At 44.2% G+C, this 121,896-nt stretch overlaps 2 protein-coding genes and 1 pseudogene across 3 annotated transcripts; 2 read left to right on the forward strand and 1 right to left on the reverse strand.

The window, feature by feature from the left end:
- The first annotated feature begins 8,431 nt into the window (after positions 1–8,431).
- LOC116756866 lies at positions 8,432–12,169 on the forward strand (annotated as a pseudogene).
- Positions 12,170–22,794: 10,625 nt separating this feature from the next.
- RNF11 (ring finger protein 11) lies at positions 22,795–69,714 on the forward strand. The gene is made up of 3 exons (XM_032645514.1): positions 22,795–23,413; positions 66,168–66,337; positions 67,657–69,714. The coding sequence occupies exons 1-3, from the start codon at positions 23,291–23,293 to the stop codon at positions 67,826–67,828; spliced, it is 465 nt and encodes a 154-aa protein (XP_032501405.1). The 5' UTR covers positions 22,795–23,290; the 3' UTR covers positions 67,829–69,714.
- Positions 69,715–75,448: 5,734 nt separating this feature from the next.
- TTC39A (tetratricopeptide repeat domain 39A) lies at positions 75,449–117,839 on the reverse strand. Of its 2 annotated transcripts, XM_032634445.1 has the most exons (20): positions 117,721–117,839; positions 110,565–110,669; positions 102,287–102,418; positions 101,345–101,421; positions 100,001–100,068; positions 97,535–97,599; positions 95,377–95,476; positions 93,969–94,034; positions 92,517–92,625; positions 92,008–92,075; positions 91,867–91,926; positions 90,774–90,935; positions 85,915–86,006; positions 83,837–83,957; positions 81,600–81,711; positions 81,065–81,179; positions 80,024–80,140; positions 79,199–79,265; positions 78,965–79,028; positions 75,449–78,923 (listed from the first exon to the last, which is right to left on the reverse strand). In XM_032634445.1, the coding sequence occupies exons 1-20, from the start codon at positions 117,756–117,758 to the stop codon at positions 78,838–78,840; spliced, it is 1,824 nt and encodes a 607-aa protein (XP_032490336.1). In that variant the 5' UTR covers positions 117,759–117,839; the 3' UTR covers positions 75,449–78,837. The 2 variants fall into 2 exon arrangements, with proteins under 2 accessions (XP_032490336.1, XP_032490326.1); XM_032634435.1 differs by having other exon boundaries at positions 78,273–79,265.
- Between the last annotated feature and the right edge of the window lie 4,057 nt (positions 117,840–121,896).

Here is a 121,896-nt window from a genome sequence, read left to right on the forward strand (position 1 = left end):
GGTGAAAATGAAAAATGTGTCTTTTATTTTTATTTTAAAACCAAAGGAACTTTTTGGGCAACCCAATACATTTCTAGCACCCTCTTCTATCATTCTTCTGTAACCCTCTCTCTCCACTTCCTACCACACACACACACACACACACACACACACACACACACAATGTTCTTTCCCTAAATGTCCCTAAACTTCCCTGAAATCCTATTCTTAGAACACAGTGAACTTTCATACCATCAAGTATTTGCATTTGTTTTTCTCTCTTAAATGCCCTTTGGTCCACAAATCTCCCTGTCTTAAGGCCCAGTTTAAATGTCCCTACTTATGGCTAAAACATGATGTCTGACTCACCAGGATCCAACCCAGGATTACTAAATGTGTGACTTGAACATGTTATCTAAGCTCTCTTTGCTTTAGAAATAAAAGTAGAAAATAACAGTACCTGTTTCACAGGATTGTTGTGAGATATCAATAACATGTGTAAAATGCTTAGAACAATGGCAGGTACATAGTTTGAGCTCAGTGAACGTTAGCTCTGGTTTAAAATAATAATAAATAACAAATAACAAACGTCCTCTTTTCTAGGAAGCTTTATTCACTTCTCCAAGGAAAATTAATCATTCCTTCTATTTCCCACAAGGAAAATTAATCATAAGTAATTCATATTGCTTGTGACATTTACTTTCACATTTCTTCTACTTTATACAATTTCAGTCATGTAGAATATGTTCAAAATAATTTTTAAAATAAAGGTATATTAACTTCTGAAGTCTTTTAAAGTATCGTTTCAAAGCTGTTAGACATGGATTCAAATCCTGGATCAACCACCTATTAATAATGTGATCTTTGGCAAGTGACAAAACCTCAGTTACTATATGTATAAAAAGAAGAAACACATCATTTATCTGACTGAGGATTCAGTGATAATTTTCCTTCAGAAGTCTCCCTGGGTCTGTAGAAAAACCTAAAACACTTGGCCAGGCACACAAGTCCCTCCATCATCTGACCCTTGTCTATATTTCCAGCTTCATCTCCCCCATTCTTCCTTGTACTTGCTACTTCAACAATTCTGACATGCTTTCAGTTTCCTAAGCTGTCCAGGTTTTTGCATTTTTGTACATGCTGTTCATTCTGCTTGAAACGTCCCTCCCTTCACTTCTACTTACCCAGTTCTCCTTCGTCCTTCAAAACTCATTAAAATATTTATTGGATACCTAATAATAAGTGTTCTATGTCCCACTGGTCATTCAACTGATGTCCAAATGTCATCTGGTGTAGTTCAACTGCCTTCAACTGCATGGGAACTGGAAATCAGGCTATTAAGAACCTTAGAGTTCACCTAACCTAGCCCAACACTGCCCAAGTTGAAGAAGTAGTTCTAGAGAGAAGAGACTGACCCAAGGTCATGGAGATCTCAGTTATCTACTGTTGTGTAACAAAGTATCCCAAAGTTCAGCAGCTTAGATCAACAACCATTATATTATTTCTCACAATTTTATGAGTCAGGAATCTAGTCAAGGCTAGGCTAGTTGCTTCTTCTGCTCCACATGGAGTCAAATGAAATCTCTCCATGATATTCGTTTGGCTTCACCCAGCGTCTTGAGCCTTGGCTTCATTTGGCCCCCTCTCTCCTTCCAGAGTGTCTCAATGTGATATCTCCAGCAGAGTATATGGTATCTCAGGGCTCAAAGAGAAAATGTTCCCAAGAGACAGGAAGTGGAAGTTACCAGTCTCTTAAGACCTGGGCTTGGAAACTAGTACAGTGTCACCTCTGCAGTATTCTATTGGTCAAAACAATCATAGAGCCCATCCAGACTCCAGAGGAGGAGACATTGTCAATGAGAGGAGGAGCCAACAATTTACAGCCATCTTTAATCTGTCACCGTCTGCCCTCTGGCCACAAATTGTTTACATTCTTCCCACAGCAAAATACATTCTCTTCCTCAAAGGACCTACCCCTCCAAACTCAACCTATTAGGGTGTTACGCTCAGGATCAAGGTCCATGATCTCATCATCTGAATAAGTTCCAGATGTGGATGAGTTTCCTCAGATGTAGTTCCTAGGGTATAGTTTCTTGAGCACTGTTCCTTTCCATTGAAAATCTCTGAACAAAAGAGAAAAGTTATCTTCCCCATATATACCCAACTACAATGGTGAGACAGGCATAAGGTAACTGCTGTAGACACTCCTGTTCAAAAGAGGGTGGGGTGGTGGTGGTGGGTAGAAGGAATGGAAGCACAGAGGAGTCACTCACTGGTGCTTAGAAATTCTGAAATCTAGCCAAACACATGATGCCAGTGCTTTAATTAAGGCCTAGTTCTGTTCCCTGGGAATGAGTCTCTGTGACTTTTGGTTCTGCCCTCTGAGTCACCATTCTTTTCCCATAAGAAATAGCCCATTTTTATAGTTGAGTAGTTTTCTCAGCCTGCTCTCTGCCCATAGTAGACTGGGAGTCCAAAGACCTCTTTTCATTTCGTACTGTCTATGTGAGCTTCAGGCCAAGCTAACATAATCCTTTTAAAATTTGGGGGGCTTTCCTGTGTATCAAATTATACTCTACTCCATTAACCAAAAAACACACCCACAAATCTTTCAGGTAGCCTTTCTTGACCTTGGGCCCCCTGTGAACGTGTTGTGGAACAACACCCTTAAGACTCTTAGAAATCCTGTTGTTTAACATAGAGTATCCATGAGGCACAGCATTAAGTTCCACAGAAAGAATTTTTTCCACTAGGAATAACTTTGAAGGCATCTATGAGACACTGCCTTAAATCTTTCTGACCTACACTGCTGGTGGAATGTAAACTGGTACAGCTATATGGAAAACAGTATTGAGCTTCCTCAAAAAATTAAGAATATAACTATGATATGATCCAGCTATTCTACTACTGGGTATTTATCCAAAGAATATGAAAACACTAATTAGAAAAGATACATGTACCTCTATGTTCATTACAGCATTATGTATGATAGCTAAGATATGGAAACAACCTAAGTGCCCATCAACAGAAGAATGGATAAAGAAGATGTGGTATACATACACACACACACACACACACACACACACACACACACACACACACCAGTGGAATACTACTCAGTCATAAAAAAGATGAAATCTTGCCATTTGCCACAACATGCATGGACATTGAGGGTATTAGGCTAAGTGAAATAAGTCAGAGAGAAAGACAAACAACTTATGATTTCATTCATATGTGGAATATTTTTAAAAAGTAAAATAAAAACAAGCACAGAGAACAAAGTAGTGGTTTCCAGAGGGGAAGAGGTATGGGGGGAGGGTGAAATGAGTAAAGGGGATCAACTGTATTTGGTGAATGGAAACTAAACTTTTGGTGGTAAGTATGTTGTAGTGTATATAGAAGTCTAAATATAATGTTATACACATGACTGTTATCAACCAATGTTACCTCAATTAAAAAAATCTTTCTGAGGTCTTAGCAAAGGATTTTACAGTTGCATCCTCGACTTGTCTTTACCCTGTGATCTCATTTTGCTAGCAACACCTTAGAGCTGATCTTTACTATGAGGCCATTTTTTTCCCATTGAGATTCTTGTGCTGCCTGGAAATACTATCCTAGGTCCTCTTTAGTTTACCTCTCTCTTCTCATATTTCATTATAAATAGCTAGAAAAAGCAGCTGACACTTTGGACTTTCTGCCTGGAAACTCGCCAAACAGATCCTCAAATTCATTAAGTACCTTTCTATTTTCCGTGTTACCACAAGTAACCTTGCTGCCAAACCTTTGTCTAGCTTCCAGTAACAATTCCTTTACTGTTCTGAAAGTGATCACCAACACCTCCTCCAAGTCTTTCTAGCTTTCACTGACAGACGCCTCAAGGCCCTTCAAGTCCCCACACATTGCCCGGTCTCAAAGCCAATGTCACATGTTTGGGGGTTTGGGTTATAGAAGTGCCCAACTCCCAGTTATCAACTTCTGTTGTGGTTATCAGTTGTTGCCTAACAAACCACCCCCAAACTTAGTAGCTTTAAAAAAAAATCATTATATGTCTCGATTTTGTGTGTCAATATTTGAGGTAAGCTTCGAATGACCAGCTCTTCAGCTCCACATGAAGTGAACTGGGGTCAGTTGATATTCAGCTGGCAGTTGGGCTGGTCTGAAGGATCCAAGATAGCTTCACTCACATGACTGAGACATTGGCAAGGACAACTGGAAGGCTAGATTCAGCCTTCTCTTGAAGGCCTTCTCTTTGTCCCTCTCTTGAAGGCTGGGCTCAGTCAGGCCCTTCTCTTCTGCATGTAGTCTCAAAGCCTGTTCATGAAATGTGTCCAGAAGGGATGTCAAACATCTTACGTGACACCCAAGGGATCCAAGAGGCACTGTTCCAAGAGATAGGAAATGGAAGCTTCCAGTTTTTTAAGTCCTGGGTTTGGAAACTGGCAATGTCATTTCTGTCATATTTTATTTATTAGCTAAAGCAGTTACAGACTCTGCTCAGATTCAAGGGGAAAGTATATGGACATCATCTCTTAATAGAAGGAGCATCAAAGAATTTGTGGCCATATTTAATCTGCCACATAAAGAAAGTTAGCAGTAAAACAAAGAGTTGAACCCAGATCTTCTGCCTTCAGATGCATGCATGGGTCATAGCACTCATTTATTCTTTCATTCATTCATGATCCAAGAAACATTTCTGAAATGCCGCTGTCTGTTAGGTACCATGTTAGATGCTGAGCAGGATATAAACATTATCTTCTATTCTAGGATAGCCCACAGTCTAATGAGGTTAGTAGATATGTTCACAGATAATGCTAGATACTAATAGAAAGTTACGCCAAATGCTGGGGAAACACCGAAGATGGAGGGAATATCTACAATGGGAAAGAGGGAATATCGGGAAGGCTTGCTAGAGAAATGACCTTAGAGCTGAGATTTAAAAGCTGAAGAGAATTTGCTGAGAAGAGAAGACAGTGAAAGACTTTCTAGGCATGGGCCAAGAAGATGCGGGGTGAGAGAGCATGGTATGTTTGGGAAACATTGAGGAGTTCACATGACTGATGTGGAGAATGTGAGGGGTACAAGCCTGAAATTATTTTAATGGTTTTTTCCTGAGGTAGTCAGAGAGGTATAGGGAGAAGGTGATTGGAGACTTCATTTCAACCTAATGCTTTTCCTATTGATTCTAAGAGTTGTGACTCCAAAGCTTTTCCTTCTTTGTTTCTATTTGCAACCCTCCCACCCTGTTTCTTCATTAAATCATGGCAATAGGCTCAGAGGAAGATAAGGTCATTTAATGTTCTATATTTACATCCAGCATATAAACTTCGGTTTTCCAACATGTGTGCAAGTCTGGGTAACAGACTGTGTGTCACAAATATTCATGCTGCCTTTTCATATGGTTATTTGAAGGCTACACATTAAGCCTGACCTTAGTCCTTAGTGGAGTGGAGACTGACATGGTTCAACACTCGGCAACAGGCTCCAACATGCTAAGTCAAAGACCCATTTCAATACCTGTCCCCTGCAATGCCTGTGTGAAAATTAGAAAAATGTACATCCTCTGGGCAGATACAGGCTCACACCAGGTTTCAGTGGCTTGGAGAGTAGAGCAGGGTCTGAATATCAGCTGCCACTTGTTTCCTGCCTCTGGCACCTTTGTGACATGTACAGAATGTGTGACTCTATGTTCTGGCTTTGGCTAGTTATTGGTGTTCTATTGTTAAATGCGGAATAGAGCCTGTGGAAACAGACCAGAGAAGCTAGTTTCTGTCCCCTGCTCCCCACATCCTTTAATTATATTCTGTGACTTACTGTTCAAACAGTAAGCAAATCATTCTCCTTCTTTGTCTTTATTATCCTCTCTCTGAAAGCTCCAGGGACCGTTCCTTCCTACCTGGAATATAGAGCCCAATTTGTCAGGAATAAGTTTGGTAAGCATAATATTCTATCCATACTTTCATCTGCCTCAGGAAAATGACTTTTTTAAAAAGCTGTTTGTTTTCAGTGTACAGACCATTTTGAAACACTAATACCAGGAATAAAGAGAAGGAGGGGGAGAAAACATTGCCGACAATCCTGTCTCCTATCATATAAACTATTTTCGTTTCTCCACATAACCTTGGTGACCATTGTCTCCAAGTTCCTAAATTCCAAACTCTGTCAATGTGTCTCATTTTTTATTGTTTTAATGGAAGAATACATTTCATTTTATTTTCTGCACTTTTTACTAAATATTATGTCCCCCCCAAATTTCATGTTTCCTTCATGCATATACCCAACAAATATTTACTTAGTTCTTATAATTTGCCAGGTTCTATTTTAGATGACAAGGATTCAGTAATGAATATGCCAAAGCTCTTACCCTGAGGACTTAATGCCAGTGAGAGACACATACAACAAACAATGCAAATGTCAAGTGCTATAAAGTAAATTAAAGCAAGGCAATGGAACAGAAGTAATGTAGAGAATGACCATTTTAGAAAATACCTCTTGGAGTAAATACACAATTACTTAATATTTCCCTATGATCAAACATTTAGATCATTGTTTCTGAGATTATCTGTCAGTGAAATATATATATATAATATATATATTATATATATATATATATTTATTTATATTCTTGGCTGCGTTCGGTCTTCATTGCTGCTCAGGCTTTCTCTAGCTGTGGCGAGCGGGGATTACTCTTTGTTGCAGTGCACGGGCTTCTCATTGCAGTGGCTGCTCTTGTAGAGCACCGGCTCTAGGTGCACGGGCTTCAGTAGTTGTGGCATGAGGGCTCAGTAGTTGTGGCACACGGGCTTAGTTGCTCCGCAGCATGTGGGATCTTCCCGGGCCAGGGCTCGAACCCGTGTCCTCTGCATTGGGAGGTGGATTCTTTTTTTTTTTTTTTTTTTTATTTTTATTTTTGGCTGTGTTGGGTCTTCGTTTCTGTGCGAGGGCTTTCTCTAGTTGTGGCAAGCAGTGGCCACTCTTCATCGCAGTGCGTGGGCCTCTCACTATCGCGGCCTCTCGTTGCGGAGCACAGGCTCCAGACGCGCAGGCTCAGCAGTTGTGGCTCACGGGCCCAGTTGCTCCGCGGCATGTGGGATCTTCCTAGACCAGGGCTCGAACCCGTGTCCCCTGCATTAGCAGGCAGATTCTCAACCACTGCGCCACCAGGGAAGCCCGAGAGGTGGATTCTTATTCACTGCGCCACCAGGGAAGCCCTATGTATTTATTTATTTATTTATTTATTATTTTTTTTTTTTTTTATGCGTTACGCGGGCCTCTCACTGTTGTGGCCTCTCCCGTTGCGGAGAACAGGCTCCGGACGCGCAGGCTCAGCGGCCATGGCCCACGGGCCCAGCCGCTCCGCGGCATGTGGGATCTTCCCAGACCGGGGCACGAACCCGTGTCCCCTGCATCGGCAGGCGGACTCTCAACCACTGCGCCACCAGGGAAGCCCTGTATTTATTTTTTATTTAAAATTTTCCTTTAGAATGAAACTCCAAAAGAGAACTACTGGCAATTTTAGCTCCTGGTTTTACTGTAAAGATTGTAATCACCACAATTCATGCTTCAGAGGACAAAATGTTAGCAAGAGAGGATTCTGGGAAGACGGCAAAGTAGAAAGCACCAGGATGCTATCTCCCCACCTAGACAACAACTTCACTAGCAGAATCTGCCTCATGTAACTTTGGAATTCCAGAGTCTATTGAAGGCTTGCTTACAACTTCCAGGGGAAGACTTGCTTCTGATCACCGAGGTGCAGACGAAGAGGCAGGCAGTTTTTGCTGCACATCCCACCCTGTTGCAAGCTCCTACCCATATAGCTAAATTCCCGGGGATTTAAAGGGCTGGCACCCCTATTTCCCCCCCGGCTCATTTTTCTCTTTTCCTTCTGATGGAATTGAAGGGAGAAATAGAAGGCTCGATTCTGGGGTTCTTTTAGAGGTTTGAATTTTCTCAGAGAAAGACAGGACGGCCATGAGGAAAAAAGAAAAACCGCAGCAACATCGAAGACCTTGAAAGGAACTTGAGGGTGTCAGAGGAGGGAAAACAGCAGCCACAAGCCCAAGCACTTGTGTCTTCTGCCTCTTGCCACCTACCTTGCCCACCCCACCAGCCCACTCTGCCTGGGACTTGAAATCTGTGGCTGAAGGACCATCACCACGTAGCTTCAAAAATAATTAACAACCCTCCCTTCCCAAACACACCCAAATTCACTCATCCAGCATTTACTTTTTTGAATCCACTCAGAACTTTTTTTCTACAACCCCCCTCCCTAAATGGAGTTGGTGGCGGGGCGGGGGGGGGGGATGAATACTGAGCTGGGCTTAGTTGTTTTTAAAGAGAATTTTTGATCCAATGAGGCCCCCCAAATAATTGAGTTTGGGGTTCTGGTTGGTTTTTTTATTTTTTTCCCCCAAATTTTAACCTTCTCCACCCCAAGTCCGATAAAACCTTGATCATGGGTTCAGGTCCCATTGACCCCAAAAAGCCTCCTTAGGCTTAAGGAAGCTGGATAGCTTCCTTAACTGAGATGGGGAAGTCAAGAGTGTGGATGGGATTTCGAAGATCTTCAGTATGATAAAGGAAGCACGAAAGACAGTAAGTCGATGTATTTACTTGAACACTCTCCTGCAGACCTGTTCAACTAGAAATATTGGTCAAGTTTACTGATGTTGGTAGTTACAAGTTTCTTAACAATTGGCTAACGTATTCAAAGACAACAAGCAACATTCCCCTCTAGCAGCAAATTCTGCTGACGCTGCAGCATCTACCACTCACTGTTGACCATCTCAAGCAGCACAACACAGCCAAACTGGTGAAGCAACTGAGCAAGTCAAGTAAGGATGAAGAGCTCTGGAAATTGGCCTCAGTCCTTATCAGTGACTGAATGACTGTCATCCACTCCCAGAGCAGTACCCAGCCTGCTGAGAAAGATAAGAAGAAATGGAAAGAAGAGGGAAAGAGTTGAACCATCCCTCCTGAGTGACCTTGGACTGAGGTGAAGGCTGAGACTCAGACTGAGGAGGCCCCAGAGGAGAAGAGGGAGAAGCCCAGGTCTCTCTGAACTGTGGTGCCCAGTCACGTCACATTCCTTTCCACTAGGCTAGAGCTGGAGACCCCGTCTTCAGTGCCTGTAAAGAAGAATGCCAGTGCAGTGGTGGTTTCTGACACGTACAACCTTAAACCCATCTCCCTCAAGTGTCAGAGTTCCAGAGCTGCCCCAGGAGATGCTGCACCCCCCGCAGAGAAGAAATACAAGCCACTCAACATGACACCCAATGCCACCAAAGAGATCAAAGTGAAGATCATCCCACCATAGCCTATGGAGGGCCTGGGCTTTTTGGAGGCACTAAATTCAGCACCTGTCCAGGCATCAAAATTAAGAAGAAGAAGAAGGTGCTGTCACCCACAGCTGCCAAGTCAAGCCCATTTGAATGGAAAACAAGCACAGAACCAAGCACAGCAAACCTTCTTCCCCAGAGCCAGCACCTCCTTCTGCGGCTATGGACACAGAACATCCAGGGACCCCAGTTCCCACTGTTGAAGTCCCAGAACTCATGGATACTGCCTCTTTGGAACCAGGAGCTTGGGATGCAAAGCCAGTGGAGAGCCTAGCCAGCTGACCCGGAAGGGCAGGAAGAGGAAAACTGTGATGCGACCTGAGGAGGGCAAACAGAGAGTATTTCTATTTTGAACTGAATGAAACTGAACGAGTAGATGTGAATAAGATCAAGGATTTTGGTGAGTCAGCTAAGTGAGAGATACTGTCAGGCCGACATGCATTTGAGGTAGCCCGACGTCTGAGCCACGACAGCATGGAGGAGAATGTGCCCTGGGTGTGCCCCCAGCTCCTGGTGCTGCTTTCGCCTCTCATCACCCCTGGAAGCAGTAGCCAGGATCAGTATATCCAGGCTGAGCAGGAGAAGGGGATCCTTCAGGAGCTCTTCCTGAGCAAGGAAAGTCCTCACAATCCTGATCCTGAGCCCTATTCATCCCCCTAGATGAGGAATGTTCCATGGATTAAGCCCCATATGTTGAGACCCTGGAGCCTATTAGGTTGGTTGGGCTGTGGTTCACCAGATGGGGTAAGTGTTTCCAAGTTGCCTTCTGTTCTGGACGGTCTTATGGAAAACATGGGTGCCGGGAAGAGCCCCCTGGGTTCTGGAGGAGGAGGCATCGATCCTCCCTCCATCGTGGGTAGCCCTAACAGTCATCTCGCAGAGGAACTGCTGAAACAAACAGACTATCCAGACGAGGTCAAGCAGATGCCAGTGCCACACAGACTCTTAGGCCCTGATCTGATAGCCAATGGTTTTTCTATCGGGAGGCCCCAGGAGCCCCCAAGAGCATACAGCACTTCCCCCCTGGACCTAGGGGACCAATGCCAGGTCCCCATGTAGGCCCTGGGTGCCCTGGTGGGCCAGTGGTCCACGTCTCCTGGGTCCCCCACCCCCTCCCTGGGGGCAGTGCAATCCCTTCTAGGATGACCCAGTTTTCCCCATTCAGGGTGGCCTGACGCTGGGGGTATCAGGACCAGGTCCTGGACCATCCCATAGAGGCCGTGGTGGCCAAGGAGGAAATGAACCTCTTCCATTCTGAGGGACCAGAGGAGGTTGCTCTGGAGGAAGACCCCCAAATGGACAAGGGGGCCCTGGTGGGGGCATGGTTGGAGGCGGTGGGCATGGTCTCCATGAAGGCCCTGGTGGAGGAATGGGTGCTTGTGATGGACATCAGCCCCATGAAGGCCCTGGTTATGGGGGGCCCCATGGCCACCGGCCTCATTATGTCCCTGGTCACTGAAGTCATGACCATCAAAGGCTACCCCCTCGTAAGTACCGTGGCTATGATGGCTCTGGCCATGGAGAAGGGGGTCACCAAGGGCCTGATGGAGGCCACAGCCATGGAGGAGACATGTCAAACTGCCCTGTTTGTTGACATATCATGATGTTCTCATAGCAACTGTTGCTATGAGAACAACTGTGCCTTCTACCACCCGAGTGTCAACGGCCCCTCCTGCCCTAGGGAATCACCTGCCCGCCCCATCCACACACACCCTTATGTACTGTAGCCTTGCTCCTTTCACACTTTTATGGCTTCTGTGAGGCCCATTTTCCCCTTTCCCCAGCTGATGAGCTGGCCCCCTCAGGGCCCACCTGCCTGGGTTCCTGTGGGTTTTCTGATCACTGGTGCACATTGATGTACATATTTTCCTCCAGTCTGGGGAGGAGAGAGACTGGACACATTCTTTACTTTGGACTGCTTAAGAGGAGACCAAGTTGCCTTCACTTTTTGAGGAGACTTGCCCTGTATCCCAAGCCTCTTTCTGGTATTACCCTTTATGCCTGAGAACCTAAAGCTGGTTATCCTGGAGAATACCTCTACTCTCTTATTGTGGGTCCTCCTCACGCACACAGAACTCTGATGTAGGATCAGCTGCACTTATGAAATCATCCCAGTCAAGTTCATTCTTCCTTATGGGGTGAGGAGATGGCAAAAGGGGTATTGTGTATCCTACTGCACGGAGAAGGCTCAATCCAGTTGGATTTGAGTTCTAGAGTACACATCATGTCCACTCCTCCTCTCACATAAGCTTTACATTCTGAGTCCTTTCTCAAGTAAGACTTTGCAATCTTCTGTGAATACCCAAGTTTGCATCATGGGTCTGCTAGGTTCAGTGATGGCAAATTCATACTGGCATCCAGTGAAAGTTTCAGCTTGCATAGGTGAGGCCATTGATGGTGGTCTACAGCTCATTCTGGAAACTGTAAAACACTTCAGTGAGACCAGCTTTCTATCAGCTGAAGCCCAGTGTGCTGGGCCTGACAGTCATACTACTTGCACTCCTTTGGGAATTAGCTTGCTCCTGGCCTCCACCTGGAACCTTGTCAGTGTGAGGCCTCCAGCTCCCTTGCCCTGTCAGCCACCTCTGGTCACTGAGGTCATGACCATCAAAGGCTACCCCCTCGTAAGTACCGTGGCTATGATGGCTCTGGCCATGGAGAAGGGGGTCACCAAGGGCCTGATGGAGGCCACAGCCATGGAGGAGACATGTCAAACTGCCCTGTTTGTTGACATATCATGATGTTCTCATAGCAACTGTTGCTATGAGAACAACTGTGCCTTCTACCACCCGAGTGGCTATGATGGCTTTGGACGTGGACCACCACGGCTTTCCTGGGTGGATTCAATAAGATGACTTGCCCTCTCACAGCCCTCTCCTTCACTTGTCTCAGCATCAGTTGTTTTCTAAGAAAACAGTGCATTGGTTGGATTTTGTGCACAGACTTGGGTTAGAGCCACAATGGATTTGAGGATGAGTATTTTCTTTTTCTTTTGGTTTTGTATATTTTGTACATTCATAATCAACAGTGGAAAGAGAAACAGCTTATTAAAAAATAATAGTATGCTCTACAACAATAGTTGACAAAACACACATACCAAAACTTATAGGGCTCAGTGAAATCAGTTTTAAGGGGAAAATTTATAGCTATAAACACATGAAAAAAAAAAAGATCTCAAATCAACAATTTAACTATACAACTTAAGGAACTAGAAAAAGAAGAACAAATTAAACCCAAAGCTAGCAGAAAAAAAGGAAATAATAAAGATAAAGCAGAGATAAATGAAACAGAATATACAAACAATGGGAAAAAAATCAATGAAACAAAAAGTTGCTTCTTCAAAAAAATTGACAAACCTCTAGCTAGAGAGACCAAAAAGGAAGAGAAAAGACTCGAATTACTAAAATCAGAAATGAAAGTGGGAACATAACTACAGAATCTACAGAAATAACAAGGATTATAAGAGATTACTATTAACAAGTATATAGCAACAAATTGGATTACCAAGATGAAATGGTCAAATAACTAGAAAAATAACCCAAGACTAAATCACAAAGAAACAGAAAATCTGAATAGACGTATAACAAGTAAAGAGATTGAATTCACAATCAAAAAATCTCCCTACAAAGGAAAACTCCCTTCCTGATGCCTTCATTGGTGAATTCTACCAAACATTTTAAAAAGAACAAACACCAATCCTTCCCAAACTTGTGCAAAAAGTTGAAGAGGAGGGAACACTTCTTAACTCATTCTGTGAGGCCAGCATTACCCTGATACCAGAGCCAGACAAAGATACTATTAGAAAACTAAAGATCAATATCCCTTACGAACATTGATGCAAAAATCCTCAACAAAACACTGGCAAAGCAAATTCAGCAACATATTAAAAGGATTATACACCATGACCAGGTGCAATTTATTCCTGGAATGCAAGGATGTTTCATTATATGAAAATCAATCAATACAATACATCACATTAACAGAATGGAGGGGGAGAAACCCACATGATCATATCAAGTGGCACAGAAAAAGCATTTGTCAAATTCAACACCCTTTCAAGATAAAGAACACTCAAACTTAAGAATATAAGGAAATGACCCCAATATAACAAAAGCTGTGTATGAAAACCCACAGCTAACATCATATTCAATGGTGAAAAACTGAAAGCTTTTCATCTAAGATCAGGAACAAGGTAAGGATGGATGCCCACTTTCACCACTTCTATTCAACATAGTACTGGAAGTGGTAGCCAGAACAATTAGGCAAGGAAAAATAAATAGAAGCATCCAAATTGGAAAGAATGCAGTAAAAGTATCTCTATTTGCAGATGGTATAATCTTATATGTAGAAAATCCTAAAGATTCCCTCCCCCAAAAAACTGTTAGAACTAATTAATTAATTCAGCAAAAAAACAGGATACGAAGTCAACACAAAAATCAGTTGCATTTCTACATACTAAGAATGAAAAATTTCAAAAGGAAGTTACAAAGAAAATCCTCTTACAATAGCATCAAAAAGAGTAAATTACTTAAGAGTTAACCAAGGAGGTTAAGTATAATGAAAACTATAAAACATTGCTGAAAGAAATTAAATAAGACATAAATAAATGGAAACACATCTCGTATTTATGGGATGGAAGATTTAATATTGTTTAAATGTCAATATTACCCAAAGCAATTTACAGATTCAATGCAATCCCTACCAAAATACCAACTACTTTTTTTTGTAAAAATAGATAAAAAGCATATTAAAATTCACATGACATCTCAAGAGACCACAAATAGTCAAAACAATCTTGAAAAAGAAGAACAAAACTGGAGGACTCACACTTCTTGATTTCAAAGCTTACTAAAAAGCTACAGTAACCAAAACAGTGTGGTACTGTCATAAATACAGACATATAGAACAATGGAATAGAATAGAGAGCCCAGAAATAAACTATCACATATATGGTCAAATGATTTTTGACAAGAGTCCCTAGATCATTCAATGGGGAAAGAACAGTCTTTTCAACAAATAATTCTGGGGAAAATTGATATACATATGCAAAATAATGAAGTTGGATTTTAGCTAACATAATATAAAAATATTCCAAATGGATCGTGGACCTAAATGTGAAACCTAAAAGAATAAAACTCTTAGAAGAAAACATAGGAGAAAAGCTTCACAACATTGAACTTGGAAATGATTTCTTAGCTATGAATTAAAAACATAAATAACAAAAGAAAAATCAGACAAATTGTACTTTATGAAAAATTAAAAATTTTGTGCATCAAAAGGCACTAAACAGAGTAAAAAGGAAAACAACAGAATGGGAGAAAATATCTGCAAATCATTTATCTGATAAGGCATTAATATATAGAATATATAGAGAACTTCTTAAACTCAACAATAAAAAAGCAACCTGATTCAAAAATGGGCAAAGGGCTTCCCTGGTGGCGCAGTGGTTGGGGGTCCGTCTGCCGATGCAGGGGACGCGGGTTCGTGCCCCGGTCTGGGGGGATCCCGCGTGCCGCGGAGCGGCTGGGCCCGTGGGCCATGGCCGCTGAGCCTGTGCGTCCGGAGCCTGTGCTCCGCAATGGTGGGGGCCACAACAGTGAGAGGCCCGCGTACCGCAAAAAAAAAAAAAAAAAAAAAAAATGGGCAAAGTACTTGAATAGACATTTCTCCAAAGAAGATATACAAATAGCCAAGAAGCACACACAAAGATGCTCAGCATTGCTGATCATTAGGAAAATGTAAATCAAAACTATAATGTGGGGACCTCCTTGGTGGCACAGGGGTTAAGACTATGCTCCCAATGCAGGGGGGCTGGGTTCAATCCCTGGTCAGGGAACTAGATCCCACACACATGCCACAACTAAGGAGCTGGCGAACTGCAGCTAAGGAGCCTGCAAGCTGCAACTAAGGAGCCCAGGTGCCGCAATTAAAGAAGCCAGCCGGGGGGTGGTGGTGAGGGGTTGTGGGATGAATTGGGAGGTTGTGATTGACATATATACACTAATATGTATAAAATAGATAACTAATAAGAACCTGCTGTATAAAAAAATAAAATTCAAAAAAAAAAGAAAAAGCGAATATAAAAACAATAACAACAAAAGAAGCCAGCAAGCCGCAACTAAGGTCCGGTGCAACCAAATAAATAAATAAAAATAAATATTAAAAAAAAACCTATAATGTGATATCACCTCACACTAGTTAGGATGGCTTCTATCAAAAAAACAGAAAACAACAAGTGTTGACAAGGATGTGGAGAAATTGGAATGCTTGTGCACAGTGATAACTGGAGAGTTATTTTTTTAATAGGTATTGCTATACCTATTAAGTTTCAGTTTTACAAGATGAAAAGAGGTATGGGAATGGATGGTGGTGATGGCTGTACAACATTGTGAAGGTATTTAAAACCACTGAACTGTACACTTAAAAATGGTTAAGGGGCTTCCCTGGTGGTGCAGTGGTTAAGACTCTGCCTGCCAATGGAGGGGAGAGGGGTTCGAGCCCTGCTCTGGGAAGATCCCACATGCCGCGGAGCAACTAAGCCTGTGTGCCACAACTACTGAGCCTGCGCTCTAGACCCCGTGAGCCACAACTACTGAGCCCACACGCCACAATTACTGAAGCCTGCATGCCTAGAGCCTGTGCTCTGCAACAGGAGAAGCCACCACAATGAGGGACCCACGCACTGCAACCAAAAGTAGCCCCTGCTCGCTGCAACTAGAGAGGGCCCATGAGCAGCAACAAAGACCCAATGCAGCCAAAAATAAAAATAAATAAATAAATTTGAAAAAATAAAATAAAATAAACATTTAAGTAAGAAATTGTGCCAATTCTCTCAGTGTTTTTCAGAAGATAGAGCAGCAGGTATAGTTTCTAACTCATCCTATGAGGCCAGCATTACTATAATTACCAAATCCAGAGAAAGACATTACAAGAAACGAAAACTGACTAGTCTCTCTCATGAGCATAGATGTAAAACATCCTCAACAAAATATTAGTAAATAGAATATAACAATGTATAAAAAGAATTATATACCAAGTGACATTTACCCCAGGTATGCAAGGCTTGTTCAACATTTGAAAATCAATTAATATAATCCATTACATCACAACCTTAACAGTCTCAAGAAGAAAAATCACATGATTATATTAATAGATGTAGGAAAAGCATTTGACAAAATCCAACACCCATACATGATAAATACTCCCAGTAAATTAGGACTAGAGGGGAACTTCCTCAATGGCATAAAGAATATCTACAAAAAAACCTGCAGTAGCATTATACTGAATGGTGAGATTCCAACATTAGTGAGAAGATTTTCCACTGAGATAAAGAACAAGGAAAGGATGTATCCTCTCACCACTGCTTTTTAGCATTGTCCTGGAAGTCCTAGTTAATACAATAAGACAAGAAAAAGAAATAATTAGGGGAGAATGGACACACATATATGTATGGCTGAGTCCCTTTGCTGTGCACCTGAAACTATCAAAACATTGTTAATCAGCTATACTCCAATATAAATAAAAAGTTAAAAAAAAAGAAAAGGAAATCAAAATTATACAGATTGGGAAGGAGGAAATCAAACTGATTTTGTTAATAGAAGACATGATTATCTCTATAGAAAATTCAAAAGAATCAACAAAAAAACCCTCCTGGAACTAATAAGTGATTATAGTAAGATTGGAGGTGTTAACATACAGTGTTAACATACAAAAGTCGACTGCTTTCCTATATAACCAGCAATGAACAAGTGGAATTTGAAATTAAAAACACACTATCACTTAACATTAGCACTCCTCAAAATGAAATACTTAGATACATACCTAATAAAATATGTATAAGAACTATATGAGAAAAACTACAAAATTTTGATTAATGAAATCTAAGAAGAACTAAGCGAATGGAGAGATAGTCCATATTCATGGATAGGAAGACTCAATATTGTCAAGATGTCAGTTTTTCCCAACTTTATCTATAGATTCAATGCAATCCCAATGAAAATCCCAGCAAGTTATTTAGAGGTTATCAACAAACTGATTCTAACGTTTATATGGAGAGGCAAAAAGACCCAGAATAGCCAATAGATTATTGAAAAAGAAGAACAAGTTGGAGGATTGATGCTACCCAACTTCAAGACTTACTATAAAGTTGCAATAATGAAGACAGTATGTTATTGGTGAAAGAATAGACAAACAGATTAATGGAACATAATAAAAGCCCAGATAGTCCCACATAAATATACTCAACTGATCTTTAACAAAGGAGCAAAGGCAATACAATGGAGAAAAGATAATCTTTTCAACAAATAGTACTAGAACAACTGGACACCCACATGTGAAAAAATGGATCTAGACACAGGCCTTACACACTTCACAAAAATTAACTCAAAATGGATAACATCTAAATGTAAAATACAAATATATAAAACTCCTAGAAGATAACATAGGAGAAAAATCTAGATTATTTTGGGTTTGGTGATGATATTTTAGATACAATCCATGAAAGAAAGAATTGATAAGCTGGACTTCATTAAAATTAAAAATTTCTGCTGGGCAGAAGATGCTTTCAAAAGAATGAAAATACAAGCTTCAGACTGAGAAGAAATATTTGCAAAAGACATATCTGATAATGGACTGTCCTTTAAAATATATAAAGAACTCTTATAACTCAACAACAAGAAAATAAACAACTCTTTTAAAAAATAGGCCAAAACCTCAACAGACACCTCACCAATTAAAATATACAGATGGCAAATAAGCATATGAAAGGAAAATTTAAGGGAAACGGAAATCAAATAACAATGAGATACTACTATGTACCTATTAGAATAGTCAAAACCCAAACACTGACAACATCAAAAGCTGGTGAGAATATGGAGCTACAGGAACACTCATTCATAGCTGGTGGGGATGCAAAATGGTACAGCCACTTTGGAAGACAGTTTAGTAGTTTCTTACAAAACTAAGCACACTTTTACCATACAATCCAGCAATTGTGTTCCTTGGTACTATCCAAATTAGTTGAAAACTTATGCTCACATAAAAGCCTGCAAACATACTGTTTGAGGGAATGTAAAATGGTACAGCTACTGTGAAAAAACAGTATGACAGTTCCTCAAAAAATTAAACATAGAATTACCATATAATACAGCAATTCCACTCTGGGTATATAATCAAAGAATTAGGGTCTTGAAGAGATATTTGTACATCCATGTTCATGGCAGCATGATAGTAGCCAAAATGTGGAAGCCACCCAAGTGTCCATCAATGAATGAATGGATAAGCAAAATGTGGTATATACATATAATGGAATATTACAGCAGTCAGCCTTAAAAAGGAAGGAAATTCTGCAATATACTATACCACGGATGAACCTTGAAGACATTATGCTAAATGAAATAAGCCAGTCACAAAAGGACAAATGCTGTATGATTATACTTATATAAGATACTTTGAGTGGTAAAAATCATAGAGACAGGAAGTAGGATGGTGATTACCAGGAGCTGAGGGGAGGGGAAAAAGGATAGTTATTGTTTAATGAGTAGTTTTGGTTTTACAAGATGAAAAGCATTCTGGAGATGAATGGTGGTAATGGCTGCAAAATATTATGAACGTATTAAATACTGAACTGTATACTTAAAAATGGTTAAGGTGGTAAGTTTTATGTTAAGTGTATTTTACTACAATAAAAAAAATTGGGGAAAACCCTATATGTAGATACTTATAGCAGCTTTATTCATAATTGCCAAAACTTGGAAGCAACTAAAACGTCCTTCAGTAGATAAATGAATAAATCAACTGTGGGACATCTAGAGAGTGGAATATTATTCAGTGCTAAAAAGAAATTAGTTATCAAGCCATGGATAGAAACGGAGGAACCTTAGTTTTCATTTAAGTGAAAGAAGCCAATGTGAAAAGACTACATGCTGTATGATTCTAAATATATGACATTTTGGAAAAGGTAAAACTATGGAGTCTGTTAAGAAATAAGTGGTTGCCAGGGGTTAGGGGCAAGGGAAGAATGAATAGGCTGAGCACAGAAGATCTTTAGGGCAGTGTAACTATTCTGTATGACACTATAATGGTAGATACACATCGTTATACATTTGTCTAAACCCATAGAATGTACAACACCAAGAGTGAACTCTAACTTAAGCAAGGATTTTGTGTGATAGCTTATCAATGTAACAAATGTACCACTCTGGCGCAGGGTGTTGATAATGGGAGAGGCTATGCATGTACAGGGGCAGGGGTATATGGTAAATCTCTGTACCTTCTGTTCAATTTTGATGTGAACCTAAAACTGGTCTAAAAAGATAAAGACTATTTTAAAAAATCTGGCTCAACAGAGGGTACTAGATTTTCATATCGGCTTCTGCATTAGATCTCCTGCTGTCAGAGAAAACCAGAACCAGACAAGTTAAAGCAGTGAAAGCAAATTTTATTCAGGACCTATTGCAAAAGGGGAAGAGAAACCTCAGTATAGAACTGGACTTCACTCTGTATTTATACAAAAAGGACAAGTGGGGATTTATGGGCAAGGACTAGGGTGGGAGAAAGTGGATGGAAAATTACAAAAAGGAAACATCAGAGTGAAAAGGGAATTCTGGCTAAACCCATTGATAGGATTTCTGCTGAAGGCAGGCCAAGGTGGTCAGATACTGAGGGAGGGGGATTCTGGCTAAACTAACTCAGCTAGAATCTTGCTAAAACTGGAATAAGTGGGCTAAGCACAGAACCCAAGGTTAAGGCCTTGAGGGCTTAGAGGAGCTTGACTAGAGTTGGGTCTAGGAGAGTCTTTGTCACTTCAATAGTCTTGGTTACTTTTTTTATTTAAAATTATGTTTTGTGATTAGATCACACTCTCTGGTCTACAGGACACTTCCCAAGGGTTCTTTTCTAAATCTGGATTAGGAAGAAAGATCATTGAATAACTACTTCCTTACAAAGATACATGTAGATGCTAAAGGCATTCAAGGTAAGTCTTCCCCCTTTTTCTTGTTTTTATACACTGAGAAAGGAATATCAGGCTGAAAAAAAGTTGTAGTTCCCTCCCACAACCTAATAAATGCAACTGGTACATAATTCAAATCTTGGCTTTACCCCTGAATAGCCATGTTTCTATTCCTATAAAACAGGAATGTCAACATTAACCTTTCAAGGCTCAGGCTAATAAATGGAAGTTATGATTTTATATATATATATATATATATATATATATATATATATATATACACACACACATCTACATACATATCTGTTTATATATATGAATTATGTTAAAATATTCACATATGTTATATAGATATACACAATATAATACAATAATAGATCCTGTTTATTTTACATAGTTATATATATTCCAACTAAGTGAAATAAAGGTCAGCTACATGAAGAAGGTAGTATTTAAGGAGGGTCTTAAAGATAGTTGGATTTCAACAGAAGGGAACAGCATGGCAAAAGATCAGAAGTGGAAAAGCACAGTGAAAACTGAGGGCATGGTAAGTAGTGTGATATGGCTGGAATATAGGATGCCTGGTTGGAGTCAGAGTCATATGGGAGATTAGGATGGGACCAAATGGTTCAAGGCCTTAGTGCCATGCTAAATTTCTGAACCACAAGTCTATGAATGCTCTCTGATTACATTTTTCATGGTAGTAGTGTGGAGAATGGATTGACGGTGCAGAGGCAAGGGCTTCATTAAGAAGTTGTCGCAATAGTTCAGAGGGGACAAGGAAAATGGCAATAGGAGAAAAGAGGCAAATGCCTGAAAATTTCCTCCCAAATGATCCAATAATTTTATTTGTCCAAGCCAGAGAATTAAGTAATGATTCTTGGGGATGTGTGAAAGATTCTGATAAAAAACATGGCATTAGGGATACACCTATTTAGGTGGGAGCCATTAATAGGAAGGAAGGCAAGTCTTGGAAAAGAGGGTAAATAGCAAAATGGTTATATTTAATATGAGATATGAGTGCATTTAAATAAAATATGTGATTTTATAGAATAGGGACTCCAAAGTTAGAGCACTTAGGCCCATGCCAGTTTGACACAGTTCTGCTTCCAAGAATCCTTTCTGATCCTAACCCAATGGTCTAATCACTCCCTTCTGTGCCCTCTAAAAACCTTTGGTGGTGGGTGACAGAAGAACTCATCTGTTTACTTGTCTTCCCAGCTGGATTCTGGGCTCCATCAGGAACTAGCCAGGTTTCCCTAGTGCCTAGCATTAGGGTCTAGAGAAAAAGAAAAAAAAATCAGTAAATGATGAATGAAAGAAATGGAGTCAAGACCCAATTTTAGTCTCTTGTTGAATGAATGACTATTAGGAGCATTCTCATCTTTCTTATTTCCTTCCTTTACATACATTGCTTCTTGAGCTCTTTGTTCATTCAACCAAGAATAAAGCCTACACTGCCTTAGGCAATGTGCCAGGCCTTGCACAGAGGAGGTACAGATGATTCAGCTTGATCAGCCTGTGACAGAGAGAAGCTCAGGGACTGAGAGACAGAGGAGGCAACTAATCCAGACTGGAGGGTTAGGAGAGGCTTCCCAGTGGCACCAAAGTTGAGTCCAGGAAGACAAGTGGGGATAAAGTTTAGCTTAATGGGAGGTCAGGAGTGGGAAGAAGCGAGTTTCTGTCAGAGAAAAAAATATGGGTAAAGGCCTCAGCCAGAGGGAATAGTCCTCTAGATAACTGAAACTACTTTATTTAGACATCCTAGAATTTAGAATATGCAGGGAACAATGCTGCTAATGAGATAGGAGAGGTAGCCAGATTTGTAAACAATTTAACGATTAATACTTAGTCATAACAGCATTGGGAAGCCATTGAAGGTTTTAAAAGGCTTAAATTCCCCCTAGGGGAATGACATGATCATATTTACATTTAAAAAAGGTAACTCAACTGTACAAATAGTGGATTGAATGGGAGCAATGGTGAATGCAGGGGAAAGAGTTCAAAGTATTACAGTGGAGAAGTGATGGTAACTTGTACTATGGTGGTGGGAATGGAAAGAAATAGAACAATTGGTAGAAGAATCTTTCTGGCTGTGGTGTAGGAGGTTTAGGAAGTGACTGGGGAAGTAGGGAAGGTTCATTAGTGAGTTTGGACTCTATTCTGAAGGGATAAATGGTAAACCTTTTAACATTTTAATCATGGGAGTGATCCATTCAGACACGGGTTTAAAAATAGATCACTTGGCTGAAGGTGGTGAGAAGACTGTCAAAACAGCGCACAGGTAAGAGCTGAGACAAGCGAGGTGGGCGCAGTGCGTCTGGGGAGGCACGGGAGACGCAGGACTGGTTTCGGAGTCACGTCTCAGACTGTTAGAGAAGCAGAAACTGACGCAGGCCCAAGAACAGCTGCTTAGGACTGGAGAAGGCGAGAGAGGCGGGGTGGGGGGGGGACGCGCAGCTGAGAGCCGCCCACGCCTCCCAGCGCCGGGGGCGGGACCAGAGCACGCACGGCGGCGTGACGCAGGGCCGCAGCTGGCCTCGTTCTGGCCGTCGCCGCCGCTTTCAGGCGGAGTAGGATGAGGCCCGCGGCTGCAGCTCCGGCGTCGGCGGGGGCAGCAGCAGCTGAGGCAGCAGCTGAGGGAGCCTCGACGGCCGCGCCCCCCCCTCCTGACCTGGATTAGGCCCAGCAGCTCCGTGGCCGCCGCCGCCCCGCGGGGGGGCGGGGTGGGGAAGTGCTTCGTCTCCCCGCCCCCCCCCCCCATCGCCGCCGCCGCCGCCGCCGCCGCCTCGTAGGAGGCTACCGCCGCGACCCCAGGGAACCCGCGGCCCAGCCTTAAGCCCCCAACCCCGGGGGCTGGCATGAGCGGCTCTTGGGCGGCGCCGGGGGGCGGGTTAGCCGTCGCCGCCTGAGCCCCGGCCTGCCGCCCGACCCCACCTCGCTGACCGAGGCTGACCGCGGAGCGTGCGAACGACCCCGCTACTGCTTTCTTCCTCCCCCAGATCACACACCCCAGCCCCGGAAGATGGGGAACTGCCTGAAGTCCCCCACTTCGGATGACATCTCCCTGCTTCACGAGTCTCAGTCCGACCGGGCTAGCTTTGGCGAGGGGACAGAGCCGGATCAGGAGCCGCCGCCGCCATATCAGGTAGGGGAGGGTGTGTGTTGGGCAACGGGGGTGCGAGGAGTAGAGGCAGCTCTGGCTGAGATTGTGGGATCTTCGGGGCTGTCACTGCCCCTGGCCTGAGGGGCACTGACCCCCTTAGGGCTGGATGTGAGGGTGATTGCTCCCCACCCTCAGGATAGGGGGAATCCTTCACCTCCCCTCAAGCACTGCGTGGGGATGGTACTTGTCCTTGAGTTCTGGGATTCGAGTATGTGTGATATCCCCTTGGCCTATGGCTGGTAGTTAGATGGTGGAGTTTGGAAGTGATATTTTCCTGCCTTTATGCCTGAACTGTGAGGTTTGGAGGTGATTTCCTCATCGCATCGCCAGCTGGATTTTGGGTTCTGGATAGGTGGTTACCCCCTCCCCCCCGTTTATACTTTCAAGTGTGATCATCCTCTCCTCCCTCCTGTCTGTCTGTATTCATTGGATCTGGTAGGCGTTCATTTCTCCCTCTGCTTGGGAGATTTCCAAGTAGTGATTTTGGTTCTAGCAACATCGAATTACTTGTTTTTATATATGTTTATATTAATTTTTAATCCCTCCTTTTGCTCCACCCCTATGACACACCTTTTAAACACGCTGACTTAAGAGAACTTGCTTATCTTGAACTTTGGAAACCTTCAAACCTTACTTGAGAAATAGCTTATGTTACTCGTGGTTCTCCCTTTGTATCAAAGACTCGTCTTCTAAATAGCTTCACTGCTTTTTGTACAGCAATCAGCAGCTCCAGATATCTTTACACAATTAATAAAGAGCTAAAGACTGCTTTAGAAAACTCAAAATAGATATGCAGATGTTATAATCCGTAATATATATAAACCTTTCCTCTACTTTTTCAATTTTAAATGATGCTGATTAAAAACTTTTTCCCCAGAAGGGCTTGGATAGTTGTGGCTTAATTTTTTTCATGAATGGGGTTTAATTTTCAAACTGGGCAGTCTCCTTTGTTGTTTCATGTGGTGACATCATTATCTAGTGTTATTCTTTTCTCATTCCTATGTAAATCAGTGTCTCACCACACCAGAAAAACCTGATCACATATGCTGGTTTTCTGGATAAAACCCTTCAGGGGCCTTTCATATATGCCAATAAAGTCCAGTCTTTTAATTGTGGCATAGAGACGTCTCCATGATTTCTCTTTCACATTCATATTCCAGGCCTATCAAGTACAACAGCCTGTTCACACATCTCTGCCTTAGCTCCATTTGTCCCCTCTGGAGCCCTTCCCCCAAGGTCAGCAGGTGAACAGCGTAATCCTCTTTGAGGACTCAACTGTATCTGAAGTCCCTACATTCCCCTCCCTCTCACCCTGAATCCATTACTTCCTTCTTTGTGTCCCCCTTGAAGGAAGTGTCCGCACTTTCATAAGCAGCCCATTTAACACTTGAATGTTATCCTTGTTTACTTAGATGTGTGTCTCATTCTCGAGGCATTTCCCTCCTTCTCCAGTATAAGCTGTATGCAGGTAGGGACCCTGTGTTTCCTGTTTGTTGTATACACAGCATCTGGCTCATAGTAGATGCTTAGTAACTGGAGTGAGTGAAGACTGTAAGCCCTTGAGAACAGGGACTATGTCCTCCTTGCTTAGTGCAGTTTCTGGCACATAAGCACTTAAATGTTGAGTGAATTAATGAATTTGATTTCAGTTTTGTAAATTTACACACCCATTTCTTCCAAAGAATTGTCACAAGGAAGTCTCTTAAAAAATCCAAGCTAAGTCTAGATGTTTTTCTGAGTCTTTGAAGCAAGTAAATAGTTTATATTTCACTCTTGGTTTCCTTCATAAATGCTATAGGACAGTGTGCTTATTTCAGTTTCATAAGCAAATTCTTTTAGAAGTATGAGTTTTTATTTCAAAATCTCCTTCCATGTTCCCTAGCCCCCTTCTAGGCAAGTCAAATATCTTTGACTTTCTACACTCTTTCTCTTATATCCTTATGATAAATACAGTGTTAAGAATAACTTCTTTAGGGCTTCCCTGGTGGCGCAGTGGTTGAGGGTCCGCCTGCCGATGCCGGGGACACGGGTTCGTGCCCCGGTCTGGGAAGATCCCACATGCCGCGGAGCGGCTGGGCCCGTGAGCCATGGCCGCTGAGCCTGCGCGTCCGGAGCCTGTGCTCCGCAACGGGAGAGGCCACAACAGTAAGAGGCCCGCGTATCGCAAAAAAAAAAAGAATAACTTCTTTAGAATTTATGGGAATTGTATTTGCCTTTTCCAGGAGGATAAGATGATAAGAGTTTTTTTGGTGTCATGAAGGAACGTTTTTTGAAACATGTTTGTGACAGCGGGAGTTTTTTGTGGTTGCCATTTCCTGAAATGAACGACCCAGATACTGATACGCAAATTTGGCATCAATTTGAAAGAAGTAATTTCTTTAAAGATAGAAGCATAAAAAGAGGAACTTTTGTAGAAATTAGTCTTACCTGAAGGAATTGAAGTTTTTAGGAATGTAAATCAGGTGATCTGAGAAACACTAATCCAAGGTAAATGATTTATATTTTCAGTGGATAGAAGTGACTTATTTTTTTCTTCAAAAATAGTGTATAATTGACAGAGCTACAGAAATATGGGCTTATTTCCTTAAAGCATAGTCTCAGTTACAGTAGGATTTTTTAAAAATTCATGGAGGGAATAACTGATTATAAAGGAACATGCTTGGTATTTCTCTGTAGTGAATGGTTAAAAGAAAAGATGTACAATGTATCTATATGCCAAGAGCTCTATATAAAAAACTTCTGTAACATCCAGTTATTTCTTATTAACAGGATCTGAGATTTGTTTTATCTACTTATGCTTAAATGTAAGCACTGCACTACTGTGGTCAAAGTTGATGGGAAGTACATATTTCTCTCCTGGGTTTCTTTTGTAGCCTCCTAACTGGTCTCTCTGCTTTCACCCTTACCCTCCCTTTAGTCTATGCTTAACCCATCATCCAGAGTGATTATGGTAAAACAGATCATGACACTCTACTCAACTTTCTGTGGATCCTCATTTCGTTCAAAGTAAAAGCCAAATTCCTTAGTGTCCCATAAACCCTACATGATCTATACCCTCTGCTCCCATACATAGCTCTTATGACACCTCTTACTACTCTGCCCTTTGCTGGCTTCCTCTGGCCTCCTTGTTTCTAGGATACTCCAGGACCTTTACTCTGTTTTTTTCTGTGCCTTGAGTACTCTTCCCCCAGGTATCATCATGGCTGACTCCCTTACCTTCAAGTTTTTAGTCAAATGACACCTTCTTACACCTTCTCTGACCACCCTATTTAAAAGTGCACTTGCCTTGGCACCCTGGAATTCTCACTTACCTTGTTCTGTTTTTTTCCCATAGCATTTATCACTTTCTAACACATTGTCTTTTCTTATTATATTTATTGTTTATTATCTGTCTCCCCCTGCTAGGTGGTAAACTCCCTGAGGAAAGGGGAGTTTTATAAAAATTGTTGTTTCCCAAGTGCCTAAATAGTGCCTGGCACACATTGGGCACTCAGTTGTTGGTTGAATGACTGGATTTCTTTTAAATGATTTAATATATTTATTTTGAGGCAAGTGCAGTAGAATGTTTTGTAAGAATTATGCACATTCCTAGTGCCTTTTTCCTTTATAATGGATCATTTTTAAGGAATCAGTCCTAAAAATCAAATCCCAATAATATTAAATATAGGAATTGGTTTATAATAATTATTGATAAAATAAGTTTTTTCCACCTTGTTTATATTCTATAACAAAATGTTTATTTTGTGAGAAAGAACTTAAATCTTTGTCCTTAAAGAAATTGGAGGGAAGAGGTTAGAGCTTTTCTTGAATTAGAAGGTAAAAAACAAATTTGGCACGTCGTCTACTCTTTCCTTCCTAAATGTTTAAAAAGAATACAGAGGAAATCTGCCCATCAAGGGCAGTCTTAGAAGGGTTGTGAGAGGGAGGATAAGTTATGAAAGGCTGAGGAATGAAGGTTGATAAGAGGAAAGGGCCAGGTAGGTAGCCCAGCTTTGAAAGGTGTAAGTGAACAGATTGAGAAACCACTAACTAGTCACTCTAAAACCCCCATTTCTCATGACTAATTTGGGAGTGGCACTCTGGTAAATTAATATTCATTGACAACAAAAAAGCACTTTACAGTACTTCAATCTGAATATATATATACATATATAAATAAAGTGATATCTCTCACTTATGCAGTAGTTACATAGTTTGAGATTCACTCATCTCTTCCTTCTGTGCACTTTGTGATTAATACATTTGAGATTTTAAAATCAGAAGAAAAATTATTGGTAATACAGCGCTGAGTGCAAGTATAGCTCTGGTTTTGGAGTCAGATGGGTCTGAGTTCATATCCTGGTTCATATCACGTGTAAAATATGAAGAGAGTTTATCAGATTATGTTGTGTCTTGAGGAACTTCTTTCACAAATAACAAAACATAACATTTTGGATATTTCAAACTGACTGAAGGTTACTTTTTTTTTTTAAGGCTTGGTCTCTCCTATAGGACTCATTAAAAGTAACCCCTCTCATTTAAAGATCTAGAATATAAGAAAATACTCATTTTTAAGCATTCAGAGCTGTAATAGTAATAATACCTTGTTTTTCTGGTATCTTTATGAAGTTAAGTTCAGGTAGTTGAATTTTTTTTTTTTATGTATTAGTGTTTTGTTTACTATTTTGTTGGAAATTACCTCAGTGTATCTCACCTATCTTGCTCTTATTAAACAAATTATTTAACTTAAAAAAACTCCCTTTGTGTGAAATTTTATCCCTCCCCTGTTGAAATTTTACCTTTTCATTGAGGTGCAGATCAACTCCAACCTCTTTAATAAATCCTCCACTGACCATTTTTTTCCCCTCTCCTGATTTCTTCAAGTGCAGTATTTTCTGTTTGTAATATTTATCTGGAAATCATGTATTATCTTATTAGCTCTCGTGCTTTAACATTTATTATTTTTCCAGATTACCGTTTCCTTAAAAGTGAGAATGATGTGTTAAGATTTTAAAAGTTTCTCAGTGGAGTGGAATGGTACCTTACACATTGTAGACACCCGGTGTCTAACTTAGAACTCTGCCTTCTCCCTCTTACACTGTCACCACTGGAACTGAGGTCTTCATGACCTCTCACAATTACCTATGTGATGTCTCCTCTTCCATGCATTTCATCCCCAACCATTTATTGTTCAGTAAATTCTATCCAAATCAGATTCCCTTGCTTCTTAATCCTTAATGATTCTTACCGACTCATCACTGAAGATCTGTCCTAGCATTCAGAGTTATGATCTGGCTTCTTTTATACTTTTCCAGCTTTTCGTAGTCTTATATAAAACTTATACTCTAGTCAGACTGAAGTTTGCTATGTTCTGTATATGCCTTCTGCTTTCCAGCCTCTGCCTTTGCTCATTCTATTCCTGTTGCCCAGAATACTCCTCTTTATATACTTCTTTACCCTTCCTATTTGATTTTAATTACTCCTCTTTATACACTTCTTTACCCTTCCTATTTGATTTTAATTCTTTATAACAATGTTGCCTGTACCCTACTAGAATCCAAGTTTGATGATTCATCTTTGCATTGCTAGAACTGTGCTTTTCACATAGCAGGCACTCAAATACTTGAGTAAATGTGAAAATCAGTTATTGTGTTTTTCTGTGAGTGTGAAGTCTTATGGTTGTTCGATTCTTTATAAGTTGTTCCCAGAATCCTGTGCTTTAGTGTTTGGCTTTTGTACTTTAAAGGGTTCTGCTATTTTTCTCTCCCACATTAACTATTTTATCTGACTATATTCAGTTTTGTCCTGTCACTTCTAATTTATAATGTGCATAAGCTTTGGGAAAGTTAATCTGTTTACCTTGTTTTCATTTGAGTTTGGTCTGTGTTCTGTGTAGCTCAGCTTGCCTCTTCTTTTTTTTAATAACTAAGCAAATATCTTTGCTTATTTATTTGTAACCATTGTTACAAGGGTTTTGTTTGTTTATGCATGATCTACCCCTCTGGATGTCCTTTAATTAAGGCTGATTCTTTGCCATTAAGAATGTATGAGCACCTTTAAGAGTAGGACAGTCTGTGTGTCAGTTTAATTCTAGAGCCAATTATAGGGTAACTTGAGAAGATAGGGGTAATGAGTACTTGGTACATAAGGTCTGAGAACTTGACTTTCTTAAAATATTTTTTAGTTAGCACTTTCTAGGATATATTTTTGTAAAATTTAGATCTTTTAAAAATCATAATATAATACTTTAGGTAGGAGGGGATTTTTTTTTAAAGATCTTAATTTTATTTGGTTCCTTCTACATAGAAGAATTGTCACAGAATGGCTACTATAGGTTTTCCCTGACTTTTTTTTCTTCAACGTGTACCACTTCTTTCTGTCTTTACTGTCTCAGCCAAGTTCAAAATTTCTAGAAATGAGGAAGTGAAAAGAGGATGATTGTAAATACAGTTGGAATTAGATGTTGTATTTCTTTGTCATCTTGCCTCAAGCCATTTCTGCATGTAGTTATCTTCTCTGTATTACCTTTTTTCAAGCAAAGAGTTAGGGATTATGTGTTTCTGTCCTGTATCAACAGATTATTAAAAAATAGGCTGTAACAAATTTCCAGAAGTTGATTCCTTGTCAGTAACTTTTAATATTGAATTTAACAAATATTTATGATATTGTTAACCTGTTTAGGATTTTTGCAGTTGTGATGTAAATGAAATCAAGAGTGAGGTGGTAAAGATACTAAAGACTCAGTGGAAATGTGAGTGAAAGATGTGAGGAAAAGCTAGCATATAGATAGCCAAAGTGTGTGTGTTTTTAATGGCAGAAGAAATTGCTACATGCTGTTGAAAAGTAAAGTGATAAGGGAGAACTAAATATATTTTCTGCTCTTGGAGAATCTGCCTGACCTTTTGGTTTTGATATTCAATTTGACTTTATGGTATGTTGCTTTTCAAGTCTTAGAAGAGTTCCTTATTGTAACCAATTAAAAATACTTTGAGTTCATTTTAATATGAATGCACATATACCTATCTTTTAATTAAATAGCCAACATGGAGTGTGCTCCCAGGGGCAGTTGAGTAATTATCTTGTTACTTAATCCAGAGAGCATACAGTAAGGTAAGTAAGGGATATGAAGGTGTGGGAGTGAAGAAAGCAATCCTCCAGATATATTAGTTCCTAAATTTATTAAAACTTTATGAATTCTTATGAAGCTGAATGGCTTTAAGAGACTTTTATAATTGATCCAATTAGTTAAAATTACATGTAATTTTGTATAACAATTTAATTCTTACATATGTGGCAAAAAAAAGCAGTTTACCATAAACTGAATGGCAAGGCTTTAAGGATAAAAACCAGGACACTTGATACTTCATTTCTTCTCTCGGTCAGCAGGTATGTGTTGGGCACCAAGGTGAAAGGAGAAATGAGTCCTTTACCCTTAAGGATCTACCACTTTAAGGAGGCAAGATTAATGTATATACATGAAGCATTTATTCAGTGTGAAACAGTGTAATCAAGTATTAAACTTAAGACTTTAAGTTGGAGGATCAATTTATGATAGGGCAGTGGATCACAAAATAACTCTTTAGCTTCTGAAGACATCAAATGATGAACGTAAATGTAAAAAATAATAAAAGCAAAAGAGCTGCCCTGATTAAACTATGAGTTGGGGAGCTTGGAGCTGGAAGAATAATCAGTAGGTGGTGAGCATGAATTTAGAGGGAGTTGTATAATGTTGTACAGTTAAGGTATAATATGTGCGTGTGTGTGTAAAACCTTTTTATTGCTTATATACAATAAAGAGTATATCTTTAATAGTATAAATAATATCTTAACTATATAGTCCAGTGACCTTTTACATATTATAACCACCATCGAGATATAGCCAATATCCAACCCCCCAAAAGGCTCCCTCATATCTCCTCTAACAGTCAATACCCCTTCCCCAAAGGTAACTACTGTTCTGACCTCTTACCACCTTCTGTTTGTTTTGCCCAGTTTTGAACTTAAATAATTTGTTCAGCATTGTTTGTGAAATTCGGTTATGATGTTCCGTATTGTGGCAGTAGCTCATATTATTTTGCATTGCTGTAGAGGATTCAGTTGTATAAATATACTTTTAAAACCCATTTTACTATTAATACATATTTGGGTTGTGTTAGTTTTTGACTGTATGAATGTGCTGTGAACATTTTTAAAAATATACGTAAATACCTATTTGGTTTATATTCAGGAGTGGAAATGCTGGGTAATGGAACAGGTATATATTTAGTTTTTCCCACAATATTTTATTATGGAAATTTCAAAAACAAAGAAGTTGACAGAATTGTTTGAATACCCATATTCCTACCACTTAGACTGTAGTTAACATTTTGCTATATTTGTTTTAACACATACCCAGTCCCTTTATCAATCCATCCTATTTTTGGATGCATTTCAAAATAAGTTGCCAAAGTGGTTTCACCAGTTTACACTCCTATCAGCTATATACGAGAGTTCCGTTTTCTCTACATCCTTACCAGCACCTGGTATTGTCAGTCTTTTATTTTAGGCACTCTGATAAGTGTGTAGAAGTGTTTCATTGTGGGGTTTTTTTTGTATTTTTAAAATACATTTTATTTCGTTTAGAAGAATGACATTAAAACATAAACAGAAAGACTGAATGTAAAAGAATTGCTAAAGATATGTCAGGAATATTCTAACGAAAAGAAAGTTGGTAGTTGGTATATAGCTATATATCAATAATATCAGACAAAATAAAGTTTAAGAAATAATGCCTTACTAGGGATGAAGATGGTCACCATATGCTAATAAAAGATTAAACTCACGATGAACATATAATAATTCTGAACACATATGTATCTATTAAAATAGCATTAAAATATAAAAGCAAGAATTATTATACCAAGAGGAATATTGACAAATCCATCACCACAGTGGGAGAATTCAACATACTTCTCTCAGCATTTGATAGGTCAAGCAGAAGGGAAATAAAAGCATATAAACACAGTTAACAAGCTTGATTTAATAGATATATATATAGAGAGAGAACTCTGCAACCAATAATTATTGGTTATACTTTCTTCTCAAATGCACCTGGAATATATGGAAATTGACTTCGTATGAGTCCATAAAACAAGTTTTAACGTACTCATGGAATTGGCACTACTACATATGTATCTTTTTTTTTTTTTAAACATCTTTATTGGGGTATAATTGCTTTACAATGGTGTGTTAGTTTCTGCTTTATAACAAAGTGAATCAGTTATACATATACATATGTTCCCATATGTCTTCCCTCTTGCGTCTCCCTCCCTCCCACTCTCCCTATCCCATCCTCCAGGCTGTCACAAAGCACCGAGCTAATATCCCTGTGCCTTGTGGCTGCTTCCCCCTAGCTATCTACCTTACTACATTTGTTAGTGTGTATATGTCCATGACTCTCTCTCGCCCTGTCAAAGCTCACCCTTCCCCCTCCCCATATCCTCAAGTCCGTTCTCCAGTAGGTCTGCGTCTTTATTCCTGTCTTACCCCTAGGTTCTTCATGACAATTTTTTTCCTTAAATTCCATATATATGTGTTAGCATACAGTATTTGTCTTTTTCTTTCTGACTTACTTCACTCTGTATGACAGACTCTAGGTCTATCCATCTCATTACAAATAGCTCAATTTCATTTCTTTTTAAGGCTGAGTAATATTCCATTGTATATATGTGCCACATCTTCTTTATCCATTCATCCGATGATGGGCGCTTAGGTTGTTTCCATCTCCGGGCTATTGTAAATAGAGCTGCAATGAACATTTTGGTACATGACTCTTTTTGAATTTTGGTTTTCTCAGGGTATATGCCCAGTAGTGGGATTGCTGGGTCATATGGTAATTCTATTTGTAGTTTTTTAAGGAACCTCCATACTGTTCTCCATAGTGGCTGAACCAATTCACATTCCCACCAGCAGTGCAAGAGTGTTCCCTTTTCTCCACACCCTCTCCAGCATTTATTTTTTATTTTTTTGCGGTACTGGGCCTCTCACTGTTGCGGCCTCTCCCCCTGCGGAGCACAGGCTCCAGACGCGCAGGCTCCAGACGCCCAGGCTCAGCGGCCATGGCTCATGGGCCCAGCCGCTCCGCGGCATGTAGGATCATCCCAGACTGGGGCATGAACCTGCGTCCCCTGCATCGGCAGGCGGACTCTTAACCACTGTGCCACCAGGGAAGCCCTCCAGCATTTATTGTTTCTAGATTTTTTGATGATGGCCATTCTGACTGGTGTGAGATGATCTCTCATTGTAGTTTTGATTTGCATTTCTCTAATGATTAATGATGTTGAGCATTCTTTCATGTGTTTGTTGGCAGTCTGTATATCTTCTTTGGAGAAATGTCTATTTAGGTCTTCTGCCCATTTTTGGATTGGGTTGTTTGTTTTTTTGTTATTGAGCTGCATAAGCTGCTTGTAAATTTTGGAGATTAATCCTTTGTCAGTTGCTTCATTTGCAAATATTTTCTCCCTTACTGAGGGTTGTCTTTTGGTCTTGATTATGGTTTCCTTTGCTGTGCAAAAGCTTTGAAGTTTCGTTAGGTCCCATTTGTTTATTTTTGTTTTTATTTCCATTACTCTAGGAGGTGGGTCAGAAAGGATCTTGCTGTGATTTATGTCATAGAGTGTTCTGCCTATGTTTTCCTCTAAGAGTTTGATAGTTTCTGGCCTTACATTTAGGTCTTTAATCCATTTTGAGCTTATTTTTGTGTATGGTGTTAGGGAGTGATCTAATCTCATACTTTTACATGTACCTGTCCAGTTTTCCCAGCACCATTTATTGAAGAGGCTGTCCTTTCTCCACTGTACATTCCTGCCACCTTTATCAAAGATAAGGTGTCCATATGTGCGTGGGTTTATCTCTGGGCTTTCTATCCTGTTCCATAGATCTATATTTCTGTTTTTGTGCCAGTACCATACTGTCTTGATTACTGTAGCTTTGTAGTATAGTCTGAAGTCAGGGAGCCTGATTCCTCCAGCTCCTTTTTTCGTTCTCAAGATTGCTTTGGCTATTCAGGGTCTTTTGTGTTTCCATACAAATTGCGAAATTTTTTGTTCTAGTCCTGTGGAAAATGCCAGTGGTAGTTTGATAGGGATTGCATTGAATCTGTAGATTGCTTTGGGTAGTAGAGTCATTTTCACAATGTTGATTCTTCCCATCCAAGAACATGGTATATCTCTCCATCTATTTGTATCATCTTTAATTTCTTTCATCAGTGTCTTATAATTTTCTGCATACAGGTCTTTCGTCTCCTTAGGTAGGTTTATTCCTAGATATTTTATTCTTTTTGTTGCAATGGTAAATGGGAGTGTTTTCTTGATTTTCACTTTCAGATTTTTCATCATTAGTATATAGGAATGCCAGAGATTTCTGTGCATTAATTTTGTATCCTGCTACTTTACCAAATTCATTGATTAGCTCTAGTAGTTTTCTGGTAGCATCGTTAGGATTCTCTATGTATAGTATCATGTCATCTGCAAACAGTGACAGCTTTACTTCTTCTTTTCCGATTTGGATTCCTTTTATTTCCTTTTCTTCTCTGATTGCTGTGGCTAAAACTTCCAAAACTATGTTGAATAATAGTGGTGAGAGTGGGCAACCTTGTCTTGTTCCTGTTCTTAGTGGAAATGCTTTCAGTTTTTCACCATTGAGAATGATGTTTGCTGTGGGCTTGTCATATATGGCCTTTATTATGTTGAGGAAAGTTCCCTCTGTGCCTAGTTCCTGCAGGGTTTTTATCATAAATGGGTGTTGAATTTTGTCAAAAGCTTTCTCTGCATCTATTGAGATGATCATATGGTTTTTCTCCTTCAATTTGTTAATATGGTTTATCACATTGATAGATTTGCGTATATTGAAGAATCCTTGCATTCCTGGAATAAACCCCACTTGATCATGGTGTATGATCCTTTTAATGTGCTGTTGGATTCTGTTTGCTAGTATTTTGTTGAGGATTTTTGCATGTATGTTCATCAGTGATATTGGTCTGCAGTTTTCTTTCTTTGTGACATCCTTGTCTGGTTTTGGTATCAAGGTGATGGTGGCCTCGTAGAAGGAATTTGGGAGTATTCCTCCCTCTGCTATATTTTGGAAGAGTTTGAGAAGGATAGGTGTTAGCACTTCTCTAAACGTTTGATAGAATTCACCTGTGAAGCCATCTGGTCCTGGGCTTTTGTTTGTTGGAAGATTTTTAATCACAGTTTCAATTTCAGTGCTTGTGACTGGTCTGTTCATATTTTCTGTTTCTTCCTGATTCAGTCTTGGCAGGTTGTGCCTTTCTAAGAATTTGTCCATTTCTTCCAGATTGTCCATTTTATTGGCATAGAGTTGCTTTTAGTAATCTCTCATGATTTTTTTTATTTCTGCAGTGTCAGTTGTTACTTCTCCTTTTTCATTTCTAATTCTATTGATTTGAGTCTTCTCCCTTTTTTTCTTGATGAGTCTGGCTAGTGGTTTATCTAGTTTGTTTATCTTCTCAAAGAACCAGCTTTTAGTTTTATTGATCTTTGCTATCGTTTCCTTCATTTCTTTTTCATTTATTTCTGATCTGATTTTTATGATTTCTTTCCTTCTGCTAGCTTTGGGGTTTTTTTGTTCTTCTTTCTCTAATTGCTTGAGGTGCAAGGTTAGGTTGTTTATTTGAGATGTTTCCTGCTTTTTAAGGTGGGCTTGTATTGCTATAAACTTCCCCCTTAGAACTGCTTTTGCTGCATCCCATAGGTTTTGGGTCGTTGTGTCTCCATTGTCATTTGTTTCTAGGTATTTTTTTATTTCCTCTTTGATTTCTTCAGTGATCACTTCATTATTAAGTAGTGTATTGTTTAGCCTCCATGTGTTTGTATTTTTTACAGATCTTTTCCTGTAATTGATAATCTAGTCTCATGGCGTTGTGGTCAGAAAAGATACTTGATACAATTTCAATTTTCTTAAATTTACCAAGGCTTGATTTGTGACCCAAGATATGATCTATCCTGGAGAATGTTCCGTGAGCACTTGAGAAAAATGTGTATTCTGTTGTTTTTGGATGGAGTGTCCTATAAATATCAATTAAGTCCATCTTGTTTAATGTATCATTTAAAGCTTGTGTTTCCTTATTTATTTTCATTTTGGATGACCTGTCCATGGGTGAAAGTGGGGTGTTAAAGTCCCCTACTATGAATGTGTTACTGTCGATCTCCCCTTTTATGGCTGTTAGTATTTGCCTTATGTATTGAGGTGCTCCTATGTTGGGTGCATAAATATTTACAATTGTTATATCTTCTTCTTGGATCAATCCCTTGATCATTATGTAGTGTCCTTCTTTGTCTCTTTTAATAGTCCTTATTTTAAAGTCTATTTTGTCTGACATGAGAATTGCTACTCCAGCTTTCTTTTGGTTTCCATTTGCATGGAATATCTTTTTCCATCCCCTTACTTTCAGTCTGTATGTGTCTCTAGGTCTGAAGTGGGTTTCTTGTAGACAGCTTATATAAGGGTCTTGTTTTTGTATCCATTCAGCCAATCTGTGTCTTTTGGTGGGAGCATTTAGTCCATTTACATTTAAGGTAATTATCGATATGTATGTTCCTATTCCCATTTTCTATATTGTTTTGGGTTCGTTATTATAGGTCTTTTCCTTCTCTTGTGTTTCTTGTCTAGAGAAGTTCCTTTAGCATTTGTTGTAAAGCTGGTTTGGTGGTGCTGAACTCTCTCAGCTTTTGCTTGTCTGTAAAGGTTTTAATTTCTCCATCAAATCTGAATGAGATCCTTGCTGGGTAGAGTAGTCTTGGTTGCAGGTTTTTCTCCTTCATCACTTTCAGTATGTCCTGCCACTCCCTTCTGGCTTGTAGGGTTTCTGCTGAGAGATCAGCTGTTAACCTTATGGGGATTCCCTTGTGTGTTATTTTTCCCTTGCTGCTTTTAATATGCTTTCTTTGTATTTAATTTTTGACAGTGTGATTAATATGTGTCTTGGCGTATTTCTCCTTGGATTTATCCTGTATGGGACTCTCTGTGCTTCCTGGACTTGATTAACTATTTCCTTTCCCATATTAGGGAAGGTTTCAACTATAATCTCTTCAAATATTTTCTCAGTCCCTTTCTTTTTCTCTTCTTCTTCTGGAACCCCTATAATTCGAATGTTGGTGCGTTTAATGTTGTTCCAGAGGTCTCTGAGAGTGTCCTCAGTTCTTTTCATTCTTTTTTCTTTATTCTGCTCTGCAGTAGTTATTTCCACTATTTTATCTTCCAGGTCACTTATCCGTTCTTCTGCCTCAGTTATTCTGCTATTGATCCCATCTACAGTACTTTTAATTTCATTTATTGCGTTGTTCATCGTTGCTTGTTTCATCTTTATTTATTCTAGGTCCTTGTTAACTGTTTCTTGCATTTTGTCCATTCTACTTCCAAGATTTCGGATCATCCTTACTACCGTTCTGAATTCTTTTTCAGGTAGACTGCCTATTTCCTCTTCATTTGTTAGGTCTGGTGCATTTTTATCTTGCTCCTTCATCTGCTGTGTGTTTTTCTGTCTTCTCATTTTGCTTATCTTACTGTGTTTGGGGTCTCCTTTTTGCAGGCTGCACGTTCGTAGTTCCCATTGTTTTTGATGTCTATCTCCAGTGGCTAAGGTTGTTTCAGCGGGTTGTGTAGGCTTTCTGGTAGAGGGGACTAGTGCCTGTGTTGTGGTGGATGAGGCTGGATTTTGTCTCTCTCTCTAGTGGGCAGGTTCACGTCTGGTGGTGTGTTTTGGGGTGTCTGTGGCCTTATTATGATTTTAGGCAGCCTCTCTGCTAATGGGTGGGGTTGTGTTTCTGTTTTGCTAGGTGTTTGGCATAGGTTGTCCAGCACTGTGGCTTGCTGGTCGTTGAGTGAAGCTGGGTGCTGGTATTAAGATGGAGGTCTCTGGGAGATTTCCGCCGTTTAATATTATGTGGAGCTGGGAGGTCTCTTGTTGACCAGTGTCCTGAAGTTGGCTCTCCTACCTCAGAGGCAAAGCCCTGACTCCTGGCTGGAGCACCAAGAGCCTTTCATCCACACGGCTCAGAATAAAAGGGAGAAAAAGTAGAGAATTAGTAGAAGTATGAGGAAAGAAAGAAGGAAAGGAGGAAAGGAAGGAAGGAAGAAAGAAGCAAAGAAGGAAAAAAGGAGGGAGGGAGGGAGGAAGGAAGGAAGGAAGGAGGGAAAGAAGGAAAAGAGAAAGAAAGAAGATACAGTAAAAATAAAATAAAGTATAATATAGTTATTGAATTAAAAATATTTAGAAAAAATAAAAAGGAACTGATAGAACCTGAGGACAAATGTTGGAAGCAAAGCTATACAGAGAAAATCTTACACAGAAGCATACACATACACCTTCACAAAAAGAGGTAATGGGGGATAAATCTTGCTCTCAGAGACCACCTCCTCAATTTGGGGTGATTCGTTGTCTAAAGGAGGGAAGGAAGGAAGGAAAGAAAGAAGGAAAGAACGAAGGTAAAGTATAATAAACTTATTACAGTTAAAATTAATTATTAAGAAAAAAAATTTTTTTTAAAAACCATGGACGGATAGAGCCCTAGGACAAATGGTGGAAGCAAGAGTATACAGACAAGATCTCACACAGAAGCATGCATGTACACATTCACAAAAAGAGGAAAAGGGAAAAAAAACCATAGATCTCCTAAATTCCACCTCTTCAATTTGGGATCATTCCTTGTCTATTCAGGTATTTTACAGGTGCAGGGTATATCAAGTTGATTGTGGAGCTTTAATCCGCTGCTTTTGAGGCTGCTGGGAGAGATTTCCCTTTCTCTTCTTTGTTCTCACAGCTCACAGGAGCTCAGCTTTGGATTTGGCCCTGCCTCTGCGTGTAGGTCGCTGGGGGGCGTCTGTTTTTTGCTCAGACAGGACGGGGTTAAAGGAGCCGCTGATTCGGGGGCTCCGGCTCACTCAGGCCAGGGGCGGGGGGAAGGAGGGGCACTGCGTGCGGGGCGGGCCTGCGGCGTCAGAGGCGGCGTGACGTTGCACCAGCCTGAGGCCCGCCGTGCGTTCTCCCGGGGAAGTTGTCCCTGGATCCTGGGAACCTGGCAGTGGCGGGCTGCACAGGCTCCACAGAAGAGGGGTGTGGAGAGTGACCTGTGCTCGCACACAGGCCCCTTGGTGGCGGCAGCAGCAGCCTTAGCGTCTCCCGCCCGTCTCTGGGGTTCGCGCTTTTAGCCGTGGCTCGCGCCCGTCTCTGGGGTTCGCGCTTTTAGCCGCGGCTCGCGGCCGTCTCTGGGGTTCGCGCTTTTAGCCGCGGCTCGCGGCCGTCTCTGGAGTTCCTTTAAGCAGCGCTCTTAAACCCCTCTCCTCGCGCACCAGGAAACAAAGAGGGAAGAAAAAGTCTCTTGCCTCTTCGGTAGGTGCAGGCTTTTCCCCAAACTCCCTCCCGGCTAGTCGTGGTGCACTAACCCCTTCAGGCAATGTTCAAGCCGCCAACCCCAGTCCTCTCCCTGTGCTCCGTCCAAAACCGAAACCCGAGCCTCAGCTCGCAGCCCCGCCCGCCCCTGTGGGTGAGCAGACAAGCCTCTCGGGCTGGTGAGTGTCGGTCGGCACCGATCCTCTGTGCGGGAATCTCCCCGCTTTGCCCTCCGCACCCGTCGCTGTGCCCTACTCCGCGGTCCCGAAGCTCCCCCCTCCGCCTCCCGCAGTCTCCGCCCGCGGAGGGGCTTCCTAGTGTGTGGAAACTTTTCCTCCTTCACAGCTCCCTCCCACTGGTGCAGGTGCCTTCCTTATTCTTTTGTCTCTGTTTTTTCTTTTGCCCTACCCAGGTACGTGGGGAGTTTCTTGCCTTTTGGGAGGTCTGATGTCTTCTGCCAGCCTTCAGTAGGTGTTCTGTTGGAGTTGTTTCACGTGTAGATGTATTTCTGGTGTATCCGTGGGGAGGAAGGCGATCTCCGCGTCTTACTCTTCCGCCATCTTCAAGGTCCCTTCATTGTGGTTTTAATTTGCATTTCCCCAATGAGAAGTGCATACCAGTATGCATACTAATTTGTGGTCTTTTGTCGCTGGTCTCTTACTGTTTTCAAGATTCATCTATGTTGTAGCATGTATCAGGACTTCATTTCTTTTATTGTGAAGTATTTCATTGTGTGGATCAACCACATTTTTTTAGCCATTCTTCATTGATGAACATTTGGGCTTCCATTTTTTGGCTCTTATGAATGCTTTTATAAACATTTGTGTGCAAGTTTTTGTACAGATATGTTTTCATATCTCTTGGTTATACACTTCCTAGTAGAATTGCTGTGTCACATAATTCCATGTTTAACCTTTTGAGGGACTGCCAAACTGTTTTCCAAAACACTTGTAGTATGGTTTTACATTCCCACTAGCAGTGCACAAGGGTTCCAATTTCTGCACATCATCACCAAAACTTATTATCTTTTTTTTTAAAATTATAGCCATTCTAGTGCCTATGAAGTGGTATCTCATTGCGGTTTGGGTGTTTTTTTTAAAATTAATTAGCTTATTTGTTTATTTATTTTTGGCTGCGTTGGGTCTTCGTTGCTGCACGCGGGCTCTCTCTAGTTGTGGCGAGTGGGGGCTATTCTTCATTGCAGTGCATGGGCTTCTCATTGCGGTGGCTTCTCGTTGCAGAGCACGGCCTCTAGGCGAGCGGGCTTCAGTAGTTGTGGCACGCAGGCTCAGTAGTTGTGGCTTGCAGGCTCTAGAGCGCGGGCTCAGCACACAGGCTTAGTTGCTCCGTGGCATGTGGGATCTTCCCAGAATCTTCCCAGAATCCCCTTCTCGAATCCCCTGCATTGGCAGGCAGATTCTTAACACTGCGCCACCAGGGAAGTCCTCATTGTGGTTTTGATTGCATTTCTGTAAAGGCTCATGTTGAGCATCTTTTCACGTGCTTCTTGGCCATTTGTACATCTTTGGAGAAATGTCTGTTCAGATCCTTATTGAGTTGTAAGAGTTCATTATATATTCTGATCCCTTGTCAGATATGAGATTTGCAAGTTTTCTCCTGTTTTGTGGACTGTCTTTTCACTTTTTAAAAATTAATTTTTATTGGGGTATAGTTGATTAACAATGTTGTGTTAGTTCCTGCTGTACAGCAAAGTGAATCAGTTATACATATATCCACTCTTCTTAAAATTCTTTTCCCATATAGGTCATTACAGAGTGTTGAGTAGAGTTCCCTGTGTTATACAGTAGGTCCTTATTAGTTATCTGTTGTCAATCCCAATCTCCTAATTTATCCCCTCCCCCGTTCCTCCTTGGTAACCATGAGTTTACCTTGCTTTAAATCTTTATGTCCCTTCCTCTTAGTTAATTACAGACAGAGAACATATATGACATGAATAATCCTTCCATTGAAAGTGCTCAGAGAAAGGGTATGAAGTGGTATTTTTCAGAAGAACATAACATTACTGGGAGCAGACTGACAGCTGTTTTGGTGATGAGAATTTCAGAATTTTGGACGAATGAAGACAGTGATAGTCATCTACTCTGAGACTGTTTTAAGACTGTTGTCAGAATCTTTGGAAGTGAATGCAAACAAAAAGCCAGTAGATTTTGTAATTATACCCTATAAAGCTGTTTTCTGCTTCTAGAGACCCTAACAAGCATACCCTGTTCAATTTCATGTTTTATTTGTACTTTTCCATCATTTCTGCAAAAAAAACTTCAAATATCATTATTAGATCTTTGTGAGTGATCTCTCCTGCTTGTTCCTACAGATAGACTAGTTTGGGGGAGGTGGTTTAATTTTTATGGGAGTATAGTTGATTTACAATGTTGTGTTAGTTTCTGCTGTAGAGCAAAGTGTATCAGTTATACATATACATATATCCACTCTTTTTAAAATTCTTTTTCCATATAGGTCATTACAGAGTATTGAGTAGAGTTCCATTTGCTATACAGTAGGTCCCTATTAGTTATCTATTTTATATATATGTGTATATGTCAATCCCAATCTCCCAATTTATCCCTCCCCCCTTTCCCCCCCTGGTAACCATAAATTTGTTTTTTATATCTGTGACTCTGTTTCTGTTTGTAAATAAGTTCATTTGTAACATATTTTTAGTTTCCACGTATAAACGCTATCATATGATATTTGTCGTTCTCTGTCTGACTTACATCACTCAGTGTGACAATCTCTAGGTCCATCCATGTTGCAAATGGCATTATTTCATTCTTTTTTATGCCTGAGTAATATTCCATTGTATATATGTACCACATTTTCTTTATCCATTCCTCTGTTCATGGACATTTAGGTTGCTTCCATGTCTTGGCAGTTGTAAATAGTGCTGCAGTGAACATTGGGGTGCATGTATCTTTTCCAGTTATGGTTTTCTCCGGATATATGCCCAGGAGTGGGATTGCTTATCATATGGTAGCTCTATTTTTAGTTTTTTAAGGAACCGCCATACTGAACCAAAAAAAAAAAAAAGGCTCTAACAAACCTAGGGGCAGTACAGGAATAAAGACACGGATGTAGAGAATGGACTTGAGGACATGGGGAGGGGGAAGGGTAAGCTGGGACGAAGTGAGAGAGTAGCATTGACATATATACACTACCACATGTAAAATAGGTAGCTAGTGGGAAGCAGCTGCATAGCACAGGGAAATCAGCTCAGTGTTTTGTGACCACCTAGAGGAGTCGGATGGGGAGGGTGGGAGGGAGATGCAAGAGGGAGGGCATATGGGGATACATGTATACGTATAGCTGATTCACTTTATTATGCAGCAGAAACTAACACAACATTGTAAAGCCATTATACTCCAATAAAGATTTAAAAAAAAAAAAAAAGGAACCGCCATATGTTCTCCATAGTGGCTGTACCAATTTACATTCCCACCAACAGTGTAGGAGGATTCCCTTTTCTCCACACCCTCTCCAGCATTTATTGTTTGTAGATTTTTTGGTGGTGGCCATTCTGACCGGTGTGAGGTGATGCCTCATTGTAGTTTTGATTTTCATCTCTCTAATAATTAGTGATGTTGAGCATCTTATTTTTTTTTAATTAATTAATTAATTTATTTATTTTTGGCTGCATTGGGTTTTTGTTGCGCATGGGCTTTCTCTAGTTGTGGTCTTCATTGCGGTGTGTAGGCTTCTCATTGTGGTGGCTTCTCTTGTTTCGGAGCACGGCCTCTAGGCATGCTGGCTTCAGTAATTGTGGCTTGCAGGCTCTAGAGCGCAGGCTCAGTAGTTGTGGTGAAGTGGTGAATGGGCTTAGTTGCTCTGTGGCATGTGGGATCGTCCTGGACCAGGGCTCGAACCCACGTCCCCTGCATTGGCAGGCGGATTCTTAACCACTGCGCCACCAAGGAAGCCCTGTTGAGCATCTTTTCGTGTGCTTTTTGGCCATCTGTATATCTTCTTCAGAGAAATGTCTATTTAGATCTTCCAACAACCATTTTTCGATTGGGTTGCTTTTTTTTGATATTGAGCTGCATGAGCTGTTTGTATATTTTGGAGATTAATCCCTGTTGGTCACTTTCTTTACAAATATTTTCTCCCGTTCTGTGGGTTGTCTTTTTGTTTTGTTTATGGTTTCCTTTGCTATGGTCTTTTCACTTTCTTGATGGTGTTACTTGAGCACAAAAATTGCTAATTCTGGTGGATCCAGTTTATTTTTTCTTTTGTCACTTGAGCTTTTGGTGTTGTGTCTAAGAAAATTTTGCCTAACCCACATTCACAAAGATTTACTCCTGTGTTTTCTTTTAAGAGTTAATTTTTGTGTGTAGTGTAAGGAAGGCCCCAAATTTATTATTTTGAATGTGACTATCCTGTCAGAGCACCATTTGTTCAATATTTCCCCATTGTTGTGCCCCAAATCAATTGTCCATTAAGTGTTAAGGGGTTATTTCTGGACTCTTCAGTTATGTTCCATTGATCTACATGTCTACTCTTGGCTTCTCTTGTTGTGGAGCACTGGCTATAGGCATGTAGACTTCAGTAGTTGTGGTGTGCGAGCTTTAGAGTGCAGGCTCAATAGTTGTGGCACACAGGCTTAGTTGCTCCGCGGCATGTGGGATCTTCCCAGACCAGGGATCAAACCCGTGTCCCCTGCATTGGCAGGCAGATTCCTAACCACCATGCCACCAGGGAAGTCCCTACATGTCTATTCTTTTTTTTTTAATTTAAATTTTATTTATTTTTGTCTGTGTTGGGTCTTCCTTGCTGTGTGTGGGCTTTCTCTATTTGCGGTGAGCGGGGGCTACTCTTTGTTGCAGTGCATGGGCTTCTCATTGCAGTAGCTTCTCTTGTTGTGGAGCATGTGCTCTAGACACCTGGGCTTCAGTAGTTGTGGCACACAGGCTCAGTAGCTGTGGCACATGGGCTTAGTTGCTCTGCAGCATGTGGGATCTTCCCGGAGAAGGGATCGAACCCGTGTCCCCTGCATTGGCAGGTGGATTCTTAACCACTGCACCAGCAGGGAAGTCCCTACATGTCTTTTTTTTTTTTTTGCGGTACGCGGGCCTCTCACTGTTGTGGCCTCTCCCGTTGCGGAGCACAGGCTCCAGACGCGCAGGCTCAGTGGCCGTGGCTCATGGACCCAGCCGCTCCGCGGCATGTGGGATCTTCCCGGACCGGGGCACAAACCCGTGTCCCCTGCATCGGCAGGCGGACTCTCAACCACTGCACCACCCGGGAAGCCCTACATGTCTATTCTTAATGCTAGTCCTACACTAGTTTTACAGTAAGTTTTGAAATCAGGAGGTGTGAATCTTAAGACTTTGTTCGTATTATTCTACATTATTTTGGCTATCCTTAGTCCCTTATAATTCCATATGAATTTTGGGATCAATTGTCAATTTCTGAAAATAAATCAGCTGGGATTTTGATAGGGCCACATTTAATTTTTTTTTAATGAATCTACACTAAAATATTATTATCCAAAATCCATAGCTTGGTGTTGTATACTCTGTGAGTTTGGATGGATGTACAATGACATGGATTCTCCGTTATGTATAGTATCATACAGAATATTTTGCCTGCCTAAAAAAATCCTCTGTGCTCCACATGTTCATCCCTTCCTCCTAACCCCTGGCAACCACTGATCTTTTACTGTCTCCACAGTTTTTCTTTTCCAGAATGTCATATATTTAGAAGCAAACAGCATGTAGCCTTTTCACATTGGCTTCTTTCACTTAGTAACGTGCAATGAAGTTTCTTCCATGTTTATCCATGGCTTAATAGCTCATTTCTTTTTAGCACTGAATAGTATTCCATTGTCTTGATGCACCACAAGTTTATCCATTTACCTACTAAAGCATATCTTGGTTGCTTCCAAGTTTTGGGAATTATGATTGAAGCTGCTATTAACATCCATGTGCAGGTTTTTGGGTGGATATAAGTTTTCAGCTCCTTTAGGTAAATACCAAGGAGCATAATTGCTGGATTGTATATGGTAAGAGTACGTTTGGTTTTGTAAAAAACCGCCAAACTGTCTTTCAAAGTGGCTGTGCCATTTGCATTCCCACCAGCAGTAAGGGAGAGCTCCTGTTGCTCCAATCCACATCCTCACCAGCATTTGATACTGTCAAGTGTTTTCAATTTTCACCGTTCTAATAGGTGTAAGTGGTGTTTTTGTTTGCTTGTTTTAATTTGCAATTCCCAGTGCTTCTCAGTGTCCGCCTCTACCCCCTTAGGTGAAGAAGAATAGAATGCTCTGGCATATATCAAAATGGTTCCTTTCCCACTCCTCTTGGGAGCATGAGGGGAATTTTTCTCTGATACTCACTGGGAGGACCTGGCAAAGCTCATGGAAATAAAACTTACGAATTGACTGTGGGGTCCCCCTGGAGTTTTTAACTCAAACTTGTTCACACTGAACCCCTAGTAATCATACAGTCCCCAGCAGAATTACAGTTCAGGTTTTCCTACCCCAGCACTGGTTCTGCTGACAGGTTTCTGCTCTGGTAAGTTGTGATTTTCTGTATCCGTCTGTCTCTCAAGTTTTAGGGTCAGCAGTTTGCTCTCTGACCTCACATCTCTGACCGATCTAAGAAGAGTTGTTGATTTTTTTGTTAGGGTGGTGTAGTGACTTATAAGCTTACATGCTAGATCAGAAACTGGAAGTTCTTAATTTTCATAATAATTATATGAAAGTGAATGTTATTCTCATCTTATAGATGAAGAAATAGGTTTAGCAGTAGAGCTAGTCAGCTATGAGAATTGAGTTTTAGATGGTAGAGGTAATTGCACAGTGTGGCAGAGGAATAGTAGAAGAATCAAAATAGATATGGTAACACTGGATTTGACTCAAAGGCAGTCATGGGGACCTGGGAATCCTTTTCCAGTAGAGTGAATCTGTCAGAAGAATGGAATATTGGAATGAAGTGGTTTATATGTAATAATTGAGGTAATGAGACTCCTTTATAATAAAGTGGGTCTTCTAAAAATATCTCCTAAATCATATAAAGGTAAGTTTCATATAGCACAGCAGTGTTCTGCTAAATTGACAGAAACGTCCCTGTGCATCACATCTATTTTGTCATTTGAAAATACACACCACTGTCACTCAGTAAAATGCTAAAATTAACAAAGTGTGTTTTTGGTGTTCCAGTGTCCTCTTTTCTATCCTCAATTGGTGATTCCCCTTTCATCTTTCTTTTCTCCCTTAGGTGATCATCAGGGCTCCCTGTCTAACCTTTCTCTCAAATCAAACATTGTACATTTGCCATTAATTGATATTAAGGCACCAATTCCTGATTGAGGCTAATTTATAGTATAGTGTGAATGTGTTTTATTTAGCATTATCTCCACTAGTCATTTTTATCCTAGTTTCTTGCCTTTTACTGTGATTTTTTTTTTAATTTATATTTTTTTGGCTGCATTGGGTCTTCATTGCTGCACGCAGGCTTTCTTTAGCTGTGTCCAGCAGGGGCTACTCTTCGTTGCGGTGTGCTGGCTTCTCATCGCGGTGGCTTCTCTTGTTGCGGAGCATGGGCTCTAGGCACAAGGCTTCAGTAGTTGTGGCTTGTAGGCTCTAGAGCGCAGGCTCTGTAGTTGTGGCACACAGGGCTTAGTTGCTCCACAGCATGTGGGATCTTCCCAGACCAGGGCTCGAACCTGTGTCCCCTGCATTGGCAGGCGGATTCTCCACTGTGCCACCAGGGAAGCCCTGTGATATTTTTTTAAACGTAGAAGTAATAGAAGTAGATTTGAAGCTTAAGAGGGCCCTGAAGCCGTAGGTACTGATAAGTAGTCTGTTCAGGGTAATGGAGGAGCAAGGAGACTTAAAAAACAAGACTTAAAAAGATGGGGTATTGAAGTCACACAGGAGAATTGAATGGATCCAGTTGTAGAAAGTATAACTGCAATTAAATTTAAGTGAAATTTTCTAATTCAAACAGTTTATTTTGGATAGATAAGTTTTGGATAGAGACCTTCTAAAATATGTTTTACATTTTTAACTTTTTTTTTTATTCCAGAACACTGTCTTTGGTAACAGTGTCTTACTAAGACTGATTCGCAGCTGGGTCTTTTCAAACTTCACAATGCTCCCTTTTCATTCTCACTCCTTCCCCCATAAATCACTGAAATACTGACTTATAAGCAGATTTTCATCTCATTTTACTGATTCAAAACATATTAGAAGGATTAGTTTATTATTCTCTGTAGGTAATAGAATGGTGCCCCAGAGTCTTATTATGTAGGAATATTTGTGTTACTGAATGAAATCTGTTCTGCTTTTAATTCTTTTTTCTTTTCTTTTTTTTTTTTTTTTTTTTTTTTTAATTTATTTGGTTGCACCAGGTCTTAGTTGCAGCTTGCCGGATCCTTAGTTTTGGCTCTCAGGTTCCATAGTTGTGGCTCAGCAGCTGCTTAGTTGTGGCACTCAAGCTCCTTAGTTGTGTCATGTGAACTCTTAGTTGAGGCATGCATGTAGGATCTAGTTCCCTGCCCAGGGATCGAACCCGGGGCCCCTGCATTGGGAGCGTGGAGTTTTATCCACTGCACCACCAGGGAAGTCCTTCTGCTTTTAATTCTTGTACCAGCATTTTATAATTTTTTTTCTCATTGTCTTCCCACTGTCTGATGGTTCTTTATCTGCTGTTAATGCAGCTCCCCTTATAGTAACTCTTCTAGTATTCTGCATATTGGAAAATCAGATAATTAGGCTTGTCATATTTCCTAGCAGCTGCCAGTAGAAGAGAGCCCAGAGGTAGTACCTATGAGTAGAGCAGCATTTTTGTTTGTGAATAAACTGTTTGGGGATTTGTATATATGGGCACCTTGTACTTTTTTTAAGGTTCAAAAAATTAGTTTTAGAGTTTCCATTGCAGAAATTTGCTTAAGTAAATAAAGTTGATTTTAGCAGAAGTCCATATATACATGAGTGTAGAGAAATAGAGAAAGGGAAGAAACCTTCCTTAATATTGAGGTAAGCTTATCAATATTTCATTTTTCACATACACCTCCCATCCTGCACTGTGTTTCATTATCTGGAATTTTCTCATGTTCCTAGATATTGTTTCTCAAAATGCTTTGTATTTCTTAAAATGTGCTTTAGTTACCTAGGACTTCTTACATATAAATTTTTAAACTCGGTGTAATCTTTAGATTGATAAATACTTACCCTTAGGTCCACAGATCCTTATAGGGTCAAGAATAGAACTGTATTTCAGTGTAACTAATTTCCTTGGTAATCTTATGTATCCATTCAAAAGCACTATCTGAGACAGAATCCATGACTTTTCATCAGATTGGTAAAGGTTTCCATGCCGCAAAGAAGGTTAAGAATCCCTGAGAGGCAGTCTCTGAGTTGCAGGTAATGAGCTCATATCTCTGCTGCCAGAAACCGCAAAGCCTTTGGGGTTTGAGCCACAGAGTTCTGATAGGTGTGTGGTATAGGTATTCAGTTAAATTTTGCTGTTGCAACACTGTTAGGTAAATTATCAGACCTCATTTAAGATTAGGTAGTGTGAAATAGAGCCATTTAAAAATGGCTGAAATTCTGAAACCTATTGAAAGTTAACTTGAAGTATAATTTCTTAGTCATAGATGAAAAAAATTGAATCATAGGAAAACAGTAGTATCATAATCTCAAATAGCTTAGACCATGGGTTCAGATATATTTTTGGCAACTCAAAATAGAAAAAATACATTTTATACCATGTTTCAGTTTGTAAAAACGGAAACAAGTTTCATAAAACAGTGTTGACCCTTACTATTATATATTCTGTATATTCTATTTCATTTTCTAAAAAGTCCTAGCTTTGACCCTCTAAAACTTATTTTACAATCCACAATGGTCATGACCTGCAGTCCAGAAAAAGACTCCAAGATAATTGTACCAAAAAGATAAGATTATGAAATACATTTAAAATATTTTTTATGTCTGACATTTCAAACAAAATCTCTTAGGAATTCAAACTTGCCTCTCTAAAAAGAGCATTTTAGAGAAGTGGGTACATGTTTGTACCCTGGGAATAGTCATTAAGATGCTTGTGCCAGGTTCTTTACATTTATTATCTTTATTAAGGATTTTGGACTTTATCCTAGAACAGAGGAAAGCTAGCCAGTGAAGGATTTTAGGTGGGGTTGGGAGGGGGGTATTATGTAAATTAAATTAGATTTGTATTTTTAAAGAAGGACTCTGAGAACAAAGAGTATATATACTATTTAGGAAGCCACTGCATTAGCAGATACTGTTAGCTAGGGTGTTGGCAATAGAGATGAAGAGTTATAGATGAATTCTATTGATATTTGAGAGACAAAAACAGCAGAACTTAGTAATGGATTGTATGGTAAGAATTTTTCCAGGAGATTGAGATATAGAAACATCAAGAACAGATTATTTTGGGAGAAGATCGGCTGTGAAGCAGGGGAGGGGTATAGGAATAGGGCAATAATTAGATGTGGAATCGATGGTGGATTAGTTTGTTTTAATGAGAAAGACTTATGTTTATAAGCTGATGGGAGTGATGCAGTGAAAAGAAGTTGAATATGGAGAGCAGCAAAAATCTGTAGTATAAGGTTTCTGAGAAGGTGGAAGCACATGAAATCCAAACAGAGGTAGTAGGGTTGGCCTACACAAAAGAAAACAATCTTTAAATTTATTTTTTAATGATTTTAAATAATATATTCATATGGTCAAATTCTAGAAATGTATGGATGAGACATCTTATTTGTTCTGTAGCCACTCAGTTCCACATCCAATAGGCAACTAAAGTTAATGTTTTTTGTATATCCTTCAAGAGATTTTATACACATGCAAACAAATACAAGTAGTCCTCCTTGACCCCTTTACACAAAAAGTAGCCCGCTGTACAGAACAATTCTGCATGTTGCTTTTTTTTCCACACTGTATCTTGAAGCTGTTTCCCTATCAGTACATAAAAAGCTTCTTTCTTCTCTAGGGCTGCATAGTATTAATTGTGTGTACTGTTATTTATTTAATCAGTTCCCTGTTTGATGGACATTTAGGTCATTACCATTTTTTTGATAGTACCTCTATTTTAACAAGATGAAAACACTAACTGGAGATAGGTGCACATGTGAGCAGGACTGTATGTTTGACTCTAAAAGTTAAGTGGTCCAAATGATCTGGATACAGAGAGCTAGGTGGTCCATTTTTGGGCCAGCAGACTGAACTTTAATATTCAGGTTAAAGAGCTGATGTGTGGAGACTCACTTGCTCAAATAAGCAGGAATTAAAATACCACATCTAGGGAACTCTTGCCAGGTCAATAAACTAGATGCAGGTAAGGGAGTCACTAGACCAAAGTTGGAGACAATAGCCAGGAAAACTCTTTAAACTACATGTTTGTCAGTCAAAAGTCACTTTCAGAAATCATCTTTTGATAGTGAAGAATTAAGACTATTTTTTGGTAGCCTCAAATTAGGACCCTCCATTCAAGGTTAAATAGATCTAGCCCATCTGAAGTGAAGGGCAAGCCCTTCTGAAGTGAAGTCCTTTTTAGGGCAAATACTGCGTTTTGGGTTCAGAAGCTCTATGAGAAGGCATTACTGCCTAATTTCCAAAGAATTTCAGTTTTCTACTGTTGTTTTTTAGTTATAGAATGTGTAATTTTAACGTAAAATAGAAAAATGCATTAAGTCTAAATTATAAATTTGTTTGCACTGACTTAAGGCACCTGAAAGTGGTTATAATTTTTTCAGTTAACTTTCGTGGGTTAACTTTCTGGGAGGTCACTCTCACTGTTAGGTACCATGGGCCAAGTATAAGATCAAACATGAAACAGTACAAAGTCATACGGGTGACAGGTGCTAGAGGAGGCTTGAAGTGAGACAGCTAACTTTTGGTTACAGTTTTGTGAGATGGCTTCTTGAAGGACTGGGTGTTCAGGTGTCAAAAACCAAGATTTCTTTTATCTCTTTGTTTGAAATGTTTCCTTATATTCCTTCAACTGGTTTTTCTGTTTCTGTGGCAGCCGTCCAAGTTCACAGAAGTGTCTCTTAACCCTTTCGTTATTTAATAACTCTTAGGAAGCTGAAAACCATAAGTCCTCTTCCTGGGAAGATGCACAGAATTTTGCATGCAATTTCAAGGAATTTATATACCCCCCTTAAGCCCAGATCTCAATTAACAACCTCTCATCTATCGTCTCAAACTTCTGTTCTTACTTTCTTTCATTGCCTTCTTCATTATATCTTGTCTACTGCTGGCAGGTCTCCTATTAAACAGTGATCCCTCAGTGCCAGCTATTTAATATAAAGAACAAAAATTTAAGAACATTTGATGTCCTATACTCTTGGATATTTGACTGAATGGGTGTGACAGGGTCACACAGCTATTTTGTAACACCATACTGAGCCATATTTTCCTGACTTATGGTACACAGTGTGTATCATTGGATTTCATTACATAATTCTAAACTAGAAGTGGTTTGTATACTTTAAAAAGATATTGTGAAATTTAACAATCCTTTTTCTTTGTAGTTTTACAATTTTAAGTATAAAAAAGTTAATTTCCACTGATTTGTATACCTTTGCACTCCAAGTTGCATTGTTGAAACCAAATATTGTTTAGCTGATAGTACCCTACATGCAAGAAACTCAAAAGAATTATGTATGACTGGTTCACTATATCTTAAAATTGGACTTAACACATACTACAGCATGGACGAAGCTCAAATATATAATGCTCAGTGAAAGAAGCTAGACACCAAAAAAAAGTCATGTAATGTAGTCTGTGATTCTATTTATATGAAATATCTAGAATAGGTAAGTCCATAGAAACAGGCTGGGGAAAAGGAGGAATGGGTGATAACTACCTAAAGGGTACTGAGTTTTATGCTTTTTTCCCAAATGCAAATATTTAAAAATATATATAATATTACTCTCTAATATTTTTTGCATACTTTTAGTTTTTACTCAGTGTCATTTTACAAGCATTTTCTCATGTTACTGTAGTTTTGAAAGCTCCAATTTTTAAAAACCATTAAATCTATAAATCTATTAAGTCCATATTACTCTACTATACATTCAGGTTATTTCTTGATATTCCAGGATAAGTTTCTTGATTCTTGATGGTAGTAGGGGTAGAGGAGATGTTGAGATGTGTTTCTCATCTAGAAATTGAACCAGGTGAGCTTTTATGAAAAAGTAGTGTGTTGACAGTTTCAGTTTGAAAATAAGTTGTAAATAGCTGGCTGATGGGTAGATAGCCTTGCTTAGGGCAACTTTACATTTGGGAACGTTAGTATCTCTCTAGTAATCTTAACTTTCATTTTACTTATATTTGTATTGGGAAGCCTTTTTTTTTTTTTGAGGTTCATTAGCAAAAGGACTTAAGCACTCTGTATTCCATATTCTGCTTACTAGTTAGAGATATCCTGATGACCTGACCCCTGGAATTGAGCTTGAGGAAGAATCTAAAGACTAAACCTGATTTTCTAGTTTAAGACTTGTAGGTGCTGATACTCAGCATAATCTGAGCAGTCTAGTGGACAAGTATCAGCATCTCAGTATTTATTTAGTACAGTCTCAATGTTGAGATCTGAGGTGTGTGTCTTAAAGAGGATCACTGTAAGACAATTATAATTTTTCTTTGTTTTTTATGTTTGGGTATGTTACATGAAACAACATGAACAATTAGAAGGCAAGTATTAGGGATATGGTATTTTTTTTAATTTTCATTAAGACTGGTTGAACAGTATTTTTTTATGGATCATGCTTTTTTTAAAAAATATTTATTTATTTATTTACTTATTTAGTCTGTGCCAGGTCTTAGTTGTGGCATGCAGGATCTTTAGTTGCGGCATGTGGACTCTTAGTTGCGGCATGCATGTAGGATCTAGTTCCCTGGCCAGGGATCGAACCCAGGTCCTCTGCACTGGGAGCGTGGAGTTTTACTCACTGGACCACCAGCGAAGTCCCAGGGATATGGTATTGAATGCATAGTCCATTAGAAAATAAGAACCAGCTATGTAGAAGCTTCAGCAGCTGATTTGACTAGAGGACATAGAAAACATAATTGGTCAGACTAATTTTTTTTTTTACACCTCCTGAAGAGATACCATTTGCTTAAAATAAGCAGTCTTATAAAATCCTTACTCCTTTAACCTCCTCCCTGAAATATTTCACTAGGCTTCTGGGAAAACTCACATTAAAATGTAGGCCTTTTCAAAACAATTTTCAGCAGTTGGTGCTGGGACACCTGCATATTCACAAAGAATGAGGTTGGACCCCTTCTTCACACCATATACAAAAATAAACTCAATGGTTCATATACTGTAGTTTTAGTAAGAGCTAAAACTATGAAACTCTTAAATATAGATGTCTTCTTGACCTTGGATTAGGTAAAGCCTTCTTAGATATGATACAAAAAGCACAACTGACCAAAAAATAAATTAGGTGGACATCATGAAATTAAAAACTTGTGCTTCAAAGGACACCAGCAAAGTGAAAAGACAATCCATAGAATGCAAGAAAGTATTTGCAAATCATCTATCTGATAAGGAACTTATGTTCAGGATATATACAGAACTCTTTACAACTCAGTGAAGATAAAAATCCCAGTTTTAAAAAGGAGTGACAGGGCTTCCCTGGTGGCGCAGTGGTTGAGAGTCCACCTGCTGATGCAGGGGACACGGGTTTGTGCCCCGGTCCGGGAAGATCCCACATGCCGCGGAGCGGCTGGGCCCGTGAGCCATGGCCGCTGAGCCTGCGCGTCCGGAGCCTGTGCTCCGCAACGGGAGAGGCCACAACAGTGAGAGGCCCGCGTACTGCAAAAAAAAAAAAAGAATCCGCCTGCCAATGCAGGGGACACGGGTTCGAGCCCCGGTCCAGAAGGATCCCACATGCTGCAGAGCAACTAAGCCCGTGCGCCACAACTACTGAGCCTGCACTCTAGAGCTCATGAGCCACAACGACTGAAGCCTGTGCGCCTAGAGCCCGTGCTCCACAAGAAGAGAAGAGCTTCTCTTCTCCAACAAGAGAAGCCACCACAATGAGAGACCCACACACTACAATGAAGAGTAGCCCTTGCTCGCCGCAACTAGAGAAAACCCACACATAGCAACAAAGACCCAATGCAGCCAAAAATAAAATAAAATTTAAAAATTAAAAAAATAAGTTTTGCAGAATTCTTACAACTGAAGTTCACCAGTTTTCAGAGGGAATTAATTTTTTTTTGATGATGTTAGCCCTTCAAAAAATAACCCTTAGAAAGAGGGGGGAAGGTATCTGTTAGAGAACTTAGTACAGTAAATGCAATAACAGACTTCCTGAGCTCCAAAGACAAAGCTTGGCTGCTACAAACATATTCTTTTTGGAATTAACACCTTTTTAAGCTTTCATCTTTTAACTCCTTAAAGGCTGTGTATATTCTGACTCTGGTTTTGCAAAGAATTCTTGGGCTTATTACTGTTAGCTTTCAAGTAGTCATATATTTGAATCTTCCATTTAAGGATGAAAGATAGTTATTGAAATGTATATTCTTATTCTTTGAACTGGTAAAATTCAAAGATAGGATGCTTAAATGAGAAAAATTCCAGTATGTTTTGGCTGTAGCAAAGAAGTAGTTCCAATAATAACTCATGCACTAAGTCAGATGGGATATCTCTAGGCCCACAACTACCCTGGAGATCTGACCCACTGGTAAGCAATTCTTTGTTAGTAAGTGGGTACCATTTCCCCTCTGGAAACCAGTTTGCTTGATGAGAAGGAAAAGGTGGTCTAATTTAGGTCTCATTCAGTAAAGAAAATAGTGGTGGTGCTTAGGAGACTCTTATTTTAGACAAAATTAACTCAGAGGAAACATGCTTTATTTTAACGATATACACATGGATTAGAATCAGACAGCTGTCAAGGAACCAAGGCAGCCACTTTCTCCCATTTTTCTTACCCAGAGGCTTCAGGACTTTTCATTTGTGGGCTTTCCTAATGTCTGCTTCACTCAGCATTTCTAATCTGTCTTTAATACAAACAATTTCCTCAAACCTCAGTTTACACATCTTGTATTTGCTGCTCAATGACCTTTCAGGTCAGTTAATTCAGTTTTCCAATTCTAATTCTAAGAGAAGACAGTCTGTTGATTCATCCACTTCACCAGTCAGGAGGTTGCAAGTCATCAAATGTTGACTAGCCTATGGATCCACTGGAATGTATGCCTGTCTCAGGAGTTGCCAGGTCATGGGCAATTTAGGGATAGTGGGAGCCATGGGTGAGGTAATCATCTTCTCTTGTTTGCTATATCTCTGTATCCCCCTACTGTAGGGGATTTAGGCTTTGTAAGGACAGTCTTGGTCACCACTGTATCTCCTTTGCCTAAAGCAGCATCTGAAATATGGTTGAGTATTCAAGAAATATTGTAATTTGTGCCTAGGCTAAAAATGTGACCTTGATTTCAGTTGTCTTGACCTTTAGATGGGTTTATGACTTGCTAATTCTGAGTGCCTATGGTGATGATGCCTACCAGGTCTCCACCAATTAGGATACTGTATATAACCCTGTATGACAAGTGCTCAGTGAATATTTATGTAATGAATAAAAGAAGCCAACTTTTTCATTTCTTTAAAAAATAAGCAAACAAATAAATGCCAGAACGCCTCCCTGGAAGCAGTGCTCTTTTTCCATGCAGATCACTTCGGTTTGATCTCATTAAATAAAACATAGCATTTGTCAGTATCATTGATGGGATGCTGGCTTTTTTCCCCTATATGTATAATTGTTATCCTTTATGGTTCAGGAATTTCATTAATGCTAATCTTTGGGGTTTTGTTTGTTTGGTTTGGGGGTTTTTGTTCAAGATTCATTGAACATCAGAGTTAGAATATGCATTGAGATCATTTATTCCAAATCCTCCATTTTATGGCCTTACGTTTCAGTCTGGCAAAATTCAGAAAAAAACATTCCCAGTAGGAAACTGCAGCTGGGGAGGGGGTGGTGCCAGCAGCAGTTTGTAAGGCTGTAAGGAGAAAATCAGAAGAGCTGACTCTTCTGGAGGAAAGGATACAGCTTTTGGTGACAAGCTGCATTCTTTGGCAGTGACTTTATTTTTCCTTCACCACAAACCAGACTTGTACTATTTCCAGCCTCAGCACATTATTTAGGCACTTCCCCACTGCATTGTTTTATTTAGTTTCTGAAATTATATCATATTCCCTAACCTGGGTCCAACTTTTAATGCAGTGCCTTTCAGATAGACAAGTTCACACTTTGATCTGTTTCTTTCTTGACTTGTAAACTCTGAGATTCGGGCCCATTTTATTTTTCACAACATTCATCATTTTATAGATGATACATTATTTATTAACAAACAATTGGAACACTTCAGAGATTTTCCTCATCAGGTCAGACCTTGCTTTTTTGTGTGACTGACCCTGTCTTTGCTCTTTGCTCTGCCTCAGCACATTTTGTAAACCTTTGTTCCTTGTCTATTCTACCCCTTTCCGTGATGCTGCATTTCTTTTCCTAACACATTTTAATTCAAATTTTTCCCTTTCTTTAAGGCAAATGCTTTTGCTTGGATTCTCTTTGGGGTTTTTTGTTGTTTTTTGCATGAAGATGTAGAGAATTAAAGAGGAAAAAAATGTTTAAATTTACTTGAAATATATCTGCTTCTCTTACTGTGAATTCCCTCTTTCTCAAAATTTAAACTCACAGGGCAGGTACATGTATGTCTCCTATCAACATTGAGAAAATGGTAGTTAGATATGACATTTAAGTAGATGCTGGGGATAAAGGGAAAGGGGGAAGAGATGTGTACTTCAGATGACTAATGATGTCATTATAGGAAGGCCCAGATATTTGAGCCCCTATCGTGGTTGGTACATTTTCTTAGTTATTCCTTACAACGTTCTTTTAAGATGGGTATTCTATTCATTTTTCTGATGAGGAACCTTAGGCTTAGAGGTATTAAATAACTTGTCTATGGTCACATACCTGATAAGTGCCAGAGGATGAAATTCTATGATATGTCTGTGTTCCTTCCACTATACTTTTCTATTATTAACCTAGATAGTGGGCATAGAAATTCTGAGCTTGAGAAGGATTGTGGAAGTAGAAGGAGATAATTAGTTTGATTTTGGACAAATTGAAGTTACTGTGGGATAGAAAGATAGGTCGAAATTTCAGAGAGGCAACAAACCAGGTTATCACTTGGAGAAGGAATGTTGGTTGTAATTTATATCAGGTTTTCCTTTTTGGTTTTATTGTGGCATAATCCAAATCCTTAGCAAAATTTTCATAGCATGTTTATAAAATCCTGATAAGAATATATGACATGGATTATAGGAACATGAGTGCTTTGATTTAAATCATTCAGTTATCCAGTAATGTTTGAATCCCTACTATGTGAAAGATACTGTGCTAGGTAAATAGTATATATTGGTGGGCAAAACAGACATAATCCCTACCTTTATCAAGCTTATAGTCTAGTGGTGAAGGAATACACTAATAAAATAGTCACGCAATCACCTTTTTAGCCCAGAGACAAAATACTTTGTGAATCGTATTCATAGACGTAGATAGAGGTGAGGGCAGCCAACTGAACCACCCTTGAAGGTTGCCAGCATTTATATTAATTAGCAACTTACTGTATTGGTGATTTAGATTTTCATAAACCCATTCATTTTGTACGAAGTGCCCTTGTACATTGTAAACGATTAATTTGTAAATGTTATTTTCCACAGGTCTTCAAAATCGTATTTAGGATTCACTTTTGGAGGGATTGGTGGAGATACTATTATTATCAGTCATTCTTTTTTCTTTTTGTGGTACGCGGGCCTCTCACTGTTGTGGCCTCTCCCGTTGCTGAGCACGGGCTCCGGATGCGCAGGCTCAGCGGCCATGGCTCACGGGCCCAGCCGCTCCGCGGCATGTGGGATCTTCCCAGACCGGGGCACGAACCCGTGTCCCCTGCATCGGCAGGCGGACTCTCAACCACTGCGCCACCAGGGAAGCCCCTATCAGTCATTCTTAAAGAATATACTTAGCAAAGCAAAAACAGCTCTGTAATCCCAGTATTATAGCATGTATACTAACTTTAATAAGTATAGAAACACTGAAATGAGAAGGAACACGGGAGTAAGTTAATGGGTGACTATTTTTAGCTATTAGTAGATAACATTTTTAGTAGGTCATTTATTCATCTATCCATTCAGTAAGGAGCAAAACCAGACACAATTCTTATCATTGATCTTACAGTCTGGTGGGAAAGACAACATTTAAATTACTGTAACTAAATATAAAATTACAAATATGACAAATGCTATGAAGGAAAGTTACTTGTTATATAAGAGCCTATAATAGAGGAGAATGGTTAGTTAGGGAAGATTTCTGAAAAATGGAAGTTGAACTGAGCTCAGAAGGAAGAAAAAAAAGGTATTTAAGCAGAGTGATGGTGGAGGAGAGTGTTTCATGCAGAGAATACAGCAGGTGCTATGACTTCACATAAGAGAGATCATGCTACTTTAAAGATCTGAAAGAAGGCCAGTGGGGCTAGAAAGCAGTGAGTGAGTTGTTAGATGAGGAAGGAGAGGGTGAGTGGTAGGTAGGTAGGTAACCAGACTATGCAGGGCTTTGGAGGTCTTATTAAGGACTTTGGACTTCATCCTAAGAGCAGTGGGAAGCTATTGAAGGAGTTTTAAAGTATGTTGAGGAGGGCATAGGGTTGGATTTGTTTTGGAAAGATTGCTGTAACTTCTGGGTAGAAAACAAATTGAGGTTTTCCTAGCTAATATTGTACACCAGGAAAGAAATGGGAACTTAGACTGGAGTATTGGCAATAGACATGGAAAGAAATGAACAGATTCTATCAGCATTTCAATAGAAAATAAATTCACTAGAACCCGGTGATGTATTAAATATGGGAAGGTAAAGGGAAGGGAGGTACCAAGGATGTTTCTGTCTTCCAGAACTAGAAAGGTGGTTGTGTCATTTACTGAGATAGGGAAGAGGACCAGGTTTTGGAGGGGAGTTCATTTTTGGACATCAAATTAGAACTGTCAAAGTAGAGCCTGGAGTTTAAAAGCGAGATCTAGACTGGAATATAAATTTGTGAATCATTTATATCCAGGTGGTAGTTTTAGCTGTCAACATGGACATAGTTTTGGTGAAGAGTATAGGGCAGGAGAAGAGACCAGGACAAAAATAGTCACACACTCCAAATACCGTCACATCATGAGGTTCTGGGGATTAGAATTTCAGCATAAGAATTTTGGGGGACACAATTCAGCATATAACCCTTCTATGTCAAAGGTGTTTTTCTCTGTGCTAAATAATAAATGTTCAAAATGTTAGTTCCTTCAAACTTGCTTTGAAAAAAGGAATAAAACAGAAGTACTGTGTAACTGCCATTGTCAAAACACACATTTTTCACAAAGGAGCATTTCTTTTTTTTTTTTTTTTTTTTTTTTGTGGCCACGCCACACAGCATGCGGGATCTTAGTTCCCCGACCAGGGATCAAACCCGTGCCTTCTGCAGTGGAAGTGCAGAGTCTTAACCACTGGACCTCCAAGGAAGTCCACAAAGGAGCATTTCTAATGAACATCACCAAATAAACTGCTTGAAAACAAAGGAGTCAATGCAGGCACTATCCATCACTCTTTTTTTGGGTGGGGGAGGTGGGTAAGTGCCAAACCCGAGCCCCCTGCTGTGGAAGTGCAGAGCCCTAACCACTGGACTGCCAGGGAGTTCCCCCTATCACTCTTAACATTATCTAGAATGATCTTCAGTTCCATTGGAGGACTCATAGTTCTTAGCATATAATTGTAATCACAGCTATGATTTATTACTGCAAAAGATCGCAGATCAAAATTGGTAAAGGGAAAAGATGCATAGGAAAAGATGCAAAGGTCCATAGGAAAGGCACAGGCTTCTAAGAGTTCTCTCCTAGTGGAGTCACATGGAATGTGCTTAATTCTCCAGCACTGAATTGTGCCAACATGTTTGAAGTGTTATCTACCAGGGAAGCCCAAAGTACTGAGCCACTGCCTAACATATACCAAAATTCTAGACTCCCAGAGGGAAAGCAGGTGTTCAGCATAAATCGCACTGTTCACACAAAGAGTTTAGGCACAGTGAGCCATTAGTTAGGGAATGTTGAGAACTGTCCCAGAGTCCAGATCTTTTAAACAGTGCTGTTTTTATATCCCCATCCAATCTTCGATTCAGTGTCTTCTAGCTGACAGGAGAAACAAGTTTACATTTTGCCACCTAGAAAATACCATTGGATCTCTAGTTACTAAATAGCAATTCATACTTAAGGTCATTTTTAATAAGTATGATGGGACTTAAAACTAGGTGTGTGTGGTAAGAAGGGTGAGGCTATCTTTAAAATATCAGGAGCTCTTAGTCATTTTCTTCCCTGTAGAGGGTTTCTGAAAAGTTGCATATAAACTGAAATTAGAATGGTGAATCACTTAAAATATCTAGAGGGTTTATTTCGTTTAACAAAAATACCAAAGAAGAAAATACATCCATAATGTGAATAAGAGATAGGCGTTTTGTTTTTCTATCTATTAATATGCTTCTTTGTAAGGTAGAGCTTTCCTTTTCTGTTCTGCTTTCTGTGTTCTCTGTACCCCTATGTGAACCACAAGACCAAAGAAATCTAGCCTCTTAAAAAGCACATGCTTAGAGACAGTTAAAGTCTTTTTGTTTGTAGTATAGGTCTTTTTGTTTGTAGTAGGTATGTTCAAGGATTAAGGAGTACCTCATTACCCACAGTCTTATACTAATTGTTTCACCGACTTCCGTATGAGTCATATCTTGATGTGGATGGCGGCTCATCAAGACTGGTCAGTTGGTCTGGGACTGAGAATAATGAAAGGTAGTCTAGACTGGAAATCATAATTCAAGGGTTGAAAATCTGAGCTGGCAGGGGTTACAACAGAGGCCGAAGAGTTTCTTGTATTCAGAGACAAGCCACAAAGATAGGACCAAAGCCAGGGGCAATAGTAGTTAGCTTCAAGTCTGCAAACCAGAGTCATTTGATGTTGAGAGAAAGCAGAGGGTTAGAATAACTTACTACAGGAAGTATCAGAGACTCAAATCTTATAATTTAATTTTTCAGACTGAAAATCCCATATTCATAAATAGTGTTTTAAAAACGGTATTCTATTGATTCCTAGGATTCTGCGAAGGTACCCCAGCTAGGAGTGGGGGTGTGGGATTCTATTTTTCCATCAGCAATAGAGTATATTTTACGGGGCAGTTTCAAAATGGATTTGATGTTCTTTGAAATTCTTAAATTTTAGAAGTTGTTGAAATTATGAAACCTTTATTGCAGATGAAAAATCTTTATAAGAAATTCTTTATTTTGATGGCTTTCTTAAAATGTCATTTCAGTGTAATATAAATGGACAAAGTCCAAATCATTTAACTTGGAGAATCTCCTTCCTATCCAGCAACCAAGCATGATGTAGTGGAAATTACCAGCTTAAAAGGGAGACCAGAATTCTAATTCCAACATTGTCAGTAATTTTGTGACTGTAGGTAAGCTTGGGCCTATAAAATGAGAGAGTTGTTCTTAAGTGAATTTCTAAGACTCTTTTTTGACAAGTTTTACTTACCTCTGTCATAGTCTAGTCCATTTCTTCTTTTTTAAAAAAAATTGTTTTATTTCATTTTCAGCTTTACTGAGTTATAATTGACATACAAAATTGAAAATTCAGTCCATTTCTTAAACGTTGCAATGCTTTTCTATAGTCACATACTAGTAGACACAGAATAATATTGTAGTAGCTAACATTTATTTAATGAGCTTTTGTATGTGTGTCTCATGCTGTACTGGGACAGCAGTTACAAGTCTCTTTTAATTCTTACAGTAGTCCTGGTACTTTACACATAGAGAAACTGAGTCTAATAGAGGTTAAGTAAATAACTTGGTCAAGGTCTTATGACTGATAAGTAGCAGAGCAGGGACAGCCTTTTTGACTCTGAACTATGAAACTTTTCTGCATCGAAAGTTAGCCTGCTAGGTATAAAACCTTAAAAGAGGTGAATTTCTAAACCAGAGGTGAAACAGCCATTTTTATGATCTTTAATAACAGAAGGGTCATGTAACTTTTATATGCACTATAAAGCCTGGTCAGCAAAGTTATTTTTCTAGTGTATAAAAGATTCTCTGAGTTTGACCTACAAACTGAAATTTTTTGTATATATACAGACTTGTTTAAAAGGAAATATTGGTTAAAAAAATAACTTTTTATAAAGCAAAAAATTGCCTGTAGTCACAGTGGTGTAGATATATAGGGCTGAAAGAAAGTTTTCATACTGTGCTAAAGAAATGCAGTTTTTAATTAGTTAATTAATTTTTGGCTGCATTGGGTCTTTGTCGCTGCGCACGGGCTATCTCTAGTTGCAGTGAGCGGGGGCTACTCTTCGTTGCGGTGCACGGGCTTCTAATTGCAGTGGCTTCTCTTGTTGCAGAGCATGGGCTCTAGGTGTGCAGGCTTCAGTAGTTGTGGCACACGGGCTCAGTAGTTGTGGCTCTCAGGCTCTAGAGCACAGGCTCAGTAGTTGTGGTGCATGGGCTTAGTTGCTCCGCAGCATGTGGGATCTTCCCAGACCAGAGCTCGAACCCATGTCCCCTGCATTGGCAGGCGGATTCTTAACCACTGCACCACCAGGGAAGTCCTGAAATGCAGTCAGTTTTGTACTTCACTTCCTCTTTGAAAGCTAGAAGAATTGACAGTCTCTTCTCACTTGATGACTGCACTTGTGAAAGCTTTACTGTATTCTGTATAATCGGCTTAATTCTTTTATAGGTGGACACCTATGTAATTAAGCTGAGGCTAGAGGCAGAGTCTGTCAATATTGGGTGGTAGGGAGGAGGATTGGGGAAAGCTTTAGGTCAACAAGCTGCTAGACGAGGTAGGATTTGGACCAAGGGGCCTGCAGGGGATACTAGAGGGGATAGCAAGAACAAAGCCAGTAAGATGGACAAGCATGAAACATAGGAAACAGCTAATTGGACTGCAGTAATAAACATAGCTCTTCGAATGCAGTGTTAATAGTTATAATAGCTACCATTTATTGAGTTCCTGCCATTCCAAGGTTCACCATCTTTCTCATTTAAGTCTTATAGCAGCCATATAAGGTAGGGTAACCCAGATAGGTTAAATCACTTCAACACGGTCACTCTGTTAAGTGGCAGAGAAGTGACTTTAACCCAAGGTTATCTGGATTCAAGAACCATACTTAATAATAAATCTTCTTTGCATGTAATATGAACTAAATAAATATTTGGATGAAGAATATAGTTCTGATAAGCACTCACATGCTTGGTTATTATTTCCTAAGTCATGAGCTAGAAGTATGAAAGTAACCATTAATGATTTTATGTGGAAATTCATAAAACATGAAACTTTGAACTACTGACATTTTACCAGAGAATGTAATCTTAATTATTTGATAAAGAATTTACTGTGTTTTGAGATCTTTAATTACAGATTTGTTCTGAATCTCAGAGAATAGAAATATTTAAAGTCTTAAGTTGAACTGCCTTTGATAAGAAACTCAATAATAACTACTGTCAGAAAAGGGTTTTATAAGAATAAGGCTAATTTAAAGGTACATAATGGTATCTTTAAGAGACATTGTAGTGAAGTGCCTTTTTCCTTGAATTAGATATTTCAGTATTTGAGCCTACTTTATATGTATCTGAGACTTTCCCCTAAAATTTCTCTTTGAAAAGGATATTTATACTTGAGCTTATGAAGTCTCTAATTATGGGTACATTCTTAATTATTTTATTTTGAACCCCAGAAGCCATTGGCTCAAAACAGCTTCAACTGATGCTAGTTCTGAATGCTTATGGAGGTTATTTCACAGAATTTTTTTTTTAAAGCTTAACACAAATTTAGCAATTATTCCTGGAGGCATAATCTCATACTTGCAAATGTTGGCTGTCATTGTAAATGAGTGCTTAAATTGTAGAAATCATGAGTGATCCTACAGGATGAATGAAAATAACATTTTGTAATGTAATGTGAATAGGTAGTTGTGATTTAACGTAAATTTTCCCATGAAAACATCATACATGGATTGAAAGTGTTATGGCTCAGTTTATACAGTAGAGATGTTGTCTGAAACACCATATTAGGTGGCTCAAAAATGGCTTTAGCCACAATGAAATCATTAGGTCAGAGATGCACTGTTTTCCTCGTATTCATTGAGGTCTCTTCCCAAATGTCTCATCAGAGAGATTTTTTCTGAGTATCTTACCTAAAGTAGCATTCTCCATCAATCTAGGAACTTTATTTTGTTTACTCTGCACTCCCCATCACCTAGCACATAATAGATACTCAAGTATCTGTTGAAAGACTGTATAGAGTGTGAATAAAATTATCTCATAAATGTGAGTAGGAAAAAAAAGCAATACAGTTGACCCTTGAACAACACAGGTTTGGACTGCACGGGTCCACTTATATACAGATTTTTTTTTTCAACAAATACATACTGCAGTACTGCATGATCCATGGTTGGTTGAGTCCTTGGATATGTATTCCATTTGGAAGGAAGGTGGCCTTATTTGGCTCACTGGATTATCATATCTAAATATGTATCCAAAAGCCTAAAAGAAATTTTACAGAAGTTTATTGCAATAATGTCCAGTCTTTCCAAATAAATAATAAATTAATTTTAAGATTGTTGTCTGTAAGGAAAGAAAGAATAAGTTTGCAAATAAGAGGAATCTACAATGGCCAATTCAAATGTAAATAATGATATACTGAGACCACAGAACTCCATTGTGGCCTACAGAATATTGAATACAGTCCATTTGGTTAATTAATTAGTTACATTGATTTATCTTTTTGTGTATCAGGAATGAATATGTCTGTGTTATATGGTTTTCCTGTAGAAATACTTGAAGTGGGCTTCCCTGGTGGCGCAGTGGTTGAGAGTCCGCCTGCCGATGCAGGGGAGGCGGGTTCGTGCCCCGGTCCGGGAAGATCCCACATGCCGCGGAGCGGCTGGGCCCGTGAGCCATGGCCGCTGAGCCTGCGCGTCCGGAGCCTATGCTCCGCAACGGGAGAGGCCACAACAGTGAGAGGCCCGCGTACCGCAAAAAAAAAAAAAAAAAAAAAAAAAAAAAAGAAATACTTGAAGTAACATTCCATTCCAGTTTTTCTGTAAAGCTGTGTTTCAGTATCCTTTAAACATAGGTCAGATATGCTAAAGTTAAGGCAGGGTAAAAGAGAATCTCATGCTACTGCATACTTGTCCAGTCTCCTTCTCCCCAAGGCCCCCTCCCCCAGCCAAAAAAGGAAGAAACAAAAGGAAAACACTACCCCAGAAAACAAATTTTTTAAAAATAATTCTTTTCTCCATTTAAAAAAATTTAGGAACAAGTTCCAGTTCCGGTCTATCATCCAACACCTAGCCAGACTCGCCTAGCAACTCAGCTGACTGAAGAGGAACAAATTAGGATAGCTCAAAGAATAGGCCTTATACAGCATCTGCCTAAAGGAGTTTATGACCCTGGAAGAGATGGATCAGAAAAAAAGATCCGGGAGTAAGTTTTAATTTATACATATTTCAAAGATCTATCTTCATAGATCTGATTTTTAAAAATACTCTCCTGCATTTTGGAAGTCAGATGTTTAATCATTTCTTACAAGGAAATGTTTAGATGTAGCAATTAAGAAGAATTTTCATATAAAAATAGCTAAGAAATAAATGATGGTGTGAATTCTGACCATTTTATATGTTGCCTCTGTCCATTTGGATGACAGTTAATGTCAGTTAAAAATGATTTACCTGTGTAATAACTGTGAACTAGTACCAGCATTGCTGGTGGCCTAATCAGTTGGGAAAGCCATTTGGCAGGATGTCAAGGACCTTTAGATCTAAATCCTTTGAAATAGTTAATTCTAGAGATCTATCCTAAAATATGTGCCTCACTTCAATCCCTAGAGTTTTATGCATAAAGATAGTCACCATAGTTTTATTTAGTGAAAAATAACAGTAGAGGAATACTTTGGTAGGTTATGTAGCCATTAAAATGGTTTGCTAAGGGTTTTAGTGATATGAGGAAAATCTTATCCATTTCTTAACTTGTAGAATAATTGTACTAAGCCTGATGAGTTAAATATAAGGGAGATTTTGTCCTCAGAGCTCATTATTGTCTGAGAATCCCTAATGAGGACAGCCATTCTCCTTTTAGGTTGAGAATGGTCGTTACCAACACAGACATAAAGTAATTTACTATGTTGTGTTTGGCTGTTTGAGCTGTAGCACCATTTAGGGCTAGTACTTAAGATTGTAACCTATCTAGAATATTGACTGCTGAATTGGGTTGCTTCTTGAACCTGTAGATGAGTGCAGTGAGCTTGAAACTGGGGTTATTGAAGAGAACTTTAGCCTGTAGCAGCCCAGTAAGTAGGCTGAAATTAGTGGTTCTGTATTTACATACACTTATTAAAGTGAAAACTATATGGGATTACACTAAAAAAGCAGTTCAAATAAAATTAATCTAACATGGTTTCCTTTCCTACGTACTAAAGCTTCACATTCTTCTTAAGGTTTCTTCTGTAATAGCTGTTTTACAAGTAAAATTCTAGCAGTGGACTTGATCCCTGTGATACCTTTCTCTTTGCCCTGTTGATTGCTCTCAAACTCTTCAAATTCCCAGGTGACTGAAATAAGAGATTGTGGCTGTATAACACTTATTAAGAAAAAATTCAATCTGGATGCTTAGGTGGTAGGATGACAGGCAAGCCATTTTCATCTGTTCATATTAACACTGTCTTTGTAATGGGGATTTTAAAGAATATTCTAGCTGGATCACTTCTCTAAAAATGCTTTCTTATTTCTCTCCCTCACCCTCAACAGGTGTGTGATCTGTATGATGGACTTTGTTTATGGGGACCCAATTCGATTTCTGCCGTGCATGCACATCTATCACCTGGACTGTATAGATGACTGGTTGATGAGATCCTTCACGTGCCCCTCCTGCATGGAGCCAGTTGATGCAGCACTGCTTTCATCCTACGAGACTAATTGAGCCAGGGTCTCTCATCTGACTTCAAGTGAACCATCATTTTTGGTGGTTTTGATCTTTTGTCACTGAGCCCAAAGAGCCAGGGATTAGGAATTAAGATCATGCACAAAAGTTTCCTAAAAATTCCTGCATGGCTGCAGATGTTGGGGAAAAAAAGTATGTGATATTTTAGAAACTTAGGGGGAAAAGTAGGAAGGTATTTTTATGTAAAGCCTTGACCCAGTGTTCAAAAATATAATTGTATTTAGATCTTGTTATTGCTCCAGTACATAGGAATTGTGTAAAGTGTTATACAGCAGCTGTATATGTTTAAATTGTGTCTGTTGAAGATTAGGAAAAAGATAGTGGTTGTTTTTCCTAAATGAAATAACTTTCTTCTTCCCCCCACCCAAATTCTTTTCTCAAGTTGCTGGCATTTGGGTCAAGGTTTTATTAAAAGCTACATTTTATAACACTGGCACAAAAAAAGTAGTTTTAAGCTTGTTTGCACAGTTCTTTTTTTCCATTGGAAATGGAATTCATTGCCTTAGGTCTTTTTAAATAGTATATTATTATCGTTGGGGCTGGCTCTATGCTTGAAAACCAGTTTATTTATAACCTGTTATAAGTGCTATATCTGTTTGCAGTTAGGAAATGCAGAATTCAAAGTGATCTCCTAGCTTGTAAGCAAACTGAGATGCACTATCCCTTTTCTATAAAAAAATGAGTTAATGTGTCAAGAAACCAACTCTAGTAAAGTGGGGTTTAATATTACCCTTTCTTATGTGTTTCACCTAATTATTTTGGTTGTTAATATGGTGATAATTAAAAGTCAAGGTAAATTTTAAATATTAAGAATTCTGATTTATTGAGCTTGAATTATGCCACCATGCTTATGTAAAAATGAAAGTGGCACCATGGTTAAACTGAGAAAAGTTTCTCAGTTGCAACAATTTTGATTTATTCTTTCCTGTGACCTCCTTCCCTGTTGTCTTGAACATAGCAAAAGGATACTGCATCTCTTCTTATTGTAGTGCTGAGGTTACTGAAGTTATATAAAAACACATCTCTGTTTCTGTTGGAAGGACAGTCCTGCTAGTTGACTGACAATTAATTCTAAGCAGGGAGAATTAAGATAAATGTGTTTCATGTTTTGCACACAAATGCAGAATTTGTATAACCACATGACTTCATAGTTGTGATCTCAAAAAAGAAGGAATTTCTCTTTTATCTTTTTCTTGCAGTTAATATAAGAACACTGAATCTCTAAGCTTCTGAAGTGTTAGAGGTAGAGATGGTCTAGTAAAGATGTAGTTGTAATGTTTTATCCATTTAGCATGTGTTTATTTTTCTTTATGTACTCGAAGGTGACATATTTGTACAACTCAGTGATATTACAGCTAAAAAATCATTCATTAGCAAAAGGAGAAGCAATCTCAACCCAACAAATCAGAAATGTTTCTTTTTATTTTATATTGAGTTGAATATTTGACTTTAACACTTTTCTACATACAAAACACAAGTCTCTTGAAGGGTTCTTCATAATTGCATTATAGAAGAATTTAGTATGTCATAAGCACTTAAAGATTTGACATTCAACTGTAGCAGTATCCATGTTGGTTAATTTTCTTATGAGCCCCATGATGAGTTCGAGAAAAATTGAAAGAAATTAGATTATCAAGTTCTGTTAAATTGTTACATGTATCTTGCTTAAGTTTTTGTTCATTAATTTATATCCAATTACATAAAGCAAATTTGGAGGAAACACCTGAAGTTGTGCAATATTTTCAGCGGTATTACTTTTTTTATCTTTGTGTTTTCTACTTAAACATGATGTCTGTCATCAAGTATTATAGTCACTTTCCTTTTTTCTAGATTGTTAAAATTGGTAAATGAACTTTTTTTTTTTTAATCATCTTCTATGTTGCTGTTAGTCTTTATTACAAGGCTTCTTTCACAGAAGTTTGGCAGTAATATTGAAGGAACCAGGATTGAGCTGAATGCTTTTTTTTTTTTAAGGTATTTTGTATTCTTTAATTTTGATCTCCACATACCATGTTAAGAACCATCAGTTTTGGCTTTTACCAAGTTAAATAAAGTTATAATACAGTTGTAAAGGGCTAAAGTTAGAATTGATTACATAAGAATATTCTAATCCTTTCTTTAAAACACACATGTATAAATTTAATTACTTAAAAATTTCTAGGTATATATACTTTTGGGGAAGTATTTTTTATGGCTTGGCATTTAATACCATCTAATCATAAATTTAGAAGCTTGATAGCTTCTAAATTTTCTTAAGCCAAATAATAGGTACAACATATTTGGATTTGGGCAAGATATGTTCAGGCTGTAGGATTTGAGATGTCTGGAAAGCCTGACCAGGAAAAAATAAAAGAATCTTACTCTTTTAAATGTAAACCGAACAATTTGAAATACTTTCAGATACTTGTAGTTTGGTTCACACAAACCTTTTAAATGCTATGAGTGTTCTTTATAAGACACCTCAGGTATTAGAAGACTCCAGCTACTTTCGGTTGTCTATGTAATATAAAACAGAATATAGTGAGCATTGAGGTAACAAATTTTCTGTGAACAAAGCTCCTTCTTAAGGAAGCATGCATTTTAAAAAAGGAATAACAATAAAGGAGTTCAAAGCAGAACTGCCTATGGTCCTGAGACTGAAAATGGCAAACAGGAAAGAAGGTAAGTTTCTTTGGCATAGTTCGGAAATGTAGGCAATTGGTGGCCATGTTTGCTTACAAAGGCATTGGCTAGCAGTCAGTTTCTCAGAGTCAGCTGATGACACTTGCATGTTAAACGCATCAGAGCTAATCAGCTAATTTTTTAAGCCTTTAATTTTGAAATTGGACATGAGAAAAGGTTAGTATCTCCTGAAGTAATACTAAGTTTACCACCTGAATTTAAAGATCATCTATTCTTTTACTGGGTATGGAAAAAGTTAGTGAAGATAGTTTGTAACCCCTCCTTCTATACCCTGTCTAGCTCCTCTGTTCTAGTCTTACACTCAACTAGACTTCCCTAAGACACAGGCCTGGTTCAGATGTCCCCATCATGTGAGGCATGGGCATGAGAGCCATCAGCATCCTGTGCAGTCTTATTCTGACTGCATTATATTATTCCTTTTGAGGACATAGCTGAATTCCTTATAATTTCTTCCCCCTTGGTCCCACTTTCTAAGTATTTTGCCATTATTAAATTAAAAAGTGTGGAGTAAAAATGTCCAACTATGAAAATTTCCATCTTTGCATTTAATGTCATTACTGATTGACCCACTGTTAGGTGATTTACCTAAGAGCTACCAAGAAGTGGTCTCTGAAAGAATTTTTTCTCAGTTCTATATTGTCAGAATAGGTGTTTGCTTATGGCTAGGCAGTGAGTGGTTTAATGCTCATAATTCAGATTTAGAGAGGACTTTAGTTTGTAGCAATTCAAGTGAAACATAAGGGTTTAATGGGAGGAGTAACTGTAAATGCTTGATTACATTATATAAAACACTTTAAAACAGTACTTTTTCTGAGTGGTTTGAAAGATGTAGTAAGCATTTTATATATTTAGAGAAAGTTAGCTGGACTATTTGTTAGTTCTCTCTTCCCATAAAGTACTATTTTTAACTAGAGAAAAATAACATCTTTTTTTTTTAAGCTCCTGAGAGTTACATTGTAACACATTAACGTTTATATTAAAATGACATATAGAAGTTAGTAAATGGATGAGGCACATGTACCTGGGGAATATTAATTTAAATATACTTTGTAATCCTTTTTCTGAGAGCCTCTGGTTCTAAAAACAGCAGTGCTGGGTGATTATTTATTCAGATATTGATTGTCCTGATACAAGTATCCAGACTTTGCTTTTCCATTTATCCTTTGGCTGTTTCCTTGCTCTTTAGCATGGATGAAAATCCAGATGAATCCCTTTACAACCCATTTCCTGATCCATAACATTTTTGTTAGAGGCTTCAGTAAAATTTTACAAAAGGGGTTTGGATTTATCTGCACATCTTAATTGTTCACATTGTTCTTGTTTGCCTTACCACGCTAAGCAATGGTCATTAGCCCAGGATAATAACTGGATCCATCTAATTAATGTTACTGATAGACTGAAACCATCTACCATTTCATAAATTTTTTATGGAAACTTTAAGAGATACTAACTTTCTTTTACATTTTTGTTTTTTGAGAAAACTAACTGTCCACTGGAAGATTTAGTCATCTTTGGATGCTTTCCACAGCAAATTTGGTTTTCTCTGCGTATGAATGAAGCAGCATTATCAATAAGGTACAGATTTTAGGCATTTAAAACTGATTGTGATCAAAGGGTGAGCAGTGCCTGTTTACTTTGAATACATTCTTATCAGTGTGTAACAGCAGTGCTTATCGACTAGATTTCTTCATGCTGAGAAAATGAAGTTGAAAAAGGTAACTGAGGGTTTACTTCAAGAGTCTGGTCATAGTGATGAATGCTTATGAGAAGATGTGGTTGGCTAAGCAAGTGATGGGCCCAGCTTTTCTCTGGGGGGCCATATAATAGTTAATCTAGTCATTCAGGATCCAAAAGCAAGTCTTAGGTGTTGTGTGAATTGGGAAGCCTGGACTGTGCTATCAGATTGGCTTCCAGCACTATCCATACCAGAGGTATGGGGATAAGCTACATTCTGCCAATTCCAGGATCACAGCCAGTCTTCGGCTTTGAGCTAGTGCAGAATGATGATCTTCTTTCCATGAGGGTAGCTGAACTCAAGCAGACAGGTAAGTTAATGGCTACAATTTTAGGGTATGCAGTGAAGGGAAGTTGTTTTTCACAAACCATTTGTCCTCATGGCCCTTGACAATCACTGTCCATGATGTTATTTTGATATGAGGAATAATAACCATTCTTCTTTTCAGTAGTGAGATGGGTGCTAATGGCGTTGTCAGGTTGGTCATTTTTGCAAGCCTTGTTCTCAGGATTATTTATTTCTGAAACTTTGCGTTAATGGCATTGAAGATACCTTTGAAGTAAGAAATCATGTTTATGGGTTTGGATTTTTGATAAACTGGGTTGCTGATTTCTCATGAAGAGTAAAGAACAAGAAATGCCAACTCACATTGACTCTTAGAGCCTGATTATAACTTAGCAGCATATTGAAAGGTTTTTTTCCCCCGTAAGTGTGGTAGCTGGTGCAGGGAAGAGGAGGTATTTTAATGGCAATTCTCATGAAGCAGAAGCAGTTGGTGCTGTTGGCCTTTGGCATGGCACTGGCCTCCCAGCTTCCATGTTTAACCCTGTATAGTACATTCTTCACACAGCAGTTAAAATAGTTTTGAGTAAACTGGATGATGTCTTTCATCTGCTTAGAACTTTTAATTGCTTTCCATTGTGCGGAGAATAAAATCCAAGCTTCTTAATGGAGACAGCAGACTTTTTGCCTCTCTCCTTTCATAGTACTCTACTTTCTAGACTTTTTTGTGTGTGCTTTCTAAAATGGCAAGCTCTTTCCTGTCTCAGATCTTTTGTAGTTCCATCCTGTAGTTCACTTCCCCAGATTGTTTGATGGCTGGTTTCTTACCCTCTGGACCAAGAGCCCCTGTTTATTTACTCCATGGCTCTAATTTGTTTACTTTCATGAGAGCAGGACATTTAGGTGCTCAACAGATATTTATTAAGTGAAGGGAAGGAGAAAGCAGGGAAGAAGAGAAGCCCTAAGGAATCTGAGCATTTCTGATGGAGTGGGAGCCACCATCAAGGAGGTTCCCATTGGAAAATCGGGGCCTTATAAAGATCGTTGAGGGTTGCAAGGAGAAGGACAAAGGCAAAGCTCTTCCTGAATGGGCAGCTTTCTAATAAGCCTTGTGTCTCTAACCAGTACTGCCCTCATCCTCCCCTTCACCTGAGAATGTTGGCAGGTCATAGTTCCTGTATGTCAACTTTGGAAAGAAAGGACATATTGGATACATGTTTTTGTCTGCCCAGTACCCCATCTTTTTTAGTAATAACTCCCAACCGAGCATGTAATCCAAGATAGACCCATTGTAGTACCTCACTCCCTTTCCAAGGCAGTGGTTCTCAGGCTTCAGTGTGCATCAGATGCACTTGGAGGACTTGTTCAGGTGGTTCGGCCTCACCCCTGCATCAGGGGGAGGGGGGACTGATAATTTGCATTTCCAACAAATTCCCTGATATCTCATGCTGATCTGGGGAACCACTGGCTAAGGGATGGACATTCAAGCCAAGTCAGACTAATCAGAGTCCTTATCTGGGGATTTTTCATACTGGAGGTAGGAAAAGGAGCCCTTTTCTTGTCACAGAGCTGTAAGGACGTAAGGTCTGAACTGCCACGCAGAGAAGTCAGTTCAAGAGAATAAATCTAACACAAAAGCAAAGCCAAGAGGTGGAGAAGGCCTGATGGATGCACTAGAGCCATTGATTCAGTCATCCCCTAGGCCAAACTCACCACTGCCTTCCCACAGTATGTGTGGGCTAATACATTTACCTTCTTAATATACTAAGGACTGTGCCAGGCTATTTGCTTAGTTGATTTCTTTTTATTCTCAGCAGCCCTGTGAAGCAGTTGGCATTGGCCCCATTTTATAGAAGAGTAAACTGATTCTCAAAGCAGAATAATTTGAATTCAGTCTGTACTTTATCCACTATTATCCCATGTAATTAATATAATTTCAAGTTGCTATTTTTAGTAGATCAGGCTTTTCTCTTATGAATTTGCTCACCACCTCTTTTCCACAGATAGTTGTCTGAAAGTCACCTTTAGCCCAAGGGTGACAGATTTCTGGCCCATGGACCACTTTGACCCACAGGTGTGATATGTTTGGCCAGCCAGCACTCTTAGGTGCTTAAACTTAAAATTCTAAGAGTGCCTTCAGCATCGTATGCTTCCTAGTTTGTCAGTGTTCCTACCTCTTATTGCCTTACACCAAACCTCTTCTAGCATATGGTTTGGACTCAAGCCTCAGTCCAGGTCTGAGCCTCTGCATCTGTTCACTACCCATCTCTGGAGTAGCTGACTGGAACTCTACCTATCCAGCTGGGGATTAGATCATGCCTTTTCCTTCAACATCCTGATGATTTTATGAGCAATATGGTTGCTTAAGGATTGCCTTTGTCCAAGATAGACCCTGTCCCTACCTCATGATGCCAAGTGCCACAGGGGAACCGTGCTACACAGGCATATGCTCCATGTGCTCCACGCCAGGGATTTCTAGTGTTTGAGTTACCAGCCAGTACCTTTTCCATACTTAACAGTGGCCCAAGAGTCAATGTAAGTCAGATCCGACTTTAAGCTGATAATTTGAAAGCTTGACCAGCAGTTCAGGAAAGCATGAGCTTTAGAGTTCAGCTGCCTGACTTCAAATACTTCTGATGCATAATAGCTGTGTGGTCTTAAGGCAAGTTATTTAACCTATGTCTCAGTTTTCTCATCTGTAAAATGGCAATAATAGCTCCACATCAAATGTAAAGTACTTAGAATCACAACTGGTAAATAGCACTTAATATTAGCTAGTATTATTCTACCGAGGGCATATGGTATCTGGTGTTATGAAGTGTTTGTTCAGGACATGAAGAAAAACAAAACCATCCTATCCAGTCATCTGTGAGGTGTTGGCTGTGATGTGTCTGATTAAACTTGAACGTCAGCTTTTAGAAATCCATAGTGACCTTCTGTAATTGCATGTCTTACCAAAGTAAGGGCTGTATTATATTTTGTCACTTGAGAGCTGACTAGACAGTAGAAGCAACTCATAGATTGCTTACTTCGAAATGGATTTTTCAGGTCCCTAAATGAGGCTCCTTGTTTGTGGACTGACTTACCCTGTTGGACAGTGATGAACTTTGTACCAGATTTCCACAGAGCTGTGCTAACCCAAGAAGAAAGGCAGTTTCCAACCTTGGAAAGCTGCATCTGAGGGCGAGGGTGAGAAGTTCCCATTTGCTGCTTGGTTTTCAGAATCCAGGCACCTCTCACTTATTACTGAATTAGTGTGATGGTGCTAAGGACATAAGAAAACTGTTAAAAAGGCACACTGTTGGGCTTTAAATTTGAAGCAGAGAAGAAGACTGTTGTCCACTCCCTATCATCTTAGAAGACATAAACTTGGGAGTAACTCCAGAGAAAAGTGTCTTTGGATTTTATTCCCTCATCGAATGATTGCAGCACTCAGCAGGCTGGGGCTTTTTAAAATCCTCCTGATGCTCCCTTCAGTTGCTGGGAATCTCCCACCTGGACCTCAGCCTAGTGTTTGGTTGGCATTGGCCTTTTAGGGTCCTGGCTTTGCTGTCAGGTCGTGGCTTTTTTTGCTGTGAATGACGACAGCTGTCTTGGAAACACTCCCGTTCTGACTTGAGAGATAAGGAATAGGGAATCCTGCCAACATATGGGAGAGCTGATAGGGACCAGCACAGTGCTGGAAGCTACCCTGCCAGTCCAAGGCCTGGGACCAGTGAGAGGCAGAGGTAGCCTTTCTGTTGCCAAGAGCCTATTCAGAGCATGTTACACAGTTGCTGCTTCCTAACAACTGAGTTCCTCTGTGTGGCACAGGATTCAGACTTTCCCCAAACGAGGATTATTTGCTCTCTGGGTGTCCTGGGAGGAAGGCTATCATCACTTCTGGTAAGCAGCCTGGTGGCACAAGGCTTTGACAAAAGGTAGGAAGGTATATATATATCTGTTGCCTCTTTCTGGAGATGAAAGCCCAGAAACAGACTTGACCAGACAGAATCAGAACTGTTGACAGCAGCAAAGAGCCTTAATCTAGTCCAAATTACTAATTTTTAGAGGGTCCATGACTTGCCCAAGGTCACTCTGAAAGGCAGTAGCAAAACAAGGACTAGAATTCAGGTCTCCTTATTTCTAGGCCAAGACTCTCCTCACCTGATCAGGTGCCTCTCCAGGGCAGATGTGCTGGAAAGGTCTGCAGTGTTAGAGAAGCAGTGACCAGAAACGGCTCAAGACGCAATGAGAAGCCCACGACAGAATTTTCACCTTCAGAGGCCTCTGCACAAGGATATGGTGGTGTCAGACACCCAGCATTTTCACCTTGACATACATTTTTTGTTTGTTTTTGGCCACGCCACTCGGCTTGTGGGATCTTAGCTCCCCCACCAGGGACTGAACCTGGGCCACGGCAGTAAAAGCGTTGAGTCCTAACCACTAGACCACCAGGGAACTCCCTCACATACATGTTTTTGATGGACTAACTCAAGCTGCAGGTAGGAATAAAGGAGACAGAACTCATAGCCAGACTGCAGCCGGAGGTAAAGGTGACAGAGGCTAATTAATGAAGCCCAGCAGGAAATAGAAGCAACTAGGAAACCATCCTGGCATAAAAATTTAAAAATAAAAGCACCTAAGATGAACATTGAGATGAAAGTGTTTTGCAAACGGCAGTTTTGTGAATTATATGTTTGGTATCCTGTGACTGGCGCTGCTTTTATACTGTAATAGGTAGCATTCTAATATGTGAGGGAGGACAACAGGCCACCTTCATTCAGCAGCCTGGCTCTAGTTCACCCCTTTCACCTGCCCTGCCCAACAACCTGGAAGTAGGCTGGGCTCCCAGCATTCAGGCTGTGGAGGAGAGAGAGCTTGCAAAGGACTTGCCCTCTGTGGAAAGCACTCTTTTGTCTAGTTCTAACGAAATAAATAAGGAGTCTTCCTTTCATAGCATTTCTGCTATGACAGTACAGTAAGTGCAAAAGAGGACCTTGGATGAGGGTTTTCGGCTTTGTTTTCCTAATGAGAATATGCTTTACCTAAAACCCATAACTTCATTCAGCATCAGCCACAGGAAGCTTGGTTGTATATTAATAGATTAAACCACCTAGCTTCTGGCAAATGCTCAGAAGTGTTTGCTAAATACAGCAGGCTGGAAGACTGGAAAAGTTGTCTTGTGGTTCTTCCTTTACAGAAACTGCATTCAGTGTTTGAGGAATCACATTTTCACAGATGAATATTTTTACCAGGAAGATGGTTAAGTTGAAGTATGCTGTTAGATTGTGAATGGTAAAACTTGGTGTTTGTTGGTCACTGAACTTGAGTCCTCACTTTAACAGTCCCACTGGGTGCAAATTCAGATGCTTTTAGGCGCCAGGAAGATTATAAGTGTTGAAAAGAGCCTCTACTCAGCTCCAACTGATTGTTGCCTTGTGGGAATGAGGCCCAATATTGCCAGATTATTAAAATAAGATGCCAGAAACCAGATTTATTTGTGAAATCTCCCCATTTTAAAATGTTAGTAACTTATTCTAAAAATTTTAAAACATTATGTTGGCTAAATAAAACATGCCTGAGCCATATGACTTCTGATTCAAACGTTCTGCCCAGCCTAAGAATTCAAGCAACAACATATTTTACTGAAATAGATGTTGCATGATCTCTTAAAGTGTATAAGTTTTATTACTTAAATATATCTTTTCTCTTAACTGAAAAATCTGAAACACACAAACAGGCCAAGAATAACCATTCTGTTTCTAAGAAAAACGCTGTTGGTAAATAAGTGTACCTCGAAGGGAAATACAGAAGATTTTTATGTTTCATAAATCATTCCCAGTGGTTTCAATTTGGCATATAGCAGACTGGTGTCTGAGAAACTTTACCTGCCAAACTTCTTGGCTTTGGCACAGAAAGGGCCACAGGGCTCCCCCTTCCTTCAGGCCTCGGTATCGCTATTAGTGGTGAAGATTGATTTTTTTTTCCTACAGATGGACTCAAAACTATCTCACTAAAAAGACGTGTTTGATTTTTTTTAAATTGGAAAGTTGTTAAAAAGGGAGTGTAAGAAGGAAGGTAGTGGGAGTGTGTGAAACCTCTATGTCCAATCCCCAGAAACCTCAAAGCCTGCAGTGCAGATCCTCCTTTGGGTCCTTCCGGCCCTGGAAGCTGAGACCTCGCTGAAGTCTGAAAAGCACTTTGGCCCTTGGCATCATAGATTTGCCTCCACATCAGTAGGGGTTAAAACAGTGATTTACAGGTGGTTGGTTGGTAGTTTTTTCCAAAGCCAACTTTGATCCCATCATCAGTGTATTTCTAAGGAAAATGTAAACTGTTTATACATTCTCTTAAACATCACAGTGAAAAACAAGTACCCGTATATGTGATAGGGCAGGCAGAGGGCTCCGGCAGCTCTGTCCTTGGCAAAGGCCCTTGGCCACACTGGTGAAAATGCCAGCTTCGCTTCTGCACAGATACCTGTGTCGTGTCATCGCACTGGAGCACTGGTGGGCCCCAACGGCAGGACAGGGGGAGGGGATCTTTTTGAAATGTTTCCAGGAGCTCTGTCCAGCTGACTCTGTCTTCCAGCCTGGGAGTGCTGCACAAATCTACAAGGGCATTGATGAGACCATGGATCTGTTGCCATTCTCTAGGGAAGACTTGGCTTGGAGTGTGGCTGCCTGGATTCGAAAATGTGTCCTTGATTCCATGGAATAATTCTTATAATTTTGCCTGGAAGAAGCCAGAGAATCAGACACATGAGGCTGCTCCAGGAAGTGCTTTTCCTTTAGTCTGAACTGTGGGAGCCCACTAGCCAAGCAATATTTTTAGAGGCTTAGATCCCTGCCTCTGTCTAAAGAAAGAGTTGGGGGCTTCCCTGGTGGCGCAGTGGTTGAGAGTCCGCCTGCCAATGCAGGGGACGCAGGTTCGTGCCCCGGTCCGGGAGGATCCCACATGCCGCGGAGCGGCTGGGCCCGTGACCCATGGCCGCTGGGCCTGCGCGTCCGGAGCCTGTGCTCCGCAACGGGAGAGGCCGCAACAGTGAGAGGCCCGCGTACCACAAAAAAAAAAAAAAAAAAAATCATAAAGAAAGAGTTGGGCCCTGACTAATAGGGATTACCTGTTACCATGCCCTCTGGTGCTACTCTTGGTCCTGTTTTTGGGTCCCTGAGCTTGAAGGAGTGGTTTCAAGAGGTAGATCCAAGGGCTGGAAGGCAGGAGACCTGCATCTTCACACCGGCCCTGCAGCTGGCTTGTGGTGTGACCCTTAGTCCCTGATGCTGGGATATCAGTTCCTCATTGGTAAATTGAGGAAGAGGCCTCCCCTATGCCAGGTGAGAGCTGGGTTCCCCAGGGACATGGGCCTAGCCTCTGGGCTGCCTATACTGCCTCTGCCAGCACCTTCCTCCCTCCCTGCTGCCTGGCCTCTTCTGCCCATACCCTGCACTCCATGGGGAACAAAGGACAGACCAAGGGCAATCATGCCTTACTTGGCAGTTTCCAAGAGTTTGACAGCCTCTTCATTTCTGCCTTGCTCCATAAACAGCAGGGCCAGCTCCAGCAGGGCATTTGGGATCAAGTAGTGGTCATATTTAATCCTCTTTTCACTGCAGGACAGAGGAAAACATGGCTTACAGGCTCTGCTCTTGAGACATCCTTCGGGCACGTCCTTCAGACTCCTCCTGAGCCTCTCCCCAATGGCAGGATCCAACTCATGGTCTTGGGGGGTTTTCTGATCTGAATTCCAATTTGGAAGGGTTCCCACTACCTAGCCCTAGAAAGGCTTAAGATCCACAGCAAAGCCTTCCAGTCCTCTGCACCTGGGGCCCCAAGTCCCTGACAACCTATGGCTCATGTCATGTCCTTAGTTAGCCCACCCCCACCTCGGTCCCCAACCCCTCCTCTATTTCATCTGCAACCTTTTCCCTCTACAACCTCACCCAGGCAGGGAAGGACCTGACCACTGTCACCCAACCTCAGGTGTCTTTCCTGTGTCCAGGCATTTGCACATGCTCTACCTACTCCACTTAAAACTCCTCCTTCCTTGCTTTCTCTGCCTGGTAAACTTCCCAATTTAAGTGGCATCCCTGGAAAGCCTTTCCTGGTATCTAGCATTATTAGGTTTAGGTCCCTCCTCCTGGCACCTGCTGTCCTTGCTTTCCTCTAGCACAGCCCTCACCATACCAGATTGAGTTGCCTGTAGCTGTCTGTCTCTCTAACATCTGCACTCCCCAAGGGCAGAGTTGATAAATTACAAACTCCAGGGGGCACCATTCACACGAAACTCATTGCGGATGGTCTCCTGTAGTTGGGCAATCTGGTGGCCCTAGAGGACAACGTGGGGATGATCTGTGCCCAGCAAGGGTCCTGGCACAGGATAGACACTAGTACATGTGGAGCGAGTAGGGGTAGTCCAGAGTCAGGCACTGTGCATGTGTGCGTGAGGAAAGAGAAGCCCAGAAAATGCTGCCCTGGAGCCAGGGGCCCAGCAGTAGGCCATCTGGAGCAGGAGTGGCCACAGAGGCACTTACTTGGCAGAGATGCTCCTGAAATTCTCCTCGGCCTCCTGGACACGGCCCAGATATTTCAGACACAGGCCTTTCAGCAGCTTCACCAAGCACTCATCATCCACTGAGTACTCATTCTCTGAGAATAGGGGAGTGAGGGAAGACGACAGGTTTGTTCATTTTTTCAGCAGTTACTCATGGAGCCCCTACTCTGTGCTGGGCCCTGGGGAGACAGAAGCGGCTCACACATGGTCCCCATCCTCAGGGAGCTCACATCTGGGGAGGAAAGACAGATACTGAGACGATGACAATACAGTGATACCAGGACTGATTGAAGGAAGCCCGGGGGTTGTGGGAGCCCAGAAGAGGCCCTGACCCTACCTGGGGGACAAGGGACAGCTTCTTGGAGGAGCTGCCACTGAAGCTCAGTCTGGAAAGGCAAAGGACAGTTACCAGGGTAGAGAAGTGAGGAAGGACATTTTTGGTAGAGGGAATCTTCAACTGTAAAGACCTGTGGTCTGACCCAGCCTGGCAGGTTCAAGGGCCTGGGGGTAGTCACCTGGGCCCTTTTCCAGCAACTCTTCAGTCTTGGTGATAATCTCAAGTATCCCGTCTGTGAGTTCCGGCTGCTTCCCAATCACAGCGTAGCCATTCCAAATGTACATCATTTCCTGGGGGCAGGGGAGCAAGTCAGTCCCAGCTTTCCTCCCCAGTGGGGCCTCAAGTTTCCCCATCTGTAAAATGGGTAGCTCAGATCAGAGGATCACTAAAGGCCCTTCTAACTCTAGAAGTCTCAGCCCAGCCTTTGAAGCTGTGGACTTGAGGGAGTTACGGGGAGTCTTATCTTACTTACTATTGAGATCTCCCCTTACCCCAGTGAGAATTAAAGATGGACCCATATTCTCACTCTTCTGCTCATAGCTGCTGATAGTTTTCAGTTACTTTTCTGCTCATGGCTTCCTGGGGCACTACTCTGCTCTCTCCCAATCTCTCTGTGCCCACACTCTTCCCATTCTTTGAGGACCAGGTCATGCCCCACACTCTCCAGGGAGTCCTCCTCCTTGCTCCAGCTAATAGGGCCTCCTATATTGGAGGAACCATAATTTACTTAAGCACTTCAGGAGCTTAAGACCATGTTACCTTCTCTCCTGTTTCGCCAAGGCACTGAGCGTGAGTATCCATCTATGAAACATACCTGATGCCTTTTTTTGCCTTAACTGCCAGGAAGTTCAGAATACTAAATTAAATTTTCATTCTAGTAATTCTGTTAGCTTAGATTAGCATTTCCTAAACTATCAAACCAGGCAATGGATGTGAAAGTGACTTGTATACATAAAGTTCTAGAAAGACTTTTGTTATGTTCCAGGGAGGGATTTTAAGTTTAGACAAGGTTTTATCAAGTTGTTATATGGTCTCAAGTTAGCAAGTGTTCCATTAAAAGATTGTTCTGTGGCCAAATAAGTTAGGGAAAAACTGCATCTTCAGGCTTCTTCTTGAAGACCTGCCATGCAGATTAGCATATAAAGGCTCCAAGAAGGTCTACGGTATATAAACTTTGTTTAGGCCAGTCTTTCCCAAATGTATTTAATCACAGAAATCATTTTATGCACAAATAGCATTTTTCAGATTATAGTTTTGGAAATTCTCCCCTAAATTTCTCATATAGTTGCTTCCCTTGCCCCCATTTGATAATTGCTTTGTTGTATATTTTAACCTGTCAAATAGCTCAGATTTTATTTAAAGATATTCAGGATACGAGCTCTAAATAAATTCTACATAAATATTGAACTTTTTGATTTCTAAAGTGTTTAACATGTTTTATCAGCCAATTCTCATAACTGCCCTATGAAATGGGCAAGGAATATATTATTATTTACATTAAGGGAAAGGGGGCCCTACACAGGGTCACACAATTAGTGAACAGCAGAGCCAGGTCTCTGAAGCAGCACCCTTTCTACCTTTCTGGCTGCCTTATTATTTGAATAACAAGGACTCTTAACAAACTAGAAACTTCTCTGATGCCTGCTCAAATCATGCATGGAATTAGCATCAAAACCATGGTTCAGAATATGGGCTCTGGAACCAGACTACCTGGGTTCAAATTCTGGCTAACAACTCACTAGCTATGGGACTTGGACAAGTTATTTCATTTTTCTACTCAGTAGATATTTTATCTTCCTCCTTATCTATTAGGCCTTATTATCCCCTTCCGTAAAATGGAGATGCCACCAGCACGTACTAAGAGGGTTGTTGTGAGGATCAAATGAGGCCATAGGCAATGGGTATAAGGAGCCTTGAACACAGCAAGTGCCCAGTAACTGTGCCAGCAATTGCTGTTATTTCAGAGTTGACTGTAATATAACATGGTCCCAGCCTCAGAAAATCTTGGTCCAGTGAGGGCGGGACAGTGTAAACAACAATTCTAATTGTGTGACAAGACAGAAACAGCGTGGAAACACAAACAGCCAAGGGATGCCGCTGCCTGGGAACAGGGGTGTGGGGCTGTCTCGGGGGGCTGCTCTTTCTGCCTTGAGGTGCCTGCAGCCGACTCACCTGTCTCTCCACCCCCATCCCTAGTAGACCAGTGCTTTCTCAGAGGTTGAGGCAGGCTCCAGCTCATCTGTGTCCCCCCACCCAGTACCAGGTGAATTGTGAAATCCTCTCCAGGCCCCTGAGGCATGAGGTCTTCTTCCCTCATCCACTCCCCCCCGGGACCAGTGGCTATATCCCTGGCTCTCAGCTCATCCCCACAATCCCAAACTGGAGTTCAGAGCCAGTCAAGACCCTCCTACCCACCAGAGCAGGGATGGGCAATGAGATAGGTTTGGGGGAGAGGTAGCGTCTGGACTTCCGGATGGCAAACTTCTCTGTGGGTAGAGATTTCCCAGCAATCTTGAGTTTCAGGCCCGGCACAGCTCTGTGGAAGAGATGAGGAGGGTGGGGAGAGGGCGAGATTCTCGTGCTAGAAAGGACAGAGTCCCCAGCCTCTGCTTGGCCCCTCACTGGGCCTCAGTTTCCCCATCTATATGATGAGAGTGTTGGACTCATAGCCTGTGGCTATGGCCTTATTTCACAGGCCCTGCCCCAAGACCCGAGCACTTCCTAGGGCTAGGCAAGGGGCTCCTCTGAAGAAGCAGCAGCGGGCAGAGGTGAGAATGTACACAAACCCCCCCAGGCCTGCTCTGCCTTTTAGTTGTCCCTCTCCACTCCCAGCCCCCATTTCCTAAGGGCCCAGTGGAAGTCTGACCCTACTTTCACAGAGGAGATTAAAACTCTTAAAGGGAAGGACCTGCCCAAGACCACACAGCACAAACCTTTCATTAACTTTGGCCACGTGAGTTGTGGCCTCCTCAGCTGTTCCCAAGGGTACGGTAAAATGTGGTATGCAGCTGGGCAAGCCTCCACATCTGGGGCCTCACCCACCCAGCTCCGCCTTACCCTCGATCCCTGCCATAATCATGGGGGTATGGCTGTGACCTTCAGAACCTGAGCTGTCCAGGCCCAGCAAGCAGCTGGACCTAGTTGTGAGGTCCCCCACCAAACACCTCCCCTGCTTATTCACTGTGGAACCTCTCTGGGCCTGCTTTCTCATCCCTAAAATGGAGACAGTGATATGAAAGGGAGAAGTTGTTACCCCCAAATATGCTTCTTAGGCATAAAGATTATTTTAGGCTGATTATTTTTAAGAAACAGCAGACACACAAAAAGCTCTGAAAACCTAGTAGAAGTTACCTTTTTGTACGAGACATTTACATTTATAAGGGAAATCTCCATTTGTAAGATTCCCTCTCTCTGTACCAAGAAGAGGGGGAGAACTAAATCTCTAGAAACTTATCAGTGGAGAAGGCAGAGACTTAAGTCTGCGTAACAACCACATCCCCTCTTTTACCTGAAAACCTCCCACAACTGGCTCCCTATGCCCCCAAATCTTTTGTCCTTTAGCTGGAGATGGCACTTAAGGTAATGGCTTGGGCCATTTCAGAGAGTTAACTCAGTTTTCCTGAGTCTCTCCCATGTATACAGGAGTTATTAAACTTCAGTTTGCTTTTCTCCTGTTAATCTTATTATGAGGGTCTCAGCCAAGAACCTAGAAGGATGGAGAAAAAATTACTCTTCCTCCCCCACAGATTCTTACCCTCACAGATCTTCTAGAAGAGTTGCATAAGATGGAGACACAAAGTTACTCAGTAAATGATAAACACTCTGTGACTGTGACAGCCCAGGAAGCTAGGGTTACCTAGCATGTTGCATGTTGGGGCCAACCCTCACCATGACTGGAGGAAAGCCCTAGGCTCCATCCTCAGCCTGCCATGGCTGAGCCCTGCTCTAGGCCCTTTGCAAAAGGCAAACACAGTAGTGCAGATAAGAATAAAAACAGCCGCCATTTATTGGCTCCAGGCCCTACCCCAGGCTCTTTAAATCTGTTCTCTTTGATTCGCAGAACAACACTGCAGAGGCAGAGGTGGTTATTCCCATTTTACAGATCCTGAAATTGTCCAAGGTGACACAGCTAACAAATGGCAGAGGCTAGATTTTATCCTGTTTATGTGATTCCAACTCTGCTTTCCTGAGTGGATCAGGTTAACTCAGCAGAAGGAACCTCTCTGGACCTCAGTGTCCACATCTGTCCTACGCTCCAGGTGAAAGAGGTTCAGTGGAAAGAATGCTGACAAAACCACTTTTGTGAAAGAAAACCTCTGAATGGATTCAAAGGGCTCTGACCAGCGGCAGCAGGAGGCCCCCCGGCTATGGGAGGGAAGGACAGGCACGTGGGGTGACTGTGGGGGAGTGTCAGGGAGATGACAACTCCACCACCTCCCTCAGCTCAGGCTGGCTGTGGGCAGGGCCTACGACGATGCAACGGTCGGACCCACCTGAACAGCTCCACTTCGTCATCCCCGAACGGCTTGTAGTCCTCCTTCCCAAACATGCTGAGGTAGGCGGCCTTCATGTAGATGTAAGTGGCCTGTGTGAGGTAGAGCAACAGTCAGGTGTGAGCAGCCTGCCCTCCAATCGCAGTCCTGAACTGGCACCAGTACCTTACTGGAACCTCACTATGGCCCAGCATAGTAGCTGACATTATCCCCAAGCCCCAGGGGAGAAACTGGGCGAGGAAGCCGAAGCAGCTTGAGGATTTGAGCTAGGAGTTAAATCCACGATGGGCCATGTCTAAGCAGCTGCCCTCTCCACTCTGAAGTAGCAGGGCAGACTCAAGCAACTAGAGGATGCACGGGGTGGTGCTGAGGGATAGGATGGAGACACAAAGATGGGGCAGCACGGGCTGCAGGGAAGCAGCCACTTCAGACTGGGCCCTTGAACGCCAATGGGAAGATTCACAGAGACAGAAAAAGGACCTTCCAGGCAAGGGGAACAGCCTGATCAAAGCCAGGGAGGGCAGAGATGTGTGTACGTAGGATACAAATCACTAGCATAAAGCATGGGATGTATACAAGAAGAGGTGTGAGGCCAGAAGAATAAACAGGGCCCTGGGTCAGGGCTAAGCTCAGGGCCCCTTGGTGAAACTGCCTTGCTGTGTGCCAGGCACTCTACATATATCACCTCACTTGATCCCAAAGACAATGCCAGAAAGGAATCTGTACCCCACCTCTACTTCCTGGGACAGCAGAGCTGCTAGGAGCAGAGCTGGGAGTGACCCCAGGTTTGTGTGGCTTCAAGGGTCTGCCCACTGGATCCACAGCTGCCACAACCACCCTCCCACCCCCTCACCCCCCACCCCCGGCCAAAGATCCATCCCCGAAAGCCGCTCCCCTTTGCCTGAAGTCCAGTGCCAGGGGAGTCTGGCTCTGTGCTGCCCACCAGTGGCCAAGTCTTGAACCACAGCTCCTGCCACCTGGGGCAGCTACCCAGCAAACAAGTGTAGCGGGTGGAGGAGGAAACGGAGCAGGACATCCTGGAGTCTAGCCTTAGGAGAGAAAAGGTGGGAAGCAACCTCCACCTGGGAGCCCCACCCATGCTGAATGAAGCCCAGGGCTACTCCCAGTTCCAGTCTGCCCTCAGCACCGCAGTCTGCCCTTCACAACATGAGGAAAAGCTGGTCTTTGTGGGGTGTGCTGAGAAGAAGCTCCCCTCTGTGAAATCTGTTCCCCATCCCATCTGTAACCTCCCAGTGTCATCTGTGCCTTCTCCCTCTCCCCGGCCCTGGTAGTGAGCCACCAAGCCCTCATGATTTTACCTCCCATAGAGCTCCGAAATCCCACTGGCCTTGCCCTAGCCCTCACCTCAATTATTGCACCAGTCTCCACAGCATCTCCCTGCTCCGGGCCACAGGGATGTCTTTCTGCTGTCCTAGTTCACATGGTTTCCTAACTGATCTCCTGCTCCCTTCCTGGCCCTGCAAGCCATTTTCCACACCACCTGCCACTCTGACCTTTTAGAAGCAGATCACATCAGTCCCTCCTAGACATCGTCTCACGGTATCCCGTCGCACTTAGGAGAACATCCAAATGCCCTGTCATGGCCTGTGAGACCCTGTGCGGTCCGCCCCGTTTCCTCTCCAGTTCCCCTCCACTGTTGCCCCCTCACTCGTATCACTCTAGCCACACTGGCCTCCGGGCTGCTTCCAGAACACATCAACTCACGGCTTCAGCTTCCTCCCCCTCTTGCCCTAATATCTACCAACGCCCTCTGCCTGGACCGTTCTTCATGGAGATGTCCACATGGCTTGCTCCTTCACTTCATTCTGGTGTCTTCTCATAAAGACCTCCCCTGACCACACTGTTCATCACGCCCTGCACCCGTACCTTACCCGATTTTTCTTCATCGCACTTGCTGGAACCTGACGTTATCTTACACTGTACATCATCTATTTGTGTGTTTCTTGTCTCTCTCTCTTCCCACTAGAACGTGAGCCTTGAGGGGATCTTTGCTTGGTTCACTTGTGTATGTCCTGCCCTAGAACAGGACCCGGCATGTGAGCGTGCCCAGCAACTGCAGGAGGGATTTCTTAAAAGCACAAATCTAAGCCACAAGCATGGGCTCCCCCACTGTCAGACTGAAGCCCAAACAGCCACTCAGGGCCCTTGTGACCTGCTTTTCTGGCTCCTCCTCTTCTGGCCACTCTTCCCCATCACTCCTGGAACTCACCTCAGGCCTCTGCCTGTGCTGTCCCTCTGCCTGGGGTGCCATTGTCCTTTCTCTGCCAGGCTCATCTGCTGGCTTCCTCTAAGAGCCTTCTCCTACTCCCCCGGGACAGCACACCCTCACTGAGTCCACAGGAATTAGGATGGACGCAGTGACCTAGAGTTGTGAGACCCATGGACATCCAAGTTACCAGGGGATGTTATGGGGCCACACTGATGGAAAACTGCAGCCACCTTCCCTGACGGGACTCCTGTTTCCCAGAGTTATCTGTTTGCCTATTGAGTCCACATATTTATTTTGCTGGATTATTCTACCAGGCTCTGTGATATCACAGTCCTTGTCCTCAAGAAGCTTAACAGCGAGTGGCTTAGAGGGGCACGGTCCCTCCACAGTCCCTCTGCACTCCCACCCACAAACCCTACGCCCCTGCAGTTCTCTCGGTTTGGGGAGAGAACTTCCACTTTCTCCCCTCTGCCACCCTAATTCCTCCTCCTTCAAGGTTCAGTTCAGACATTTCATTTTCCAGAAGCCTTCCTTGTCCCCTTGGCTGGGCTGCTCAGGGATGCCTCTGAGCTGCCCTCAGATTCCCCCATTACAGCGCTGAGCACACAGTTGTCACCGTCTGGTTTCTGGTCACCCAAGCTGCGAGTACTGCGGGAAACGTGACGGGCCTGAAGGGACAACTCGGCGTAGCACAGGCAGGGACGAATGCTGAGCAGAGGGATCGGCACGTGTGGCAGCGGCCACAGGCCACCTTCCTAGAGCTGGAAGTTGGTGGACTCCGGTGGCCAAGTGCTGGAGATTAGGGATGAATGAAGCCCCGGAACTCGGGGTGCCACAACCCCTATTTTCACAGGAAACCCTTCTGAGGAAAGTGTTGCAGAGAAAGAGGGGCTGACCTCCCCAAGGTCACAGAGCTGGAGACTGAGCCAACTCAGGAAGCCAGACTCCCTGACACCTGGAGGCCTCGTCCTCCCTCTGCTCCTCACAGCAGCTGTGTGGCCCAGCAAAGTCACACACCCTCTCTAAGCCTCAGTGCCCCTCCTGGGCCTGATGGAGATAACGCCTGGGCACACAGAGCTCCGTGAAAGCCCACTCCTCCTGCGGGCCCCACCTGCCCACACCCAGAGAGCTCCCTTTCAGCTTGGGTCCCAGGTAGGGGGACTGAAAAGGGACTTTCATGCAGGGGTGGGGGAGAGATGAGAAATAGGGATTTAAGGTCATTGAGACACAAGTGCTATGGATTTGACACTACCAGATGCTCTGTGATGATCTAGATGATTCTAAGACCCTTGGTTCGGAAGTCTGTGCTATGGTTACTATGATGATAACGCCTGATACTTATTTCATCACTTACCATGAAGTTAAAAGCTATAAGATGCTGCACTGAGCATCTGTTTTGTTTCGTTTTGCCTACATGGCATCTCTTTAATGCCCACCCCCATCCACACTTATTCTGGGGCATCACCTCATTTTTCTTCTGGGGAACCACCCATCTCCTACTCCCAATCCATGAGGGGTCCTCCCACCCCTGTTTCCAGGCATTGACTTGTGATCTATGCCAGACCAATGAGGCTCTATCCAGGGACTCTGGTTGAAACCAAAGGGAAGATGTGAGTTAGGGGCAGGCAGCCCATAGCCACCCTGCTGGCAAATGGAGGGAACCTGCCTGTATGACAAAGATGTCATAGAGGAGAGCACAGTCCCAGGTGGAAAAAACAAGCCCAGACGACATAATATGAATTCCTGAATTCAGCCCTACCTGAAGTCAGATGTGCCTAGAATTTTCGGTTATATGAACCAATGAGCCTTTTACGTTTACACCCGCATAGTCAGGTACTATGTCCACTAGCTCCATGTGACTTTTTACATTTAAGTTAGTTAAAATAGAATAAAATTGAAGACATCCAGTTTCGCAATTGCAGTAGGCACATTTCGAGTGCTCGATGTGCACGTATGGCTAGGGGCTACCACATTGGACAGTGCAGAAATAGAGCAGTTCCGGGACTTCCCTGGCGGCGCAGTGGTTAAGAATCTGCCTGCCAATGCAGGGGACACGGGTTCGAGCCCTGGTCCGGGAAGATCCCACATGCCGCGGAGCAACTAAGCCCGTGCATCACAACTACTGAGCCTGCGTGCCACAACTACTGAGCCCACATGCCACAACTACTGAAGCCCGCGCACCTAGAGCCCATGCTCCGCAACAAGAGAAGCCCGCACACCGCAACGAAGAGTAGCCCCCGCTCGCCGCAGCTAGAGAAAGACCACGCATAGCAATGAAGACCCAACGCAGCCAAAAATAAATTAATAAATTAATTTAAAAAAAAGAAATAGAGCATTTCCACGGTAATGGAAAGTTCTGTTGGGCGACACTCATATAGACCATGTGAGTCACAACATACTTCTGTCCCTTGTGACTAAAAATCTCGACACACTCTAGTTCTAAAGGTCATCTGTTCCTCATGGTCTTTAGTTTTTTCCAACCCTGAGGCCTAGTAGAATTTGTGGTTTTGGTTAAATTCCAGCTGAGACATCTGCGTTCAGTTAGGGGTTTGGCCCTTGCTCTGGGGGCTCATGGCCAGGGTGGGTTGGCCTGGTTCCCCCGTGCCCCCAGCACATGGTGTCAGCCCACCTTGGACCAGGAGTTCTCCTTGCTGAGCAGGTCTGCGTAGAAGTAGGCCATCTTCCACTGGCCCTTGTAGGTGAAGCACCACATCAGCTCCCAGTAGCACATGTGGTGGAACTGCTTCCAGTGCTGCTGGGCCTCGCAGCACTCCTCGAACCGCCGGATGGCCTGTGGGCACCTGCCGGTCAGCCTCGGCGGGCATCCCCTGGCCCGCCCCCGCCCCGCTCTCTGCACCCTCTGTCCCCGCCCAGCTCCACAGTAGCCCCAGCCTCCTGCCGTGCACAGCGTCCCAGCCCTGTGCCAGGCTCAGGGAGGGGGCGAGGGGCAGCATCGGGGAGACAGGCGTTGTGGCCTCCAGCCCTGGTTCTACCGCCTAAGTCTCACACGGCCTTGGGCCCAGTTACTGCCCCTCCTGGGGACTCTGGTCTTGCAGCACAAAATGAAAGGATGGGACAGAGCTATAACAGAGGGATAACAGGCAGTGGAAAGCGCTAACCTTAAAGTGATATAATAATAACGCCTATGCCTCAGAGCAAATTCCAAAGGTCCCAGAAGCCCCCACGAAGTGACCTGGTCCTGGGGCATCTGTCCTGCTGCCTGAGGAACCACAGCCGGGACCAGCGGGAGACGCCAGAACTGCAGGTCACGGAGTCCGTCCTGGGCCTTGGTTTAATGCTGGGGATTCTGCCCGGACCGTGACCCGCCCCTCTCTCACCCCTTCGACGGCTCCCTCCCACCTACAGAGCCCAGACTCCTTAGCCAGACCCTCAAGGTGCCCGCTTCAGCCCCTGGCACCAGGTTCCAGCCTGTCGCCCTGCCCTGGACAGCGGGTCTTCCCACCTCTCTGCCTTACTCAAGGATGCGGTAGCCCTCCATCTCCCGTTCAAATCCTACTCACCACAAGTGCCAACTCCTCCCTCATCTTCCCAGACTGCCTCAGTTGGAAGTGCCTCTCCTGGCCCCGCTCTCCCGTAAGTCCTCTCTCGGGGCCCTCCTCCCAGTCTGCCCTGTCCCTGAGTTCGTCTGTGTGTATCTGTCTTCCTACTGGCCCGGGAGACCCGAGGGCCCTCCAGCACTGGCTCCGACCCCCATTACTCACCGCGTCAACATTGCCTTTAATGGCTTCAATCCGCCCCGCAAAGAACAGGAAGATGGCACCCTGCAACAACACGTATGTGGGTCCGTGTGGGTCCACAAGGCACACGTGGGCTGGGAGTATCTGCCAGGAGGTAGGGCTCACCTTAGGGTATCGCTTCAGGTAGGGTCTCAAGAGCTTCTCTGCCTCCGCGATGTTGACGTTCCCAGTGCCTGAAGGAGGTGGGGGGACAATAGGACACGTCACCATCCTCCCTGGTGATCCGCCTCCCAGCAACCTACCAGGGGCTTCTCAGGGTCTCCGTTTCCCCTCTGTGAAATGGGGATAACTCTTCTATCTCCAGGGTGATGTGAGGATTGAATTAGACATTACAGCCTACAGCATCCTCACACCCTCTCTGAGGTGGGCATGACCCACCCCCATTTCACAGATGAGAAAACTGGGGCTGGAACCCAGTCACAGTATGAGGAAGCAAGTGGTCAGCAGGCCAGGCCCCAGGACAGTTGACTCGGCTCTGCTGTTTCTGGTTTCAGTGCCCCATCCCCAGTCCTGGGGGCCCGAGCAGGGTCTGCAGCCCCTTGCCCTCTCAGCCCCTGCCCTTAGAGCCAACCAAAGCCCAGAGGCCCCAGCACTCGCCCCGAGCGCACTCCTACCGAGCACAAAGGTGAGGAAGGTGTGGTAGCACAGCAGCAGCATGACACAGAGCACGGCACGGAAGCTGTGCCCTGATGCCCCCTCCTCCAGCTGCAGCAGCCCGTAGTCCTGGAGGAAAGACAGGAACTGGCTGAGGCCAGCAAGGCCTGAGCTCCCCAGCGTCCTCCACGGGACCCAGGGAGGGGGGGAGGGGCCTGGGAGGTCACTGGACAGGTGTGAGGGCAATGCTGCCACAGAAGGGACCAGAGAGTGCTGGACTCAGAGTCTGGAGCCCTGGAGGCCGGGTCAGCTGCTCCCAGGCTGTGCAACCTCGAACAAGGGGCTGCCCCTCTCAGTGCCTCCAGCCATCTTCCTGAGGCCAGGGGACACCGCTGCCACAGCCAGGGCAAAGGCATGGGTGTCCCCTACCTCCTCAATAGCCCCTTCCCCATTCCCCCCTTTATTCACTTGCTCAGTCCCCATAGTGGGCACCAAAGCCCTGAGTAGCCCCAAGTCTGGCGGGGGAGTCGGAATGACAAGGAGGCAGATAATCCTAACCACAGGCTCAGTGCACAGACAGGGCTTTCGTAAGATTGCTCGGTTCTTGTATTAATTGTTATGATTATGTTCTGATCATGCCACATAATAGGGGTTTTCTGTGTAGTAATGTTTCCTTTAAATAAATTTAAGTAAAAAATATGAATCACATTTGAGAAAAATGATACATAAGTAATAATACAGAGGTGTGTGGACATGGCAAAAATCAGGAAGGGCTGGAAAGTCCAAGTTGGAGAAACATTGACCTGATGTAAAAAAAAAAAAAAAAAGCCCCTTGTTTTACAGAACAAAGAGGCCCAGAGGAGGGCAGGCCTTGCTCAGACTCACAGGGAGAAGGGGATGAGGCTGGACTGACCCAGGGCCCCTGACTTCCAGGTTACTGCTTCTTGTACCACATCAGGCCTCCTCCACCAGGGAGCCCTCCCTGATCTGCTACCTGGCACTCAGGTTCCTGCCCTCAGTAAAGCCTCTGGATGCTTGAGTCCTCTGGTTTCCACCTCAAGGCCCAGTGCACAGTAGGGCTTCCCTTGGGCAACTCCCAGACCAGAAAATGGTCCCAAGGGAAGGGACTTGCTCAAGGTCTTCTGAGGGGAGAAGGACCAGTTTCCCGACACCTGCCAGGCTCAGAGAATATGATCCCAGGCCCCTGAAGGACCCCAGGAGCTGCTCTTCACACCCACCCTTACCCGAGAGACTCTCTACCCTGGGAAGGGCCTGGCAGGGATCAATGGCCTCATTTGCAGGAGAGGAGACTGAGGTCCAGAGAGGTCTGAGCCTTGTCCAAGGCCACACACTGAGGGGGGCTAAGCCAGGACTGGCACTCAGGCCCCGCAGCCCCTCAGCCTCACCCTGTCCAGCTGAGCTTCCAGCCCTGGGGCTGAGCAGGTTGAGATCCCCAGAAGGAAGGTGGTTACCTTGTTTCCTGAAAACCCCACGAACTCTAGCAGCCGCAGGATCCTGGTAGGAAGCATGGACAGCGTCTGCAGGAAGAGGCAGGTGGACACGTGAAGGGGTGGGGGCTGACCCTCCCAATCTCCAAGCCTCCAGAGTCCTGGGGGTAATCCCAGAGGTGCAGGCCCTGTCTCGGGAATGCCCATGAGGAGGCCCTAGGTTTCTGAAAGCCAGCTTCCCCAGATAGAGGCACTACAGAGTGACAATTAGGAGCAGATTGCGTCTAAATCCTAGTCTCACCACTCCCGGCTCGGGCAGCTACATTTCCTCTCTCTGCCTCAGTTTCCTCATCTGTAAAATAGGAATAATAATAGCCCCCACCAGATGGATCAAATTAATATATGTGAAGCACATAATAGGGCCTGCACCTAGCAGTTAGCTATTGTTATTACACTGAATCCCTACTTTGTAACAGGGGCTCTGTCATTGCATTTGATCCTCAGAACAGTCCTGCAAAGAAGGGATCACTAACCCCTTTCAACAGACGGAGAAACAAGGCACAGATAAGTGACAGGATATGTCCGAGGCGCCACAGCTCATCAGAGGTGGAGCCAGTTCTCGAACCGCAGACAGTCCAGCTATAACCTGCTAAAGTATCTGATGCACTTGGCAGCTTGTATTTCCCAGCACTTGGGCTGGGATCACTGCTCCCATTTTACATAGGGGGAATCTGGAACCCAGAGAGGGGTAGGGACCCCCATCAGAACAGGCTTTGCCTAGAGGGGAGAGAGCCACCCCCTGCCACACTCACACTTTTGGGTAAGTCCCTGGCCACCCAGGGCCAGGAGTCTGAATCGTCAGAGAGCAGCTCCTCCTTCCAGGAGCAGGCACAATTCTTCTGAACCTCCCTGCCTCAGCTCACTGTTCCCTCTGCCTAGAATGCCCTTCCTGCCTGGAAAACGTCCTCCGCTTATGGATCCTTCCAGATCCAGCTCAAATATTATCCCCTCCATGAAACCTTCCCAGGCTCCCCCAGGAAGGAGTCCTGGCTCTCTGTTCCCTGTGGGTCGTCAGCTGTTTCCAGGCCTGTCTCCTTCCCTGCCACTGGTCAATGTTTAACCACCAGCCCTCCAGGGAGGAAAAGGCCCTGATATATTGTGTTTGTCAGTTTCTGGTGCTGTAAACGCTGCCACTATAGTGGATTTCAAGCTTTCAACTTGCCTTGGGAAGAAACGCACAGAAGGGACTCTGGAGCCACGGCCAGCCCCCATCTCCACCCCAGCTGTGAGCCCCCAGGCTGGCCACGTGTCTGCTTCATCACTGGGGTGCAGGATAGTAGCTCGGCAGAGACCATGGGTAGGGCAGGGATGTGCAGGGGAGATTAATCTTGAACCCAGACACTGTGGATGTGGGAAGGGCATGCCCACTCACCAGGTTGAAGGCTCCCACACCGAGCTTCACTCCTCCTTCAAAGTGCCTGTGGTTCTCTCCCTTGCAGTACTGTGAGGACTGCACGAGGCTGTCTAGCTCCCTGCAGAGGGATGCAAAGCCTGTTTCAGCCACATTTGGGGGGCTGGGTCCTCTTCCAGCTGGGCCCAAGTTGCCCCTATACTCCTAGGTGATCTCAGAACTCCCTGGCGGTGGATCTGTAACCATCTGGCAATCCGGAGAGCTGATATTCGAGGAATTTCTAGCCCCATCTCCCATCGTAATGACACACTGCTTGCTCTTGAATTTCAGCTATATCAGCCCTAGCACACCCGCCTTGTCCAACATCTAGGCATTTGCTTGTGCTCTGCATTCTGTCTAGAACAGTTTCTCAACCTCGGCACTCCTAGTATTTTAGGCTGGATAACCGGATAACTTCTCTGTTCAGGTGGGGGCGGGAGGCCGTCCTGTGCATCCTGGGATGTTCAGCAGCAGCCCTGGCCTCTACCCACTAGATGCCAGCAGCAACCTCCCCCAGTATGACAATCAAAATGTCTCCAGACATAGCCAAACGTCTCGTGGGAGGAAAAACCGCCCCCAGTTGGGAACCACTGGGTTAACTCCAACACCGCCTCCTTGAGGAAGTCTTCCTGGAGTCTCTTGGTTGGAATCCAACGCTCTTTCTTCTGGTCACCAATAGCTCAGAGTCCATATCCCAGTCTGTCTGGGGCAGGACAGGGGCTTTAAAGATGTACCTGCCTCCCTTCCAGGCCACGAGCATCTTGAGGGCATTCACTCAGCAAACACGGACTAAGGTTTCTCTGTGCCAAGCACCGGAGGACAGCAGGGAGCAAAGCCATCAAGCTGCTGTCCTCACAACTCTCCCGCTCTTAGAGACAGACCCCTATCGAGTCACTGCGAGGATGAAGAGGAACCCTGGAGCCTGGCCTAGTTTGGGGTTCTGGGAAGGTTTCCTCAAGGAGCTGACATCTGAGCTGAAAACTGAGTGATGAGGAGTTAGCCTGGCACAAAGTGTTCCTGGCAGAGAAGACAGTGTGTCCCAGGGCCCTGAGGTAGAAATCTGGCATGTTTGAAAACCTGAGGGAAGGCCCAAATGTCTGAGGCACGGTGGGACGGGAGCTATGGCTAGGAGGACAGGGGGACCTCCCAGGAATGCCTCGGAAGGACCCAGGACTTTATTCTAAGAGCAAGAGGGGGTCTCAGGAGTTGGCAGGGACTGACTGACCTGACAAGGTTTGTGCTTTGAAAACATCACTCTGGCAGCTGGTAGGGAGACTACAAGGGCCAGAACACAGTCTGGTTTCCCTGAACAATTCCAGCAGGACCCACAAAGCAGTGTGGTGTCCATATACTGCATGGTGTGCTATACGCCAGTAGTACCTGGAAATCAAACTCACCATCTCTCTGCAGGGAAATAGTCACATTAAGTGGGGAAAATAAAGATGATAGTCTCAAATCAATTCAAGTCAACTTTTAATGGAAAAGGAGTTTCAATGCCAAAATTGGGGCAGTGGGGAGGGTTAATTATTTTCAGAGCTTTTCTGATTTTGGAATTGTAGATAAGGATTGCGGGACCACATTGGGCAGAAGTGCTCTGGACTGAGTCTTCAGTCTTTGCTCCATAAACACGGCCTACGTGTGGTCCAGTGCTGAGATGGCATGGAAATAATCTGGCTCTCGAGGAGCTCCCAGTTTGGAGAGGTGGTGTGTATTATGTAAGCATCATCCCTGTGTACTGGAGGGTTCAAGGAAGGCTTTGAGCTTCCTTGGGGAAAGCGGCATTTGGACGGGGCCTTTACGGATGTGTAGGAGTCCTGCTGCTATTCTCAAAATGACTGCTCCTGTGTCTTTCTCCCACCCCCACCAGACCAAGCTGTTTGTACAGAACATGTGCCTTGTTTTCCCCTAGCTCAGGGTCAGGCACAGAGTCAGCTCTCAGGGGGACCAAATGAACGGATACACCCAGGGGAATAATATTCCAGAAAACTGAAGTCCTGAGGGTACAGAAATCTATCTGAGGTCACATAGCATTCTAGGTTTCCTGCCTCCAGCCAGTGCCCTCTACCTCCCACAAAGCAGCCTGAGGGACACAGGGCAGTAGAAGCTGTGGCCTCAGGCCCCCCAGGCCAGCCCCACTCACTTGTAGGTCTGGTAGCTGTTTCGAACTTTGATGCCACCCTTGATGAAGCTCACCATGTTCTCGTCCTGCAGCGGGGAGAGATGCTAAGAGCCGGGCCTGGGTAGGTAGCCACAGGCTTAAGAGGGATCATACAAAGCTCTGGATACTGCCTGGCCCTCCCTGGGCCCAGCTTTATGAGGGGCCCCACGCGGGTGGGGTCAGAGGCCTCCCCACTCTACCCCTGGTACTTGAGATAAGGGTCTTGCTTGCCAAACAAGACCTCCACAATGCCCAGGGCTCAACCACAACCTCCTGTAGCAGGCTCATATGTACATATACTATGTGCGTGGAGAGAGGCCTGGAGGAGATGCTCCCACCGGTTAACAGTGGCGGAACTGTGGAGAAGGAAGGGAGACATTCATTTTTTGATTGCTTGTGTTTTTTTACAACAAGCAGGTATTTATCACCTTTGTAATTTAAAGTGCCAGTACCTGGGGACTTCCCTGGCGGTCCAGTGATGTTGACTCCGTGCTTCCACTAGAGGGGGCACGGGTTCGAACCCTGGTTGGGGAACTAAGATCCCGCGTGCCACACAGTGCAGCCAAAAAAAAAAAAGCACCAATACCTACAGTCCACCTGACAGTTCCACTCCCAGGTATACACCCAAGAGAAATGGATGAACATCTTCAAGAATGCTCACAGAATCACTGTTCATAGCAGCCAAGAACCGGAAACAACCCAGATATCCTTCAGCAGGATAATGGATAAACAAACTGGTATATTCATAGAAGGCAGTATTACACTGCCATGTACGGTTGGGTGAAGAAAGCAAGTCCCACACAGCTTGAGGCCTTAAGAAGCTCAAAGGCAACTAAAACATAACAATATGCTGTTCAGACATGAATAGGAAGCCGAGAAAACCATTTTTAAAAAATGGGGTGGGGGGGCTTCCCTGGTGGCACAGTGGTTGAGAGTCTGCCTGCCGATGCAGGGGACATGGGTTCGTGCCCTGGTCCGGGAAGATCCCACATGCCGCGGAGCGGCTGGGCCCATGAGCCATGGCCGCTGAGCCTGCGCGTCCAGAGCCTGTGCTCTGCAATGGAAGAGGCCACAACAGTGAGAGGCCCGCGTACCGCAAAAAAAAAAAAGAAATAGGGCGGGTGATGATAAATACAAACTCTAGGTAGTGGTTTCCCCTGGGGGAAGGGAGGCAGAGGGCAAGGAGATGTGCCAGCAGGGTTCTGTTCTCCAGTTGGGTGGGGGGTTCGTGGGTGATTATTATGTGTAATAATAGAGTAAACAAACAACGGAAATAAAAGGCCAGTCATGGTGCAATTATTACAGTAATCCTAACGCAGAATTCAGATTAATCCAATTCTAATCATCTGAGGTCCAAAAAGACAGAAAAATCACTAACAAAATCACTAACTAAACAGTACCCCAACAATAAAATTTATATGTGCCTCTCCACCCCAGTATACCTATTTACATGACGATTATATTTTATAATTATAATCCAGGCTTTTTGGTAAAATCATGACGTGATGGTTCTCATAATTTCCACTGTGGTGAGGAGCATAGGCTCTGAGTTGGCCAGACCTGGTTCAAATCCCAGCTCTGCCATTTGCTAACCATGTGACCCTGGGAAAGCGGTTCCTCCCCCACTAATCCTCCCCATCATAGGCCTGGGAGGTGCTGATTAAATAATACATAGAAATGTAGGTAAAAACAAACATGCAGGGGCTTCCCTGGTGGCGCAGTGGTTGAGAGTCTGCCTGCTAATGCAGGGGACACAGGTTCGAGCCCTGGTATGGGAGGATCCCACATGCCGCGGAGCAACTAGGCCTGCGAGCCACAACTACTGAGCCTGCACGTCTGGAGCCTGTGCTCCGCAACAAGAGAGGCCGCGATAGTGAGAGGCCCGCGCACCGCGATGAAGAGTGGCCCCCGCTTGCCACAACTACAGAAAGCCCTCGCACAGAAACGAAGACCCAACACAGCAAAAATAAATAAATTAATAAACTCCTACCCCCGACATCTTAAAAAAAAAACAACAAACATGCAATGTGTACAAGGTATGTAAAAACAACATGCCTGTGATGTACATACAAAGCCTGGTATGTTGCAGGTTCTACAAGTCAAGTTCTTGAATGAATCATGTTTGATTCATTCAGACTAGTCTGCTGAATGAATCAAACGTAAAGCAGTGTCGCCCCCGTGACATGAAAACAGCAGGGAAGCAGCAGTCACGAGGTGGAAGCACATCCTGGTAGTGGGTGGGAACGCGTGTGCTCCATGTGGAGGGGTAGGGCCCATCACCTCTGCCACTGAGCCTGCCCAGGACCAGGAGTGTTGGGGTGACGGAGCCTCAGTCCTTGCCTCAACCCCAAGGGGGCTGGGCATGGCTGATCTAGACTCTTCATGCTAAGACGTGGTGATCCATCTTCTGAAACCCCCAGGCTGCTTGCACAAGAAGAGGGTTCCTACCTGCAGGAAGGTCAGGGCTGCTCTCTGCAGCAGGCACTCTGCGTAGCAGACCTCAGCGTGGATTTCCACTGCAGGGAGAAAACCAAAGCCCTGCGGCCTCCTGGGACTCTTGGCAGGAGGCTTGAGCCAAATCCTCCTCATCCCACTTCCCAAAAGGCAAAGGGAGCCTGAGTCAGCACCTGCCTGCCACCTCCCGAATCCCCCTCACCAGGTTCCCTGGTGGCAGGCACCATTGCCCTGAATTAGCTCACACCCCCGACCCCACCCCCGAAAACGTCAGCACAGGGCCCTGGGCCTTGTTCTCTTGTCCTCCGGGCGTCACTGTAGGTGCTGTGCACCAACACCCCTACAGTGCTGGGATGAATGGATAAACCCAGGGAAGCCGCAGGCTGCAGGAGTAAGGAAGGAGAACAAACACAGCCCGAGGAGTCAGGAAAGACTTCCAGAAGAAGACACCTGAGTTGGGCTATTTGAGTTGAACATGGGATGGAAGGATGAGGCAGGAAGAGCTTTCTCGGCAGAGGCCCAGGAAAGCCAAACAACTCAGGTGCCTGGGGGACAGCTGAGCCACAGAAGGTTGAAATGGGGTGGAGCAGGGAGAGATTTAGGGGACAGGGAAAGATGAGGGGCAGAAGTCTGGCTGTAAAGGGTCTTAAACACTGGTGGAGGCCTGCAGATTTGGTCCTGTGGGCAGCAGGGAGCCATGGAAGGTAGGAAGGAGAGAGTGGCACCATCATAAGCACTGTTTCACACTGGAACCTTCAAAGGGCTCTCGAGGTGGGGAGGGCCATTCGCCCCTGCCCTAAAGGGCCCCAAATTGCTTATGGTTGGCTGCTGCTGTCTCCAGGACTGCCACATGTGGTCATGGCACAAAGATGCCACATGGCTCTGGCGGCCCAGACCTTCTCTTCCACGGCCCCCAGCTGTTTCATCTCAGTGTGTCAGCCTCTAGGACCACATTCCCCGCAGGAGCACGTGAGATCACTAAGATAATTAAACCAGTAAACCTAACTGCACACACAGTCCTAAGCCCACACTGGCCTGAGGAGCAAAGTGCATGGACCTTGTGACAGCATTTTCTTACCCAATTTCCAGCAGGTAATACTGTCAGGTAAGTGAGTCTCACCTGCTCCCCCGCCCTCACCACCCCACCCCCACCCCCGCCACCTGAGACCAGTCCTCAAAAGGCCCCAGGTCTGACCCATCTGTGTCCCAGTGTCTAGGGCAGGGACCGGCCCCCTGGGTGACAACTGGGAGGACACCTGTCCCTTCCCACCCCTTCCTGGGCCTGGAACCGGGCTGCCTGGCATCAGCAGAGTTGAGAGGACATCCCAGATGCCACACCTTCCGTGAATTGGTCCATAGTGGGGCGGTGCAACAGGCTGTTGAAGGAATCTGTTACAGAGGACTTCCTCCGGTGCCTGAAGAGGAAAATGGGATCTCAGGTCATTCAGGGAGGGTGAGCAAGGGGCCCGTGTGCCTCCAACAGCATCTCCTGCCCCTCCCGTAGGACTCCACACACTAAACTCCTGGCAACTCCCCCCAGTCCAGGCCTTCTCACACCCTTGCCCCTGCTGTTGCCTCTGCATGGAGCCCCCTCCCCCGCCCGCTCTACCCTGGCCAGTTCCTAGTCACCCTACAGGACCCAGCTCTGGCATCACCTCCTCCAGGATGCCTTTCCTGCTCCTCCAGCTGGACCCCCACGACCCCATGAGCCTCCCTGCATCGGGCTGGGATGTTACTGTCTGTGCCTGTCTCCCCGATCAGGCAGTTCAGGCGTCAGAGGGGCCGGGGTCTGATGATTCCCTGGGTGGCTAGTGCCCAGCACAGGGCCTGGCCTAGGGCAGGCAGGGGTGTGTCCCACTGAGGGTCTATTCGTTCACGCGTACAGGCAGTTAACGTGTACTGAACACAAACTATGCACCAGGTCCCGTAACCGAAGTCTTCATTCAGTCCCCACAACCACCCTGTCATCACACCCATTTCACAGATGAGGAAAGTTCAGACCAGAAAGGGGCTTGCCCAAGGTCAGCGAGTTATTATGTGACACAGCCAGGATTTGTCTTCTCCCAAGCCAGCCTGGCCCCTGGAAGCCCTCCGTGACTGGCTCAGACAACACAGCTCCTGAGGCAGTGCTAACAGGGATGGGTTTTAGCACTTGGGGACCCCTTTTCTTAGCCAAAAGGAGTAGGACTAATAGTGGCATGTTAGGCACGGGGATAGGCCAAGGTGACAGAAGGATGGGCCTCACAACCCCTCATCCCTGTCCACACCCCCGGCCGCGACCTCTGACAGAGCGACTGGGCCTCCTTCAACATGTTGCCAGCAAGTAGGATGTCCTGGGGGTCAAAGGTCATCATGGCCTGCATCTCCAGGATGGTGGCATACGTCAGTGAGTGGTACATGCTCTCCTTGGTTCTGCCAGAGAGAAGGGACACGAGAGCATAAACTCCTAGAACTCCAAGGTAGCTGACCCTGTGTCATCACCCATCGTTCCCTCCCCCATCCCGCATGGGAGGAAACACAGGTCCAGAGAGGGGAAGGGTCTCGCCAAGGGCTGACCCTTCCATTGCTACTCAGGTGGCCTCGGATCCCAGCATCTCTTCTTCCTGCTGAGTGGCTCTACGTGACTCCAAATCTGAGCCTCGGTTTCTCACCCATTCCATATGGACGGCAGCAGCAAGGCTGCCGTGAGGACTCCGAAAGAGCTCCGCAGTGTGTTGGCCTGAGGTGGTACTCCCCTGCGCCAGGGCCTGCCTCTCACCTGCTGCCCCGCCTACCGCAGGTCCTGTCTGTGGGGTCTCTTCTCTCCTCAAGCCCCACCTCGGGCTTGCCCATCCTTGCTCCCTGGACCTCACTGACCTCGCCACCTCCTGCCTCTCCCCACCCCATCATCTGATCCTGTTGCTCTCTGGCTGAGCCCTCCCGTGACTTCCACATCCCGAGGCGCCACCATCACAGGCCCTGCCCACCTCTCCAGCCCAGCCCTCGTATCACTTCTGCTTCTGACCCACCATCTGGTCACATTCAAGACTATACCACACTGAACCACACACACTCTCCTCGAGAAAAGCCCACATCTTCCCTCCTGCAGGCCTTTGCTGTTCCCTCAGCCTGAAATGCCCATCCCCTACCCCCGCATCCCCTGACTCATCTGTCAAGGCCCTCAAATGCCTCAAAGGCCACTGGGAATCCAGGGCTCCCTCCCAAAGGGAGTATGTGTCTATAACTGAGGCACAGGTCACACTGAACTTATATCAGCCGAGGCTCAGCTCTCTCCCAGACTGTGGGCTCCTCAAGGACAGCACTTGTGTGAGATTTATCTCTGACTCAGCACCAACGTGACAGGGCTGAGCGAGCCGGTCTCAGGAAGCCTCCCCGTCCTGTCTCCCGGCTCCGCCACAGCCCCAGACCTTGCATCTAAAGGCTGTTGGGGGAAGAGGGGTGGCATTTAGTCTAACACACGCAGAGAGCAACAGGCAAGGAAGGATGGAACCAATGCCGGTCCTCCTCTGTACATGGGGAAGTCACAATGTATCTGGGCCTTGACTTATGCTTCTGCAAAATGGGGACAATAATGCTGGCCCACCCGAGTCCATGTGGGTCTGGCTGGGGATTACCCTTGCCTGGCACACGGTAGATGCTGCAGCGAATTTTTGCTCCCTTCCCTACACCCCCTTGTTAATTATTTTCCAAACTCCTCAGTGCCAGGCTTATGCTGGGAACTTCAGGGGAGAGAGAAGATGACTAAGGTTTATAGACCATCTATTCTATCGTAAGACTTCACCTGTTCCTCATTCATAAAGCACCTCTGTAAATTAAGTTGCTTTTTTACTTCTGGGTGATTCTCAGGTGATATTATCCTTGGAAGTCAAAGGTTCATGAAGGAGACCAGTCCTGGCAGCTGTTGGGACACCTCCCAGGTCTCTGCTAGAACTGCTTATCTGAGGGCAGTGGCTTGTGGAAAGGAGGCCACAGTCTGCAGGGGGGTTACAGAACTCAGGCTTCAGAGTCCCTCAGACACCGGTTGGAATCCTGGCCTCGCTAGTCACCAGCTGTGTGATCCTCGTGAGTCTTGTAGCCTCTCTGAGCCTCAGGCTTTTCCTCTGTAAAATGGATACAATAACCCTTCTCTCCCAGGACCTTGGGTGGCTTAAGTAGGGTGCCCAGGCCAGGGCCATAACACCGATGTTCAATGAATGTGAGTCTGAGTCCCTCTGTGTCCTGCCAGGGTCAAGGGTCATTGCCCTACATAAAAACTTTCTCCCTGAGGAAGGGTTTCCCGGGCAGCACACAGACCCACCTCCCAGATAATCCCCTTTCCCCAGGCCTCTCCAACTCTCATCCTCCTCGCCCCCAGGTCCCAGGCCCAGACTCAGCCACACCTGCCCAGCCCAGTAGGGGGGAGAGCCCCTCCTAGGCAGCTGGCAAGCGAAATGGAATTTCTAGTCTGAGGCCCAAGGCCCCGACAGGCACCTGCAGCTGGGAATCCTAGCCCCTCCTCAGCCCATGACGTGGAAGCCCCCAACTCTGGTCTGGACTGGGATTCAGGGCACAGAGGTATAACAACCCCCCAGACCTCAGGCACCCCAAATTTAGTCTGCACTCCACAAAGTCCTTGTTGTACATATGGTGACCAGACCCCTAGAAGCAACGATCCCCTCACCTCTGAGCTAGACCCACCTCTAGGACATGATGCCCAATGGGGTCTCACCTGCCAGGCCTAGACCAGCTGTCAAGATGGGGAGGGCACTGGAAGAGCCATCGGAAGAGCAGGGTGTTGGGACTGGGGACTCCTTGGCCACCTGAAGGTCTACTAAGCCCAGCGGCCTCCAGCCCTTCCCTCCTCTGCCAGTAGCCAGGCGCAGGCCCTTGTCAGCTACTCATCAGCCATCCTGTCCTCACCATCAGGACGACTGACTCTGACCCAAACCCCACTGCTGTTTCCTGGGGACACCCCTGCAGTCACAGCCTAAGGCCTTACTTCCCGAGGACCTCTCTGGGCGAGGATGCCCCCCTGCAGCCTGTCTCAGAGACAGACCCCCTGCCTCCAAGCCACTTTCCTTCACCCTCATGAAATCCCCCCACGCCTCTCAGACCCACCTCGCTGCCCTCCTCTCCAGCCCAACCACCTTCTGGGGGACTCATATCCCCAGTCCACCTTCCATCACCCTGCCCTCTCCCTTCTGGGACCATCTCCAGCTCTCCCCACCCCAGCCAGGCTGACTATCTGTCTTCCTCAAATACACTAGACCCTTGTTCACTGCCAGGCCTTGGCACCGGCTGTTCCTCTGCCTGGAAATGCCCTCTCCATCTGGCTGACTCCTTCTCGTCCAACCTCTCTCAACTTAAATGTCACTTCCTCCGGGAAGACTTCCGGGGCTGGCTGAACACAGGTGTGCGATCTGTGCAGTCACACGGGACTCCATGCTTGGTTTAATGCTCTGCTGTCACCGTCTTGAAACCCTTAATAATTTTTGAACAAAGAATTCCACATTTTCACGTTGCAGTGCACCCCGGAAGGTATGTGGCTGGTCCTAAAGCCATTATTACTTGTTTCACTTGGTGCCGTGAGGAACCCTGAGAAGGGCCCACGCCCCGCTCGGTACTGCAGCCCCAGCACCCGGCCCACCGCCGGCCACAAGAGGGCACTCCTGAGGTGCTGCCGAGTGAACGGGCCCCAGGCGCCCAACTGCCCCGTCCCATGGGTCACACCTTGACCTCCCCGTCAGCCCAGAGGCCAGCTCTGCTTCTGGAGTCCTGCACGATACCACCCACCCTCCCAGCCACAGACTCCCCACCTGCCGCCTGTGCGCTCTCTCCAGTCACTCCCACTGCGCCATCCCCCCACCTCCAGCCTGTCCTCTCTCCCTGACCCCCTAGCTGAGCTTCCTCATACCAGCCACTCTCTTGTCAAAACCCTCACTGCTGGCCTGCCAACTCCTGCTGCCCTGGTTAGGAGCCGCGCGACCGCCTAGTTTCTCCGCGGCGCTGCCACTGAGCGAGGCAGGAGGAAGCCGCCAGCCACACGGACGGGCACGCTCTAAGCGGGGGCCCCCAGCCTCGGCCCATCGTGCCACTCGTGAACTTCTGCCCAGTCCCTGCCACCTCCCCAGCCCAGCACCAGCCTGGCCCCTTCTTCTCAGCAGGGGACTTTGCTTCCTCCCCCGGAGGGATCCGGGACAGTGCAGGCGCACACCACCCTCCCTCGGCCCCACACACCTGTTCTACCTCCTTCCCTCCCTCCTGGAAGACGCGGCACGTGTGAGGCCTTCTGTGCCAGGGAAACTCCACCTGCTTGAGATCCAGGATGGCCCAGGAGGCAAAGTGTGGGTCGTGGAGCTGAATGGGGTTGGATGTGCCCTCTGGTCCTGCTGCTTATCAACCATGACCATTTTTTTCATCAAATGAGTAGTGTAGCTACCATGTTCCAGAGACAGTGCTCAGGGACACACACAGCGTGAAGTAAAATAAACCAGAAGCTACTCAAAGAAGTGAAAAAGGGAAAGCAAATGGTGTATATATGGTGACATATATACACCAATCTGTATAAAACAGATAATTAATAAGAACCTGCTGTAAAACAAACAACAAAGTAGTATAACATGCAGGTTCTGGTGTTAGTTTGGGGGAAAGAAAAAAGAAAGAAGTGAAAAAGGGAAAGCAGAAGCTGGGGTGGGGGGAAGGCTTGGAGAGCCCAGTTACTCCCCGAGGGCAAAGTGTGGGTGGCAGTGAAACGAGACACCACGCGTGCTATGGGGAGCCAGTGGATGACACTGACCCCCAGCATCCTTCACAGCTTCAGTGGCTGTGAATGGGGAGAGGAGACCATTTTTGAGCAAGAATTATTTTATCTAGACCAGTGGTTCTTAACAGAGATGGGGAGGTATTTTTACAGAATCTGCCCACCCCTCCCCTGACAGCTAGCAATTTCTGGAAACATTATTTGGTTGTCACAAGAAGGGACGGGGAGTGTGCTCATGACATCCACTGTTTGGGGAGGAAGCGCTTCAACTCAAAAGAAAGCAAAGACCCTTTTCCGGAATGGGGCAGGAGTCAAGAGAAAGAGAGGTTACAGTGTCTCACGTGTGAGATGAACGGTGGCCTCACAGGAAGCCTGTTCTCTCTGTGGTGCTTCCTTCAGGGCAGGCGTTGCCTCTCGGGGGCCTGAGTCGCAGGACCCCTAGTAGAGGGCCCTCCTGAGGTGAGGGAAGGTGAGGCAGCCCCTCAGCGAGGAGGGGGCCGAGGGCGGGAGGAGGGCGTTGAGGGGGCAGTGGCAGAGAGGAGCCACTTCGGGACGGGTAGTGACCAGGAGGGAAGGGGAGCCGGGGAGCCTCCCTAAAGCACTGGGAGGGGAGCCTGGATGTTCGGTGATGGGGCAAGATGGGGCCTGGCCTGCCTCAGGCAGCGGCCCCACTCCCGAGCAGACCCGGCCCTGCCGTACCTCAAGCCGGATCCCCCCAGAGGGTGGGGATGAGGTGTGAGGACTGCTCGCGGAGGGACTACCGTACGACGCAGGACCACCAAGCCCTGGAGCTGCCCCGCTCAGAAGCTGGGCCACTGACCCCAGACAGGAGATCAATGGGTCAGTCAGGTCTAGAGAAACTGAACAGGCCTGGCTTGAGGCTTGGGGAAAGCCATCCCCCTACCCCAGCACTTGCTTTCTTCCCTGGGGACCTGGGGGAACCAGTCGTGGCAGAGGACAACCTAGAGCTGCAAAGAGGGGATCGGGCAAGTAGGCAGCAGACCTGATTAGACCCCTGGCCCCTCACCCCTATCCCAGTCTCGGAACTCAGGCAGCCAGGGGCTCTCTGTCCAGACTGAGGAATGGAGGATTCTTCTCTGGAAAAGCTAACATCTGGGGCCCGCTCTCTGCCAGATCATCCAAAAGCTGATCCCACCAATTACAAGGCTTCTTGGTCCAGACCTTCCAGTTGGCCTTTGAGTGAATGTGCTCTTAAATACGACCAGACAGCCAGCCAGGGACCATCGGGCATTTCAGGGTAGCGCCCCCCGCCCTACCATGAGGAGAGTACTCCCCCCATTACACAGAAAAAGGAAACCTGGAGAAAGCCAAGATTATGCAGGGAAAGAATAAAATACTTTTAAAAGAGATAATATTCTGTGATAATAGTAATAACAACAATAAATACTTATTAGAGGGCTTGCTACATGCCAGGTCCTATCCTCAGGACACTCATATTTTTAAATATACATATAAAGAACACAGTGCACTCATAAACAAAGAATAAGATGTTTTAGGAAAAAAGGAACATTCAGAGAACACTGAAGAGTACTAGGGAATTAATCATATGATTACACACAAGAAAGAAAAGTCAGTGGATTTAATGATAAGGTTGAGGAACTCTCCCATAAATCAGAGGAAAAAAGATAAAGAAATGCGAGGGGGGGTGGTGTGCGGATAAATATCTTAGAAGAGGACTGATCCAGGAAGTCCAATACCTGCCTTAAACAAAGCCCAGGAAAGGGAAACAGAACGTGGAAGGATCATACGAGAGAATTTCCTAGAACTCAGTTTCCGAATAAAAAAATACCAAGAGGACTTCCCCGTTGACGCAGTGGTTGGGAATCCGCCTGCTAACCTGGGGACATGGGTTCGAGCCCTGGTCTGGGAAGATTCCACATGCCACGGAGTAACTAAGCCCGTGTGCCACAATACTGAGCCTGTGGTCTAGGGCCCACGAGCCACAACTACTGAGTCCGTGTGCTGCAACTACTGAAGCCCGCGCGCCTAGAGCCTGTGCTCGGCAACAAGTGAAGCCACTGCAATGAGAAGCCCGCACACCGTAATGAAGAGTAGCCCCCGCTCGCTGCAACTAGAGGAAGCCCGTGTGCAGCAACGAAGACCCAGCACAGCCAAAACAAACAAGAAAAAAAAATGCCAAGTAAAAAGACCTACATTCTGGCACATCATTGTGAAATTTCAGATTTGCAGGAATAAAAGAGAAGATCCTAAACATCTCTGGAGAAGGAAAAAAGACCCCATGCCATGTAAGAAGAATCAGGATTCTCCCGGCTACAGTACATGCCAGAAAACAGGGCAGAAAACAACGCCTTCAAAATTCTGACGGGGAAAGATCATATTCATGCAACTCTCTCTTTGGAAATTTCTAGAGGACATGCTCTAGTAAAATGAGGGAGGATACAGATATGAGAGAGAAAAAGCCAGGCCAAGCAAACAAGGGAGAAGCAAAGGGGATTCCAGGAGCCGGTTGGAAGGTGGCCAGTAAACAGGCCTGTCCTCCAGGGGAGAGGTTTCCAGGAAAAAGAGGGACTGAGGGCTTACCTGATATGTCTGAGTATTTACGGAAAACCTCATGACTTGATGGAGTAGTTATAAAGAGTTCAGGATAAACGTATAGCGAATCAGGCAAATGGAAAAAACAAGACAATTATTAACTCCAGAAAGAAAATGTAATCTTATAATGTAAGACTTGTCTCTGCAATGAGCATAATTACATAGTTATAATAATGAAAATATTGATTACTGATTTAGCCAGATATTGTGATATAATGATAGGAGGAGGGAAGGGAGGTGAGGCAGGGGTATAAGAAAGCTAAATTCTTGTCAACCATCAGGTGATGTGTAAAAGCAAAAAGTAACAAGAGTGAATTTTATGGTATGTGAATTATATCTCAACTTAATTTCAGTTTTTAAAAAATTGAAAAAAGTGGTAAGTAAAGAAAGAGCACTCTAAGCATATTATTTAGAAATAAGGCAGGGAATTCCCTGGTGGTGCAGTGGTTAAGAATCTGCCTGCCAATGCAGGGCACCCGGGTTCAATCCCTGGTCGGGGAAGATCCCACATACCACAGAGTAACTAAGCCCGTGTGCCACAACTACTGAGCCCACACGCCACAACTACTGAAGCCTGCGCACCCTAGAGCCCATGCGCCGCAACTACTGAAGACTGCACACTCTAGGGGCCGAGTGCCACAACCACTGAGCTTGCGTGCTGCAACTACTGAAGCCCACGTGCCTAGAGCCTGTGCTCCGCAACAAGAGAAGCCACCGCAATGAGAAGCCCGCACACCGCAACTAGAGAAATCCTGCGCGCAATGCAGCCAAAAAAAGAAATAAGGCAGTCAACACTAGAAGAAATGGCTAAACTACTGTCATCATTGCCCTAAAGCCTTGAGTAAAAGCAACTCAAGTCTTCAGTGCTTTGGAGGAAAATAACAAAAAGGGGCTGTTTTAGAGCTGGATTCAGTGGGAACAAGAAATCAAAGTGGAAGAAGCTGCAAGACCTGAGGGGAAGGAAGTCACAGTGACCTTGGGGAGGGCCTGGCTGTTCCTGGCTGTGGAATGGGGACCCTGAGCCATTTTTATGGGATTCTCAGGGGTCATAGTGACCCAGAAGGCTGAAGGCATTGAGTTACACAGGGTTCCTCTCACATAAAACCTCTGGTTCTCCATCTGGCATCCCCATCCCTACACTTACATGTGTGCGTGCACGTGCGTGTGCACGCGCACGTGCACACACACACACACACACACACACACACACACACCCTCCATCCCCAACCTGGGCTTAAGTCTCACCTGGGCTTGAGGTAGCTGAGTGCTTCTGAGAACTGGTTGGTGAGGAAGAGGTCCAGGGCGGTCATGCACTGGTCCAGGGACTCATGGAGGCTGCTCACAGGAGTCCTGATGGGAGAGACACAGGCATGACCTGGGAGCTCTCAACAGAGCCTCAGTTGAGGGGCTCGACTGTCCTGGCTGGAACAGAGCCGCCCAAGGCCCACTCGAACTCCCTGGTGGTCCTTGGATGCCTGTCATGAGCTCCTCCAGGCTGCCCACTCTGTACTAAGACACAGGACAATTTGGACTTACCTCTAAGTGTTCCTAAAGGTGGGAGGGGGAGCAGAGGGGGGTGGTGTCATCTGAGATCGTGGGGAGGGGCTGAGGATGGGATGTGGTGGGTTGGTGCAAGGAAACCTCAGGAATAAATTTATCTTACCTCTCACAAGGGTAAAAGGAGTCTTTGTGGCCCTTCTGACCCATTGGACTTTTCTGCCCCCACTGGGGGGCACAGCCTACCCACTAAATCCCACTTCAGCTCTTTTCTTCCTCCTCCTTCTCTAGGCCTTCTCCTGGCCTCCTCAGGCCTGCATTCTAGAACCCCACAGGCGCTGTCACAATGGGCCATAGTGGGCAGCCACCCTGTAAGAGCTGTCAGGGCCTTTTATGTTCAAGGGCCACCTTCCCAATGGCACCTCCAGTACACCTGACCTCCTTCCAGTCCTTACACTTCTTGATAGCTCTTATCACCCTCTGACATATATATATTTTTTACTTATTTTTGTGTTTATTGTCTGTCTCCCTCCACTAAAATATAAGCTTCCTGAGGGCAGGAATCTTTGTTTTGTTCACTGCTGTATCACCGGCACCTAGTATCTGGTACAAAATGGGCTTTTGATAAATATAGGTTAAGTCAGTGAATGAACGAATGGATGGATGGATGGAGAGTCTTGGGCTAGGAGGGCAAATCCCTGATCTTTCTGAGCCTCAGCTTCCCATCTGAAAGATGAGAGATGATCCCAAAAGTCCTGTCTGATGGTCTTATGAATGTCTCTTCTCAAGGGGTCGCTTTTCAGTAGAGAAGGCTCTAAAAAGTGTCTCGATGATCGTACTGAAAGGAGATCCTTTTCCCCCAAAGTTAATAAAGTTCTTTCTCCACCAGGTAAACTTCTACACCTATCTTAAGGCCCAGCTCTAATATCTCCTCCTCTGCGATGCATCAACAGAACTTCCCAGGCAAAATGAAACATGCTTTGGTCAGAACTGAACTCCTGTTTGTTCTCCCAAATCTGTTCTCCAGATTTGCCATCTCAATAAATAGTACCCCTCGACCAAGTTTCTCAAGTCAGAAATAGTCATCCTTGACACATCCTCCCCCTGGTCTCCGTCATCTACTCCATCAATAAGCCCTATCAGTTCTACCTCCTGAACATCTCTTAATCCACTTCCTTCTACACCCAGTGCCCCCCAGTCCAGGCCACTACCATCTGTACCCACGTCTGATGGAAGACCCCTCCTCTACTCCTGTCCATTCCTAACTCTTCTCTCTCTCTGTTATCCCATTTTATTGTTTTTCATGCTTCTTCTCTCTCTTCTTTGCCATCTCGTTCACTCTCTTTGTTAGATTCTAAGTAATTTCTTTAGATCTTTCATTTCGCTAATTCTCTTTAAGTGGGTCTCATCCGCTACTTATCCTCTACTGAGTTTTTAATTTCAGTGATTTTATTTTTCATCTCAGAAATTCCACTTGGTTCTTTTTCAAATCTGCTTGGTCATTTTGGGCAGTATTTTGTTCCCTGCGTATTGTTGCAAGTCTATCTTTGATTTCTTTATACATTTTAAACACAATCAGTTATAATCAATATCTTAACGCTCTAGGATCTTAGACTCTTAATTCTGCTATTTCTTGCTTCTGGTATCTATTGCTCACAGCGACTTGTTTCTTTGTGTGTTTTGTAATTTTACCATGAGCTCCTATTTGATCCCAAAGGGATCTTGAAATGAGAATCCATTCCTTCAGAGAGGATTTTCATTTACTTCAGCCAGGTTCCCTGGGGTGCTACCACCCCCCCAAGACCATTTATGTTACTTTTTTTAGTTTAGCATACCCAGGACCACAGAGGTAGTGTATATTCAAACCTGAAATTTGTGTGAGGGCAGACCAACATGTATAATTGTCTAGGGAGCCTCTTTGTCCCCACAAGAACTGTCACCTCCCTTTGTGGTGGGTGGGTGTTTTTTTGCCCCTATTTGCTGAGGACGCCCTTTGAAGGTGGCAGATTCACGTGAGGTGGTGGGGAGGCTAAGTTCCAACTCTTCACACTGTCGTTGGGTAGCCCCAAGTCCTTATTTCCCATTCCTTAAGTGTCATTAAAACTCAAGAGTCTAGGTTTCTGGAATTTGTAAATACCCTCAGGTTGCTGTGGCTTCATCTTATTTACCAGCCTGATTTCAGCTCTCTCTTAATTCTTGGCCTGAGAGGATTTGTTACTTCTGTGGGCACTCAGGAATGTATTTTAAAGGATGTATGTTGTAACTCATCCAGCCTCTAGGTAGTTTTTTTAAGGGATAATGTAGGAAGCATTATTCCCTTTACTCTGTCCCTCTCATAATAGCCAAAATTATCTTTTTAAAACCGAAATCCGACCATGTCACTTCTGGATTTGAAATCCTTCAGTGTCCTACTCTTAGGATAAAGATCAAGTTCCTTTCCAGGGCCAAAAAGGCCCCACTGGAAGCAGCCTCTGCCCACCTCTTCATGAGGCAGGGACAGAGTCTTCCTTGGCACCCAGGGCTTAGCCTAGTGAGTGGTGCTCTTTCCACTGTCTCTGTTGCATGAATCAATGAAAAGGCAGTGAGTACCTACTGTCCCAGGCATTTAACTGGCGTGCTCTCCGTGAGCCCTCACAAAGCCTTGTGGAGTGAGGTTATTATCTCCACTGCAGATGAGGAGACTGAGGCACAGAAGAGAGGTGACTTGCCCAAGGTCACACACCTAAGCGTGGGTTCTGACCCGTTTCTGCCTGAGCCAGTGCCCACCAGCTCAGCCCCAGGAAGTCAAGTCCATTGTCCTGGCTTCTGCCCATCTCTAAACAATTCCAGAGTTGAGAGCCTACCTCCCACTTCTGCGCACACCCCGCTCCCACCCCCACCTCCAACCCCATCAAAAAAGAGGTTCTGCCTCCTTGGTCTATCTGGAGAGAAAGATGCACAGACAGATGGACAGACAGCACAGAGGCGCATAGTCCCTCCCCTGGCAGCCCCAGCACCACTTCCCCTTAACTGTCATGAGGTGGGTCTGCGGTGACCTCTCCAGACGGGCAGCTGCTTTGGGGCAGCCCTGGAGCTGATTTCTTCCCTGCCACAAACATCCACCCATCTCTGGCTCTGGGCCAGGCCTGGGGCTGGACTCTGGGGAAAGAAACTGGACCCAGACGTGGGCCTGCCTTTGAGGGCTACAGTGACAGCTAGAGCCATCAGGGCCGTGGTCATGGGAGTCACTGGGGGCTGGGGAGGCCCGGAAGTGAGGGGGGTGCCGTCAAGGAAGCTTTCTGGATAAAATGGCCCTGAATTGAGGACAAGATGGAGAAGGAAGTCCCAGAAGAGGAAAAGAGTATGAGCAAAGGGCTGGAGGCATGATACCATAGTGAGGAGGGGGCACAGGCCATCATGGGGCAGGTGGAGAAGACAGAGGCTCTGGAAGGCCTGTAAGTGGACGGGTGGGATGGGGGCATCCCAGCTGGCTGGGGAGCTCAGGTCACGCTAGGGACATTGGCCCCATTTGACCTAATAATAGCATGAACAAACACCTATCACCACTACGAGAATATCACTTCAAGTTATCTAAATTGATGACTGCATTATCTCACTCAGTCCTCCCACCAGCCCCAAGAGCCAGATGTTCTTATCTGCATTTGATAGATAAGTGAAGACAGTGAAGACAGGAACCTGATGTCCTCCTCCCAGGAACCTGGGAGAAGACAGAAATACTTTCTGCAAAAGCAACCTGCCAAACCATTCCCCTCCCCTGGCTGTGACTGAGGTCCCCACTTCTCTGCAGGCTGTCCCCACGTCTTTAAGGCCTTTCTGCTCCAAGCCACCCTGCCGGGGCCCAGGCCAAAATATTCCTGGGCTCCCAAGTGGTGATGGTGGCCTCTTTGCTGTGCCGGGTGGAAACTCTGGTATGGGGAGGATGCTGAGCAGGGTGGAGCGTGGAGCATGGCTGGTGACGACTAACACCAGGAACTTTAGCGTAGTGGGGGAGGGGGCTTGAAGCCAAAGTGAGAAGAGGGCCACCCCACTCCCCTTTCCTCCCACCTCCCCACGGTGGTCTGCCTGTAAACCACTACCTCAGTGTCTGATGGGCAGAGCTGGGGGACCCTCTTCTCCGCTGGAGACAGGAAGCCCTCCTACCCGGATCCCAGTCAGGGTGAGATGGGTGGGGCAGTGGAGGCAGGGGGAGGCAGTCACTCAGAGAGCAGACTGGAATCAGAGCTGGCTTTTACTTCCTTCCAGCATTCAGGGGGAACTTCTGGCTCAGGGGGTAAGGCAACCTGTCCATGGGGATCTGTCACATCCACAGTAACCTTTCTAAATTGCAAATACCATTGTGACTCTGCTCCCAGAGTCCCGCTTAGCTGTGCATAAAGTGAGTACCACGTGGCAGGGAGTGATGTGGTGTGGCCTAGGTAGCGTGGAGTTTTGAAAGCAGACAACCCTGGACTCAAGCTGCAGCTCAGCAATCACTTGCTGGAGAAATGTGGGAAGGTTCTTTAACCTCTATGAGCCTCAGTTTCCTCATCAATGAAATGGGAATGACCTACCTCCCAGGGTTGCTGGGAAGAATGACGGAGACAGTGGAAAGCACAATAGGAAGTATTCGGGAAACATTAGCAAATTTTTTCCCCTAAGATTATGTATTTCCATCATTTCTTTTACCGAGCAGCACCACTTTTATAATAAAACTAAGTAACTTTAAAAGATTGAGCGCACATATCCTGTAAAATCCCAGCAATTCCACTCCTACCTGGCAACGTGGAAGAACACTCACATATGTGCAAAGGACAATCATTCAAGAATATTCAATGTTTGAATAACAAGACACTGGGAACCACCTCAGTGTTCACCAAGAAGGCTGGATAAATAAATAAATGATGGTCTCTACATCAGGTGGCATATCATACTTCAAGGCAAGTGGGGACCAGGGCTTCAAGGATCAAGAGAGCTAAAACTCAGTAACCTGAAGCTGAGTGAGAAAAAGCAAGCTGCAGAATGATTTGTGCTATATGACTCCATTTACAGAAAAAATGTAAAGAGCTACGTATTTTTTAGGCTTATACATACTCAGCAAAAGAATAAAAACAGACAGAGAAATGATAAAACCAAAATTCAGGATGGTGACTATCTCTGTAGAGGTAAGGGTGGGCTGGTCCACAGGGATGCTTTATTTCTTACAAAGAATATGAAATAAACAGGGCACAATGTTAACATCTGAAAAAGCTTGCTGGCAAGGGCATGGAGTTCATTTTATTATTTGTGATATTCTTCTGAAGGCTGAAAATATTTCATAATTTTTAAAGTGGAGGAGATTTAAATGTTGGTCTTTTCACCACTGAGCCTCACACATGGGGCTGGGCCCAGAGCAGGCCTGGGGGTGTTTGTTGACTGACTGACTGAGTGTCTATGGTGAAGGTGGAACTGCTTTGCTCCTGCTCTGCTCAGACCCCACCAGAATGGCACTGAACAGGGCCAGGGACAGATGGACCTGGAGGGCACGCAGGCGGGTGGGTATGGTTTAGTGTGAGGATGACCTGCCAGTGCTAGAAGGGCAGGCTCATTGCCCTGGAGGCCCAAGGAGGGGCCAGAAGAGCCCTGGGTTGTAGAGAGGACTCAGTCAGGGATGTGAGTGTGCAAGGAAGAAGGATGAATGAGGGGTCTAGTCTGGGAGTTCAGGATTCTTTAATAGGTGCCCTGCTCCATGCCTGCCTTCTCTCCTGGAAACCATTTTTCTGGGCCCAATGGGGTGGTGCTCAGGACTGGGCAGAAGGGATTTAACCAGCTTCCAGATTTACAAAGACCAGCCCAGAGAAGGAAGGGAGCAGGCAGCCCAGCCTCCCTGTATTTTCCAAAGGAGGGACCAGAAGTCTAGGGAGGATAAAGGACTTGGTCGATGTCATACAAAACACTGCCTGACTCACCAGGCAACCCTCCCCCAGGCCAGGGTGTCCACCGGCCACCCAACTTCCAAGCCCTCAGCCTGGGACACACACAGGCCCTGTGGAGGCCTCCAGCTGACAGCTGGCACCAGCCGAGTCACCTCCCTGTTCACGTGTTAGCCCTGAGGCCCTAGGCAAATATTGTCCCTGGTGGTGAGGCTCCAGGCAGAATGGCAGCCCTCCCAGCTCACCTGTGCAGGATCTCCACCCAGCAACCTCCTAGCAGTGCCGGCTCCCAGCAGCAGGGCTCCCAGCCCCTATCCACGGGGGTCCAGGAATGGCAGAGTTGCTCCAGGTATCCCAGCAGCTGGCAGCTGTCACTGCTACAGGGGCGGTGTAGGGGTCCTACAGGGTTCCTCAACGGGGTGGGGTGGGGATGAGCAGAAGTGCCACGTTGAAAGTGACAACACCCACCTTTACTACCCCTGTTCCTGTTGTGCCCGGTGGGCCGGGCCAGTTCCTATCTTAGTCTTTTAACTCCTCCGAATATCCCCGAACATGAAGTACTGTCTGGCATCGCTGGGTTCAAATCCCAGGCCCACTTCTCACCTCCTGGGAGACCTAAGACAAGTCATTTAAGAGCTACTGCTCAGTTTTCTCACCTGTAACGGAAGTGACAATAAGAGCCCACCCACAGGTGTGGAGATTGTAAACGCCACGAGCGGAGGAAGGAGGCTCTGACCCGGCTGTGGCCACAGCTTCCTAACGAAGTTGGGACCCAGCGGGGAGTGACCGACCGACCCAGGGTGCCCAGGGCCTCCATCGTCCCCGCGCAGCCCCCTCCCCGCTCTCCGAAGGTGGCGGCGACAGCACCCGGAGGCCGGGAGGGGCGGGGGTCGCAGTGCCGCCCCGCAGAGGCTGGAAGCCGCAGTGCGGGCCTCGCAGGAGGCCAGGCCCGGCGCCGCCCCCCGCCCCGCCCCGCCCCGCCCGCGCCCTCCGGGGCCGCTCCGCAGCGCACTTACCCTGCCGGCACGGCGCCCGGGGAGCCGGCCGTGGTCATCGCCGAGGGGGGCGGACAGCGTGCCCCCGCGGACGCCAGCCGCGGCCCAGGTGCTGCCGCCGGAACCCCGAGCGGGCGCTGTGCCGCCGAGCCGCGGACGCGCCGGCCGGGGAGGGGAGCGCCGGGGGCGGGGAAGGCGGCGGGGCAGGGCCGAGCCTCGGTCTGCCCACCTGCGCAGTGGGGCCAGGCCGCCGCCCGCCCGAGGCCGACCGCAGACGCGGGCCCAGCAGCGGGCGGGGGCTGCTTGGGGCCTGCCCGCCAGCGGAAGGCGCCCCCGCCCCACCTCCGCTTTGACGGGTAAGACCCCTAGGCGCCCAAGGTCTGCCCAACCCATGCCCCTGAAAGCGGGGGCTCGCTCCTTCCTAAGGAGCCCCACCAGTGTGGTCCCGGGAAGTTCTCCTAGGCCTGAGGTCCACCTCCCTGCCACTCTCACCGCCCCCGACCCAAGCCCTTCATCATCCTACTGCATCGGTCGGGGGCATTCATGCAAAGAAAGACGTGGCCTCTAGAGTCAGGCTTGGATTTTAATCCCACCCACTTGTCCACAGCTTGACTGTGTTTGCAGGAGACCAGAAGGCAGAAAATAACGCGGTTTAGCACTCGCTGCTAGCCAGCAGTTCACAGTCGCCTCCTCAAATAGTCCCCATAGCTGCCATTTTACAGATGGGGAAACTAAGGTACAGAGTTCACGTGACTTGCCCAAGGCCACTCACCTAAAAAACGGCAAGTCGTGATTGGAACTCAACCCTCCTGACTCCAAAGTGCACACCCTTGCCTTCTGGGTCCCCTCTCCCCTGAATCCCCAGGGCCTATGTGGGGTCACCCATAACACTCCTCAGATGCCTACTGTGTGCCCAGCCCTAAGGTATATGTCTAGGACCAGGGTTGAAGCCGACCTGGTCTCCTGGCAGAAGAGCCACTGGCCCATGAAGAGTTAACCAGCTACCATGTCCAGGCCCCAGATGCTCTTAATCATGACTCATCAGAGCACTTGGCTGCCATTAGAGCTGTCCCTTCACAAAGGCAGGGGACAGAAGGAGGAGGGACTCCAGCACCCCTGGATCTGCCCTGAGCTCCAGGATGTTAGAAAAGGAAACAGGAGGAGTCTGTAGAAGCAGCCGTGATAGAAAGAGGGCTTGGACTAGGTCCTGGGAGAGCCAGGCAGATTGGGCCTGGTGGCAGAGGGGAGAGGTTTAGGGGATTACTGTTTAAATCTAAACAGGTTGTCTAGAAAGGTAGTGAGTTCTTACGCTGTCCATACGTGAGCAGAGCCAGGTGCTCACTAGCAAGGGTTATCCCACCTCTGGGATTCTGACATAAGCATGGAAAAGATAATTAACTACAAGGAGTGGGCTATGATAACATCCACTGTCATCTACAGAAGTCCAGATAAGGGAGAGTGCTATATAGGCTGGGGGCTTCCTGGAGAAGGTGGACAGAGTTGAGCCTTGAAGTTTGTATTATTTATACACAATGAAGTTGTAGAAAGGATGTACCAGATGGGTACATGGATGAAAAAGCATGGAAGTGGGCAAAGGTACACTGAGGACAGCTGGAGTTTGTGAAGCTGGTGAGAAGACCAGCACTGTGTGTAAAGAGGAGCCTGGGTGAGGAGGCTGGCGGTGGGGGGCTGGGGGGTCTTATCACATGCCAGGCACTTTCAGGTCTCTAGGCATTTGCACGTACTGTTCCCTCTGCCTGGAACACACCTTCTTCCTTGTCACATATTATTCATTCATTTAACCAAGGGATGATCCAAAATCGTACAATTGAAAGGCTTCTTTTTTTAAAAAAAAAATACAAATTTACCAGTATAAAATTGCCAGGGTCCTCCCAGAGCCTTGGGAGGGGCCAGGTGAGTAGGGAGTTCTGAAGGTTTATGCTACATTAGCTTCAAAGTAAATCTTTACTGTATTTGACCAACATTTATTAAAATCCTGCCCTGTGCGAAAGCTCCTACTCACCCTGCAGGTTTCAGTTCAGATGCCTCCTCTTCCAGGAAGCCCTTCCTCCCTAGATGGGTCAGGGGCTTCCTGGGCACACACTGCTCTAACCCACTTTCACCTCCCCTATCACCCTGAGTGAACACCATCTGTGTATGGTGGGGGTGGAGTGAGGTTTGTATGTGACTGTCTCTGCCATCAGACTGGGACCTTCTGGAGGGTAGGGCCTGGTCTGACATCTCTGTATAAGTGCCTAACTAATCACCAAAAACTTTAACACTGAGCCTAGCACTTTACCATTTTCCTCTGAGGTAATGATTATAATAATGACTGATATTCATCGAAGGCTTATTATGTGCCACACGTGTTACGTATGTAACGTGGATTATCTCATTTAATGCACACTTTTAACCACCTCTCTGAGCCTCAGTTTCCTCATCAGTAAGATGGAAGTACTGCCTGCTTCAAAGGGTCATTGTGAGGATTAAGCATTATGTGTAAAACGCCCAGAAGGGTGCCTAGCATGTGCTTATGGTGTTACATAAGTGCCCTGACGATGGTGGTGACAGTGTCAAGGTAGATGCTATTATTCTCCCCCTTCTACAGAGGAAAACTAAGGCTCAGCTTTGCCTTCAGAGCTGGAACTCTGCCCATGCCACAACGGTGGCAGTGATGCTGGGGCCACTCGCCTGGTGAGTCAGAGCATCAGAGTGGCCCACCCCTCCTGAGGGTTCCACCTGGGTAGTTCCCGGCTCCCAAGAGCTCCTTCCTAGCCCCAACCCTGGGGAGCCTGTGAGTCACCATTATTTCTGCCTCCCAACCCCGGTGACCCTGCTCAGGTCACCTGCTCATTCCCAGGGGACCAGGAGAGCATCCTGAGTCCTGGGTTCCCTCCTCCCCTGCGAGGGGACCTTTTTTTCTGATGCTTGGTGCCTGGGAGATGCGAGGCCTGTTTTCCTCTCTCATCTTCTCCCCAGCCTGTAAGAACAAACCACTGGGCTCACTGCACTTCTCAGTGGCCCTGAGACGTCTCAATATAGACTGTTTTCACCAATACCATCTCTCAGCTTGAGAAGGCCTTCAGGAAATTCCCTGGTGGTCCAGTGGTTAAGACTTGGTGCTTTCACTGTCGGGGCCCGGGTTTGATCCCTGGTCAGGGAACTAAGATCCCGAAAGCTGCATAGCATGGCCAAATTTAAAAAAATTTAAAAAGAAGAAGAAGAAGAAGAAGGTCTTCAATAAGTATCTGTTTAGTGAAACCTCCTCAGAATGCTCCAGAAAGCTCCATAGTAGTTTTATCTCCCATCCTACAGATGAGAAGACTGAGGCTTGGACCAAGTGTGACTTGGACTCAGGTCTAGCCATATCTTAAACCAGGTCTCAATTCTATCCTGTAGAGAAAATGTGTGGAAATGTGTGTGTGTGTGTGTGTGTCACAGAAATAAGGGTGTGAGCATGTGAAAAGTGATGCCATCGTAGAAGGAGCTTAAGCTGTGAAGTCAGTTCTCCTCTCTGAATCTCAGTCTTCCATCTGTAAACCTGGGATAATAGTGCCAGCCTCTCAGGGATGCTGGTAGTAATGCTTACTGAGCATTAACTTGGGTGACCCCTTGTCCCCTTCCCTATTCTCAGTGCCATTCTCCAGACCTCTCCCTGGAGAAAGCCTCCACTCCCCAGCCCCACCCGCACTGTCTCTAAAGCCCAGAACTATCCACCTCAGACCCTAGAGCCCTCCCAGTGGCTGTAAAGCAGGTTTTCTTAAAGTGAGTGAGCCCCACCCAGCAGGTTACAGGCTTGGGCTCGTTAATAATTCACAAGTAAACAGGCCCATCCACAAAGGGCCCTGGAAGAGGGCTGAACCAGTCACAGTTCTTCAATATTCCCTGGAGAGAGGCCCTTAGGGAGCACGAGGCCTGCTCCTTGGGCCGGCCCCCTTCCTCCTCAAGGACTCTGGCCCCTACTAGCTGTGAACCTCAGACAAGTTACCGCCTCACTCTGGCCCTTAGTTTCTCTCTCCCCACCAAATATAAAAGGGAGACAAGATTGCACCAGGAAGTCAAGGACCCTCCCTGCTCTGATGTTCTCAGTTCTGGGATCTGAGCTCTTTTATGAAAGTCTGGTCTCCAGGAGCTGCCAAGGGTGGGTCTAAGAAAGGAGCCTCCAGTCAGGCACAAAGGACCAAGAACAATTCTGAG

Source organism: Phocoena sinus, chromosome 1, assembly GCF_008692025.1.
Source record: "Phocoena sinus isolate mPhoSin1 chromosome 1, mPhoSin1.pri, whole genome shotgun sequence".
NCBI lineage: Eukaryota > Metazoa > Chordata > Mammalia > Artiodactyla > Phocoenidae > Phocoena > Phocoena sinus.

Excerpts from the sequence above, each read along its gene's own strand:
- RNF11 (XM_032645514.1), top strand. The coding sequence starts at position 23,291 with ATGGGGAACTGCCTGAAGTCCCCCACTTCGGATGACATCTCCCTGCTT. Across the intron at positions 23,414-66,167 it reads AGCCGCCGCCGCCATATCAG|GAACAAGTTCCAGTTCCGGT; the intron begins GTAGGGGAGGGT and ends AAAAAAATTTAG. Across the intron at positions 66,338-67,656 it reads TCAGAAAAAAAGATCCGGGA|GTGTGTGATCTGTATGATGG; the intron begins GTAAGTTTTAAT and ends CACCCTCAACAG.
- TTC39A (XM_032634445.1), bottom strand. The coding sequence starts at position 117,758 with ATGACCACGGCCGGCTCCCCGGGCGCCGTGCCGGCAGG. Across the intron at positions 83,958-85,914 it reads GACGAAGTGGAGCTGTTCAG|AGCTGTGCCGGGCCTGAAAC; the intron begins GTGGGTCCGACC and ends TCTCTTCCACAG. Across the intron at positions 78,924-78,964 it reads TTTTCACCAGTGTGGCCAAG|CCTATCACATATACGGGTAC; the intron begins GGCCTTTGCCAA and ends CCCTCTGCCTGC.